Consider the following 121,896-nt stretch of genomic DNA (forward strand, 5'->3'; position numbering starts at 1 on the left):
GATTTCACAGTGGAAGGATGGTGACAGACTGGGAAATCAGTTGCCCAGTTGCTGGTGGGATGGCATATAAATCGCATTGGATTTCGTCACAAGGAAACTTCGGAAATCTGAAGCGGATCGTATGCCACCCTGCCAGCGATTTGTATTCTTGCCAGGAAGGAAGGCATTTGGGGAGATTAGTCGCTTGCAGAAGATTTGTCATTGGGTGACTAATTTCCCCCGTCTGTCACCACCCTTCCACTGTGAAACCTGTTGTCACAGTAGAGAAGATTTGTCACTGGGTGACTAATCTCCCCATGTGCCACCACCCTAAGGGCAATGGCACACCAGGAGATTTATCGCTATCGTAAATGTCTGCTTCTTTGGGAAACTTATCTCTTGTAAAAGCCTCTTGAGGCAACTTCAAGCAATTCTGGAAGACTGAAGCAGCACATGGGTTTAACCACCAGCGATTCACATTATTGCCTTTGGGAAAACTTTTACAGAAAATTAGTTCCCACAGAATCAGAGATTTATCTCTAGCAAATAATCCCCTGATGTTCCATTGCCCTAAGGGCAGAGACACATGGGAAGATTTCGGGAGATTTAGTCGCCTGGTGATAAATGGCCCCCTCTTCAGGCAACTAATCTCCCAGAACTGCCTTCCCGACGGCTAGAATCGAAATCACCAGCAGAATGGCATTTAGAGCGCTTCATTTTCTGAAGTCGCCCGAAGTTTCCTCATGAGGCAACTTCGGGCACCTTCAGAAAACAAAGCTCTCGGGGTGCCATCTCGCTCGGAGTGCCATTGCGTGCCTCATGCTGTACACCTAGCACTGCCTTCATATCAAAAATTAGATTTTAACTCTCACATAAGGCGGAAGCATGCAAATCACTCCTTTATGTCCCTGTGGCATCCAGAACCGCTGGTTTTATAGCACAGATACAGCCTCCAGCTCTCTGTAGGGATGCTGTAGGTTCTCCCTGCATGCTGCCAGGGGGCGGCCACAGAATAAGATTCCAAAGACAGGTGTTCCTGTGGAAACCATATTCCAGCCTATAAGAGCTTCACCAGCCAGTCATCAATATACACAGGCCAAGAAGCAGCCCCTATGATGGCATTAGCAACTTGTCCTGCCTGCACCTGAACAACTGTGTCAACCAGGGTGCAGGCACACACAGCTGATTTTAAAGCAAGAATGTAAACTCATTAGTTTCTGAACCAAAATCAGCTGTGGCCAATACAAAAGTTCCAGGTGCCGGCAGGACAGGGTGGCAACGTATGGCTAATGCAGCCATGGCTAATGTCATGCTGAAATACACTGGTCAATAGGCCAAAAATGCCACTATGAAGGCTGGGTGCTATCAGGCAGATGTATGCATTGTCTGTAGGTTGTCATTTAAAAAAATACCTGAAACTGCTATAAGTTGCAAACACTTATATCATTCAAAACAAGTTCCCAAGGCATGTAAATTAGGCCTCACATATTATAGGGGGAAGAGCTAAATTAGCAGGGTTCACCCGCATATATAATGTTAACTAATACCTCCCAGCATTACAACTAATAAGCTTGAGCTGAGTCTGTATTGGAGTCCCAGTATTGACTGAATTAGTGGTAGAATGCCTAATGTATAAACTTCTTTTTTTGGATCCACATATGTGGCAGCTGCCACTGGAGGCCACAACCCATCCCCGAGAAAAAGTTGTCCAGCTTGGTTGAGGGAAAAAAACAAAAAACAACTCAACTACCTGCAGTATATGGGAACGGGCCAGGTCATGGACTAGATGAAATAACAAGAGAACTAGCACACTTATCAGCTGTCTGTATCACATTACTATATGCCTTTTGAATTTACTCCAGAGGCAAAATGGCTTTGTTTGCAACCTTTGCACTTGACATTAAGCGGCAGATTTATCAAAGGTTGAATTTAGATTTCATGGGAGTTTTTTTTAAACTCCCATAAACGCCCATGAACTCGAAGGTCGACTGAAATTCGACCAACTGCAATTTATTAAAAGATTTGAATTTTTAAAACTCGGGTAAGTGGAATTGACCTGCAAACTTGATTCAAATTCGAATTAAATTCGATTTGAGTTTTTCCTCTGAAAAGGAAGGCAGCAAAAAACTCCAAATTGATCCCAGGACATCCCCCATAGGCTAAAAAAGCAATTTGGCAAGTTTAAGGTGGCAAATAGTCGAGTTTGAATTCTTAAAGGGATAGTGTATGATAAATTTCGAAAATTGAATTAGAACTTTTAAAAAATAAACTTGAATCAAATTTTAACTATTCCCTAGTCGAATTTCACTAAAAAAACTTGAAAATTTGAATTTTGAAATTCGAATTTCAAATTTTTACTTCGACCCTTGATAAATCTGCCCCTAAAACTAGACATTTGCTTTCATTGTTCTAAGTAGGATAATATATTCTAATACTATGGTAAACTTCACCCTTTGTTTAAAGATAGCTAATGACACTAAGGTTTATAGGAATACCTTTATGTTTATATGTCATAGCCTGAAGACTAAAAAAGATTTTTCTAACCCCTCTTTCCTTGTAGATCTTTTATTACCACAAAAATGCATATCCTCAACTTGATGGACGGTTTCAGGGCCGAGCAGTTTGGGATGGAAACATTATGCGCAATGATGCATCAATACTAATCAGAAACATTCAACCTATGGATAATGGAACATACCTGTGCCAGGTTAAGAATCCTCCAGATGTACATGTTGAAATGGGTGAAATCCAGGTCAGAGTGGTTAACAAAGGTATGTACCAGGGGGTTTACGAAGAGACGTTTCGCTTAGACCAATGTTATGATGAGGCCTGCTGTATTTTTATAGAGCCTTTCTAAAAGAGGCAATATAAACCCCATATTTAACAGATGAACTACTGTGATAGAGGAAAATGATTTTATGTGTTCATTTTCTTACAGACATATATTATTTCTCTTACAGAGTAACGTATATATACAGTCATATGAAAAAGTTTGGGAACCCCTCTTAATTCTTTGGAGTTTTGTTGACTGAGTTTTCAAAGTAGCAACTTAAATATATAACATGCCTTATAGAAACAGTATTATTTCAGCAGTGACATAAAGTTTATTGGATTAACAGAAAATATGCAATATGCATTATAACAAAATTAGACTGGTGCATACATTTGGGCAGCCCAACAGAGATATTACATCAATACTAAGTTGAGCCTCCTTTTGCAAATGTAACAGCCTCTAGACACCTCCTATAGCCTTTGATGAGTGTCTGGATTCTGTATGGTGGTATTTTTGACCATTTGTCCATACAAAATCTCGATTATTGCAGGCTGAGAGGGGTTCCCAAACTTTTTCATATGACTGTAAGAGTAAGGAGCTGGTCCTCTGAACATTTTTCCTTTTATGGGACTTTTCCTAGAAACATTTTACAACTTAGCACCAGTAGTCATTATCTTTAGTTGCTGCCCATGAGAAACAGGTTTAGGATCGGAAGAATATCTGATGTGAAAGAAGACATAGTCCCACACTACTTAATGCTTGACATTGAGGCTTGGGTAGGGCTTGAAACATCTTTCTGATAGGAATCTTGCATGACTTTTACAAAATAAATGAATGTGTGCATATGTATATGTAAACTATATTTTTTCCAGAGGGGCACATACTTATTTTTAACATAAGCTCAATTAAGAATATGTTGGCGTGGGATGTTCTTTGCCCATTTTAGTTGTCACTTTCAAAAACTGCTTTACTGAAATGCTCCTCACTTTAGACCTTAGAAGGTCCAAAAGAATTTGGTTTGTAGTTCCTCATTCCAAATTATTCTGGTCATGGCTTTTTCCATGGAGGCAATGTCATAATGTATATGGCATTCTTTTTGTGGTCAAAAGTTTCCTAACATTTAGGGGCAGATTTATCAAGGGTTGAATTTCGAGATGATGGGAGTATCTCTCTCTCTATATTTAAAAGCTGTATTCGATCACATTCGATTCGAAGTCTTTTTAAAAAAAAAACTTTGATTTTTCAAAGTGCACCAAATAGGTTCTCGGAGGTCTCCCATAGGCTAAAAGAGCAATTTTAGATAGCGAATAGTCGTAAGTCGACAGTACATGATAAATTTCGATATTTGAATTTTCTAATTGTTTTCAAATTCTAATCGAATTTGGACTATTCTCTAGTTGAAGTACACTTAGGGGCACATTTACTTAGCTTGAGTGAAGGATTAGAAGGAAAAAAACTTCGAATTTCAAAGGTTTTTTTTGGCTTCTTCGACCATCGAATTGGCTTATTCGACCTTCGACTACGACTTCGAATCGAACTAAAAATCATTCGACTATTCAACCATTCGATAGTCGAAGTACTGTCTCTTTAAAAAAAACTTCGACCACCTACTTCGCCACCTAAAACCTACCGAGCTACAATGTTAGCCTATGGGGAAGGTCGAACGAACGAATTGCGGTAAATCATTCGACTTCGATATTCGAAGTTGAAGGATTTTACTTCGACGGTCGAATATCGAGGGTTAATTAAACCTCGATATTTAACCAATAGTAAATGTGCCCCTTAAACTAGCTTGAAATTTGAATTTAAAAATTAGATTTTTCAATTCAACCCTTGATAAATCTTCCCCTTACTGTACATGTACAAAGGCTAGTCATATGTTTGATGATATAACATCTCGCATTTGCTGGGAAAGCTTCGATAGATGTTGTTATTTGATACTATTCAGCCACAAGAGCAGTAAGGTAGGGCAGTGATGTTGGGTGATCAGGCCTGTCTTGAAGTTGCTGTTGTAGTTTATTCCACAGGTGTTCAGTTGGGCTCTGGGCATGTCAGCCAAGTTGTTCCACTCCTATTTCAAACGCTGAAACAAAATATGTATGGACATTGCTTTGTTCAGTGTAGAAGCCACTTCTTTTCACTGGCTGCATTACAGCACAAATAACAATAGCAATTACAAATAACATTAAAACCACTGCATGAAAGTATATTAGAAAGTTAGCATTACATTTTCTTTTTTTTAAGCAGTGGTTTATTTTTTGGTTTATATCCAAGTTAAAATGATAGGTAGGGTAAGATCAATCTTACACAGGGCAAGAATTTGTTTCGTTTTATCTGTGTGGTCACACTAGTACTTGTCATAATACTTACATTTTTTATTATTCTGTTACTGTGTGCTGTAATTTCTTAAAAGGATCCTCTTGTATGGCCAAGATAAAACCAGCTCTTTTCAATCTCCCCACAGCAAAGTTGTCTGAAATATTTGTGCTGGCTTTGGTTATTGGAGTGGGCAGTGCAGCGATCATCCTGATAGTGCTAGCATTTGTTCTTTATCGATACTGTCGTATGAAGAAAATCCATCGGAGTACTCCTGTGTCTATGCTAGAATGGTAAGAGACATCCGCTAGGCTCAATAATACAAATAGGTCTTGTTGGGAGAACACCGTATTTCATGGATTTCATTTACACTATGATTTGTTTAGTGAAGCATGTTGAGAAAGGTCCCAGCAGGGACCGAAGCGTTATGTTGGCTAGAACATGCTTCACTTAATATACTTTTTGTTTTGAAAAATTGTTGCTGGTTGATTTTGAAAATATATATGTAAAACTTTAACCGTGCAACTGGGTGAAGTTGAGAAGCGGAGTGACCGCCATCTTACCACTATATATATATGTATACTTTGAGAAAGGCCTCGGAGGAGGCCGAAACGTTAGGCTTTAAGCTTTGCAATAAACACTTTTATTTATATGAATAAGACCTGTGAGTGCGGATCTCCTTGGATTTTTGGTAAATAATATTTTTGATACTGCACCCAGGTATATGAACTTTTTATTCGAGAGTGCCGGCTTTCTGTAGACTTTGACGTAGTTGGCCAGCTTAAATATATTGCAATATATGGACAAACAATCCCTGTGTTGTTTAAAGGGTAAGGCATTTTTTAGTAGCAGTATGCACAAAATGTCGCTGTCTTAAATATATTGATAATGGGTTGAGTGCAGAGGACCTCTTGTAGTTGACTATATGTATTTTGTGGTCACACCCTCATTGCACCCCCGCCTAATGGTTTTAAAAACTAGTGGTGAGCACAACTTTCCCTTGTTTGTTATAGTTATACAGGAGCAGTGACCAGCTCCATGTTGTAGCTCCCACCCCTCCCAGCTATAGTCAGGTGATCCCACTGGTGTCTAATAAAAGGGCAGCCAAGTTTGGGAGTTTTACTTTGAAAGCAGCTAGTGAGTTGCAGGTAAAACTTAGTCCCTTTGTAAAATGTATAATTAAGCAATTGAATTCTTAATGAATCAGATAAAATTAAGCGTAGGACTGGCCAGATATGGGATGACTTTGACGTAGTTGGCCAGCTTAAATATATTGCAATATATGGACAAACAATCCCTGTGTTGTTTAAAGGGTAAAGCATTTTTTAGTAGCAGTATGCACAAAATGTCGCTGTCTTAAATATATTGATAATGGGTTGAATGCAGAGGACCTCTTGTAGTTGACTATATATATATATATATATATATATATATATATATATATATATTATATATAAATAAAAAATATATATATATTATTATCAAACCTTTAAGAGCATATTACAAGGATCCTTGTAATATGCTCTTAAAAGTTTGATAATAAATTATATTTTTTGAAAAAATTCCAGTGTGCACTGATCACTACCAAAGGACATGTGAATATTCAATATAGCAGCAGCACCTGGTAAATTATTGGTTTAAAGCATGCAAGAGACCCTTTCGGTTTTGCGTTATATGAGTTATGCGTTATATGATATATACATAATTTTGTACTCCATTTGTAAAATATATTTTATTAAATACACATTAGCATACAATTACTGCACCAAATAAAAGGCTGAAAAGAGGAAAATAAGTAAATAAAAGACTATTTATGTGAAGCAGTGTCAGATTTTCCTTTTGTTTGATTCTTCTCTCAAATTTCTTTTGCAGTACAGAAAAGTTAAATGAGAAACCATGCAACATGAAAGAGGTTTATGCGTAATCACTTGGGGCACCCAATCAGAGGTCAGTCACTAATCACATTACTGAGACAAACCAACAATCAATAGTAACAACGTGGCAATGATATTACAAGTTCATATGTCGCAGACAAAAGTAGTACTATGTTTGCCAATGATAAAAGAAGTAACTAATAGGTCTGTCTTCTATAAATGGTTTTTGTTTTTAATTTTAAACTTTAAATGGGTTGTTCAACTTCCTTTAGCAGTTCAGGTGATTTTAGAGAGAAAAAAAATACCTTTTTCAAAGCCTGTTTATTTTTGACTGTTTTTCTTAAATAGAAGTTTAAAAAAGGGTCTCAAAACAAAACATTCTGTGCATACAACAATAATATTTGCTAATGCTCATATCAGATAGTAGTTATTTACTAATAAAGGTTAAGATAATTATTCATAAGCAGGTTGTGTTATATAGTATCTGTATTTCAGAAACACAACCAGCAGTAGTTATTTTAAATATTTTAAATTAAAGCATTATTACTAATATGGTTTCTAAGTCACTCTCAAGCATAATTTACCCTTATGTGAAAGGACAAGCAGAAACAGCATTCATTATGCTTTATTTACAAAACACTAACAATTATGGAGCTGTACTGTACAACATTAGTATATGTTTGCAACACGGGGAGGCCTTGTGAGGCTTATGGCTCATATGCAGTAGTGTTTTATCTCTGCAACTTTTCCCAGTGGACAGTCAATTAGATAAAGCACAGAAAATTAGGCTACTCTGTTGCTTGATTGCTCTTGGCATTAAGGAGTATAACACAATCTAATGTTCAAGGTCTTTGATTTAACTTCGTCTAAGAAAATCTGTTTTGACATGGGGAGCGTTATTTACTAAAATCCAAATTTATCTCATTTATTAATTAAAAAACACAGCTAGATTTAATCGGTAAAAACTCGATTAAACAAGCAAAAACCTGAATCGTACAATTTTTTTTCTTGGTTTTTTTCCAAATCGCTTGATTTTTTCAGATTTTTTCCTGAAAACCCCAAATTTTACAGATTTTTGCCTGAAAAGTGTGATTTTCAGGTTAATTACAGTGCAGGTCTGAGATGGTGGATTTTTGGATTTGGGCTTTTTGCCACATCGGGCTTTAATCTTGAAAAATTTTGGTTTAAAAATAAAACAAAAAAATTAAAAAATTTGAGTTTTGCCCTAAAAAGCCAGACCAGAATTTAGTAAATAACACCCTTAGATGCTACAAACATATTTTCTCTCTCTGTTCATGCAGGTCACTTGAATTAATCTGGTCCGAAAACCCTTGGCTTGGATCCCAACTCCCCAAAAGCAGCAGAGCTGTAATGATGGGAAAAGTCTGTCATAAAAATATGAAAGTTTTTTTATCTTGCTTTATTTTCAGAATAGTTCTGTGGGACCAGAGCACAAACTACTGTTATTCCAACTCTGCCAGAGTTATGGGGACCATGCGGCATTGATGTGATCTGCTATGATGCCACAAGGAACCTTAGCTCCAAAGTACTAATGCAGATTTGACGTACTTACACATTTCTGTACCCCTATTGTAATTATCACATTGCCTTCCACATCTGAAGCCGGATATGCTCAAGACGGATGTTTAAAATTTGGTGTCTGTGACGCTAAACCCTTTTTTAATTTTAGTCGTTTTTGTATGATTACATATGGTGTTTTTTTGTTTTGTTTTTTTAAGTCCTTTTCTCGTAGATGTATGTGTATGCACTCACTGGAGCAACTAAAAGGATTCTTCACTGCTCCATAATCTTTATCCATTTTATTACCTAATGATAGTGTTTGCCTTAAAAGCTGTTGGCTCAACCCCTCAAGATCAAGTCATCAACTTGTTGGCTTGTGTATGGTGGCTGTAGATTGACCTGCCTGATTGATATGCAGCATAAACCGATTGACCCATAGGCCTTCATTATGATCCAATAATTATTGAAGTAATCAGATCATCCTAATATGGCCAAATGTGGTGAAAATCCACTTGTTTGGTGATTTCACCTAATGAGCAGTGTATGGTCAGTGTTCAGGAACTGGCAAAAATAATACCCTGCACACATCATACATCTTGTTTCTGACTTGATATAGGAGCCTTCCAGAGGTTCTCATATGCTAGGGGGGTTACACTGCCTACTAAAGTCACCTAACAAGTGTCCCTGACTAATGTTGCTGCCCTGCTGCACTAGTGACAGTCAAACAGCTATAGGCAGGCTGTGGGAAGGCTGTTGATATGGTTTTTCGGCTGCCACTGCAGGTAAGGAAGCCAAAAAATACTTTATGATCATGACTTCTATAATTAGAAAGGGTACACATACACATTATAGAATGGCTTCTTTTTAGCAACTTTTTAGCAACTTTCCAATTACTCTTCTTTTTTTTTTTTTTTAAATTATTTGCCTTCCTCTTCTGCCTCTTTCTAGCTTTCAAATAGGTGTCACTGACCCCAGCAGCCAAAAAAAAAATGCTTCTTTTTAGCAACTTTTTAGCAACTTTCCAATTACTCTTCTTTTTTTTTTTAAATTATTTGCCTTCCTCTTCTGCCTCTTTCTAGCTTTCAAATAGGTGTCACTGACCCCAAAAAAAAAAATGCTGTGTGAAACTTCAATTGTATTATAAATTGTTACATTTTATAATGTTAATAAGTTAAAATTCAGTATGATGTAGAGAATGATATTTTGAGACAATCTGCAATTGGTTTTCATTTTTTTTTGTGCTGTTTGAGTTATTTAGCTTTTTATTCAGCAGCTCTCCAGTTTGCAGTTTCTGCAATCTGGTTGCTAGGGAAATAGCAACCATGCATTGATTTGGATAAGAGACTGAAATATATATAGGAGATCAAGAAAGATGATTAATAAAAAGTATCAATAAATTTGTAGCGGTACAGAGCATTTGATTTTTAGCTGGAAAGAGACTGAAGAAAAAGGCAAATAATTTAAAAACTATTAAAAAAGTAATTAATAACAACCAATTGAAGAGCTAGCCATTCTACATACTATAAAGTTAACTTAAAGGTGAACCACTCCTTTAATTGGTTACTTTTGATCTTGGCACCTGCACTAAACCAGCATGGTGGTGCCAGGGAATGGAATGTTTCTGCATGGCTGTGCCAAGGAAATTGTTTGCCGGGGAATAATAAAAATGATAGAGTATATAATAATTGTATTGAATTGTAATGTCATAAGTAGTTGATTTGATTATAATGTATGCTTTGTATAAGAATTTCTAATGACGTACTATTCTATCTGTTTATTTCTATGAAGTCGTGTAAATTATATGTATATTGAGTTTTATTTCATGACAGTATCTCCACTATGTATAACTGTTTCCGTTCTATCTAACTCTACGCTCTGTGCTTCTGGAACAAAATTCTTTTTAATTTCAGCCTGCATTAGCAAGCTTATTTTTAACAGTTATCTCCATCATCTTTTGAAAATGCAGACCTAGGATGTGCTCTTTTTCACAGTTTTCTTCTTTTTCAGTCAGGGCAGGAAATTGCACTTTGAACCTGTCACTAAATCCCAGTGTAGCTTGCTCATTTCCAGATGGTATCAGCATCATACCTCCAAACAGTATTTTTGTAGACCATCTATTTTTGGATATTGAATTTCCCACATTGATTTTCTCTTGCTGGCACAGCTCCAGTTTACAAAGAAGTACAATGATGCCATTTAGAAACATTATTTTGAGTAGGGATTTTTTTTGCAAAGATCACCTGTATTGCAATACACTATGGGGCCTATTTATTAAACCTCAAGGTCATGTTTTTAAGGGAAAAAAAATCAAATAATTAGACTAAGAATAAAATTAAAATTTTCGAGATTTATTATGTTCCAAAGCTGCTAAAAATCTGAAATTACTCCAGCTAAAACCTGTGGAAGTCATGTAAAAGTAAATGGCAGATGTACCTGAAGATGTTTTTTGCCTTCATGATTTTCAAGGGGTTTGGGCTGATTGATGCTGGTTTTCGTCCAAGAATCCAAAAAATTTGTGGGTTTCAGGCATCAATTCGAAAAAAGTCACTCAATTCGAATTGTTGCACAATTTTGTCATAACTTTTCCTGCACATGCTTTTTTTGTTCTAATTCTTTAGTAAATAAGGCCATTCGTGGTTGGTAGTTTGGTCAAATTTTTTTTTTATAAAAATAAAAAAGAAACAAGTTTTAATAAATACCCCTCTAAGGCTCAAATGTGCAGTGTCCTGGTGTGGTGACATATGTTACTAATAAACATAAAAAATTTGCTGTTAAATGAGAAGTAAAGCTAAAAAATTATTGAAATACTTTATTTTATATACTGAACTTATTGTAACAGTCCAGAGGTTCAGCAGCCCTTTAATAACAATGACACATGATCACAGTTGTTAACAGCAGATCACTATATTTATTGTTAAGGGCAGACACGCTGCTATTTTGGGGGACTAATCTCCCTGAACTGCCTTCCCGGCGGCTAGAATGTAAATCTCCGGCGGGATGGCACTCGGATTGATTCGGCTTCTGTGTAGTCTGCCGGGTTTCTATCTTAAAGGAATTCTGTCTCGGGGAAACATGTTTTTTCAAAACACATCATTTAATAGCACTCCTCATGAAGAATCCTTTTCTGAAATTAATTTTACAAATGAGCATTTACAACCCCATTTCTAAAAAAAAAGTTGGGACACTAAAATATAAGTATGCAAAACCCTATGCAAATATTACAAAGACAATGCCACAAATGTTGAAACCGAGAAAGGTTTTTTTGGATAAATATACTGTATGCTCCTTTGAATTTGATGTTTCAAAAAGTAACAACTCTCTGTAACCATTTGGAAACTGAGGAGACCAGTTGCTGTATGTTAGTAATACAAATAACTGTATATTTCATAAAGAGGTGATCAGTGAAAATTATACCCAACAATTATTTTACACATTTAGGATTAATCTACAATATCATTGGACAAATTTTTCCCTGGGCAACCAAATTTTTTCTATTAGCAGCTGGCTGAAAAAGAAAATGAATTGCATTGGGTTACTGCTAGGGATGCACCGAATCCACTATTTTAGATTTGGCCGAACCCCCGAATTCTTCATGAAAGATTCGGCCGTATACCGAACCAAATCCGAATTTGCATATGCAAATTAGGGGTGGGAAGGGAAAAACATCTTAGATGTCCTTGTTTTGCGACAAAAAGTCCAGCGATTTCCCTCCCCGCCCCTAATTTGCATATGCAAATTAGGATTCGGATTAGTTTCGGCCGGGAAGAAGGATTTGGCCGAATCCGAATCCTGCTGAAAAAGGCCAAATCCTGGCCGAATCCCGAACCGAATCCTAGATTCGATGCATTCCTAGTTACTGCCCAGATGCAAATTCAGCCAGTGTTTATTAATGAGTCCCCTAGATTCTTCTCAGCTTTAACTTTTTAATACATTTATTAAATTTTATTCAGTTTGTATGTAGATAATGCATATATAGAGAAATAACGTTATTTTATTATGGTTGTTTTTTTTACTAAGTGCAATTTGATAGAGAAATAAAAATGTATATAAACATGTTGCAATGTGTGATAGATTTGATTTCTGCTAATATATTGCAATAACTCTAAAACTGGGTCTGCCTAGAACTGGCTTTTTTTATTATGCCACCTGCAGTTTAACTGCTAGTTTTAAGATCAAAGTCCAAGCAGCATATCTGAGAATACTTATAATTCATCTTAAAGGAAATAATGAGGGGCAACCCTGGTATAAATTGTTACTTACACCATCTTTATCTCTTATGTATCCCTGTTTACGTGGGATAATCAAGTTTCATATACCCCAACAGGGGCAGGGCTTATCCAAAAGTAGATGGTGTCAGTAAGGAGTGGTCAGGGCAGATCAGGCGCATTACCTACATTTTTCTTACTTTCCATCTCATGGTGGAATGCTAGACTGCTGCCAGTTGGAATACTATTATATATCCATCCATCCATGTGACATTGAACTCACTTAAAGGGAAACTATACCCCTCAAACAATGTAGGTCTCTATAAAAATATATTGCAAACAAACAGCTCATATGTAAAACCCTGCTTCATGTAAATCAACCATTTTTATAATAATATACTGTTTTAGTAGTATGTGCCATTGGGTAATCATAAATAGAAAACTGCCATTTAAAAAATAATGGCCGCCCCTAAACATACCAAAACAACTATACTTCTTAGGTCACATGAGCCAATTAAAAGACAGAGTTCTGTATTTTGCTTCCACACTTCTTCCTGTTATAGTTAGAGCTGTAGTATTTCTTAGTATTTCAAAATGGTATTTCAAGGCAAGAGATGTAAAAAGGGCATACTTAACTATATATACCAGTTTGATAAGATTCTTTAATATGCCACTTAATTTGATATAAACTATCTGTTGCTCAAGTATTTATTTTGGGGGTATAGTTTTCCTTTAATATGTTATCTTGCTATGTGTAAATCTCTGTCAGTGTCATTACTTCTGTGTTAAATGTTTATCAAAAAATGTCCTGGATGTATAATAAAGTCCTTACCTTAGAATTTCAATCAAGGTGGTTCTGCAACAGAATCTCTCTTCATATACTGTAAACTGTCCTTACTGTTTATGTTCAGGGAAATTCAAGTGCAATTTGTAGGAGACTGAACAGGACAACTATAATGTAGGGCAGAAATACTATGGCCATCAGCAAATACAAGCAGCTAGTTTTATGTGACTCATCTTTTAGTATTATTTCCTTTAATATTTTTAACAAATCTTCACTACTTCTGTAACTCAGTAGGTGGCAGCAATAACATTAATGAACATATAAAGAGGCTTTAAAACAGGAAATGTTTTCTCTATCAATATTCAGTCTTATTTTTATGGATAAAATGTATGTATTTGAGAAAGGTTTTTGATGTTTATCCTGTGTCTGACACTAACAGAACCTGACCAGAAGGATTCAACAATATAACTGTTGTCAGTGATTTAAGTGCATTGACTGTTGATTTTTTTTTTATCAAACTGTTTTTATTTATTTCAATGATATGATATAAAAACAAGTTATAGAAACAAGGTAAGAAGTCGCGGTGTCATAAGCATCATAGTGTGCCTAAATAGCAGGTCCGGACTGAGAATTAAAAAGGCTCTGGCATTTCAGGTACAAAGAAGCCCAAACAGACCCTACCAGCCCACTAAATACTGACTTCCAATGGCACCTTATAGCAGCCCCCCTGGCATTTGCCAGAACCAACAGATTGCCAGTCCGGGCCTGCTAAATAGCATTACATTTTTCTATTCTGTTTATTAAAGAGGCGCATATATTGTATGGAGACTTGATTGTGACATTGATACATTAATATTGATGCAAAAAAAAAAAAACAAGAAGATTATAAGAAATCAAAAGAGAAGAAAGGGAAGAGAGAAAAGAGGAAAATAGAAGGTGAGAGAGAAAGAGAAGGCCTTGGGGAAAAGCACATTTTGTTTACAATACAAATGTATACAGAGCAGTGGTAGTACCTGTTTTGATCTTTGGATGAAAGAGGAGTATTGATTTTTTAATCCAACCATTCTTGGAGAAAATCAAATGGACCAGCATAGTCCAACATTCATGGATACTGAAGTAGGGGATCTAAGAACTGGTGGTATAAGGCTCATGGATTACGCCATGTCCAGGGATCACTAAACACACTGGACCTACACACGCAGCTGACTTCCAACTTGTGATTCATCAGAATATTCTCTAATGACAAATTCAGAAACATATGATGCCAGTTTCATTTTTTACATCACCCAACATCAAAATGCTTTTTTTAACATCTAAAGTCAAAATAACTGCTTCAATTTAACTTTATAGGGCTCATTCACCCCCACAAGTGCAGTTATGGTCCCCTTAATTTCTCATCAGACAATTGTGTGTAAAACTTGGGTCAAATGCACTACTTGCACTTCTGTATAGTTGCGCTCAACACCCCCCAGTCCTTCCATTCTGAATCAAGTGCAGCTGCGCCTATTGGGGCAGGGAAACCCTGCAATTACCACCACCCCCGACCAGGGTCAGAGCCAGAGTAAATAGATTCATTCAAAAAACATGATTACAGTCAAAACTGCAATTTCCTCACTGCAATGTGGACATAAATGAGCCCTTATATGATTGTATTATTGCCAATAACATGAAGTTAGTGCTAACAAGTTTACACCAACTTCAAATTGCCTGACAAATCTGTGTGATTCATACATAGTATTCAGAATTCATAAATTTGGTACATGAAACAATTTAACATGTACAAAAATGCCACATTCACAAATATTAAGTGAGGACTGTGAAGATGTCTATCATCTAAGAAACCCAAAAATTTGCCCCGATAGGGATACCCCTTAACTTCATGGTTATAATAAACACACTGAAACAGGATTGTGGGTGAAGGTCGGCCACAGCTTTATATTACCAGATCCTTGCCAATTTCAAAACACATCTGGTTAGATGTCAACTATATAACAACTTATTTTTCTACCCCGAATGCCGACCACTGCGTGCAGTGGGCATGTGGTGTCCCCTTTTATGACAATGCCAAATACAGGCAAAGGATCAATAACCGCCATGCTGTGACAATTACACTTACAGATAAACTTACATTCAGTTAAATGCTCACAAGTGTAGACTTTCCTTTTTTTTTATAAATGTAAAAACATAAGTAAATGAACAAAAGTAAATACACAACACACACAAAATTCTTTACAACTGGGTGGATGGGAGGTTGCGCCTGTAGCTGCTATGGGCACCAAGAGAAAGACTGAAGGGGGAGGCGCTGTTATATAAGGCAGTCCGTGTGCGCATGCGCACTGCGCCATGACGTCACACGTATTCGCCTGCGCAAAGAAGCAATGCGCGTCCACGCGGGGCAAAGGAGATGTGCATGTTTAAAGGACAAATCCCCCTTGCAGTCAGTAGCGCTTTTGCTATGCCCTTTAGTGCTGCCCAGGTTTTGTGAAATGTATGTACTTTTTAAGACAACTTTTTTTCCACTAATCATTTTTACAGAATGGTTTCAGAGTAAAAATAAATTGTTAAACTGGAAAAGTTTTCCTGACATTTCCTGCAAAATTATAAGTGTAGTATTGTAAAGTATGCACACCAAGTAGAAAACTATAGTGCCAATCAGAGTATTTCATAGGTAACCTCTGACAGAGGTTATCCTGCTTCATTATTGGTCCAACAGCGTTCGGAAGTTGAACTCTCTAGTCGAGAGAATATGTTACAGGGACGTCCTCGTAAGTCGATGGATCGTATACCGTTTGTCACTACATATAACAGTATAAGCCCACAGATAGCCAATATTCTACATAAACATTGGCAGGTATTGAGGGATGGGATTCCAAATATCCCGAGCTTTAAATCACCCCCCATGATGTCGTATAAAAAAGGCCGTACAATTGGGTCATCCTTGGTGCAATCTGACATTGGTGGTAAAAAGGATATTCAGTTGCTACTACAGTCTAAAAAACATGGAACTTTTCCTTGTTTGAGTTGCAACTGTTGCACGAATTGCCTTAAAGGCCCCCATGTTTACCACCCCCGAAAAGGTACCCCGATTAATATTAATGGGTATTATACCTGCCTCACTATGTTTGCTGTCTATGTAATAAAATGCCCATGTGGATTTCTGTATGTAGGACAGACCACTCGCCAGGTCAGAGATAGAATTAGAGAGCATAAATCTGCTATAAAAACAAAAAAGGTTGATCAAGCTGTTGCGGGCCATTTTGTGGAGATGGAACATGGGATACACCAGCTTAAATTTCAAGTGGTGGACCATGTCCCCCCATTACGACGTGGGGGTGACAGAGCGAAAAGGCTACTTAAGAAGGAAGCCTTTTGGATTCGTCGCCTTGAAACCCTCACGCCTAATGGCCTAAATAGAGAGTATGAGTTACATACTATTTTATGAAAAAAGATATTCAGTTGGTTTTTATAGTATTTTTTATTGTTGTGTTTTTAAAGGTAATTGACCCCAGCACATTCTATTGAAGAAAAGCTGAATAGCTTTTTTGCCAAGTGGCTACATTTAAAATGGATACAAGTATGCTTTATATTATATACAAATTGCTGTTACTTTGTTGCTACTAAGTCAATAGATGGCGCTGTTTTTACTTGCTTAAAAGGAAATCTTTGTGACCAGGTGTGTTAGCTTGATAAAGAGCCAGAGATGGCTTGAAACTTTGCTACTATTGGTCTGTGCCATGTTTGAATAAAGGCCTTTTTATCACATTAAGAAGGTGCTGTTCTCGTTTATACTATTTCATAGGTGCTTACCACCCTTTATGTGTCAGTACTGCCAATAAGCCTGAAAAGATTTACTGTACATAATATAGTGAATAATGTACCCCCTACTGTAATTTATAAAGATATTATCAGTCACCGAGGCGTTATGTGACCATATAAAAGCACGAGGCCGAAGGCCGAGTGCTTTTATACAGGTCACATAACTCCGAGGTGCTAATAATATCTTTATAAATTTTAAGTAGGGGGTACATTATTGATTATAATCTACAGTTTATGAGTTTACTTTTTAATTCCTGTCTTTGCTTTTTACAAAATGCAATACTTTTTTCTTTACTGTTGTCACTCCTTGTTGATTTTTTTCCCCTGCAGCCCTTTATACCAGTACCTTTATTACTTTTGCGTTCTTCAGGAGCCTGCTCTATGTAACGTCATTCAGCTGAGATGGACAAGCGGAGGCAAGGGAAGGAGGGGAGTGTGAAACTTGAGCTGGTGGATGGGAGGGGTGAGCGAGATTTGAGATGGTGGCTGAGAGGAATGAGCGAGATTTGAGATGGTGGATGGGAGGAGGGAGCGAGACTTGCAAATGCGATGGTGGATGGGAGGGGGAGCGAGCAGAGAGGAATCCTGTGACAGGGAGGCAGCTGCACGAGATGTGAGACGCGAGCGAAAGATAAGCAAATATGTGGGAGGGACTGGAACAGGCGGAGCGTGTTTCGTGTGTGGGAAGTAAGAAAATGATTATGTGGTGATTGAAAGCTAAACTGATGTGAAGCAACGGTAGAGGACAGAGCAGCAGCTGCAATTGCTGTCTCTTTAAGAATATAAACGGCGCGTTCTGACGCCAGAACGCGCCGTTTATAAGGATATAATTTACAGTCTGGCCCATAGGGAATTGGCTGGTCTGTAGATTATAGTGATTATAATACACAAAAGCCATGAATATCCTGTAAATTATATCCTTATAAACGGTGAGTTCTGATGTCATTTCTGTCACATGACTCACTGAAATTTGTGTATTATAATAAATAAAGTACCCCCAGTTGTAAAATATGAGGATATTAGAAGTTACCTCGGAGTTCCATGACCTGTATAAAAACACTCGGCCTTCGGCCTCGTGTTTTTATATGGTCATGAAACTCCTCGGTAACTTATAATATCCTTATATTTTACAAGAGGGGGTACTTTATTCACTATATACACCATTTTGTGCACAGTAGTGCCAACACACTTTGGGGCAGATTTACTAAAGGTCGAATTGTCGCCAGCGACTGATTCGCACCCGTCGCAACACTTTGTCAGGCGCAAATGCGCTCAGATGACGCCAATTTACTAACGTGGAGTTTCGTCATGGGTGCCGAATGCTGGCAAGTTTTCACTAACGTTACTTCACCATTGCGAGCATTTAATAGTGAAGATGCGCTAGCGTTCATTTCTGCCTAGCGAAACTTCGCTAGGGATCTACGGCTCAGGTCAATTTGCATAGGTAGGAAATTTAAAGTTTTATAGACGTTTTATATTAAATGTTGTAAATCTGCCCCTTTATCTATACCATAGTGTTTCTCATACAGGCCCGGATTCCTTCCTTCGGCGCCCCAAGGCCGTGTTGCGTCGTAGGGTCCTAGCGCCCGCCAATGTCGCGCTGCAATTTTCGCACACACATGTGCCGGAGCGATGGTGATGCCGCCCTAGGCCCGGGCCTTTGTGGCCTCACCACAAATCCGGGTCTGTTCTCATGCATTAATCCGAAATGCAAATACCTTTTTATACACAAACAAACATGCTCTGTAGTGATAAGCAGCGCACAATGGCGAGCCCCAACTGCAAGTTCAGGCAGATTTTATGAAAATTCCGGTGTACTAGTCATTACTTGAATATGGCAAGCAGTTATATAGTTATAGATGTTTATAGGATATGTTTGCTTTGATAAGAGATTAAACTTTTTAAAATTCAGTCCTAAAATTGAAGATTGCTAGATGCAGATAAAATTAAATGCGGCCATACACTGCCAGATCTGCTCATCTGACAAGATCACCAATCTAGGCTTTATTAGTTCATCCATATTTATCTTTTTTCCCTATTAATAACATTGGGATCAACCATCATTTTTACTGGCCAGGCCGGTAAAATACCAGCCAGATGGCAACCCTACCTTCCACATATTAGCCAAATTGGGAAGATACCTATCATTTTTTCCAAAATGCAGTTAGAAACATTTCAATAGCTGCAATTATTGCTATACACGAATTCTATACCCACAACTAATGGATACAATCTTCTCGATCTGTTCAGTGTAGTCGCTGTAGTGATCTTGTGTGTGTAAACCTTTTTTTGTGAATAGAGAGATAAAACTTACATATATAGATAAAAGTGATTAACTGCTTCTAAACCAGTTGTGTAGGTCAACACGCTGATTCAACAGTTACAAAAACACTATAGTAGAAATAGTATTAAAGGGGTTGTTCACCTTTGAGTTAACTTTTAGTATGATGTAAACAGTGATATTCTGAGACAATTTGCAATTGTTTTTCATTTTTTATTACTTAAGGTTTTTGAGTTATTTAGCTTTTTATTCGGCATCTCTTCAATTTGCGTTATAAACAATTTGGTAACTAGGGTCCAAATAACCCTAGCAACCATGCATTGATTTGAATAAGAGACTGGAATATGAATAGGAGAGGACCTTACTAGAAAGATGAGCAACAAAAAGTAGCCATAATAATAAGTGTGTAGCCTTACAGAGCATTTGCTTTTTAGATGGGGTCAGTGACGCCCATCGGAAAGCTGGAAAGAGTCAGAAGAAAAAGGCAAAAAATTATAAAACTGTATAAAATAAATAATGAAAACCAAAGGAAAAGTTGCTCATAATTGGCCATTCTATTACATACTAAAAGTTTACTTAAAGGCGAACCACCCCTTTAAAAGGTGAACCCAATACACTTACATTCATTTAAAAAAAAGATTTTCTGACTGCCCCTAAATGTAAAAGTCTGTGGCTGTATCATTGTGCGTTTAGAGGTCAGTATATACTATATGCACCGTCGCATATATATGCCTATAACGTATAAAAAAACCGAGCACCGTAAGATGATTCAACTCAAGGAAGTTTTTTTAATGACATTATTTTAATAAGAGCCTTAATATGGGGACATACCGTCCATTGTGCGTAGGTTGGAAGGTGTGCACTTCCGCTTGTGTCACCTGTTGCCTCACCTGCGCGTCACTTCCGGGTACCGAGTTATTCACCTGTAGTTTGAGCTGGATCAAAGGCAGTGAGCGGCGTATGGGTTTCTGTCAGTGCGGGACGATGTGGGTACTAATCCTACTGCTAGCGGGTGAGTAATTCGCCACTTGGGGTACTCAGCGTAACTTTCATTTGCCCGTAATATTGGCCTTGTTAGTGCGGTGGCTATTGTGGGGACGATCAATGTCTGTGCTGTGTTTTTCTTGGTGAGTGGGAGGAGTCTTGGACTGCAACTTGAATAGAAAGTGCGAAGTGTGCCCTTACTAAAGTGTTTGTTTCACCTACAGCTGAGTTGTAGTGCGGTGTTTTTTCCTCTTGTATTTGTCTTTAAACAGAAGGTGCGTCAAACCCAGTTCCCACTGCAGTTGACCCTGTCTTTAGCCTCTTGTGTTTTGCCCCGCTGGCCTTAACATGGTTAGACATAGTCGACTGCATGATACCTTCAGGACTTTATATTGTATCAGTTCTGCTGGCCTCTCATCTGCTTCGTTTTGTCCTCCTGGATGGAATTCACAGTTCCCCAAACTGTTTGGCTGCCCCATCCCTCCCAGTGGGCTCAACAAAGTGGTTGCTTTTGCAGCTTGAATGCCTGTTTGGTTTAGATTTTGGGAGGATTCTTATTTGTTATCTTAAAGGAGAACTAAACCCCCCCCCCACGGTGATAAATCCCCACTGGCCCACCTGCTAAGTGTTACCCTAGAATTGTGTTCCCTGTTGGATTACTGACTGCACATGGAGAGTGAGCGCAGCAGAGCTCACAGACTCCATCTTTGTTTCGTCAGTAATCGCTGTCTTCTTCCTTCCCTTTGGCAATTTCCGTCACTTCCGGCGCGTGCGCAGTTGTCGTGAACCAGAAGATTGCTCCAAATGCACATGTGCCAATATGGCGCTCACTTTACATGTGCGGTCCGTAATCCTATAGGGTACACAATTCTGGGGTAACACTTAGCAAGGGGGGAGGCAGGGAAGTGGGGCAGTGGGGACTTATCACCGTGGGGGGTTGAATTCTCCTTTAAGGCCGCTATACACAGACAGATATAAGTTGCCAACTTTATCTGTCTGGGCAGTGTATGGGGCCCCCCAGCGGGCTTCCCCGATCGATTTCCACTATCGATTACTGGTCGAAAGTCGGACAGATGTTGATTGGGCGGGTTTAAAAATCCTGTCAGATCAAAGACCATATTGGTTCGTTAATGTGGTCCTCAATCCAACTGCCTGTATTCTTCTCATTGTTGGGCCCTAGGGCCCACGATTGGATAAGCCCAATATCGCCCAGCTCAAGGTGGACATTTGGCGACATCACCAAACTAGCAGATCTCCCTATGTATGGCCACCTCTAGATACTCCTGGAAACCCAGTATGAAGGTCACTTTAGGGTGTCATACAGTATGTGATGAACACTGATTTTTTTAATCTGATATTCTGGGAACTATACCAGCAGAGCCAGATTGTAATGAAAACATTCTGTCATCCAAAGAGGTTGGTTGAGTTTTGAAACATTGAGCTCAACATCCAGCTAGCAGGTCTCCAATTGGGCACTTCTTATGTGTATATACAATAAAACCCCCATTTTATATTTATGGGACCAGAAAAAAATGGTGTAAAAATGCAGGAAAATGTAAAATCCGTGCAATATGAATTTTATATTGGGTGGCACTACAAAAAAGTGTAAGATGTCAAAAATCAGGGGATGTGAAATTGAGGTTTCACAATAAATGCTTTTACATATGGTTTGTCAAGGGGACTTGGACCACAAGGGGAGCTTGAACCCCAAAAGTCGACTGGCAAAAAATATCTGTTTTTCACCTCTGGCATAAAATTACAGTGCCAGCAGAATTTTGCATATAATTTGTACCAGACATTTTGTGCTCTCTCATTTTGGGGTATTTCCTGTGGGGCGATTTTTTGTTTACCTAGGAAAACTATACTTTTTTCGGGAGAACCTGAGCTTTCTAAATCTGCCTGTGAATTTCCACATCTGGAACACGATTTGGAGCTCTAAATACCCACCAAAAAAATTGAAAAATTGCTATTTTTCATGATATAGGGATTTATCCCATAAAAATATTGTATGCATCAAAATTCAACTGATTTGGAATGCCCCATGTCTCTCGAATGTGACAGTACCAGATATGAAAAGTTTTATGAAGATTTCTTGTATAAGGGTTCAATACACCCATGGTTTGTTGCAACGTTTTAAACGATGCCTTGTCAGTGCTACCTTCAGATTATCACATGACTCAACGTGCACTCTTCAATGCGGTGTACCAGAAGAACCTCCAATCATTTATCAGTGTGGAGTACAGAAATCAAAAGTTTCAGGGACCCCACATCCCCTTTGTCTCAGTGATAAAGTACCCCTGAAACATTTGATTTCTGTACACCACTCCAATAAATGATTGGAGGTACTTTGGGTATACCTCATTGAATCATCTGAGTGCTTCTTCTTTTTTCCTCTAATTTATGAAGATTTCTGACTTCTATAGATCAAAAACTCCCAGCAGTAAATTATCGAATATCAAAGAGCTACTGTAGAATATGACGCACTTTGAATTCCAAAGTTAATAAATCCTATATATATTTGAAAAGTACAAATTCTTTAGAATCAAAAATTGGTAACCATGTCTTTCTACTCCAAATAACGAAACCTCAATGCCCATTGTGCATAGGATTACTAAAGTATCTCGCGTTGAGACGCCGAGACTGAATAATCGACACATTTATTGCATTTTTTGCAGGGTAAGAGCACAAAAAGATATGTTGATCCCTCAAAAATGTTCAACTGAACCATGTAACCATGTCTTTCTACTCCAAACTACCGAGTCGCAATACTTTCCCAAAACTGTCGGTTTTGATGAAATACCTGAGAATTGCCTCAAAATTTAAATTTTCTAGCATTTTATATCCCACATAGCATTAAGTACCAGGAGAAAACATTCTGAATATGAACGCCAGAGGTGTATGGAACAGTTTGATGCCCAATATGCATAGATTTACTATGTTGCGTACAGAGATCCGCAAATGTAAATAGTACATATACATTTTCAATGATGACACTCTGGCTGCTGCAATATAAGTATGTATTATAATACTAATAATTATACTAATACTTATAATAATTTATTATGTGCCATAAGACCCCCTAACAGTATGGAGACCCTAGAAAACCATATATTTTCAGAAAATACATATCCTGAAGAATCTAAAATGAGTAAATACATCTTTCTACTGCAAACTACCAAATTGTAAAGGTATGCTGAACGTAGCTGTTCTTATGAAATCAAAACAATACTTGCATTTTACTCCATTATATGCCCCACTTTTCATAACTTATCTGCATAAAACATCCTAAATATGGACACAATGGGTCTACTAAATACTTTGATGGCCAAAATGTATGGATTTACTATACTATGTGGCGCACAGAGACCCCCAAACACAAAAAACACAGACTAATGTTTTTAGGTAAAAACGTCTGTCTCTGGTACAGTTGTTTTACTTTTCTTGATGTGTTTTGTTTGTGATACATACATGTTCTGATTTCCTTGGGAAAAAAAAATCTGCAATAGTCTTGGACATCTTAGCGGGCCGCTATTCTAAGAAATGATAACAATGATGAAAGTGATAGAAACACTTTGAAGGTTGTTCTTATTGTCCAGCAGTGTATACGGGGCATTCAAAACCTTATTATATGGCTCTTTTTATGATGGTACCATCAGATTTAAGAAGGGTTCAAGAAGAGCATAGGAAGACGGCTCCACCATTATACTGGCACTAGATTACCTTAGTTAGTTACCTTAGTTTACTGATTTATAAAATACAAATAGTTAATGAAAAGCTTAACTTATTTCATTGTTCTAGACAATAGCATTCCTGGGTTATCAGCAGAAAGGCATTCCATACATCAGGGAACCCGTTTGTTAATGCTGACCTTACACTGGCCAATTTCTGTATGTGTGTATTTAGGGGGTAGATAATGCTTTTGCAGGTACAACAAAACCATACAATCCAGGGAAGTGTGATCCAGTTGGTAGATAATGTCTAGGAAAGGATATCCATGAAGGGCATTGGGCATTGCTTAAAGGGGATATGTCATCTGAAAAAAATATTCCAAATCCTATTTTATCAAGTTAGTCAAGCAAAATAAACTTTAATTACACTATATTATTTGAATCTTGTTTTCTTTAGTCTGGGAATTCATAATTCCATCAAGCAGTCAGGAGCCATTTTGTGGACACTGTTATTAAGACAAGTCTTGCATCATCTCAAAATCTTGTTTGTGCACCAGAATGGGGGACCTGATGTCAAACCCCATGCACTGGTTACACAATTAAATGGTTAATGGAGAGGGGAAATGTGGCGAGTGCAGTGACATCTAGTAAGTGCTGAATGGAAAGTGAAAGTAATTGCCTCCCTGCCTAAGGCATAGAGGAGGGTCAGGCAATATTCGATTGACAGCTGAGATTTGTAAATGAGTTTACAACTGCATGAATGCTTTAACAAAAAAAAAAAAAAAAAAAGAATTTGGATCTCATGTTTAATTTGAAAGGGACTTATTATACAGCTTTTTATGTCTGGGTGACTGGTCCGCTTTAATATTAAATTTTCAATGTACCTTGACATTTTGTTGTTTAATAGTATAAATAAAGGGTTTGATGACTTTATAAGTTTTACTTTCTGCTTCTATGTAGCCCATTACATGTGGGATCAAGCTATTAAACTCAAAGTCAGGGAATAAATTGTATCATTGTTGGGCTTGTTATACAGTATCAATATACTAAAAATACTGCCTCCAGATGTTTCCTTGGGCTATGAAACACTGGTCATGTTCAATAGAGTAGAAACAGGAGTAATAGACAAGATGTTTCCATTGGTATGTTTTAGGTGGTAGAGAAGTGCTGGAAAGGTGTATACAAAACACTGAATTGTGGAACTTTTAGTTTTACGTTACCAGCAGGCCATTAAGAACTGTAGACTCTGTTTAGTTCCAGGTCAGCCAAAGACCTCCGCATGTGCATGCACTGACAGCAACCTGATGGGATCTCTTGAAAGGAGCAGGGATCTGGCAAACCTTAAATTTGTGCTGACAATCCTTTTAGGGAGAACTGAAGAATTTAAAAAAAAAATACCCTTGTCTGCCAGCAGCTGCTTCCATAAGAAAGACTGATTAAAATGTAAAAATATATTCTTTAGTAAAAAAATGAAATGACCTTCAAGGCCATGTTTAATCCATGACTTTAATCCATTACATTATAACTTTATAAACCATTCAAGATGAAAGAAATGAAGGGACGTATAGATTTTGCTATACTAATTTTGATGATGTGTTTCCTGTGGTTTATTTTTGGAAGCCTATTCTTTAAATAGCTGCACTATTATTCTACACCCAGTTCTATAAAAGGGCTTGACCTGTAAATAGTTGCAACACACTCATGGCAGTCCTGCTAAGCCTGTTGATAAGTGGTTGGCTCTGAAGCAACTATACTGGCTAGTCAGCAAATGGTGGCAATCTATTACAACTGTGAAATGTTTTTTTTTTATTCTCCTGTCTCTGGTTTCTTATTTAGAGAGAATAAATGGATTTAAATAAATAAATTTATAATTATTGTTATGGTAACCATACTTCTCTTCTTCAGGCATGCCTCCAGTTCTGTGTATAGATATCAGCATGCATCCCGATGCTTTTGGTGTGGTTGGAAAATCCATTAAGCTTAAGTGCAGCTTCACCTCCTCATACCCAATTTCTGATATAGTTGCTGTGGACTGGACTTATCGCCAGCTAAATGGAGGTTCCACAGTAACGGTAAGTTGCAGGTACTAGTCATGGATAGGAAAAGTGATTACATTTTGTCTCATCTTGTAAAGAGGCCTGATATGCAAACATGGTTGTTTTTTAACCTTATATGACACTTATCAGAACCTGCAGGACTCCTAGGACCCTCTACATAACAATTTGGCTTTACATGCCACTACAACTGCTCTGATGAGGATTATTAATGACCGATTACTAAAAACCTATTCTCACTGCTAAGGAGAAAGAATGAGGCTACTGCCTGTTGTAGTGCTAAAATCAGCCTGCGTACTACATTGGGCTGGTTTCATCCCTGTGTGGTCCTAGCCTTATACTCCTAGATCTCTCTGCAAGGTGGCCATACATAGGCTGTCAAAAGCTGCCAACAAAGTCAGTGTTCGGGACCCTCCAACGGGCCTCACTGACAGATATCTGCCCTAAAATTGCCCAGATATGTCGGACAGGCTGTTCCTAAAAGGGATGCACTGAATCCAGGATTCGGTTTGGGATTCAGCCTTTTTCAGCAGGATTCGTATTCGGCCAAATCCTTCTGCCTGGCTTAATCGAATGCGAATCCTAATTTGCATATACAAATTAGGGGCAGGGAGGGAAATCACGTGAGTTTTTGTCACAAAACAAGGAAGTAAAAACTGTTTTCCTCTGCCCACCCCTAATTTGCATATGCAAATTAGGATTTGGTTCAATATTCTGCTGAATCTTTAGCGAAGGATTGGGAGGTTCGGCCGAACCCAAAATAGTGGATTCTGTGCATCCCTAGTTCCTATCCACATTGACTTAAAAAGGCAACTTGCATGCAATTTACCAATGACTGCATCAACATTTGCTTCCCATTATGAACATGCAGTCCAAAAGCGCATGTTTGTGATATACAAGAACATTGTATCATGGTTGTTTGTTTTGTCTCCAGATATTACACTTCCAGAACAAACCATACCCCATTTTGGAAGGTCCTTTCAAAGATCGTATAATTTGGGAGGGAGATGTGAGACGGGGAGATGCCTCTATTTCATTGACAGACTTAAGACTCACAGACAATGGGACTTTGTCATGTATTGTGTGGAACCCACCTGATGTGCATGGAAATGTTCCTCAGACCAAGCTTACCGTCACCATAGAAAGTAAGAAATTGCTGCATTGGGATACAAATGAGTAGTTTCCTAGTCTACTTCTTTAAAATGGACCTGTCACCCAGACACACAAATCTGTATAATAAATGTCCTTTTCAAATGAAACATGAAATCCAATTTCTATTTTTTTATGAAAGCATTCATAGCTGTTGTAAGCTCATTTAAAAATCTCAGCTGTCAATCAAATATTGTCTGCCCCTCCTCTATGCCTTAGGCATAGAGGCGGGGCAGACAATTACTTTCACTTTCCATTCAGCACTTCCTAGATGTCACTGCTCTCCACACATTCCCCCATTCTCTTTACCATTTAATTGTGTAGCCAGTGCATGGGGATTGACATCGGGTTCCCCATTCTGGTGCACAAACAAGATTCTGAGATGATGCAAGGCTTGCCTTAATAACAGTGTGCACAAAACGGCTGCTGCCTGCTTGCTATAATTTTGAAATCCCAAACTGAAGAAAGCAAGATTCAAATAATTTATATAGTGTAATTAAAGTTAATTTTGCTTGACTAATGTTATAAAAATTTTGGGTGACGGGTCCCCTTTAACAAAGAAATAGGCAAGAACGCTTTTGGCTATTCTAATAGACTAAGGCCACCATAGCATGTTACCAGTGAAAAGCTGTCTTCAAAATATGTCCTGGTAGCTCCCCATCTTTGCTGCTGATTCAAATTACATACTATGGGCTGCTGTCAGTTTCCTGAGCTAAGGGACCAACTCCCGATATACAGTGTGTATGTATATATTTATAAAATAAATAATATAATATTCAAGGTACAAGGCTGATTTGTAATTAATTTTATTGACATTGCACAGCAGCATAAACACCAGTTTGTTCTGCATCAGAATTCATAATCAGCCTTGTAGCATCAGCTTCTATGACAGTTGTACCCTCACTTTCTGCTAATGTTTTGATGATTTCTGACAGTCCCAAAGCTTAGCAACGTAGCACAGGGACACAGTAGTAAAGAGCAGTGATCATTTGCAGTGTCATTGACAGGTACCCAGACAGAATCAGGCATCTACAGTGGAAAACTTTTGTAGGCTACTTGTGCAGTATGTCCAGTGTATATAGAATATAATATTTCTAACCATATTATTATTATAGGATTTAGTAGGGTTAGTTCATCTTTAAATTACTTTAAATCAACTTTTTTTTATCCATGAGCCACATTCAGACATAAAAAGCGTTGAAGAGCAACACAAACATGAAAATAGTTAGTTTTTAAATCCTTTTGCTCAGAAGCTCTCCGGTTTTTCCTAGCAACCAGGTAGTGGTTTGCATGAGAGACTGAAAATGAGAGGGCCTGAATAGAATAACTGAATAGAATAGAGCAACACAAACATGAAAATAGTTCCAGGGGATGCCAAAAAGGGCTGTGATTTGGTAGCCCCCATGTGGACTGGCAGCCAGCAGGAGGCTCTATTTGGCAATACACCTAGTTTTTATGCAACCAAAACTTCTCTCAAAGCCTGAAATTCCAAAATAAAGCCCTGCTTTGAGGCCACTGGGAGCAACATCCAACGGGTTGGAGAGCAATATGTTGCTCACAAGCTACTGGTTGGGGATCACTGATATAGAGAGTTTATATGGTGGTACTATTTGCAATTAGTCTTTATTTGTAATTAATTCATTAATTCATTCATTTATTAGTGTTTTTTTTAAATCCTTTTGCTCAGAAGCTCTCCGGTTTTTCCTAGCAACCAGGTAGTGGTTTGCATGAGAGACTGAAAATGAGAGGGCCTGAATAGAATAACTAAAAATTACAATAACAAAATTATAGCTTTACAGAGCAATAGTTTTTTTCACTGCTGGGGTGATGAAGGCTGGAAAGAAGCAAGAAAAACAGGCAAATAATGCAAAAGCCTATAAAAATATACTATTAAGATCAGTTGTGCTGCAAAGAAAATAGACTGGTGACAACATTTGAGAATGCCTGCTGTATTCAGTGTTATTCAGAAATTGCACACTGTTAACTGAATTCACCCAACCAAGTGTAGATGACCTGTACCATTCTTTCTTTCAGATCTCTTCTTCCAGTTCAATACAGTTATCCTGCTTTCAGCTCTAGTATTCATCCCCTCAGCCTTGGTGTCTCTGCTGCTCCTAATCAGGATGAGAAGATCAATCAATAGGGGTAGGACAAAGAACCTGAAATGGAGGAAGAAGTCACCTATTGAAGAGTCACAAGAGTAAGATGTTGCTAATACTTGATTCAGAGTATTTTATTGGCTTATGTAGTGAAATTAGATGCACAGTATTTTCATTGGCTTGATCTCCATAAACCTCAATGTATTTTACCAACTTTGTGTATACAAAAAAAAGATGACATTTTACTAAATAGTGAGTACTGTATTGCAAGAGAACTGTAGTTTCCACTGAGAAGATTATGGTGATCCAACTTCTACTTGGTTAAAGTGGTTTAAAGGACATGTAAACCCCCCCACAAAAATTTAATCCGTTAACAGCCTCTTTGAAATCTTTAGATAGCTGCCACTCTGGTTGTTAAAAGGTTAACAGTAAGGCTGCAGCATCCCCTTAATCACTTAGAAACCTGTCCCCTCTTCTAACCCACACTGCTTCCTCCCTCAGGAATACTTTGGCTGTTGGGTAATGACCATGCTTTGTTCTTCTCAGATTACTAAACAAACCCTCCAGTCTTAAGAGCCAATGAAGAGATAGCATTACTGGTTCCCATAGAAACTCTGCTCTAGCTGTCTGATCCTATTTTGTTCTCCTAACCAACGCTCCAGAGATCATCTTAACCATTACAGTGCTCAATCCCAGTAGAACTTTTATCAGAGTTTGTTGTTCCTGTGTAAACCTGCATTCTGCACTGCATGAACTTTACAGCATACGTGTCTCGATGTTACTGATGATTTGACAGAGGGAAAATGGCTGCTGGTTGAAAGCTGCTATTTTTAAGGAAAACATGATGGCACTGTCAAATAGAGGGGGTATATGCAGTACAAATAATGTGGCTTGGGTGGGGAAGATATTCCCAACTTATATACATGGTAGGAAAATGTAGGCTTTACATGTGCTTTAAAGTGGTCCTAAAATATTTTCACATTTCCTTCAATGATAAAGGTGCTCTGTCCTTGTTTGTCAACACCTCTTGTCCTGTATTACTCCATTGTCTCACACTCTGGCCAGCTATACTGTGCACATATAGTCTTAGTGGTAGAACAGTCCTACTTTTTTAAAAATGTGTTTTAGTAATCATGCTTCAAAATAATAATCCCTTGTTGGGAAAACTGGTGGTCCGAGTATTGTAGACAATAGATCCCATGCCTGTACACCAACTGTATTGTTTAAACAAATTTACCTACTCATACATTGGCAAGTATTTTTCAACTTTTAGTTCATTTTAGTTTGTTAATTCTTGGTGTTTCAGCAGTTATCTGGTTGCTAAGGTCCAGTATACACTAGCAAACATGTAGTGAATTGAATAAGAGACTGGAAGTTTAATAGGAGAGGGCCTGAATAAAAAGAGAAGTAATACAAAGTAACAATAGCAAATTGAAAGCAAATGTTTTTTGGCTGCTGGGACAGAGACCCCCTTTGACAGCTTGAAAGAGGCAAAAGAAAAAGACATTTTATAACTATAAAATATGAAGACCAATTGAAAAGTTCTGTAACATACTAATAGTTGACAAAGATGAACAAATCATTTAAATGGAATGTCAACACTGAAATAAAAGAAAACATAATTCTAAGCAGATTTGCAATTTCCACTCATTACATGAGATATTTCCATTAATAAATAATTTTATACTGCCAGGAAGGCTTGGTTGTCTTCAGCTCTGGGTATGCACTTACTGTATTCAGTTAACCCTAGAGTTGCTGATTCTTAATTTAAATCAACAGATATTTGGTATTAGAAATCCAAAAATGCTAATATCTCAGAAACCAATAAAAATAAAAAAATTATGTAAATTGCAAAAGTGCCCAGAGATCCATGGTAAGCTTTCATTGTTCCTAAATCCTTTCACTTATTTTACCTTTTATTTCTGTGCAAATGCATTTTTTTTTTCACAGTTGTGTTTATGATGATAATGAAAATACGCCACTGCACCCCACATTACCCCAAGAGCAGTCCCCTGGATGCTTTATGAAGTTTTGCCTTCGATGCCTTGACGTAAGTGTTTGCTTCCTAATTTAACACAGAATAAATATATATATATATATATATATATATATATATATATATATATATATATATATATATAGTAGGAAGTCACATTCACAGGATTTAGCAGGAAAAAATAAAATTCTTTGACAATGCCCTCAAAGGCGCAACTAATGTTTCGGCTGATTTCACAGACTTTATCAAAGTGCAAGAACAAACATAATCACCATTTGTCATTAAAGTAACATGAATATTCGCAGAATATTATTTCACTGAATATTTTTGATAACTAAAAAACCCTCTAAGCTATGCACTCTTTCATGTACCCACAACACAAAATCATTCACATGACCATAGGTTAAAATTTCCAACATGGTTCTGAGAGCGCTTTCAAACATGAACAGTTTATAAATCAGTACCTTCTCTGACTTATTTATTACACTGCACACATAGCAAAATTTAATGTTTGCACATACTTAATCAACAACAACAAATATTGTTGGAGGCTCATCCTGTTGGTTTGAATAATAAGTGATCAATTTGATTATAGTTGGGCTCAGTACAGAAATCTATTTGGTCTAGTGACACTTGTATATACATAATATAGGTTATTGGCGGGGAAAAAAAAAAAAGTATGACGTGATATCTTGAGTCCAGCTGGACTATCCATGTTTGAGCACAAGGGCAGCCATTTAATCCAGATATCATATTGGAACTGGAACCTAGGGTAAAAAGTAAGAGATATGGTTTACTGGGAAGGGGGTGCCTAACAAACTGACACCACTTGACTTTTCTTGATATTTTTAAATTAACATTTAGGGGCAGATTTATCAAGGGTCGATTTCGAAGTAGTAAATACTTCGACATTTGAAGTCGAAGTAAATCAATTCGATTTTCGAAGTTTTTTTACATCGAATTTGCCCATTTGCGGTTGAAGAAAAATTGTTCGACAGTTTGCCATTCAGCAATCTAGTAGCTAGGGTCCAAATGATCCTAGCAACCATGCATTTATTTGAATAAGAGACTGGAATATGAATAGGAAAGTGTCTGAATTGAAACATAATTAATAAAAATTAGCAAAAAGCCTAAATGTTTAGCCTTACAGAGCATTTGTTTTTTAAGATGTGTTCAGTGACCTCCATTTGAAAATTGAAAAGAGTCAGAAGAATATTGCAAATAATTAAACTATAAAAAATAAATAATTGAAAACTTTTGAAAAGTTTCTTGGAATTATGCATGCTATAACATTCTAAACGTTAACCTAAGGGTGAACCACCCCTTTAATGTAGCATTTGCATAGGAAATTCAGATGAAACAATTTCCATATGGTCACCAGAAATCCAAATTTGCTTGATGGATAATAATGTTCACCTGTGTCTCAAACAGGGTAAATACCTAAGGCAAGTTTCTACAGGTTTCATAGCCCTGCAAGTTGTACATATTTAAAGAAACTACACCCCTTTTATGATTCATTTAGATTCAAATATTTTAGATTCCAATATTTATTTTATATTCCAATAAGCAAGAACTAAAATCTTCTTATTTTATGTAGTAGAAGACACCAAACCTTTTTAGCTTGCCTTTATCTTGCCATTCATTCTGAAAAGACACAGACAGAAGGCACTCCTATGCTGCATTAATTAAGCAGATGTGCAGATACAGTGTTGCACTAAGCGTAATTGTATTATATAGCACCAACATATTCCACTGCACTTTATATTGATATTATATATTGATGATACTTCATTCACAGCAGCCACTGCTTCAGACATATATTCCAACCAATGCTTATTTAAAAATACACACACTGCTTCAACCAAGGCATAAGTGGTACTCCCTGGTTTTGCAGTTGGCTTAAGCCAAAATGGTCTGCTTTTCTCAATGATTCCGACACCAGGGACAGAAACTGCCTGTCAGCCTTGTGTATTTGACAAATCTTAGGAAACTGCTTGTAATCATTCATGGCAATGCTTAGAAAAATTGGATGTATGAGAATTCATTATGTGCCTGCTTTTTAGGATTCTGATGAAGACTAATAATGAAAAAGGATCTGACTGAAGAAAGCTCTGTGAGTTTGTGGGCAGAAGGACTGAAGACTTTGTGCAGCGAGAGCAGCAACAAATTATTAACACTGGAACTTTTTGTAAAGGTTTATGTGCAAGTGGCTCAGACAAAATGTGCAATAGACTACCAACATACCTTGATTCACCGATTGTCCAGCTAAAGGCAATTAACGCGCCATCAATCTCAAGCCATTTGTTCCGCTACAATCACTGTCCAATGTACAAGTTTTTATTTTTGTGATTCTACAGATGACAAGCACACTACTTAAAAGGAATCTGCTACATTTATGGTTATGTCCCTTTCTAGCTTCTAATAAAGTGGATAATAACCGTTAAAGAGCTCAGATGAAAAGAGACAATTAGGGGTCATTTATCAACACTGGGCAGTAACCCATGGCAACCAATCAGATTGCTGCATTCATTCTTCTACTTGCAGCTGGCTTCAAAAAGGTAATCACTGATTGGTTGCTATAGGTAACTGCCCATGGGCAAATTTGCCCAGTGTTGATAAATGAGCCCCAATGTGTCTAGCTAGCCTCAAGTAATGGCAGTTTAGGCAAGTATATAACTGCATTCTGAGTTACAGTTCCATAGAATCTGGTAAATGCCAAAACCAAGAAGATAATGCATATCCATATTTTGCATATCAGCTGTTTTGTACATACAGCTAAATTTTTATTCTAAAGAACTGTTGTACATTTTTATAGTAATCCACGTGCACATTTTCTATCACCTTAGACGTTTACCAGAGATAATTAAAACATTTTAAAATCATTCATGTTCAGACCTTCTCTTAGAACATAAAAAGGGACACAAAGTAAGATCTAAAGGCCAAGCACCTTTATGTGCTCATTCTGCTACTGCACTGCATTATTGGGATATGACTAGAATAATCTTCATATAGTATAGCTGATTTTTGTTTTTATTTTGAGAAAGGTTTTTAATTCTGGATTATCCTTTGTGGCAAATCTACACAGTGTAGCTGTTTGTATCACATTGCTGGCAGGATCAGCTAGTGGTACAAACATTTGGAAGTTGAAGTTATAAAATCCATTATTGCTATGCAATAGCTCAAACAGTATTTGATATGAGAATATATTCACACTGATACCGCACATATTGTAATCTAGTGCTTAATGTGTAAGAGGAGCGGAGTGTGACATGGAATCCATTTACTGCTACGTTATGCTCTGTTACGCCTCTGTTTTCCATTTGCGCAGTATCAGATGTTTGTATGATATAGCTCCCATTCTGTCCAGCAATAATCTCTAAACAACACATTCCTTTATATTCCTGTTTGTAACTTTATAAAACAAATATTTAAGGTTGTCTGTTTTCTTTGTCTGATTTCATGGGTGTTAAAAAGGTCAACATAATTACACACAGAGCAAAGATATATTTATAGATATAGAAACACCCCCCCCACCACCTACCTACCTACCTTTTGGCCCAACAGTCTTAATATCTGGACAGAAGTGGAGAAAAATGCAATGCATTATAAACCATTCATAATATGATATGATACAATCAATATTGTGCCAATGAAACACAAAGGGGCACATTTACTAAGCTCGAGTGAAGGATTTGAAGTAAAAAAAAAAAACACGTTGAATACTTCGACCATCGAATAGGCTACTACGACCTTCGATTCGAACTAAAAATCGTACTATTCGACCATTCGATAATCAAAGTACTGTCTCTTTAAAAAAAACTTTGACTACATACTTCGGCCTTTTAAACCTACCGAGGTACAATGTTAGCCTATGGGGACCTTCCCCATTCGTTTTCTAAGGTTTTTTTGATCGAAGAAAAATCCTTTGATCGATTTTTCCTTCGATCGATCATAGGATTTGCGTTAAATCCTTCGAATTCGATATTCGACCCTTGGTAAATGTGCCCCAAAGTGTCTTAACTGCTTTTGCTGTTGTGATTAGATTTATTAGATTTCTCGTAGAGTGTTTATTAGAGTAATCTAAACCATTATACAGTTATGGGACCTGTTATCCAGAATGCTCTGGAACTTGGGATTTGCAGATAATGGATCTTTCCATAATTTGGATCTTCATACCGTAAGTCTACTAGAAAATCATGTTAACATTAAATAAACCCAATAGGCTAGTTTTGCTTCCAGTAAGGATTAATTATATCTCAGTAGATCCCACCCTCCTCATATATTATTTTTCTAGAACCTCCAGGTCTCTCCACAGATCAGCTTCTCTGATTATGGGCATCCTGGTAGATGTCCTTTCAGCAATATGTTCAGGGCTGTACTTATGTTCAGCCTTGCATTCCTGAAATCCTGCAACATCATTTTGGAAGCTCCTGCCTAGTGGCAGATGTAAGAATAGCACTCGAGTAAAACAGTCAAGTAGGGGCGTAACTACAGAGGAAGCAAACCCTTCAGCTGCAGGGAGCCCAGGAGGTATAGGAGTCCCATGAGGCCCTAATTAATGACCAATTTGAAGATCTATATTGGTAAAACGGAAATCTCTGTATATGGTAGGAAAAACAATAGCTAGTCTGAAAGCAGTTCCAAAATTAAGTGCTGGCTTTTTCTGAAAGCACAGTATCGGGCACAATGCACTGAGATGGCTGCCTATACAATATTACAGCTAAAAAATATATTTGTGGCTTCAAGAATACAATTTTAAATGGTACAGTTATTTGTAATGTAAACATTGTAATTTAGAAATAAAAAGTATATCCTAAAAATCATGGCCAAATCCCTTTAATGAGAAAAAAGGCATCATTTAGAGGCAGATCTGTTCATACTGGTGAATTCTGATGGATTTGATATTATTCAATAGTTTTTGAGCCTTATTGGTCAAATTGATCATTCTTCGCAAACAAATTACATTATTTTTTTTCTAGTGTTAGAGCTTAGCAGAATTGTTAAAATATTAACACCCAAACAATTCATTACCCCAGAAAAAAACATAAGCATTGCATTAATTATAAATCAATGAGCAGTAATTGGGGACTTAATGAATTGGTAGGAATATCCTTGGGCTGGTATTTTCTACAGAGAAATACTGGGCCTGCGAAAAAACTCCACAGGGTGAGGCTTCTATGCTTTACTTTGTCTTTAAATTGGGTCTTCACTTAACGTTTTTTTTTTTTAGAGAGCAGTTGTTACATCTTTATTGGCCTCTGTGTATGAATATATATATATATATATATATATATATATATATATATATATACATACACACTATAACAAACAAGGGAAAGTTGTGCTCACCACTATTTTTTAAAACCATTAGGCGGGGGTGCAATGAGGCTGTGACCACAAAATACATATAGTCAAATACATTGATAATGGGTTGAGTGCAGAGGACTCTTGTATTTGACTATATGTATTTTGTGGTCACAGCCTCATTGCACCCCCGTCTAATGGTTTTAAAAAATAGTGGTGAGCACAACTTTCCCTTGTTTGTTATAGTTTATACAGGAGCAGTGACCAGCTCCATGTTGTAGCTCCCACCCTTCCCAGCTATAGTCAGGTGATCTCACTGGTGTCTAATAAAAGGGCAGCCAAGTATGGAGGTTTACTTTGAAAGCAGCAAGTTAAGTTGCAGGTAAAACCTAGTCCCTTTGTAAAATGTATAATGAAGCAATAGAATTCTTAATGAATCAGATAAAATTGAGCATAGGACTGGCCAGATATGGGATGACTTTGACGTAGTTGGCCAGCTTAAATATATTGCAATATATGGACAAACAATCCCTGTTTTGTTTAAAGGGTAAGGCATTTTTTAGTAGCAGTATGCACAAAATGTCGCTGTCTTAAATATATTGATAATGGGTTGAGTGCAGAGGACTCTTGTATTTGACTATATGTATTTTGTGGTCACAGCCTCATTGCACCCCGCCTAATGGTTTTAAAAAATAGTGGTGAGCACAACTTTCCCTTGTTTGTTATAGTTTATACAGGAGCAGTGACCAGCTCCATATTGTAGCTCCCACCCTTCCCAGCTATAGTCAGGTGATCCCACTGGTGTCTAATAAAAGGGCAGCCAAGTATGGAGGTTTGCTTTGAAAGCAGCAAGTTAAGTTGCAGGTAATACCTAGTCCCTTTGTAAAATGTATAATGAAGCAATAGAATTCTTAATGAATCAGATAAAATTGAGCATAGGACTGGCCAGATATGGGATGACTTTGACGTAGTTGGCCAGCTTAAATATATTGCAATATATGGACAAACAATCCCTGTTTTGTTTAAAGGGTAAGGCATTTTTTAGTAGCAGTATGCACAAAATGTCGCTGTCTTAAATATATTGATAATGGGTTGAGTGCAGAGGACTCTTGTATTTGACTATATATATATATATATATATATATATATATATATATATATATATATATATATATATATATAAATAAATACATACACACACATACATACATACACACACACACTACTACTTCAACTAACTGGTGCACTCAAAATAGCATCTGCCTGGCTGCTGGTCCAAAATCAATACATAATATTCCAAGAAAAACTGCACTCCTAGGACTTAATAGGTGAAAAATTAAAGTTAATTTATTATCATTGTCATGTGGCATTGAATTTTTAAAGGCTCACGGACACAATAAATATTGACATTGTAAATACAAGGAATTCATGATTTTATTGAGTTTAATCTGCTGTATTAGGCACTCTCAATGCACATGTATCATGGATATGCACTTAGGTGGCAGAGATATATTGGTTAATAGGAAGGCTGGTTGTTTTTTTGGCACCAGCTTTCACCTATATAATGTTTGCACGGATGTGTAGTGTTCACTTTCCTGATGACGACCCTAGTATCAGTGCTGAAACGTTGATAATAAATTAACTTCAATATTTCACCTATTTCACCTATTAAGTCCTTGGAGTGCGGTACCTTGTACTTAATCCAAAATGAGATATAATTAATCCTTATTGGAAGCAAAACCAGCCTTTTGGGTTTATTTAATGTTTACATAATTTTCTAGTAGACTTAGAGGCAGATTTATTAAGGGTCGAATTGAAAATTAGAATCTTCGATGTTTTTTATGATCAAAACTGTCAAATTCAGCTAGGGACTCGATTTGAGTTTTTTGTTTTTTTTTTAAAAAAATTAGATTTCAGAGATTTATCATAGTCTGGCCCTTTAAAAATTTAAATTAGACTATTCGCCACCTTAAAGGAATTGTTCAGTATAAAAATAAAAACTGGATAAATAGATATAGGGAGTTAGGCAAAAATTTAATGTATAAAGACTGGAGTGTAACATAATAGCCAGAACACTACTTCCTGCTTTTCAGCTCTCTTGGTTTCCACTGGCTGGTTACCCTAGTGACAAAGCAGTAACCAATCCGTGACTTGAGGGGGGGGGGGCACATGGGACATACCTGTTGCTTTTGAATCTGAACTGAATGCTGTGGATGAATTGCAAACTCACTTAAACGTTATGTCCCATGTGGCCCCCCCTTCAAGTCGCTGCCAACTCAGAGCTGAAAAGCAGGAAATAGTGTTCTGGCTATTATGTTAGACATCCAGTCACTCCAGCCTTTATACATTACATTTTTGCCTAACTAATTATATTAGAAACATTTTTTTTGCACCGCCTATTAACCCAGTTTTTATTTTTACACTGAACTGTTCATTAAACCTGCCGAATTGCTGTTAATAGACAATAGAAGAGGTCCAGGGATCAATTTGGAGATGTTTGCAGCCTTCCTGACATTCGAGTTTTTTTCTGAGAAAAAACTCAAATCGAGTTTGATCGAATTTGATTAGAGTTTTCGGATCGTTTAAATTCGAAATTTGACCCTTGCTAAATGTGTCTCCCCAAGTATGAAACATACATATAGAGTGGACATATACATATAGAATGGACGGTATGTCAAAAACTGACACTTTACCTGATGTCAATCCTTTCTGTATCATGGACTTACCTGAAAGAGGAGGAAAGATAAGCGCTTGTCAAAGAAGTTAGTTTTGGGCTCAAGTCAAACAGGTCACTTGCTCAGTGTATTTGCATTTTCCTCGCCCTTGTTTGGGGAAATTGAAAAACATTCTGCAAAATTCATCATAACATTTTGTTTGCCTGTCCCAGACAGGCAGCAATATTAATTGTGTTTGTCATGGGAAAACAGGCTGAGATAATGTGCCACTTATCCAATGCCCTGGTGGATAAAACTAACTCCATAATAAACTGGCAGTTTGCTTGCCAAGCAGCATAAAGTTAGTTGTAGCAGCAAAAAGATATTTGGTTTTTGAAATCCTGCCGTGTTTTTTCCTATACGAGTGTTTTAGAAGCAAAACATTAGCATGGATATTGCTGAGTTTTTTGGTAGTTATTTATTTAATAAAGGTATATTTCCCTCACAGTGAGAATAGGGCTCTTACACACAGGTGTTTTTTTTTTTCAATATATTTGATGCGTGTTAAAGTGCACCTAAACACATTAGCTAATTGATTCCATTAAATTCTGCCTAGTTGTACTCATGAGCATTCAGAGTTGCATTTCACTCCATTTGCATTTCATTGTGTTTCTTTAGACACAACATACTTCATTTTCTTGCGCTTTTGATTGTGTTTGGAACCAACAAAATAGCACTTAGTTGTGTTTAAAAAAATGCATATACATGCAATATGTGAATTTTTTCCACAATCAGCATGTTTCTAAATGCATTAAAAAGTAAGTGTTTAAGAGCCCTAAGGTCATTACTCTAAGCACATTATACTTGGACCATCAGCTGCAACAAATAAAGGATATGATTTAATCAGGGATTGAGTTAGAAGTGTAAGTAAAACCTTTGTCCAATGCAGTGGCATAACTTGGTAGCATCAGGCTTCCCTGCCAAAAAAATCTGGGGATCTGGCGTGCTTCTCCCAACCCACTTGTGCCACACCTTCTGGGCCCTCTCGCTATTTAAAGGTAAAATATGGGACAGGGACTATGATAAAGCAGCCCCACAGTCCGGGCGACCATGGGGTCTGCTGTATAGGTACTCCACTGACCAGTGGGTGGGAGTTACTAGAAATAGGAAGCATTCTGCATGCAGAGGATGCAACTGAATTATATAATAAAAGAGATACCGCACAACTATGTTTGTCAGGCATAGGAGTTTCTTAGAACTAAACCTGTTTGAGATTAATAATATTTCCCTTACAAATGCAAACATTTTGCTCACTTCCAGTGCTAAAGACTACCAAAGGGCAATTTATTGTGCTTTCAATACTAATAGTTAAATAATATATTTATTAAACAGTCTACTACATCAGCTGAACATGTCTTTGGGAGGGGCATCTATGGCTGCTGCAGTTGGCCCAGTCTTACATTCAGTAGAGATATGGGTGAATGGGGCAGGGGTGGGCATATACCTGTCCAGCCCATTCTTTTCTATTTAAAAATAAATTACTGGTCACTATCCAACAAATTCAATGCAGCCTTCTAATGGTGTTGACAGCAGCTTGTTGGCGATGGGTCAATGATCTTCATCCCTTCTGCACAGGGGTCCTATACTGACTGTGTCTGCTCTTGGCAGTGGGCAAGCAGTAAAAGGCCCAAAGATCAGAATAACTGTCGCAAACATAAAACAAAGGGTGCCTAACTGTATTCATTTATAATAGAGAAGGTTTTCCACTGTAAAGCCAACTCTTCACATATCTTTCCTATCTTCCTTCAAATTAATTTCCTCCTCACCTCCCCTTTTTCCTTTTGTCTTCCCTTCCAGGGCACTTAAAGTGATGAGCACGTTACTAATATATTCAGGTATATGTGCTGGGGAAACACTCATAGTTGATGTCCTGATAAATAATAGAGGCATCTATAAATGCTTTTAGTGAACAAGGTACAATTTGGATAACTGGGTTTTTAGTCATTTTACACAATGTTCATATAAAATATTGATCAAGCATTTAGTCTTTGGTGCAGAAGAAAAGTGCAAAATTGCAATGCAAGCAGGTCTTATTATTCAGGAAATGAATAGTCTGTGTGATTTTTAAAAATGTTGTATCAGCTCCTTAGATCCCCTATTCCCAGCAGAAGAAGCTTATGATGTGAATTCCCATTGTGTATTTTTGAAGTGATACTGCTACTTCTAAACTACTGCACTACACTGAATTCCTTACAAAATACCCCTTAGCTGTTGGATTTGTTTTGCTATGCTGTATATTATTCTGCTTATTGAAATCAATAAAAATTCAAAATAAAAAAAACCCAGTCCCCTTAGCTGTGAATTTTTATTACTTTCACAAATATGAACCCTTTTTGTATAGAGAATGGAGAGTGCTTTTCTGCAGACTTCAATCGGCCGGTGCATACCCCACTCTTATAAAGCCGGTACAACAGAGAAAGACCCACCTGCTTGAGACACTGCAATGAATCATAACAATTGTAATGTCCCATCTCTTGTGTTGACTGTATACATTATATAAGTCAGTGATCCATAACCAGTGGCTCACGAGCAACATGTTGCTCACTAACCCCTTGGATGTTGCAGTCAGTTGTCTCAAAGCAGGCACTTGTTTTTGAATTCCAGGCTTGGTTGCAAGTTCTGTTTGCATAAAAACCAGGTGTACTGCCAAATAGAGCCTCCTGTAAGCTGCCAGACCACATAGGGTCAATCAAATGGCCAATTACAGTCCATATTTGGTACCCCAGGGCTTTTTTTGCATGCTTGTGTTGCTTCACAACTTGTTTTACATGTGAATGTGGCAGATGGATAAAAAAGTTTGGGGACCCCTGCATGATACCATTAACGACCCTATGCAACTAGCCTGCAGGTTTTGTGGCCAGTCAAACTGAGATTTTGCATATAGTGCCCTGGCTGGAATTGAACCTACAAATTCCAGCACTGCAAGGCAACAGCACTAACCACTGAAAATATATTCCCATATGCAACAATATCCTAGAACAATATCCTAGAATAAAACCAAAATCCCTAAAGGGACTATTGCCATGAAATTTACATCAGATGTCGATAACAACCTAAGTAATCCATACATACAAAGAAATCAAAACAATTAAGTCCATAAATGAAGTTATGTATAATAAAGTGGAATGACACAGGGAATAAGTATTGAACATATGAAGCTAAGGGGGTGCAAAAAGGCATGGAAAGCCAATAAACATGCTGAAATCTATCAGTATTTAGAAAGCAATCCTGCCCCCTATCAGTGCAAATTAATATCAACCGGCTTAGTCCTAACTGATGGCCTATAAAAAGGTTTCTTATTACCAAGGTATCACCCAAGAAGCATCTCATGATGGTTAAAAGCAAGGCGCTCTCTCAAGACCTTCACAAACTTATTGTTGCATTGGCATTGGTCACAGATGTATTTCTAAACTTCTAAAGTTCCAGTGAGCACTGCTGAAGCCATAATCCAGAAGTGGAAAGAACATAATTTCACCCTAAACTGGCCACGACCAGGTGCTCCTTGCAAGATTTCTGACAGAGAAGTCAAAAGAATAATCAGTAAGGTTGTCCATTAACCTCGCAGAGAGATTCAGAAAGACTTTGAATTAACAGGTACAGTTGTTTTAAAAAAAAAACAATAAGTAATGCACTCAACCAACATGGCCTCTATGCACGCTCACCACGCAAGACTCCACGTTGAAGAAAAAGCATGTTGAAGCTCGTTTACACACAACATTTGGACAAGCCAATGAAATTCTGGGACAATAAAGTCTGGTCAGAGAAGACCAAAATTTAACTCTTTGGATGTCATTGCACACACCATGTTTGGAGGAGAAAGAGCACTACATACCCTCTAAAAACACCATACCAACACTGAAGTTTGGAGGTGGGAACATTATGGTGTGGGGCTGTTTTTCAGCATATGGTACTGACAGATTTGAAGGCGGGATGAATGGAGAAATGTAGTGGGACATTCTTGATAAGAATCTGCTGTCATCAACCAGGATGCAAAAGGTGAAAAGAGGACATTTCAGCAAGACAATGATCCCAATCCAATTAAAAATCTATGGAAAGAACTGAAGATCAGAGTTCATAGAATAGGCCCCGGAACCTTCAAGATTTGAAGATAGTTTATGTGGAAAAATATGTATTTTTAAGATAGTGTAAATTTAAGTTACTGAGTGATGGCAGACTAGACATACTGTATATACTCTATATCTTCCCCTAAGAAGAGTGAATCATGTGATCTATGGAGTATTTAGAAGTGTTTTTTATTTTTTATTGATGTTTTGAGGGTTCTGTTTCTGCTGCTCGCTGCATCTTTTCTCACTAGCTGCAGTCTGTAACGGTTTTAGTGTGCTGATATACACTTTAGCTGCACACTGGACACATTAGAAGGATATTTTGGATGGTGCAGCGATCATGCCTTTCTATTTCTGTCATTTATAGGAGTTAATCCCAGTGTTTTCTCCTTTCCTATATATAGCTGCTATGTAAGTGTCACTTGTGTTTCATGTTTCCGCTGCACCGGATATTTTTCATTTGCACTCTGATGACAGAGGTCCAAATCTTGTTAAATAAACTATGAGGGTCACCATTACCTGCAGGTTAGATCTTCATGATGTATTTATTTTTTCTTTAGAGACTGGGGCTCTAAATTTTCTGTATTGCCCAGGGCCCCCATCCCATTTTTCTGATTCCAACATTATTTGTCATAGTAAGGATACTTGAAGGTATATTGATCATATAATAATTAGAACTAAATGTCTACCAGTGTTTTAATCTTTGTAATTGCATTCATTAATATAATCTGTTATAAAAGCACATTGCCTTTTTGAGCAACCAATAAACTGTCCTAGTTGCCCATTCCAACCCACTGCTCCACTGAGCAATGCAAGAAGAGGATGAGAAGATCATGTCAGCATTTGCCTGTCTCTATTATTAGCTCTGTATTCAGGAAGCTGGGGAAATATGATAGAAACAGGAAAAGAGGAGTAAAATGGTCCACATGGGACGAAGGATGAGATTCTTGCTAACCTAGATTATAGTAATCACATTTAATTAATCGGGGAGTCTACACTGCCTCAATTTGTATTTAACGCTTACTTTCCTGATGGATAGGTCCGTGATCTACTCTTGTAGTCAGATCTTGATCTCCAGGTCTTACATGATCTCCAGACATTTGTCCTCCAATGGGAATGTGCCTCTGTGCACTGGTGTTTGTGCATCTCATATATATAAATAGGGAAAAAAAAGAACAGCCTAAAACACTATACTGTTGCATTGCACCTGAAGTCCCTAACTTCAGTACACTCACAATGGTGCCTACATACCTGATTAGTGTTATGCTGCTTGAGTAATTATTGACATTTAGGCTAGCCTTCCCTTTGCTTAGTTTCATTCATTTGGGGCCACCGTCACACCTAGGTTCTCACCATCACAGTGATATAGAGCCTTAGATGGGTACCTGACTCAGCAAAGATTCTAGAGTAAGATATCAATAGGTAAAATAATCCGCCCAGTAGATAACTTATTGAAAGGAAGACTGGGTAACTGTAACTAAAAGAATAGTAAAGTCACCTTTATGTTCAGTATAGACAGGACGATTTTAAGAAAGGGACAAATGAGGTATCAAGGTTGTGAGGACCTGGGGCCTCGCTTCTGTCCATTCTGCAGCAATAACCTTTAAAAGGAGAAGTACCCAGAAATGTCAGGCTGCATGAATGGGTTATTTGTCCTTTGCCATCTAGTGACCTTGAATCTAGGGCAGTGGTTCCCAAGATGAAGGCCAGTTATTATGACATTTGGGGTGGATGTGAGATTATACAACATCAATCTCTGTTCCACTGGACCTTACAATCTAAGGTTAGGGACCACATTTAGTAAGGAAGATTTTATCAAAAGCATATGCTCACATCGGCTTCCAATATCAGCGGTAAAAGGAAGAAAACTTTATGTCCTGACGCGTTTTGTGTTCACCAATACGTAATCATAGGCACATTTGAATTTGAAAGGCTAACAGACCTGACATCACAGTCTCCTTCCTAAAACATAATGTGTTTCAAAATAGATTACAATATTCTTCAGCTACAATTAAAAACTGTGTATCACAAGCAGAGCCACTATATCCATTAAAACAAAAATATATATCCATTTGACCTCTGTTCTCAGTAGCTTATTCAATGGATTTCCTCCACGCGCTCTTACTTCAACTTTATCAATCCCCTGTATCCGAAGAAAATGCCCTCCAGAAAGAATTGTAAGGTAGTTCTTCTTAATTAGTAAATTCAAAAACTATATAAAAAATGAAGGCCAATTGAAAAGTTGCTTAGAATTAGCAATTCTATAACATACTAAAAGTTAACTTAAAGGTGAACCACCCCTTTAATATGAACTGTTTTGTGACCTCATCAACTTGATCTATATCCACAGTAGCCCACTTTTCATATCTGCAACCTTGTGCATAGCAACCATTATATATACCAACTTTGTTGTGTGTAGTGTGGGAACACATAGCTTTCAGCTATGCTGGAAACAAAAAAGCATTCCATTAATAATTAGCATATTATCTTATAGCAAATGCCTTAGTTTGTATGCTCCCCTGGGGCAGGGACTAATGTGAATGCATAATCTCTTAAATTACTGTTATGTTGGCACTAGATAATAGTTAATAATAATAATATTAATGATAATAATGGTAGCTTACAGCAGTCCCTTTATCATGTGGCCTGTATATATTATTTATGCAAATAAACTTTATATACATATATCCTGATACTCGCAAACTGCATATGTAGCATATCTGACAACAGAGGGCTCCCTAGTCTCACTGTGCCAGAGTAGTAAAGATTAGTCTAAACAGCTCCATCATCTCACTTAGGGCTGCTACTAGGATAATTAGTGAAAATGCTGCATCAGTAAAATTGCGATAATCCAAAGAGCAACTCAAAAGCTCTTTTAAAATAAACTAAAATGATATATGACGAATATCAGACTGCATCTATTTTATCAGACCTTTTTTTTTTTTAAAAACACTATTCATATTCCATTCATGGAGAAAGTAAAAGGGCAATATAAATTGGCGGGTGATAATATGTGGGATATACAGGTATATGATCTATTATCCAGAATGCTTGGGATCTGGGGTTTTCTGGATTTAAACATTAAACAAAACTTGATTAAAAAAAAAATAGGAATGCTTTGCCATCAATATGGATTTGTGCAGCTTAGTTACTATTACTTTTAAACGGATACTGTCATGGGAAAACATGTTTTTTTCAAAACGCATCAGTTAATGGTGCTGCTCTAGCAGAATTCTGCACTTAAATCCATTTTTCAAAAGAGCAAACAGATTTTGTTATATTCAATTTTGAAATCTGACATGGGGCTAGACATATTGTCAATTTCCCAGCTGCCTCCAGTCATGTGGCTTGTGCTTTGATAAACTGTAATGCAAGTTGTGATATCAACCCCCCCCCCGCCCAGCATCCTAACAACAGAACAATGGGAAGGTAACCAGATAGCAGCTCCCTAACACAAGATAACAGCTCCCTGGAAGATCTAAGAACAGCACTTAATAGTAAAAGCCAAGTCCCACTGAGACTGATTCAGTTTTAAGTAGGAGAAATAACAGCCTGCCAGAAAGTAATTCCATCCTAAAGTGCAGGCACAAGTCACATGACTGGGGCAGCTGGGACTGACAAAATGTCTAGCCCCATGTCAGATTTCAAAATTTGAATATAAAAAAAAAAACGGTTTGCTGTTTTGAGAAATGGATTTCAGTGCAGAATGCTGCTGGAGTAGCACTATTAACTGAACATGTTTTTCCATGACAGTAGCCCTTTCAGGAACTGTTTTATAATTATACTATTTTTTACTTAAAAGAGGCTCTGTGGGAGATGGCCATCCCATAATTTGGAGCTTTCTGGATGATGGGTTTCTAGATAAGGGATCCAAGGACCTTTACATTCTACAGTGTGGGCCCTGTTGAACACTATGGGCTAACGTAATATACTATTGCATTTAAATGTGCTGCTAATTATCCAACAAGCTTTTTTTTTTTGTTTGGCCCTAGTGATATTTGTCAATGGCAATAACTATTACCTCTATAAATGTTTGTATTCTGTAGCTTTAAGAAGGGGTGCCATGGCTTTTTAGCAAGTGAGGAAATAGAAAATTAAATATAGAGCTTAGTACAAATTGATCCAGGGACTGGTCTGGGGGCAGGAAGGATTCTTTTCCACCTTTGAGGCATATTAGGGAGGCTTCATAGAGGTTTTTTGCCTTTCTCTGGACCAACTAACTGTTAGGTAGCATTTATATAAAGAGAAAAGATTGAATTTGATGAACTTTACTATGATATCTCTTCCATTACTATGCTTTTAATCATGCTAATATACATTTTATATGTACTATATATACAGTGACATGTTTTAAGTTAAAAGCTCTTTATGGGCTTAGTTGATCAAGCAGGGATATTTTTTGCACTAATAAATACTGAATACTTCTCTGCTACTGGAGATAACGTGAGTGCCTAAGCATCCTCCTTTGGGGGACCAGAGTGCCCCCTGTATATAACTGTGCCAGTTACATTTATATTATATGGTACGAATAGAGCAGCTGGATAAATTGAGGCAATTTCCTTGAAAATTTGCTTCTAGAGCAATGAATAATACATTTTGTGTACTTTCACTTTAATGCCATCATTAGCTTACTTTTGGCAAGTGTAGAAGTGTAATTAGATTCCTAATAAGTCAGATCTATATGCATCTGGACACATATGTTCTTTATTTGGCACAACTGTATGCAGTTATTACAAGTGGGTATGTCCACCATGTATTAGACACAACCTATATGTCACTTGCCTTTTTAGACTGTAAGCTCTTTTGTGCAGGGCCCTTCCTTCCACTGTGCAAGCTCTTCAGTGTGTATCTGAGTGTACAGAGTGTACATTTTTATGTCATGTGTTTGTATCATCTTACAGCACACACGTGTATATATATATATATATATATATATATATATATATATATATATATATATATATATATATAGACATATACAAGAGGTCCTCTGCACTCAACCCATTATCAATATATTTAAGACAGAGACATTTTTTGCATACTGCTACTGAAAAATGCCTTACCCTTTAAACAAAAAACTGAATTTAATACTTACTGTAAATTCGCGAAGGCAGCACTTACTATAGAGAGAGCTCCTCCTTTGGGTAGGAAAACACCGCCCAGTATAATAAAGAACTCCTCCCATGTTCCCTATAAAAGGTCCCTTCACCCATATCCCCTTCAGTGATAAATAAGCAATAACACACCATGAATGCCAAAATATTTTAATAAAGGGAGGGAAAAAACCTGCTGTCTTCGGGACTGAGGGAAAAGGAATTTACGGTAAGTAATAAATTCATTTCTTCCCTCACCTCCTTGGCAGCACTTACTATAGAGAGTTTTTAAGCAATTTTCGGGAGGGTTTAATTTGCTACAGTACTTAATACTGCTTTTGCAAAAGCCACTTCCCTGGGTGTACCAACGTTGAGCCTGTAATGGTTCGAGAAAGTCTTGAAGCTTGACCAGGATGCTATCCTACAAATTTGGTCCACAGAGACTCCTGCACTTTCCGCCCATGTGGCTGACACTGCCCGAGTCGAATGTGCACGCAATCCTAAAGGAACTGGCTTTTGTTGTGATGTATATGCAATAGTAATTGCGTGTTTTATCCATCGGGATATTGACATCTTTGATGCGGTCTTGCCTTTCCTAATACCTGTATGTGCTATAAACAGGTGATTTGATATTCTAAATTTTTGCACCACTTCCAGATATTTTAGGATACATCTTTTCACATCCAGTAAGTGTAGATTCTCTTCAAGTTTACTTTTAGGCTCTGGATAAAAATCAGGTAAGACAATTTCAAAATTTATATGGAAGTCTGATGAAACTTTCGGTGTAAATGAAGGATCCGTTCTAAGAATTATCCTGTCTTGAAGAATTTGTAAGTAAGGTTTCATGCAGGATAAAGCCTGTATTTCGCCAACCCTTCTGGCAGAGCAAATGGCTACTAGAAATACTGTTTTGATTGTAAGATCGAATAACGAGGCCTATTCTAACGGTTCAAAGGGAGCTTTCTGTAGAACTTTAAGGACCATATCCTGATCCCACACTGGTGTTAACGGCTTGCTTTTTAGTTTGATATTCTGCATTGCCTTAATCAATCTCTTCACCAGTGAATGTTCTGCTAATGCTGTATTCAGGGCCGGAACTAGGGGTAGGCAGAAAAGGCAGCTGCCTAGGGCGCAACGATTGAGGGGCGCAGGGCAGCTACCTCTTCTGCCTACCCCTAGACCTGGCTGCGCTCCTCTAACAGCACTTATGCGTGCCATCGTTGCCGTGCATGCACACAATCATGTCATTGCGCATGCGCACACCGGCGTCGTCGCACATGGGCACACCAGCGTCAGCACGCATGCGTGCGCCAGCGTCTCCACGAGCGTGCATTCGCCAGCGTCAGCATATGTCTGTGTTGCGCTAGTGTCACCACGCATCTGTGAACGAGCTGGGGAAGGAGGGGGCGAGCTGGCCAGCTGGGTTGCCTAGGGCGCTCAGCCAGCCTGGCCCGCCTCTGGCTGTATTCTTAAAAGCTCCCAAAGCTGCTATTTGTACTTTAATAGTGTTTGGAGCTAGATTCTTCATGAATCCATCATGTAAGTGTAGCGCTATAATAAACGGACTTTATGGAAGTCTATTTTAGCTACTTTCTGTGTGGATTAATACCACCCATAAAACTCTTTTCGCAGGGGTAAGCCCTCTCAGAGGGGTGGAGGCAGGGTGTAGTGCAACTGTAAATGTGTGCAATGCACAAGAGATAAAGTGGGGCCTTTTATTGCTATTCTTAGGAACCTTTGATGACATGGTCTTATCGGGACATGTAAATATGCATTTTGTAAATCTAGCGTCACCATCTCTTCTCTTTCTCGAAGAGCTTGAATTGTAGATCGCATGGTTTCCATTTTCAATTTTTTCTTTCTTATAAAGCCATTTAGATATCTCAAGTCTATGACTGCTCTGAATTTTCCTTTTGGTTTTGGCACTAGGAAAATGGGAGAATAGACTCCTGAACCCCTTTCTTCTTGAGGTACTTGAATTAATACCCCTTGATCCTTGAAGTCTTGAATTGCCGAACATATAGCTTTCTTTTCTATTTCTCCTTTTGGAAGATATGTCTTTACAAATTTTGTTGGAGGAAATGGGTCGAATTTGAGGGAATAGCCTTTCTCTATTGTTTCTATTACCCATTTGTCGAATGTTATTTTCTTCCACTCTACTACAAATCCCTTCAATCTTCCTCCAACTTGTCTGGCGTCATGCTGAATATGGTCGTTGCTGGAAGTTTGTACGTCCTCTTCCTCTACTGGATCGTCCTCTAAACTGATTAAAGGATCTATCTTTTGATGTCTTCTGACTTCTCCAGTCTTGCCAATATTTATATGAGGTACGAAACCCACGGGCGTTTGGAAGCTCTTCTATCCTGAGGTAGACACTTCACTTTATCTGATTTCTTCTCCACTAGCAATTCCAGTTCTGAACCAAACAATTTTCCTCCTTCAAATGGAAGGTTAAGTAAGCGATTCTTCGATGCTATATCTGCTATCCATGGCTTTAACCATATAGCCCTTCTGGCCGATGTTGCGAATGCTGTGGATTTTGATAAAATATCTATTGAAGCTAAAGCCGCTTCAGTGAGAAAATCAGCTGCTGAAGATAACATGGGAAGATCTGACAAAAGCTTGTGCCTTAACACTCCTTTCTTCAATGCCTTCTCCAATTGCGTGATCCATACTTTCAGTGATCTAGCTACTGAAGCCGCAGCAATTGCCGGTCTGAATCCTGCTGCTGCTGCTAGAAAGACCTTCCTTAATGCACCATCAGCCTTTCTGTCCATAGGGTCTCTGAGACCTGCACTGTCCTCCAGGGGAAGCGTTGTTCTCTTAATTGTCTGCGCCACTGGAGGATCTAACTTCGGAGCATTATCCCAATCTTTAGAATCAGCCCCATCAAAAGGAAATAGCATATTAAATTTTCTATCTAAGTTAGACCACTGATTTTTTATTTTCCCTTTAATAGCTTCATCCAGTGGAAAACAGGCTTTACAATTATTAATATTTGCAAAAAGTTTGCTTGTTTTTTTCGGTGGTTCCGAAGTATGTTCTAACCCCATGTTTCTCTGACAGCTAAAATCAGAGATTCTATATCCTCCATGGGAAAAAAATATTCTGATTCTGAATCCAACGCATGTTTTGATGAACATGGTTCATTTGAATCATCTGAAGAAATATTATAAAGGGGGCTGTCTTCAGTAGATACATCTCTATCCTGCTTAGCTTGATTAAATGACTCAAAAGCTTGAAGCATTGCACCCTTCATCCGTGACACTAATTCATCTGAACTAGTAGCTGGGGTTGCTGGACTATTTATCTTTCCTTTACAGGTCGGACATAGTTTATTCCCTTCAGTGGATACAAATTTATTATAACAGCCCAAGCAAATAATTGAAGACATTTTCTCTCTTATCCTTAGGTGATTCAATTTGGGAATCTTTATTTTTGGTCTTATCCTTCGTTTTGCCTTTAGCTTCCCCTCTTTCTGGTGCAGTGTCAGCCATACTGAAAGACACGAGCAAACAAAGCGGAATGGTAATTGTTCCTATTCCCCTAAGGCCATATCTCTTTCCGCACATAAGTTAAAAGAAAGGCTTACTTGTGTGGCGAGTGCATTTGGGGACCGGGACAGCAAGCATACACCCAGGAGCGGCAATCCACCATTGCACGGCACGTTGTATATAGACGCTGCCCGAAACCCAGAAGTAATGTATGCGTCAACGTCACTTCTGCCATTACGTCCCCCAAAGCTCTCGGCTATTGCGCGCACACTAGGAGGCCGGTCATCTGACCCTTACTTACAGCCCATTGTTTCTTTTTCCACCGGAGGCATATTCATATGAATAGCGCCCGGTTATTCCTGTTACCTTATGTCGGGGGCACAGTCATCTGACAGGCGCCCAAACCCATATTCTGACTTCTAATGGAGGCACAGTCATCTGACAGGCGCCCAAACCCATATTCTGACTTCTAACGGAGGCACAGTCAGGCTGTGGCTGCAATTTTCTTGCCAGAAATTTTTTCTTCTGCTGAACGATGTTCCTCATCCAGTAGGAAAAAAACACTGAAGGGGATATGGGTGAAAGGACCTTTTATAGGGAACATGGGAGGAGTTTTTTTATTATGCTGGGCGGTGTTTTCCTACCCAAAGGAGGAGCTCTCTCTATAGTAAGTGCTACCACGGGACGTGAGGGAAACAGGGATTGTTTGTCCATATATTGCAATATATTTAAGTTGGCCAACTATGTCAAAGTCATCCCATATCTGGCCAGTCCTATGCTCAATTTTCATCTGATTCATTAAGAATTCTATTGCTTCATTATACATTTTACAAAGGGACAAATTTTACCTGCAACTTACTGGCTGCTTTCAAAGTAAAACTCCCAAACTTGGCTGCCCTTTTATTAGACACCAGTGGGATCACCTGACTATAGCTGGGAAGGGTGGGAGCTACAACATGGAGCTGGTCACTGCTCCTGTATAACTATAACAAACAAGGGAAAGTTGTGCTCACCACTAATTTTTAAAACCATCAGGCGGGGGTGCAATGAGGCTGTGACCACAAAATACATATAGACAAATACTCTGCACTCAACCCATTATCAATATATTTAGGAGAGAGACATTTTGTGCATACTGCTACTGAAAAATGCCTTACCCTTTAAACAAAACAGGGATTGTTTGTCCATATATTGCAATATATTTAAGCTGGCCAACTAGGTCAAAGTCATCCCATATCTGGCCAGTCCTATGCTCAATTTTCATCTGATTCATTAAGAATTCTATTGCTTCATTATACATTTTACAAAGGGACTCCCTATATATATATTGAGCACAATTTGGATAAAAGCATTTACACTACTGAGGAGCCTCAGAGCAGTGTACATAGCATGTGTATGTTCTCTTTGATCAGAGCTTACTGGCAGGATTGTTGAAATTCTAGTATGGACATTCCCTGTGTAGCATGCCAGACATTCAAGGTCAACATGAAAACACAATACAATGATTTTTGTCTCCTTGACTCACCCATTTGCATTATTATTTCATTAGTATTTATTATTAATACATTATTAGCTGAGTCTGTTTTTATTGAAGGGCTTGCTCAAGAGAGAACAGATTTAAAGGATCACACAAAAAGTGAAGATCAATTTTTTACTAAGTAATTATTTTCTTTTAAATTTCCTGCTGTGTTCAGCCACTTTTTATCAGTTGTCTAAACAAATCCCAACCTACTCTGTTTTATTCACTGAACCCGTAAAGGAACAGTAACACCAAAAAAATCAAAGCATACCAAAGTAATTAAATTTACTGTACTGTGCTCTGCACTGGTAAAACTGATTGTATTTGATTCAGAAACTCTACTATAGTTTATATAAATAAGATGCTGTGTAGCCATGGGGGCAGTCATTTAAAGCTGAAAAAAGGAGAAAAGGCATAGGATACACAGCAGATAACAGATAAGCTCTGTAGTATACAATGGGATTCTTCAAAACTTATCTGCTATCTACTTTATATCCTGTGCTTGAATGGCTGCTCCCATGGCTACACAGCTTGTTTATATAAACTTTAGTAGTGTTTCTGAAGCAAAAACACCAGTTGTATAAGTGCACAGCAACAGTACATTATATTGTCATGTCTTTCAAACTCTTTAATTTTTTGGGGTTATTGTTACTTTAAAATGGCCATATATGTAAATATCCAAGACAATGCCAAACGAGTGGATGTTTCCCTGATATACTCACATTGAGGTGGGCGATATTGGATTTTTAAACCTGTTGATCAATATTTGTCTGATTTTTGGCAACGATAATGTTTTAAAAGGGCCATAATCAGGCCCCATACACCAGTCAAAGTCAGCAGCTTTTATCAGCCAGGCCTACGGCAAACACAGACCAACCTGTCTCATATGCAAAGTGACAGGAATTAATGAGATGGCAGAGTGTACTGCCCCAAAGGCCTCATAAAAAAACACCAGTATTTTCAATTATTTTGAATCACCCCTAATGCAATCTTCCTGTACTGTATATCTCCATAGTTACAGCCTCCGCTTTTTATTCAACCACCTAACTTTTATGCACAGTGTGTTTAGTCAGTCAGACGGGCTTGTCAGAGGATCTCCAGGTGGGCCAAGGCCCTAGTGGATCCCAAGGTCAAGGATTAATCTCATCCTTAGCCCTATTTTCACCATAGGACAATACAACATCTATAATATTTAGCATAATCTACATCTAATTGTTACAAAAGTAGTGCTATGTGTTAGGTTACATCTGAAACTGTGTTCACTCGGTCCATTTAAAGTGGTGCTGTCATCCAGACATAAAAAGCTGTATAATAAAAGTCCTTTTCAAATTAAAAATGAGATCCAATTCTTTTTTTTTTTGTTAAAGCATTCAAAGCGGTTGTAAACTCATTTAAAAATCTCAGCTGTCAATCAAATATTGCCTGTCCCTCCTCTATGCCTCTATGGCAGGACAGGCAATTACTTTCACTTTCTATTCAACACTAACTAGATGTCACTGCACTCCCCACAATCCCCCGTTCTCTTCACCATTTAATTGTGTAACCAGTGCATGGGGATGGACATCAGGTCCCCATTCTGGTGCACAAACAAGATTCTGAGATGATGCAAGGCTTGCCTTAATAACAGTGTCCACAAAATGGCTCCTGCCTGCTTACTATAATTATGAATACCCAGACCAAAGGAAACAATGTTCAAATCATTAATATAGCATTATTAAAGTTTATGTTGCTTGACTAACGTGATATAATAGGATTAGGATAATTTTTTTCGGGTGACAGGTCCCCTTTAAGTACAGGTATGGGATCAGTTACCCGGAAACCCATTATCCAGGCCATCTCCCATAGACTTCATTTTAATCAAATAATTCAAATTTTCAAAAATTATTTCCCTTTTCTCTGTAATATTAAAAAATTTACCTTATACTTGGTCCAAACTAACATATACAGTAATTAATCCTTATTGGAAGCAGAACAATCTTATTGGGTTTATTTAATGTTTAAATTATTTTTAGACTTAAATTATGGAGATTCAAATTAGAGAAAGTTCCCTTAAGTTCCCTTATGCAATTGGGCCAGGGCCTGCACCCCCTCAGGGCCCCCCGGCAGCTCGCGCACTGCGACATCGGCCGATTTCGGGGCAGATAATCTGATACTGAGGAGGGCGGGGGCCCAGCTGCACGTCCCGCAGCAGGGCCCGCACCACTCCAGTTACTGCCCCAGGTCCTGAGCCTTCTGGACAATAGGTCCCATACCTGTGTTGTATCATGCGGCACAATTACTCAGAGAACTTCACACCATGCATATGCATACATAGTGTTAACTAGTGATGTGCGGGCCGGCCCAAAGCCAGCGGGAACCGGTCCGCGGAAACTGCTTATATTTTACAGGGGGTAGATTATTCTTCATAATACCCAAGTTACAGTATGCTGTGACACAAATTAAAGTGCTGATTATGACTACACCACTAACCATATACAGATGGGTTTAATTTTTTAACAGCCTTTGGGTAAGATTCTTTTGCCAAAGCAACTATGATAGCTGCCACTCATATGGATATGTACACAAGGATAATAAGGAAACATGAATATTACAGATATGTATCTGCAGTAAAGAGTGACTGAATTTTATGAGAGCACAAGTCTCATGACTGAGGGCACCTTGGAAATTGTCAGCATGTCTAGCCCCATGCCAATTAAATATAAAAAAAATCTGTTTGCTCTTGTGAAAAACAGATTTCAATGCAGAATTCTGCTGAAGGAGGGCATTAACTGATGCGTTTGGTAAAAAACATGCTTTCCCATGACAGAATCCCTTTAACATTTAGAATCATTTTTGAAAAGGTGTTTTACAGCAGTCTATGCATAATAATTTATGTTCTCTTGGCAGAGAAGTATGGCAACTCCCACAATAATTAAATGTATATTTTCTTATAAATACGATATACAGAGAATACAAATAACTTATGTCAAGTGAAAAGAAACGTTGCCTAAAGCCAGTGGAGGAACTACCGGGGGAGCAGGGGGGTGTGAGCGGGCCAGGGCCCGCACCCCCTCAGGGGCCCCCCGGCAGCTCGCGCACCACTCAGTTCTGCAGCCGTTTCCGGCCGTACGGAGGGGGGCGGGGCTGGGCTGCACATCCCGCGCCAGGGCCCGCCCCCCTCTAGTTACACCTCTGCCTAAAGCAAGGATATGATGCAGTCTCCTTCACTGTATTGTAGTGGTGTAATGAGAAGTTTCTGATCCCAAATGTAAAAACATTTTTCAACCCATTCTCCAAAATATATCCAGTTTACACATGCTAAAAACTGTGTAGGCACTGCAGACTTACATTGGGCCATCGGTACTCACTGAAGTCTATTGTTTCCCCTTTTGTTACCATTGTGTGATGCAGTGCTAATATACATGACACTAGTGCAGAGATCCAGCATTTCCACAGAAGGGAAGTCACATGACTTCAATAACAAAGTGCAAATACATCAATATGCAGAGCAAGGTTATGTACAAGCAGAAGTGCTTATCTGGCTATTTGTGTCCATACATTGCTGCACCATCCTGTTCCCTATGAGAGCTTCTGCAGTGCAGGTTAGCCGCTATACTTGCAAGGTACAGAGAATTTGCAGTGTTTTTCACATTTCTTCCAGTTTATTCTGTTTAAAAACAACTGATTGAAAATCCCTACCACAACATGCAATTATGGCAGTATAATAATGCCTTTGCCATTTTACCAAGGATATTTCTTGTCCAAGGATGTCTCTATGAATCTGGCAGGCCAGGACTAATGCTTTTTTTTAAATTTTCCTTTAGCCGTCATGTTTGCAAATAGGCCTTTACAAAGAAAAGTACACCCTTTCACCACTGAACTGAATGATCAGGTGTAACATGACTTTTAGACTATCGTAAATGTCTGGCCAAAGGGCTGGTGCCATGAAAGCCCAAGGTGCACAGTGCCCTGGGAGTAGTGACCTCAGGGTCCTTGAAATGGCACGGTGAGGTGGTGGCTGCACACTGTACTAGTATGGCATTTTGCATATGGTACTTTAGCATTTGTTTTCTAAAGTTTGTAAAAATTGTCTATAGCCCCTCGCCCAATATCCCAATAAATGTGAAATGTTTGTAGCAACTTGAACATTATGTGTGGGCTAATGACCACACTTACTTACACGTAGTGTGCAAGCTGTGGCAGACACTGTGGTTAAAAAAAATATTATACTTTGTACTGTCAATAAATGAGGCTCGCTGTGTTGCATTGTGTTACATTGTCCAATATGGCCTGCTGAATCTGTGCTCTGTTTTCATTGAAGAGATTGTGTAGAAATTCCACATTTATGCATATGAATTTCCCTTTAGTTTGAAACCTACAGTAGACATATTCACTGCCATCTTTAGTAATGTCAGGACTGGTGAAAAGAGACATTTAAATCCCTTATTACTGTATTACTAGTAGCATTACTGTCAGACCAATGGCCCTTCAGCTGTTGTTGAGTTACAACCGCTGCAATGCTGATAGCTGATGTGTCAGTGTCTTCCATTTTGCACATACTGTATAGAAGTCCTTTTTGTGGGTAATCTCTGAATAGTTTGGAAACACTGGATTCCTAAAAAATGAAAATAAATCACAGCATTGATGGGAAAATTGATCTCATGCTCATAATATGTGTGTATCAGTTTATTTTACTCTTTATACTGCACCCTCTAAAGATGTGAGTTTGTCCCAAACTGAGATTTTGGAGACTGTTCAGACAGTAGATGTGGCCCAGTTTATTTGTGCATTGCTATTCTTAGTGTTAGTAATTCCCTGTGTAGAATAAATGCGGTAACCTGCTTTTTTGGATTGTAATCTTTAGTAGTTGCTCCTACCATGTCCCACATAATTTGGCCGTGTTATCTGTGTCTGCATAAGTGATGTGTGGGTCAGGCGGAAATCTGTGGGTTGGGCAGGTTGAGGCTGACCAATTGTCCAATAGGTGGGTGGTAGGTCAATTTACCTTCAGTCTATCTGCTCCCCGACCTCTCTGCACCATTCCAAGCCCCATAGGTGAGGTGTGTTTGCTTATATACTCCTACTGGAATCCAAAAAATCATGTGGCCTTTCATCACACAAAAAAGGAAGTCAAAAAATGTTTAATTTCCCCCTTTTTCCCCTAATTAACATATGCAAATTAGGGTTAAGATTTGGTTTGTTATTCGGCCAAATCTTTCACAAAGGATTTGGGATTTCCCCGAATCCTAAAATAGTGAATTTGGTGCATCCCTATATATTAATAATCATTAATGATAATATATAGTATCTAGTAAAAACAATTCTCAATTAACTGGATTTTCAAAAAGTTCAGCAACCTAGATGAATATAAACCTTTATAGACAATAATAACTGATCAGTTTCATATGCAAAACTGCTCCCGTGCTCAAAGTTGTTGGGTATGCAGGCCGGCATACATGCACAGATTAACATGTAAACATATATGTGCATATGGCCAGCTTTGTCCAAGCCTACACATTAACTATTAACAATTAACTCTCAGCTCCCTTGCAAAACTATTTCATCATCACTTTCACATCGAACCTAACTTTGTTTATTTTCTCCTTATGAACAGCCATAAACTAAATGACCACTCAGCAATTTGTATGTCAATTGTCATGTACTGTTCTGTACAACAGTGTGAAATATGCTGGTTCTTTATTAATTAATTTTTCCTTTAGTTATAACAATAACGTCATGATGGCACGCTGTAACCTTCAAGCTGCAAATTCCATGTTGTGTATCTTATTACTTGCATTTTAGTATTTGACTGGTTAACTAGGAGCTAAAGTCTTGCCATTAATTCTGTTAAGGGTATGAGGAGGCTGAGATAAAGGAGTTGGGACAAAACTTGCAGGGATTATGTCTATAGGGGACCCAACGCCCCTGCTTGTGCCTACCCCCCCTTCCCTACCACTTACATCTATCACTGAGGCACTGATGTAGGGAAGTGAGAACTGCAGATGTGGGTTGGGGCCACCTTAAGCCACAGTCAGTATAAGTGCACAACCAAAAAATCTTCACTAGGGTTAAGGGGATATGGGCCACTAAAAAGATTTTGCTATGGGACATCGTAACACTATGGATTAGAACTCCCCCCAGTGATTTTACCCTTTCTTCTCCTTTACTATAAATAAAACTTATGAAAATAAGTAAGCTAAACATTTAAATACACGCAATGAGGGCCCTGCCTTAAAGAGCTTACCATCTATGATTTTGTATGACATTAAAATCAAACATTAGGATTAATCTACATTTTTGCTGCTGTAGTCAGTGACCATGGCAACCAAACAGCATTTAAATATGCTTAGCTGTATTATCTTAAAACTCAAATTTATTTTCATTTTACCCAACCCCACTGTCTATAGCTGAACAAATCTACAATTATTCCTGGCACATTGTCACCCAGACCTTAACCCAGGTACACAAAACATGAATGGTGGAATGTAATTTTATTTACAAGCAGCACTACGTCTATACATTGCTTTATACTATGTGCACAAATGGTGTCCGTAATTATAATGAATATTATCATAATTGTATTATTTTCTGATACTAATAAACATCCTGAATCATAGTACCACGATTTCAGGCAAATATATTAACTTTATTAAATTAGTGTGTCCATTTAATAATTTAAAAAAAGAAAATGATTAGTGGAAAAGAAGTGAGGTTATATCATATGACTAGAAGAGCTATAATTGTAAGATTAATAACAATACATTATATTAACAAGAAAACAGCTGGGTATTTTTTTTTCTTTTACCCTCCCGCCTCTTACCAGGAAATCCAACAACCATAAAATTAGATGCTCCCACCAGCCCCCACCCTTCTGCATCTCTGCTGCAGCCTGACATCCAGCCATATTGGGTTTACTGTTATCCTAGCTCTGCATCATCGACAGGGAAAAATATTATTCCAATAGATATATTCCAAGAAGAGAGACGGATATTCCCTCACCTATTCCAGGTCATGGGCAGGAGAGAGTACCCAGCAGCTGCTGGGCCAAGCCTGGTAATACTGGCACTCAGCCTCCTGGGTAAGTTGTATGACCAGTTCTGCATGCACAGCTGGGTGCACATCTGCCGCAATGCACTGCCACCCTCCGCACCAAACATATTAACCCTTTTACTGCCAGTGTGTGGGGGGGGGCAGGGGGGATTGTATATTATCAGTTATCATAACATATATAATACAGCATCTTTAGAGCATTCTTTAGCTTTGGTGTAAAAATTAATCACGTTCTGGCAAAGAATATAGTCTGAAAATGGTTAAAATTAGATCTTAATAATCAGTAGCGCCCTATTTTCATGGCCCAGTTATTGGGCTGCAGGATTTAAATTAGTAGCTTTATTACAGAAATAACGTCCTGACTATAAGAACAGATACATCAATTATAAAAGGCAAAAATGATAAATAATGTGAACTACAAGGTGGTTAGGACAAGAGTTACAGGAGAAACATATGCAAGGGATACTAGGACCAACTGGATTTTTTGGAAGCAACTGACATCCTATAATTGGTGTTAAATGGACAAATATACATTGTTATATGTGGAATTAGAGGGAGTGATTTCATGATGTCACAGACAAGGTCATAATCAGTGTTTATACGACAAGTGGGAGGAGCTTCAGGCCATATAGAACATCACAGAATCACTAAGGAAGTCACTGTTTAGGGTAACATCAGCCAATGAATAAACTGGGGCAGATTATGTGCTAGGATTTATATTAATTTACTGCAGGTAAAAAAGGTTTTATGGGTTTGGAGAAATTGCTGCAAGTTTATCTGGATTGGATTTATAATTAACAGTAAAAACAGAGAAAATATATGGCGTAAAGGAGGTTATTTTAAAGAGGGAACATACTGTATATGTTCATATAGTTTTGAGTTACTGTACAAGTTATGTAAAATGTACTAGCATTCATTATGTACAAGGGGTCTTGTTTATATATATTGGTATTATATACAGGGACTGCTGTTGCTCTCAAGATAAATTCATCCAAACACTACAAAAAAATAGTGCCCCTGGTGGCCAAATTATCATGTAAAATAATTTAGTTCCCCAGCAATTACATTCCCAGTAATACTTTTGGCTGCCTACAATAATATGATCTTTCGTGTACATGTTTCAAAACTATGCCTGCAGTGGTGGTTAGGAGAATGAAGGGAAAACACATTTATTAAGTAAGAAAATTTAGTGAGTTTTTATTACACCAACAGTTGTTCATTTTAAGATATGATTTTAGGATTGGCATAACTACAGTGGGGCCTGCTTCCTCTATTGTTGTAAAAAAACCCTTTCCCCAGCTGCTCTCCTATCTGCAGGTGATGGGCCCAGCAGTTATGTCACTGTCTTCATGCACCCTTACACTTTGGAGGATGACTTTACATGGGGGTGTTGAAATTAGTGGGGACACAACAATGCAGGGCCCTTAATTTGTGATGTAAACTCCAACATGCGAGCCTTCAACTGTTTTCGAGTTTGTTGTCCCTGAAACCTGTAAAAGATTAATGACCACCGGTAGGGTTGCTAGTCTAGTTGAGGTCAGAAAGGTATGAAAAATTAACTGGAAATGTGCGTTATGGTAAATTTTGAATCCCCTATCGTTCATACCCCAATCCACCCCTGGTCTGCAATCAATCTATGCCAATGCACACTTTAGCATATGCACCAATGCATGCTCCTATTATATCATCTCTCCCCAACCTCATAGTCCTGCATGATCTGGCCAATCCATGCCTCCATTACATAATGCCCCCTTACGTCATCACCCCTGCTGGTATACGGCTATATCAAAGGTGACAACCCTAACACAAGCTGCCAAACCCTAATGTAAATGCTAAAAATCCAGAGCTTATAATGCAGAGTTAGAAATAGAGTTAGAGTTAGAAATAATATCTTCTGTCCAAGGTTCCCCTGTCAGTGGTTGTGGCCCAACAGCAAATGCTTTTTCTGCCTCTGTATGTATTGCAGAAAGGTGACAGGGTACTAGCAGGGTATAATGCTAAGCACCTTCACCTTGGGAGCACACAGGTCACTTATATGGAAAGCAGATAGCTCCTAAATTAAATGCATTTTGTATTTTATAGATATACTGTATATATACACTATATATATATATATATATATAATATATATATATATATATATATATATATATATATATATATATATATATATATATATATATATACACACACATACTAATATAAGCATATTAGGAGTTACATGACCAAATAAAGGCACAAAGATGCAGACTGACTTTTATGGCTCATGAAATGCCAAGGTGAATTCAAATAACCATATATTTTACAACAGTGGGTAATTTATTTTTTATAATGCACTTGTAAAGTCATATGATATCATTATTAGAAAACGTTTAACAGGCTATTCATTACCCTTGTGTAACATATGTTAATAACAATGTATAATGCAACACACACACACATGAAATATAACTGCACAAGGGGGTTTTACTAAGACAATTACTGCTGAGCACAATGTTCAGGGGTCTTCTGTTCCCCAGTTGTATTGCTTACTTGATGATTCAATAAACCGTAGCCGGCAGCATTGCTGGCAGGTTTGTGCGCAGTACTAACTATATACGTATGAAGTTATCTAACATCTCTATGCCTTGCTTGTTTATAGAGCAGAAGGGAATGTTAAAGAAGGCTGTGGCTGATTTCTAGTACATAGGAAGCATGACGCAGTCCTTCTTAAATCTAAATGACAGATAAGCATCTTGCTGCATTACCTCTTTCCCAGCGCTGGCTGCAGATATTATTAATGTGGCTTACTTTAACACCCATCCTACATACCCCTCCTTAACCCTGACTCAGCAGAGAGCACATATTGATTTTTTAATAATGGAAGCAGTGTCTCTTTCTTAACCCTCTCTTGGTCTGGCTATGTGGAAGATTTGGGATGTTCAGTATCATGATCTGCCAGCAGAGGACTCTTCTTAGCCATTTCTTGCAAGAGATCTGATCCCTGCAATGTGACCCAGATTGTGCATTAGAGACCATAATATACCTGCAGTGCAGCAAGCGCAGGAATAGAGGGAGGGGAGGGAGACAAGCAGAAGGGGGAGGGGGGCTTGACAATTAAAGGGGAATGAAAGTGAAGTATAGAGTTGAACAGTGGGGGAGAATGCACAGAGCAATGCACAAATTATATACATAATGCACTCAGTGCTGCTACTTAATATCTGTACACTGCTAATAACATAGTGTGCAGTAACACAGTGTAGCAGATTTTCACCTTGAGATCTAACATTCTGTGCAACAGATTGGTAAACTGTCCTTATCTATCTATCTATCTATCTATCTATCTATCTATCTATCTATCTATCATCTCTCTGTAATTCTATGTCTTCTGTTTCTTTCTGCAATTTCAGTTTATCCAATCTAATTTATGAACATAGGTGCTATACTGTGCAGGTGGCAATAGCAACCATTCAGCAAGCTGGACAATTGAAGATAATATCTACTAGCACTTGCACATGCACAATTTAGCACCTATGTTCATAATCAGCTCTCTGTGTCATATGTCTGCTCAGCTTATATTAAACATGTTCTGATAGACTGCAATGAGTGGCTCTAGATGATGGGGACACACATCTGAATTTGATAGTTCCCAAAAAACTGCAAAAGTCGTTGCTGCACCCACAGAAAAGTCTTTTTAATGCCCCAGCCCTTAAAATTTTTTGGAAGGTGACATATTTTTTTAAAGCATGTATTGAAACACAGCATTGGGCAGAAGCCCCCCTGAATCCTTTGTAATGGCACAGTGTCTTTTTTCACTGTTGCCATCCAATGGAAAACAGCAACAGGCAAATGCCATCGCCCAACTATTTACATTCCTCAATGATATTTAATGTTGATTGCCCTGGTGCATTCAAGCATTTCTGCACAGATGTCTGCCTGTCACCGCTCCCTGTGCGTCAGCAAGGGTGCTTACCATTAAATAACATTAGGGGCAACAACAGGCAGATGGTGATGTATTGACCACCACTGTTTTTTGCTGTATGACAAAACCTGTCATAGTATATGTGCCATTAGTTTTAGTGTCTGAAACAGCTGCCAGGCCATTACAGATACCACGTTTGGGATAATATACTAACCCGTACTGCTTCATTCTCCAATAAATTGTCAATTACCATAATGATACACAGGATATATTTACTGATAATGAATATGCTATGATGACAGAGACAGTATGTTCATTGACTCCTCAGCAGGAGTGGTACTAATGGAGTCTGAACCAGAGAAATGAGTTGGGAATGGGAAACATGGGTGACTAGGTTCTTATCTGCCATCAATATCTATGTGCCCTAATGTACTTACTCAGAAATGCAGTTGTTTTCTAATTTATTGTACATTTGTTAAGGCACTCATAAAGTATAATACGGCTGAGTAGTCTGTGGCTAGTTGGGGGAAATGTTTATATCCCATTGCTGTAAAAATGATTACATTTTGTTTCTATGGAAAAAAAAATGACAGCTTTCTCCACATCTGAAAACTGAAATAAATAATTGGCACAGACTGTAGAGGCACTATGTATATATCACCATGCCACCAGTGAGTTAGTAGAGAGAAGGTCACATGGCTGTCCATAGCGCAGATATGCTGCTTTGCATATGGCCATACACTATTAGATCCGCTCATTTGGCGAGGTCACCAAACGAGCGGATATTAACCCGATATGCCCACTAACGGCTGGGCGACATTGGGTGAATCCAAACATTCGTCCCTGGGGCCAAACGATTGGATTACAATGCTGCGAATGGGTGCAGACGGGTCGCAGGACCACATCAACTATCCAATTCGGTCCTGGATCGCCCGATCGATATCTGCCTGATTTTTGGCCTGATATCGATCGGGAGGACCTGTCGGGAGCCCCCACACGTGGGCATATAAAATGCAGAATCTGTCTAAAGGACCCATATCGGCAGTTTTAATTTGCCCGTGTAAGGTATTATCTGTATCCTGCTCTCTGCATGTCTGCTGGTGCACTCTGCTACCTGTTCTGCATGAAGGATACATATTTCTGATTGTGATACGTGCATAGTGATATGGAATGCTTTGCATCAGATATGTTGAGTTTTGTTGTACCAATAACGGATGTATGTATATAGTTGTTGTGTCAGGAATGGAGATCACCGCCCCCCCTACACTGTATGCCCTAAATGGTACAGATGTACGGCTGTCCTGCAAATTCAGCTCCTGTTACAAAATGGACAACAACAAACTCTTCTCCATGAACTGGACATACAAGAGCTGTGAGAACTGCAGTGAGGAGATGGTGAGGGATATAGCAACATTTCTGCTCCTTATTATTGGTATCTGTTAACTTATACTGCTCATGTCACATCATGGTTTTTTTGTTTGTCTTCATGTTATAGTTAACAATGCCGCTATCAGAACAAGTTACGTTAGCCATGGTATACAGTGTTGAACTAGAACCCATATCATATATACAGACCCTAACCCAAACTCCAATGCCCACATTTTTTTCATTAAAACATTCATGCAAAATCCTATTGCAGATTTATTTCTTAATACTTACAGTAGCTTGTGATGTAACAATAACATCTTTAACAATGATATTACATAATTGGTGTTAAATAGACAATTTATTTCTTATATTTAACACCTTTTTTTTAGCACCAAGTGGCACATTCCTTACTATATCTTACTAATCATTATTCCATATCACTAGATGTTATTTGTTGCTGAAGTGAGCCTCAGCAACTTATGTTTTTGTACCTGGTCCCTCTTTCTTTAGGAAATACTATACACCAATACTCTTGTAAAATGCTTGCAGGGTTGAAGGAAAATGTGGCTATACTGAATAGAAAGAATACAACATCATGTTATCCAGTTCCATTAAAGTAAATAATGTGGCAAAGCTACAGGAAAAGTATCAAAGTTAACTACAATATGCAATCACCCACTACTTTTTATTATAGTAATCTTTTCCAGGACAGTTACTATTTTTTCTCTTCTTAAAATTACAAATAAAGTTAAACTGTGTATGTTTTTTCTGTTGTTCATCTTTCACTAATGTCTTTCTCCCACTATCAAAATGTCATTGTCTGTGTCACTTTCTCAGTAATTTGTGTTTTTTGTGTTATTACTTGAATCTCCTTGTACTTAATATCACTGTAACAACACAGGTCCTTAAGCAATAATTTGGTTTCTATTTTGTTCACTACTTGTTATGGCTATGGTGGCTTAAGCATCTTAGCTTTCAGTGCCTGCAATGTTTAGATTTTAATATTACAAATATACAATTTGTATGTATATAATAGTATACAGAGCAGTCTGGTCAACCCTTACTTATGGTGCCCTGCGAAGACCACATAGTTCCAACATCCTAAAGACTAGCCATAATCCCATAAATGTAATTGCCTAATTTAACTGTCATATTGCCTTCCTTTTTTAAAATTCTAGCTGTTGTAAACTACAAATGCCAGAATTCCTCAGCCACTGTAGCACCCACAACCTGAACAGTCTCAAATTTGTCAAAAATGTTTTGTTCTCTAGTTCAGTAGAGAAAGTTAATGACGTTTGGCCTGTTTCTCTCAAGGGTAAGTACTAAAACCAGTGAATTCATCAGAGTATATTTATTATTTATTATAACTATGAGCCCTAAAACCCAGACCAACTTGAATGGCCGCCCCCCTTGGCTACCCATAAGCCTATTTATATAAACTGTAGCTGTGCTTCTGAAGCAAACACACAATTTGTATCATTTGTATTATATTGACATGCACTGAAAATCCACTATATTTCTGTTTACCTGTTCTAATCTATTCCAGATATCAGATCATATCAAAAGGTCTCTTGTGTAGCTAGCCCCCTAAATGTACTCAGTCTCAGTACAGTCTGTAGTGAGATATAACCTAAAACTATGTGAGCATAATAATTCGTTCATCCTTATTAAAGTATCCACAGTGCTCCCTGCTGAAACCTCTGTCCTGTCTACGCTGTGTCTCAATGAAATTAATGATTGTACCCTTGGTCTATGTCAATTCAGCTGCATTCCCAACTGTGGTATAACAGTCCCTTCAAGGGCTGTTTTTCTATGATGTGAATGCATTGCAAAACTCATCTGTTGTGTCAGTACTGTTACTGTTACTTTGGCTCCTCTCATATATTCTTGCTGTCTGTGTACTGTTCCTAATCTTGTCTTATTGCATTAATACCGTATTCACAATTCTGTTTTGTGTTGTTACTTTGCCTCTACACAATCATTAACCAATTTTGTCCTGGTGAAGCAACTAGAGACTCAGCCCCAATACACCACAGCATTTTTAATAGAAAGCAATCAGCTCCTAGAAAAACAAATAAAAGATCTTAGTGGCGGAGCAGAAGTATCATTTTCCTAGTGGGTTCTATCCCATCCTTTCTAGTTACCTATATCCCACAGCCCCACATGTAGAATTGCTTTGTCCTTCAGCATGCAATGTTTTTATTCTGCAGTGAAAATCTATTTTTGTGCACAATAGGCCTACTTAGTGCCTTAGTTGAACCATGTCTCAAGCCCCCTATACTTCCCCTAGCTAATCACTACTATTTCTGATATGGATGGTCTTCTTATTGTACTTTTTAAGGGGAGCTTCTGTGCCTCTTATTATTTTCACAAGTTTCCAATGTCTTTTAGACAGGAGACATTTCTCTTCATTTTGTCAAGCATAACCATTCCCAGGAAACATCTGTGCCACAGATTTACTTCTACTTAATGTTTTGTATTTATAAAATGTATTTACAGTGGACTGACATTTTATACAGTGCTTTAAAGAGATCATTCACCCCAGCCATCAGCCGCTGCCTCTGTGGAAGTTAGAGTGTGTAATACCACACACAGGCATGTTAAAATTAAACTCAAGATGCTAATGCTCCAAGGTAACTGCTGAGCCACTATAAACAGATACCACCTCAAGTATAGCATAGTATAGGTTTGGGACCTGTTATACAGAATGCTTGGGACGTGGGGTTTTCCAGATTAGGTGTCTCTCCATAAATATAATGTAAATCTACAAAGAAAAATATTTATACATTAAATAACCCCAACAGGATTGTGTTTCCTCCAATAAGGATTAATTAAATCTTAGTTGGGAACAAGTACAAGGAATTGTTTTATTATTACAGAGAAAAGGGAAATCATTTTTAAAAAATTTAATTATTTGGTTTAAATGTAGTCTATGGGAGATGGTCTTCAGAGCTTTCTTTATATTGTGTTTCCGGATAAGGGATCCCATTCTTGTAGTCTAATTATCAACAGAAAAGCTCCAAACTGCTCTTTTGCTTATGTCACTTATATCTCATGATATTCTCTCATTACATTGATCTTTCCAGTGTTTCCATAATGCTCTTTACCTTTCAATAATAAAGCATATTTCATTACATCCTCTACAATGTACAATTTTGCTCTATAAGGTCTATGATGAATTATTTACTTACATTCCTAATGTTCCTGAAGGTACACTTTTTCATGCATTCAAGCCAGGTTTAAATAGCAATTTATACCAACCTGCAACAAGCAAAGGAAGGCTAGTACTTACTGCCTGGTTAGGAGCTCCTCTTCATAGTATGCACAACCAAATCATTCCCACACATGTATGGAGGTTTAAAGGAGAAGGAAAGCTACCAAGGCAGTTTATTGCCAATACATAAGCATAAGTGCAAGCTATAACGCAATATTTATTCTGTAGAATGCTTTACTATATCTGAGTAAACAGCTCTAGAAGCTCTCTGTTTGGGATAGAAGCTGCCATATTAGCTTGGTGTGACATCACTTCCTGCCAGAGTTTCTCCCTGCTCGCTCTCAGCTCTGGGCTCAGATTACAGCAGTGAGGAGAGGAGGGAGAAGGGAGGGAGAGAGGAGCAAACTGAGCATGCTCAAGCCAGTGCCCTGGAGGTTTAAGATGAAAGAAGGAAGTCTGATAGAGAAGCCCATGAGTACACAATAGAAGGAAAGAAATGTGGTGTTTCTTTTGTCAGATAACTCAGAACAGAATTACTTTGAGGGTTTAGTGGTGTTTTTATATAGACCTTTCTGATAAAGCTTTACTTAGTTTTAACCTTTCCTTCTCCTTTAATGCACCCAATCCTGATCCTAGTTTAACCAGTAGGATTGTTGCTTACTATGGTAAATGAGCCATATTATTATCCATAAGTTCTTATATAATTTAAAAGATTGCCTTTCTGCATTCTTGATTTAAATGACAGCTGCTTTACACCCTTCTCACATATTGTTTGAAATAGAATCTAAGGACAGAGTCAAGCCATAAGGCTAAGGGCACACAGAGCGTTGACTCCACCTCCATTCAGCTCCACTTTGTGTAGCAATGTAGAGGCGGAAGCTGAACTTGTGAGCGCAGTTTTACTGATGTGTGTAAGGGAGCAGATCCGCTTCTCTCAGTCTGCAAAAAAAACATAGGCTGGGAGCAGCAGATTGACACTGAGTGTGCCCTCAGCCTAATAGTTCACATGATCTGTTTGTATATTGTTTTTGGAACTTCACAAGACTGCAGTTAAAAAAAAAAAGTGCTTCTAAATTCCCCTTAGTGTTCATTCAGAAAAAACCTAAAAAACAAATCTAGTGAGGCATGCAAACCACAATGGGAAGGAGTGCAACTTAGAGAAAGAAAGGGTCAGAAGGAGGGGATGCCTATTTGCCACCCCACCCGGCTCATATGACTACAATGCTGTGGCTCCTAATTTTTTCACTTTTAAAAATGCCTCAGAGGCGTAATTGACCTTTAATGTTTTTAATATGCATTTGGCTACATGTTCGTAGAGTTTCAAATGCCCCTGTATGCAAGCCCTTGTATAGTCTGTTAGCATGGCATTAATTTTCTGGAAAACCTGATATGTAGAAAGCTCTAAATTCAAAGCTCTAAACACAGTACTTTGTACTTGATACAAATTAAGATATCATTAATCAATCCTATTGGGTTTAATTAATGTTAAAATGATTATTTAGCAGACTTAAGGTATGGAGATCCAAATCTAAGGTATGGAGGTCCCAAGCATTCCAGATTAATCTTTTACTCCCATAAATGCATTCATACTAGCAAGAATGTGAATCGCTGGCAGGATGGCATAAGTGTTGCTGAAGCGACACTTATTCCATCCTGCTGAAGATTCACATTCTTGCCAATATGAAGGCATTTCCGGGAGATTAATCGCCCACAGTAGCTAAGATTTATCGCAGGTGACTAAAGCATTAAGATATAGTGCTAATATGTTAGATGGCATTTTCACAGTATCTGTGAAAGAGATAATAGGGCTCATTTAGAAAAGCTCCAGTGTCTGATTCAGTGGAGTGTGCCATCAAATGCTGGGATGTTACAGTTCCAGTAAACTCACACCGATACAAGCAGAAAATACAAACTTCTTGCAGATTTTTTACATGATGTAGAGAATGATATTCTGAGACAATTTGCAATTTGTTTTCAATTTGTTTTATTTGTGGTTTTTGAGTTATTTAGCTTTTTATTCAGCAGCTCTTCAATTAGCATCTTAAGCAATCTGGTAACTAGGGTCCAAATTACCCTAGCAACCAAGCATTGATTTGAATAATAGATCAGTAATAAAAAGTAACAATAACAATACATTTGTAGCCTTACAGAGCATTTGTTTTTTTTGAAGGGAGTCAGTGACACCCATTTGAAAGCTGCAAAGAGTCAGAAGATAAATGCAAATAACTATAAAAAAAATTAATAATGAAAACCAATTGAAAAGTTGCTTAGAATTGGCTGTTCTATAACATAATAAAAGTTACCTTAAAGGTGAACCACCCCTTTAATTGTCGTAGTGATGAGCGAAATTTTCAAAAGTTTCACTGCAAAAATGACGACTCCTATGGGTGAAAATTGTTGTGTGTCAAAATTTCGTTGCGCAGTTTGTCCTGCGTCAAAATTAATTTTGTTGTCCATAGACTTCAATCCATTTTGGCGAATTTTCGCTGTTTTGTTAATTTTGCATGAAACAAAATGGGTCTGATTCACCTATGACTAATTTTGTCAGACACATTGGGTGAGGGAACCAGTTCTTTTTTTTTGCTTCTTGCATTTATGTTCATGTTTGTCTTTCTGTCTGTCCCTTATTTGTTGTTCCAAACTGGGAAACAAAAGGCCAGTTGTAAACAAATATATATGAATCTTAATTAGTATTTTTTCAGGTCATGCGTGTCTTTTTGCACCCCACAGTTCATTCAGTATAATAAGAAGATCTCTTACCACAACCTTGAGCGTTTTCAAAGCCGAGTGGAGTTTATAGGGAATCCCATTAAAAATGACTTAACGGTGATGATCCACGACATCCAGCTACAAGACGAGGGATACTATTACTGTTATGTTCTGAATCCACCAGACCGAGATAGAGGCGTTGGAAAAATCCACCTGGAAGTTCGAACAGAGGGTTTGTAATGCTAAGAGATTAGAGGAGGCTATGTACCTGTGTGTGTTTGGATTGCAAGGTTATTATGATGTCCCATAACTAAGAGCCAGACCTTGTTGCAAGTGCTTATTTAATATGCATGTGTGACAGTGGATGCAAGAGGCAGCAAAGATTAAAAAGAGACATTATAGGAATTATTTATTATGCTGTGTAAAACAAAAGGTGAATTTATCAAGGTGTGTTTTATTTTATGAACTGAGAACGGCAGATTTGCCGGCGTTATTTTATATTGCTTCCGGTGGTATTCACTCTAAGAAAAAACTCATAAAAAATGTATGCAGTTTTTCCCGCCATTTTTGACATGGCCAAGCCTGGTGATATGTGGGGGTATATTTATCAAAGAGTGAAGATAAAGGTCACCACAGTGCCACTCTCCATTCATTTCTAGGGGATTTTGAAAGGTGTATTTATCAATGGATGAACCTTCACTTTCACCCATTGATAAATACTCTTTTACTTTTACTTTCACTCTAGAGGACTGTGGACTGTGACGACCTCTAACTTCACTCTTAATAAATATTCCCCTATGTCTGTGTGTATCTGGTCTCTCAGTACATATGGCATCTGTGTGCATCTGTTTTAAAGGGGACCCTTCACCCAAAAAAATTATTCAAAATCCTACTTTATCACATTAGTCAAGCAAAATGAACTTTAATTAAACTATATAAATTGTTTGAATCTTGTTTCCTTCAGTCTGGGAATTCAAAATGATAGCAAGCAGGCAGCAGCCATTTTGTGTGGACACTGTTATTAAGGCATCATCTCAGAATCTTGTTTGTGCACCAGAATGGGGGACACGATGTCCATCCCCATGCCCTGGCTACACAATTAAATGATGAAGAGAATGGGGGAATGTGTGGAGAGCAGTGACATCTAGGAAGTGCTGAATGGAAAGTGAAAGTAATTGTCTGCCTCGCCTCTATGCCCATGGCATAGAGGAGGGGCAGACAATATTTGATTGACAGCTGACATTTTTAAATGAGTTTACAACAGCTATGAATGCTTTAATAAAAAAATTAAATTGGATTTCATGTTTAATTTGAAAAGGACTTTTATTATACAGTTTTTTGTGTCTGGGTGACAAGTCCACTTTAAAGGAGCAACTATGGGATCTGTTACCCAAAAGCCTGTTATTCAGAAAGTTCTGAATTATGGGACAGCCATCTCCCATAGATTCCATTTTAATCAAATAATTTAAACATTTAAAACATGTTTCCTTTTTCTTTGTAATAATAAAAAGGTACTTTGTACTTGATCCCAACTAAGATATAATGAATCCTTATTGGGGACAAAACAATCCTATTGAGTTTATTTAATGTTCACCTTATTTTGTAGCAGACTTAACGGTATGGAGATTCAAATTATGGAAAGATCCCTTATCTGGAAACCCCAGGTCTTGAGCATTCTGGATAACAAGTCCCATAACTATAAATATAATAAAAGAACATTTACCTGGCAGTTAGACGATACTAGGATACCATAGGGGTCATTTACTTAGTGAACCACAGTTGCACTTTTCTGCAGTATGTTGTAGGAAAAATGCCATTCATTAAAGGTACTTGCATCAACATGCGCTCCTTGCACATCCATATAGTCGCACTCAACATTGCTGCCTTTCTCTTGACTCTTGTTCCAAATTAACTGCAATTGCATCTAATGATGCATGTTGCTGTGGAAACTCTGGAGTTACCACCAGCTCCAAACCAGATGGCAGCTCCAGGGTTCCTACAGAGACTTGCATGCAGGTTCATTTGGTGCAACTGTTGTTGCAGCATGGTTGCACCAAATGAATCGGGTACACAGTTACTATCAAGCCAAAAATTATGCCAACCAGATATTGCATATGATTTATGTCAAAGTGCAAGTGGAATTGCGTTTGATACAACTTCCCCTGCTGACTGCAATAATCTTGGAATTATGAGAAAATACAAACTATAAAAAACTATGCATCCAAAATCACACTTTGCACACTGCAGTGCAGTATGGAAATGTCCTGTGTCTATTCTATAGGAGTGTATGCCAGTAAATAAAGGAGGAGATCCTATGCCAATGTGTTTATTCTGTATGTATGTATGTATGTATGTATGTATGTATATACTGTATGTAGGTATGTATGTATGTATGTATGTAGGACAGCGAGGACAGGAAGAGACCAGATGCCCATGTCTGTTCTGTAGTATATAATGGTGAATACAGAAAAATTAAAGGGAAACTATGACTGAAAATGAAAATGTGATATAATCTTTTCTCATAGAAATGAGACATTTTCCAAGTTCTCTGCCATCTCTTATAATGAATGTATTATTTACTATTCACCCCTCAGCCATTTGTCTCTCTGCATGCAGCTTTGTGTTGTAGTTGGTTATTTTTCAAGTCAGCTGTAATAGTCACTGTCTAGGCAAAGGGGGCACACAAGCTGAGAACTGTCCATCAAAATGTAACTCTGACTGCTGCATATAGAGAGACAGATTGCTGAGAGGGTTACAGTAACAATTCAGAATTTTACATAGATCATCTTTAAAAAGTTGCACGAGAGGAAACTTATACAGTGTTAACTTTAACATTTTCACAAAAGGTCGCCTTTAATTCAAGGCTTGTAGGCAACTTAATTTACATAGAATTCTATTTACATAGAAACTCTTGCTTGTGATCCTTTCAATTAAGTCAGGTATTCTTTCTACGTGTATCACAGAGGCAGACAGACAGTCTCAGTATAAGTGACAGGCACTGCTGTGTATATTACACTGGTGAGCAGAGATGCTCACATTGACACACATATTGACACACAACACAGAGTCACATTGACAAAAAGAGCCAGACTCATTTATTTGTATCCAAGTGACAGACATGGGCAGACTCTCTACAAGTAAGACTGACGAGCACTGTTTTTCTTCCTTTATGTATCTCATAGAGACACAGACTCGCTGCACCAACTACCTACCGAGTGCTAATTAATATTTACCGTTTACTGCTATATATTGTCTATAGTCTATTGTAATCTTGCTACAAGTATTTAGTTAAAAAGTAGGTGTTTGTCAGTCTCACAAACTATGTAGCCATGACTAGTGCTGACGGCCAGAGATAGCCCCACCTACTTATTTTCTTCTTTTTCAGACCCTCCTGAGAGGGATTCTACAGTTGCAGTTTTAGTTGGTGCGTCTGTGGGAGGATTCCTGGCCATTGTGATACTTATCCTAGTGATTGTAAAATGTGTCAGACGAAAAAAACAGCAAAACCTCAATTCTGAGGATCAGAAAACAGAAGAGGAGGTGAAGACTGATGGAGAAGGCAACGGTGGAGGAGAACTTAAAGTACGTGACCTATAGTAGTTATAGGAAATTACAGGAGAAGAAAGAGTATAAAGGGAGACACATATGGGAGCAGTCGGAAATTACTGTATTGTAGATACTGTAAAATATCACCAAAAAAATGATCATAGGGAATAACAGTGAAGCATGAAAATGATTTGATCCTCCATTTTTCAGTAACACACCCCAGAAGTCCATGGTTGTTGTGTCCCCTATTTTAGGTTAGTTTTTGGGGGCTCGCAAGTTGTTTGGCAGCACTGTTAAATATTGGTCATACATGACTAGAAATTAGGTAAACACCAAATGCAGAACTGAATTTGGACCCTAGTTTGAAACACGCAAAACTAATTATCACTGTCGATATCCGCTTGGTCTAATGTCACGTCTTATTTAGGGTTAGGATTGGTTCAAACAAGACCGAGGAAGCCTCCAAAATCAGAATCCTGTAAAAAACACTGGTTTGTTCAAAGTTCTGGGATTCAGTGTATCCCTACATAAATCAGTTGTGTCTCTTTCCCCTCTACAGTCCTTAGTTACTGAAAAGTTACTCACAAGTGGCACTTAATGCAGTCACCCAGCGACAAATCGCTTCTTCTTCAGACGAGTAAGTTGCCTTACACGGGAAACTTCGGGCGACTTTGGAAAGCTGAGTGATCCGAGTGCCATCATGTTGGCGATTTACATTGTAGCCGGCGGGAAGGCAGTTCGGGGAAATTAGTCGCCCGAAGAAGCAATTTGTTGATTGGTGAATAATCTCCCGAAATAGCAGCGTGTGTCTCTGCCCTAATAGTCATACTTATTAAATATGTCTGTGCTAGGTTAAAAGAGCTCAGATGCACAGAAGTCTCAAAAAATTTGTATACATTTTTTGATATGTATATCCTGATATAACCAAGCTGAAGTTGATTTTCAAGCATCATAGGCAAACAAAGCTTGTGGTGTATACAAAGTTTTTGATGGTACAGATATGGGATCCTGCCAGCTCCAAATTACGGGATGGAGATCTCCCATAGACTTCATTTTATCCAAATTTTTAAAAGTGATTAATTTGTCTCTGTAATAATAAAAAATAGTACAGAAAATCCCAGGTCCAGAGCATTCTGAATAACAGGTCCCATAGCTGTACTTTCATTTTAAATATACGTTTAACTCATTGCTTTGTATTTCTGTACATGCACTGGAACATGTGCGCCATTACTAGAGCACCATAACACTGTTACAGTAGCATTTCAGAACTGATTTGTTTGAGCTTATCTGCAATATTCTATCTCCTTCTTAACTTACACTTTATTTTGCCACCATTGCTCTCCCTCTCTTTCAACAGGCAGCCATCCCTGAGGTTCCTTGACCTGCCCTGGCTCCTAACAAGCACATACAATCTGATGCTGTTTCCCAGGGACACGATGCTGCTATTATAAATGTGTTGATTATTCTCTGGTAACAGTATCAACTATTATTCCCCTCCAGAACATGACAGTGTGCATGTGATACTGGCAAACTAAAGGTAGTCTCTTCCTTGAAGAACTGAGGCCCCCCGCCAGTGGGAGTCCCATTCCTGTGTATCACATATCTGAAGCATGTGACACCAGAGCACTGGGGAATCCCATTTGTCTTAGAAAAACCAAGGAACTGCTGCATGTGTTTGTATGTGTGTGATGTGTGTGTGCTTTGGGGGCAATGAAAACATTTATTTTATAGGATAGACTGTCAGATGTGCCAACAATCTATTGTGCAAAACTTAGACTCCAAATAGGACTCTCAGATTTTTGGGCCCTCCCAGCCAGATCACTACCCACCAAACATGAGGTATAGAGCTAGATATGCCCAAGTATATCTTCTCATTTCTGTGTAAGTGTGTCAGTGACAGTCTAGGGGAAACTGACAACCTATAAAATATATGTAGACATTTAGGGGCAAATTTACTAAAGGGCGAAGTGACTAACGCTGGAGAAAATTCGCCAGCGTGACGTCATTTCGGTACTTCGCTGATTTACTAATGGTCGCAGGCATAACATCGCTAGCAAAGGAGACAAACACTAGCGCAACTTCATACTCTAACGCCAGGAGAATTTACGCTCTGGCAAATGGACATAACTGGGCAAATTCAATAAGATGCCAATTTTACTGAACGTTAGCTGTTCCGCCAGACTTGCCTTCGCCAGCTCAGACCAGATGAAGTGCAATGGAGTGTATAGGACTTCCTTAATTTTTTTGTTGAAAAATTTTCTAAGTCCCAGAAAACCCTAGCGTCTTTTCACTTTTTCAGGGTGATAGGCTGCAACAGTCCGTAAATTTTTTTTTGGGTACCCGGGTTCCCCCCTACATTTTCTAACATTTGGAACATAAACTATACACTGGGCTCATGTGTAGAGCATTATAACAACTATTTTATTTTTTTAAGGTTCCCTGGGCTTGTGTAATGTAATAAATTTTCTGCAACATATACGTGCATTTAACTTTCACTCCTGCCGTATGCAAATTAGCCAACACTAGCACAACTTCGCTTTGCTTGGTGAAGTAACGCTAGCACAACTTCGCCAGCGGATGTCGCCCTGGACGTAACTTCGCATGTTAGTGAATTAGCGTTGTCTCTGCGAATTTACACCTGGCGAAGTGTTGTGATGTGAGCAAAGCGGACACTAGCGCAAATTCAGCGCTTAGTGAATCTGCCCCATATTTGTGTGTAGAGCCAAGCAAACGTGACTAGTTCCACTCTTTCAGCAAGTGGTGGACCAAACTGGGCTTATCCAATTGTTAAGATTGATGGTTTAACTGGTTCACATAGGTGGCCCATATGGACACTTCTGCAGACAATAGAAAGTCTTTACTTTTGTCTAAAAACAATGGATTGTACTATGTAAAGTAGTATTGTCTTAGAAAATTGTTTTAGTGTTGTTTAGGTTATAAGCACTTTTTATACATAGAGAATAGTAGTCATGTCACTATTCTTATGTCCTCTCTGGCAAACAACAGAAGCCCAGTCTTGATTTGGAACAGGTTCTGGATATGTTAATGTCATGGATATGGAAATGCTATTGATAGGCTGTGACACACAGTGGAAAAACATCATATCTCCATGTGGAGATATCTCCAGGTGGAAAAAAACACCAGTAGCACCAGTGCAGATTTACATTAATGGTAACCACCTATTGGAGTGTGTGCACATGGGGCAGATTTCGGCCTGAAAAATGCACACTTGAACAGAAAACACCATATGTGAGATTAGATTTGGGATCGAAGCCAGCATCCAATAGGCCAAAAGCAAAATCAATTATTCTTCATCTTAATGGCTAATTAACATTTACTGCACTGTTGCTTGGAAGGTCTGTGGCTGAAGTAACAAAGAAGCGTTGTTTGAGGCAAATTAATATATTAAATTTATAAACTATACAGAATAATTATCTTTGGCAACCTTTTAATGTGATTCTCAGCTGAATGCCTATTGTTCTCAGCCAAAGAACTGTCTAAATTAGCCATGATTAGTCATGATTAGATACTGATCTAGATAAAAAATTGGTTTGGGTCTATAACTGGGCAACAATGGATTGCCAAATCAGTTTAAAGTGGCTGCATTGGCAGCCAATATTTGCCTGTGCATGGTCACTTTAACACTGACAGTCTATGACGGACTAAGGGCCCCCTTTGTGTATGTGTGTATGATATTCTGTAAGATCTGTTTGTGTGTGAGACTTGGGGCCTTTGAAAGTATTGGAGTTTGCCCTGTTTTGCGTGTAACTGATAGAATGGGACAGTCCATTAACAAAGTCACTGCCAGCTTCTTGTGATGACACAGCCTTTTAAATTCTTGTAATATTAAGGACTGGGTTTGTGTGATAAATGCATATCTCTTTGTATAGTCACTGCATGTCATGACTAGGAAGAAAACTGTTACACTGCACTATATGTGTTCATCTGTATTTTAAAGATGACTGCTGTGATGTAAGCAACTCTTAACGCCATCAATCCTGGGTGGAACCCAGTGCTAAGTAATTTTCTGCTGATTTCTTTGGTGTCATTATTTCAGGATCAATAAAATATCTAAGCCAAAAGACTCAATATGTGACATGTAACCAGGGCAGCCATCAGGGGAGAGAGTTGTAGGGGGCCCCCCCGAGGGTAAGGGGGCCCGTCCACGCCACATTTACTTGATTAGTCGGGCCCCCCACCTTTCTGAGAGCTGCTGACTTCAGTGCGGTGGGTGCAGCCCAGGGGGCCCAAATGTTGTCGTATGGGGCCCTGTGATTTCTGATGGCGGTCCTGTATGCATGTAACCAAACCACATCCAATAATGCATCACATTTCGATAAATATACAGTATAATGTATACTTGTGTGTTGGTGTGTGTGTGTGTGTGTGCATATGTGTTTATCCAAAATAATGGAAACACCTGCATACACTACAATATAGAGTTGCTCAGACCTATCAAATTGAACAACACCCATAATTATAATTTAAATAATGAGGGGCCTTCAGCAAGGAGATCTGTTGTGACCTACTGGTCACGTGATATTTACAGATAACCAATTCAGCTGTTTTGTTTTTCTTGACCAAAGATGCTCATGTTAATGATGTGCTTCCCTTTGGACTGTCATACTAACATCAATTTAGCCACTATTTTTTGTTAGACAACAGCAAATTCTGCAGTCTTTATCACTGTAGTTCCTTCAAAATGTTCCCTAAATAATCCCCACTCAAAGTTACTGAATGTTCTTCCTGTAGTCATGATGGCCAAGCAGAACATTTTTAAGGCATGGTCCCATGACCATGATTGGATTTTGCTTAATTAACTCAGTAGCCGGCTTTAATTAGGGGTGCACTGAATCCATAATTTTTGAAATACCAAATCTTTCACAAAAGCTCTGGTCAAATACCAAACCAAAACCTAATTTGCATATTCAGATTTGATATGAATGCAAGAATTTTAACAAAAACTTGTCATATCCTGTTGTCACAAGACGTTTAGGGTTCTGCCAAACTGAAGCCAAACAGTAAGGATTCATTTGAATCAGAATCCTGATAAAAGTGTTTCTTTTATTTTGTAGCTACCTGCATGTATAGTTAATATATATTGTGTGTGTGTGTAGAGTGGAAGTTACCTGCTGGTCTCAGACATATCCCAAGGACTCTGTTATTACATGGGTAAAGGCTAGAAGAGGAGCACTGACTGTTGGTCTAGTTCCTCCATTGTAGGTTGGCATGGCCCCCCCTGGAGACATAACAAAGGGGCATCACAGTTTAACACTATAGCAAACATAAGGTAAATGACTTAGGCATGCTATACCAATGTGTGGAGATCAAGCACTGACACTTCTCATCAGTAACACTGATAGCTAAGTCCTTGCAGTAGGGTGCAGTTTACCTCTAAGGGGGGAATTCACAAAAGTGTCGGGAACGAAAAAATGTCTTGAAAGTGTCGTAGCAACAGCCGACAAATTCACAGAGCATTTCTCCTCCAATTTTTCCGGCATGTACGACATTTTTGAATTTGTGTCGTTAAAAGTGGGCGTGGTTTTTTCGGAACCACTTTTCCCGACATTTTAATGAATTACTCTTAAACTAATTTTTTTTACAGACAATTTTTCAGACACTTTAGGCTCTCCAAAATGAAAATGCTAGTCAAATTGTCTTTTAAAAAGTCTTGATAAATGTCGTTTGTACGATGAAAAGATATACGACATTTTATAAAATTGACAGACTTACGAGACATTCAGAGATCGTAACATCTGCCTTTGTGAATTTGCCGTTCGTACGACATTTTACAAATTTGTCGACCGCCACTTCTAGGTTACTTATTTTACCGACACTTTTGTGAATTCCCCCCTAAGTCTCTAAGTTGAATCCACACACTGCTCCAGTGGCTATACACTGTAGAACCCCTTTGCCCACTACCCATTACATTGGTCTTTCACAAGAAATTCTTGTTATAGCTGCTCTCAATACTATGAGCCCTACATAATCACTGGTTGTTGATATCTCATACCATCAAATAATGTTAGGCTTTTTAATGTTATTTAACTTACACGCCATTATTCTACAACACCTGGTGAAGTAAATAGAATATCTAGCCCTCACCAGGGGAAAGACATACTGATGGGCACCTGCCCATTATATAGTGGATAATGTACCCCCTACTGTAATTTATAAAGATAAAGATATTATAAGTCACCGAGGAGTTATGTGACCATATAAAAGCACGAGGCTGGGGTTGGGAGGGGGGGGTCTTAGGGGTCAGCGGCAAAATTTTGGTCGCCAGCGTCAAGTTTTGGTTGCCGTGCCGCGTCAAATTCAGAGGCCTGTGGGCCCGATATAAACGGCGCGTTCTGACGTCAAAACGTGCAGTTTATAAGGATATAATCTACAATCTGGTCCCATAGGGAAATGACCAGACTGTAGATTATATATAGATCCTCCAGGGGAACTTTACTTGCTACACCTCAATCCAAAGCAGTGTCGGACTGGGATACCAGGGGCCCACCCAAAAACCTTAGACCAGGGGCCCACCAAGAAAATTTAGACCAGGGGCCCTCTGTCAGTACTATTATTCTTCATCTCCTAGCTCAACCTCTATTTATAGTTTTACATACTATAATCTATTATTCCATCTATTTAGCCTCTTTGTTCTCATAGAAATAGGGAATGGCCTTGAAATAGACCAAATGTTTAGCAGCACAAGGGACCACTGACACCTTGGCCCACCGGGAGTTTTCCTGGTATCCCTGTGGGCCAGTCCGACACTGATCCAAAGCACTAAAAAGATACCCCTGGTACTAAATATACCTGACCTTTGGTTAAACCATATTAATGGGGCCTAGTGAACTTTCTAGTGGAGCTCTGTGTGGCCATTTTTCTTACCTTTCCCAGGCATCCCTAGGCACGCTTAAGGTCTCCATACACAGGCTGATAAAAGCTGCAGACAGACCGAGTCAGCAGCTTATTGGGCCGTGTGTGGGGCCATCTGACGGGCTTCCCCGATTAATATCTATCGGGCAGGTTAAAAATCCTGCCTATTGCGGCCGCATCTATGCGGTCCTGCGATCTGACCAAACGTATCGGATCCATTATGATAGGATCATAGGGCCCTAGGGCTCACAATCTAATCAGACCGATATTGCCCCACTTCAATGTGGGCATATCGGGGAGAGATCCGCACGTTGGGCGACATTTCCAAACGAGCGGATCTCTACATCTATGGCCACCTTTAGACTGGTGCATTAGAGTAACATTTCTGGATTTTACTATTGTGCATGTGTGAGTCTAAAGCTGACCATACATTTAAAAAGCTGCTTGTTTGACGAGGTCGCCAAACTAGTGGATCTTTCCTCGATATGCCCACATTAAGGTGGCTGATCCCATCATTTGACCCAAGATCATGATTGTAAATGCAGGCTGTCGGGGCAAGGATCGAAAGGTTACAGTGTGGAGTTCCAAAGTTCCATGAACCCATATATTTTTATTCTAAATTCCACTGGCCCAGGAAAAACTAAGTTATTGAATTTACATGGGATGCTTAACAGATTGGCACCACCGGTGAATGAAGCTTACTTTGCTCTTTAAAGGGATACTGTCATGGGAAAAAATGTTTTTTTCAAAATTAATTAGTTAATAGTGCTGCTCCAGCAGGATTCTGCACTGAAATCCATTTCTCAAAAGAGCAAACAGATTTTTTTATATTCAATTTTGAAATCTCACATGGGGCTAGACATATTGTCAATTTCCCAGCTGCCCTAAATCATGTGACTTGTGCTCTGATAAACTTCAATCCTTCTTTACTGCTCTACTGCAAGTTGGAGTGATATCACCCCCCTCCCTCTTCCCCCCCCAGCAGCCAAACAAAAGAACAATGGGAAGGTAACCAGATAGCAGCTCCCTAACACAAGATAACAGCTGCCTGGTAGATCTAAGAACAACACTCAATATTAAAAACCCATGTCCCACTGAGACACATTCAGTTACATTGAGAAGGAAAAACAGCAGCCTGCCAGAAAGCATTTCTCTCCTAAAGTGCAGGCACAAGTCACATGACCAGGGACAGCTGGGAAATTGACAAAATGTCTAGCCCCATGTCAGATTTCAAAATTGAATATAAAAATATCTGTTTGCTCTTTTGAGAAATGGATTTCAGTACAGAATTCTGCTGGAGTAGCACTATTAACTGATTCATTTTGAAAATTTTTTTTTTCCCATGACAGTATCCCTTTAACAAACCAAAATAGAAATGTTCAAACCTGGAAGAGTGGAATGGATTTTCCTACTAAATCTTAAAATGTATACAAATCTTGCAAAATGTTTGAACCTGAAGAGGAAGTGATCATGCGGGGGCTAGACTAAACCAGGACCCTTAGCAAATAAAGAGGCAGTGATAAATTGATTGCATTTGTATTTTGTTCTTATTGTATGTTTTAAAATCTTCTCTGGAATAGGCTGATTATAAATTATTTCTTCATGCCTATGGGTTGTTAATGTGGGCTTGACATAATGTATACATGGATATAGAGTATTTCCATTTTCTGGTATTACAGGCCTCTTAATAAGAGAGAGGAAAATTTTTGCTTTGAAGGCATCAGCCAATTGCTTTGTCTAAATTTAAAAGGGCCATGCTATAAACACAATGGAAGTCTATTCAATTATAGGCCTTTCAGAAAGGAAAAGGGCATGCCCCGCTTTTAGTAGAAAGATGGACTTATCTTAAGGATATTATTTTAAACAGTGATAGTAATAATGTTTTGGAAAGTACCTCCATAAGAGGTTTTAATGACTGACAAATAACAGCCACAAGAAAGGGATAGATTTTTAAGCAAATTGAAAATAAAAGCTGACTGCTACAATGTGCTTGTGCTGCATTTACAGCCCTGCTGAATACAATAGTCTTGTACTTGAACAAAAAGGTGACTCTTACAGTCGCTCACACTGCAGCCATAAAGTAATAGGGCAGAAGTGTAACAGTACCGTTGTGTGGGCTGCCTTTCCGGGTGTCCTTTTGATTCCATTCACTGGCTCAGGTAGGCCGCTGGCATGGTTCTGCTAACCTCCCACTGCTGAGAGAATAACAACTGAAATGCATCCAAAAGCATATTACTATCTCTGTTACACATGTATGCAGAACAGTACTTTTAAGCAAAAAAAAAAAAAAAAAAATATATATATTATATATATTTAAACACAAAAATATTTTGTACCGCCAGGAATATGTAATGGCTATTAAGAAGTCAGGAGAAAAATACCCAGATATAATGCATCAGTTTTTTTGCCTTCCTCAGGATCAGTTTTAAAGCCTGAACATGCCATTCTAAAAAGTATATTTGTGTATGCACAGTTTATGTGTGTATATAATAACAGGAACAGACAGTTGAATGGGAAGCCATCACATATAGCAAGCAGCTGATGGGGAGGTTCTAACCGGATGCCTAGTATAATTGCACCTGTCAAGTCCCTTGATGCTGCAGTGTTACTGGAGTTATATTAAAATGTACGTATTTATTTCTTTGCATGTATAGAAATATACATTCCCAGTGCAGCGGTGCAGAGAGGCACCCACAAGAGCTGACCGCTAATCTAATAGCCACTGCTCTCCTCTTGTGAATAAAAACGTTTCTGCACATCAAGGTTTACATGCAATTTATTTTCTCCACAACAGTAATTATAATGAATTATAAATTATGATGTAGCCCGATGTAATTTAATAAGGATATTAGAAGTCAATTCAAAGTTTAATTTCACAGTATAATAATTATAGTATTATAACATTCTATACTACTATGTTTATAGCCTTCATGATGTTCAATTTTTTTTGTTGGGCTTCGCTAAAAAAACTGAGCAATTCAAGCGATTCAAGTTTTTCCCGATGGAAAGTTTTTGGGTTGTTAACCCTGCCTTCACTGATTCGAGTTTTTTACATTTGAGTTTTTCCTTAAAGGGGAACTATCGCGAAAATGAAAATTTAATATAAGCTTCATCATACTGAAATAAGAAACTTTGTAAATACAATCAATTAAACCAATGCCAATGCATATACCAGGCCTCATTTTGATAAAAGCTGCATGTGTGGGTATAGATGTTCACCCTGAATCTGTTTTAAAGAAACATATTCTTGGATCAATGACATAACAGCCTTTTTATGGACACTGCATATATACAGTAGTTTAAATACCTCTGTTTGCCTTATAAAAGACCGAGGCATGCCTGGATTGGGTCATCACCTCTGACCAATTTGTCCTTATGCTCTTGTTTCACCTTTAAATGTTCATTTGCAATTGGGCTGGATTAGATTTTTGGACTCTGGACTCCCATTCCCAGCCCACTTCATAATCTTCCTGGACCTCTGCATTAAAGGGGAAGTCTATGTACTGAAACAATAAAAAAATCTAATTTATATTAAAATACATAAATAAATCATACCTACTCAAGTCAACATGTTATTATAACTGAACTACATTGTGCTGTACAACCAACGACCTCTGCACAACATTCAAAACAGATGATACAGCAGGGTTGACTAAGAAAGCAGACACTGCCATTCCTCAAACTACATATCATATGGCAAGATACACCTAACAAGCTTGCAATCTCCTGAGAACACTCAGACTGAGCACCTAAGATGTCTGTAAGGACAACCTAGAACCTGCGTTGACATTAATTCAGGTATAGTAAGACTAACTTAGAGATCTTTAGTGTTTATAAATCACACATTACAAAAATTAGACAAACTCCCTTTCAACCAGTGTCAGGGGCATCCAGGGAAATTTTTCATGCAGTTCAGCCTTTAAACTAAAAATATATATTATACAGCAGCGCTTACACATATAAACTAGAAAGCTCTATTACATTTAGAGTGACATCACGTTTTACAGGAATAAAGAACCCCTGCATTAAACCATACAATTCATATACAGGCTATAAAAATACAGTGGGGCTTTGCATCTTAGGCAACCCCAAATATAAAACTTTGCAGAATGAAAGCAAACTTTCCAATATACCTCAAAGGAGGTGTAGAGTCAACTCACTAAATGAAATTTAGGGTATCCTTCTACGTACATCAAAATGCAACATAATATGGATTATTTTTTTTTACTTTCTATCTATGGCTTCTGTTGCCCTTGGACAAATCAGACAGTCACTGTGTTATAATCCGAATTAATATAACAGCAAGGCTCCTGTTTAAGGCACCTCTGTATTATAGCCAGATTGAACAGAACAGCAGAGTTCACAAGAGTACATTTAAAACCTCTGTATTATACTCTAAAGTAATATAAGGGTACATAAGGGACCTCTGTATTAAACCCAAATTGGGCATGCAGTAGTATATAAAGGACATTTGTATTACTCAGAGACTAAATATAGCAGCAGGAGTCCTGGAAAGTAAAGAAACTCTGTATTGCACAAAAAATAATAGCAGGGCTCAAAAAAGTAAGTAACGCACCTCTAAATACAGAGTCGGGAAATCAAGAGACCCCTTTAATACACTTACTCTATGAATGTCACACGAGGGCACAGCACAAACACATACTGTAAAGCCGAAAAGACGAAACATAAATACACATAAAAATGGGTAGAATCAGAAAAGAATGGGAATTCAAATCACAGTACATGGCATACTGGGATACTGTGGTCTGAGTAACATACATCACATGGTACCTCACAGAAATGTATAGCAACGTCTCTATAGTAGTGCTGCTATTTCAGACATGTTAATACATATATATCAATAATAATAATAATAATAATAATAATAATATGTGTGGAGAAAAACACACTCACCCATTGAACAGTGTCTCCAAACAGTAGATCCTTAGTGCTTGTACATCCTAAGCTCTCTAATTTGTTTTATCAGCATCTCATTCGCAAAGCGCCTACATCTCTTGTCTTTATTGTACCCCTCTCTGCACCTGATTCTACTAATGTAGAAAACTGACAGTGATACCTTTCTACTAATGCCAACTTGGTTCTCTTCCTTTCTTACTCTTCTTCACTGCCTCTCTCCTTCCTCTGGTGCACCTCATCCAAAAACTGCCTTCAGGACCTAGCTTGTCTCTTCTCCCTGTCCCATGTGCTACATGCCACCCCCTCCCTTCAGATCTTTTTTATGACCCCGAGTTGTGATGCAGACAAGCTATACATGCTGCACTGTATATTGATAATAGATATCCCTGCACAGATATTGTGCACAGCACTTGCAATATGAGTAACCGGAGCAGTAAAATGATTCCTTTACAATAACCTAATATCTATACCCTGCTAATGAATATATTGCTCTCCATAATGCTAAGAGCTTCAACGATTTACTGTTACCTAGTATTACAGCTAAGAGACTTGGGACTCGAAATGTATAGTAAGTATGACCTACAAATATTCATTAACCCATTTTAAGGTATTGTGAATGTATATGTTGATAATGAACATCCCACTTATTATAATGGCATAAATCCCCTGACCTTCAAACTGGTGAATTACAAATCCCATCATCCTCTGCCAGGTTACACTGGGAGTATGTATTAAAGTATGATTAGTGAGTGACAGCTCCTCTAAAAGCAAATGAAAGCATATATTACAGAAATAAAAATGATCACATATGAAATGTATCTTTAACATTTCTGGTGAAATCACACTGCAACATAATGTTCTGTTCCCTTTAGGATTTCAGCCTTTAATATAATGCTTGGAGATAAATAGAGCATTTATTATTTTGTATTAAAGCGTTTGGCACAGGTGTATACCAAGGAGCACGGGTCAGATGCACCATGGAAAATACGGTTTAAAAGAATTTATATATTTTAAAGGAAAAGTCCTAATTTGTATGAAAACTGGGATCTTAAACTTTCAGCTGTCCGGCTGTTAAACTACAACACTCACCATGCTGGGATTTGTATCTGTAGTTTGCTATAGCTGGAGGTCTGGAAGCAGAAGGCAAAGCAAAGCTAGCAAACAAAACCTTTGTTTAAGAACGATTAGATATCTACTGAATTGAGCAGGACATTGAGAAGGTGCAGACAGTCACAGTCCAGGTATTTGGTCCTAGAGCTGCTCATCTGCTGCACTCACCGATACAGAGCCGCAGCAGCCAGTGAGCAGGGGGCGGTGCTTCCGTCTGGCTCCGCCCCTCAGTAAAACTGCAGAGATGAAAAGTCAGCAGTAGTGTCTCTGCACATGGGAAGCGATCCAAGGATTCAGGGGAGAGGGGGAGAGGGGGAGAGCTAGAGAGGGACAGCAGAGGGGGGCACAGGGAGAGAGAAAAGGGGAAGAAGAAGAAGAAGAAGGGCAGACACAAAGTGACATTGGCAGGTAAGTAAAGGCGGTGTGAGTGTGGTACCCTTGGAGAGTGGGGCTCAGGTCACATGAGGACAGACCAGTGATATAGAGATACATTTGCACATAGACACATATCATGTATAGTGCAATGAACACTTCCTACTGACACTCACACCAGCTTCTAATTACCTTTTGACTCTCTGTTTCCGGGATCCCCAGCAATCTCCGCATCCCGCCTGCTCCATATACACAATGACCGTGCGACCGCTTTGGGACAGACGCGACTCCTACTGGAGGCGCCACTCGCGGCTTGTTGCCCTCTGCTTCAGTAAGTATCTACTCGTGTGCCGGACAGCTCAGTCACAGGGTATCATTGCGCAGCCACATGTGCGTCTGTCATGTATTATAGTAGCATGGATGCCTGAGGGGATATGTGCGTTGTTGTGTATCTGTGTGTCATCTTATAATCACGCATAATGCCCTATCAGCGCCTCATGATTTGCTCTAGTCAACTAGCTGCAGCTGGGGATCCTGGGAGTTGCTGAACATCAGCTGGAGTGGCCAACACTGGAGATCCCTGGCAACTTCTTATAGCACTACTCCCCTGCATGAATCCCTGCTGCAGTCTCTCACTCTATCCTCTAGCTCTTCCACTCTTTTACCTTATCTAGGAATCCACTTTGTGCATCTATATTTAGCCAGAAATGACAATGGGACTTCTCCTGCACAGCCCAGTATAATGCTTGGAATGACTGCAGAGGGACTGCAGGGGCAGGGAGAGAGGGTGTGGTGCAATTTACTGTGTTTGGAGTTGTCACTGGACCCCACATATAACCTTACCCACTTCTTTTGCACATCTACAATGCAGCCCTAGTGCTGATCATCATAGTAATGGCATCAGTTATAAAGTGGAGCAGAATACACAGGCAGTGCAGTTAGAGTTAATATACACAATCACTTCATATGCCTTTGTGTTATCCTTTCCTGTCACAGACTGACATTGAAAAGGGTAAGACTGACCTGTAATAGTTGCACTGCAGCAAAAAATCATTTAGTGTTACTATTTCCCTCACAGTTGCAGATGAATATATTCTACTTGTAATTCAATGCAGAATGTGAACAATATGATAATAGTCAAGTTGTAGGGTGTGTACTAGTTTAGGTGGTTGCCACATGCACAGATCTGTGCATAATCTGGCCACCCGCATGCTGGGCCAAATCTAGTTGGCCCTAGGGCCGCCTATCAACTCATCCATTGGCATCTGTGAAGACCTATCAGATGCAAGTCATATCTGCACCCCCTTATCTGACAGGATTTGTTAACCTGTTCAATTAAAATCTGGCCCATTTTTGCCGAGATATCAAACACCCCCCTCAAACATGGCAGACTCAGTCTGAAGGGGCTAAATTAGCAGCTTCAATCTGCCTGTGTATGCGCTTTTTTGCTATTCTTCTTGTTCTTTTGCTATTTCCATTACATAAATAGGTAAAGATACATTACCATAGTATTAGTTGTGACTTCATTTAAGACTAAAGGTGGCCATAGACGCAACGATCCTTTCGTACGAAACGAGGATTCATACGATTTTCGGACCGTGTGTGGAGAGTGCCGACATTTTCCGTTTGGTTGATCGGACAAGTTTGATTTTGTCCCGACCGATCCCGCCGGAGCCCATTGCGCATCGTAATCGGATCGTTCGGCCATAGGGGGAAAACCCTGTTTCAGACAGGATCCATCTGAGAAGTTAGATTCCTTTTGCAAGGCTAAAGAATGTATTGGTTTCAAAGTGACAGGTGTAAATGACTTAAAAGTGTGTTTTATTAATTAGTTGCAATTCTGTAAGCCATAGAAGTTGAGTAAAACAGTATGCTATATGGCAGCCTTTTCTCATATTTCTAAACAGAAACTTTTTGAAAATTAAAACTTTCTGTGATTTTCGTGATAAAGAATTTGGGGTCTAGAAATAATAAAGTGAGGCCCCAACAGGGAGGCCAGAACAGGTCCAAACTGCCAATTTGACCGGCAATCTGGTGGTTCTGCTGGAAATTGCCCAAGGCACTCACTATTTATTGGGCTGGTGCGGGCTATTTTGGCCTTGGTGTACCTGAAATCCCAGGGCCTATTTTGATTCTCAGTGCAGATCTGGACCAGAATATTTTTGAATGTTTTGAATAGTACTGTGATTGCAATATCTTTCTCAAATTGCAGATATCTGTAGGTGCAAAAAACCTACAACTACTAAAAAACTATAAACTACTAGGTTCCATCACTCATTAAGCTGGACCTATACAGTGAGTTTGGCTCCATTGGTGTAATTGCCATATTAGTAGATCTTTGCCTGATTTGGCCTCCCACTCTCTGGGCCAGCAGTTGGATCATACTGCAGGCCTACATGGACCAAGTGGGAAATGTGGCCCGCTTGGCCATATATCAGTCAGGCAGACCATTGCAAATGGAAGGGCCAGTTAGCTGCCAACTTGGGCTGTAGGGACTGAGTTGGCAGCTTTTATCAGCCTATGTATGGCCACCATCAGATTGCTGCTCACTGGGCCTTGTTATAAGTAAATAACAAGTATTGGGTTAAAGTATTGAAGCTAGATGCCACGTAGACTTGGTGCAAACACTTTATATCAATTTTCTAATTTAATAACAGGGTACATGGTGTTTGATATAAAAATCAAATTCCGAACTAAATCTTAGGCCAGTTGATCAGAAATTTCACAATTAGGCCATACATGAGGATAATTATATAGGACAGATAAGAGCATCCACTGAGGAAAGTGATATAAATCAGTTAAGGACAGACTGATTGAGTGCAGATAAATAAAACCACTGAGGATAGAAAAAAGGATATTCTCAACAGAGAATCAAAACTTAATAAAGGACAGAATGAAGGACAAATTGGAGAAGAGCACACAGCTTGGGGACATGTCTCGGGATCAGCTGAAATTGAACTGAGCAAGTGTCCAAATTGCTGAAATTACTGGATGAATACAAAGTACAAAATGGACTGTAGGTTAAGGTGTGAGTTTTCCCTGAGCCTAAAATAAATATTTAAGGCAAATTGATCATAACATAGGGCTAAGAATAAAGAGAAAGCTTTATGTCAAGATTGTGGAGGCAGGGAAATCTTTAAGTCACAGGGCAGAATTCTTCTTCAAGTCTGAAGGGGAGGAAATGGCAATTTTGTTATTGATAAACCAGTTGTTTCCAGACAGTCTGCGAAGGTTGACGGTTGGGGAAATCATAAATTTTGAGGCAATGCAGTTTCCAGTAGTTGTAGTTTTTTGTAAAGTAGGAAGGAATTGCATGGGAACAGGTTTCTGCAGTTTAAGACAGAAAAGAAAAAAAACCCCCAGAAAAACAAATGTTAGGTAATGCACTCTAAACTGGCAAAACAAATATAAGAATATGATACTGAGGGCAAAGAAGGGAGTGAGAAGGGGGAGAGGGAAACATGGTAACCTTGACAAGCTCTGCATTGGATACACAAGGTGACACAGATCAACCTACAAATATAGCAAAGACAACTGGGAGCTTGGCTTGTAATATTATCATTAGCACAGAAGCTAGAAGGAGAGCTCTGAGTGGGGAAATTGTTAAATGAGTTATGGGAAGTGTTCATTAGTGAAACAGTTAAACCTGTGCATAAGGGAATTATTGAAGTGTCAGGGATTGATAGTGGGAATACAAGGAGAAAGACTTGATATAGGGCAATGCAAATGCACCAGAGACAGAGATGACAGGGTGCTGTTAAGTATTTAGAGGGGAAAGTTCTTGCCCTGTTGTTGCCATACGAGATACTGTTGATGAGTTTATTGAGTATTCATTTAGAAAGCACTACTAATTTTGTAGTGTTATTAAACAAGGTTAATAACCATATCTGAGATACTTCTTACAAAAGCTTTTGCTTTTTGAAACCAAGTGCTCTTTTTGTCAGCTATACACAATTCTTTTAATGTACTTTGTGTGTGTGTTTACTTCTATATTTTACTGAAAGCTTATAGAGGAATGACTTGCGTAATGCTCCCAACCTGAGTGAAAATTGAACTTAGATTTCCAGTTTGTGGGCTTTTAGATATTGTTGAGCTATTCCCAGTACTTCCTTGATAACCATCAGCGGTGGGGGAAAATGCAAGTAGTTGCTATGTAATGTTTGTTATATTGTGTCAGAACTAAAATAACTGATATTATACAGTATAAAAATATTTAACAGCTAATTTTGTTAAGGGGGTAATATGGGTTTATTTAGTATGACTTTGGTCAACAAATTTAACATTTGTTGGGAAAATACAGGTTATATTGTGTAAGCAATAAAATAACTGATATCATAAAGTATAATAACATTTAAGAGCTAATTTTGTTAATGTGATAAAAAGGGGGTCATTTAGTATGACTTTGGTCATGCTGGTAGCTGCTATTTAATATTTGTTGGAAAGATACAGGTTATATTGTGTCAGTACTAAAATAACTGATTATACAGTACAATAATAAAATTTCACAGCTAATTTTGTTAAGGGGATAATATGGGGGTCATTTAGTATGGTAAAAAAAATTAACATGTGTTGGGAAGATACAAGTTATATTGTGTAAGCAATAAAATAACTGATATCATACAGTATAATAATATTTAACAGTTAATTTTGTTAAAGGGGTGGTTCACCTTCAAACAACCAGTTGTTTTCAGATAGATCACCAGAAATAACGACTTTTTCCAATTACTTTCTATTTTCTATATGTCACAGTTTTTCTAATATTGAAGTGTAAAGTGCCATTTTTCACCTTCTAAAGCAGCTCTGGGAGGGGGGTCGCCGAAAAGCAGTTCTGGGAGGGGGGGTCGCTGACCCTGTAAACTATTCTAAATTGATTTAGTTGATTTCTTTGTCCCTGCTGAGCAGAATCTCTGGGTTTCATTACAAGCAGCTGTTTGAACTGATACAATAGTTGCTTATTCTCCAGAGATGCTGCTGAGAAATGTTACAAAATTGTAACAGTTCAGAGTCTGCACCTGAATCACTGAGCTGCCAGACTCAAACACCAGAGACCGGAACATTCAACTTTAGACTTATTTTTGGAAAAACTGTAAAAAATAAATAATGGAAAGTAATAGAAACAAGTCTTTATTTCTGGGGAAGAATCTGAAAACAATTGAACTGAAAAAAGTGTGTGGAAGATGAACAACCCCTTTAAGGTGATAAAATGGGGGTAATTTAGTATGACTTTGGTCATGCTGGTAGTTGTCATTTAACATTTGTTGGGAAGATACAGGTTATATTGTGCCAGCACTAAAATAACTGATATTATACAGAATGACACACAAGTTAGGGTGGGAGGGGAGAGACCTATGCACCTTCCTCTGCCCAAACCTTATAAATACAGTACTGATGCAAAAACATAGCCATATTTATGACAATTTTCTGTGCTCCATTTTGGAAATTTGGCAGTTCAGAATTGTGCAGAACAGGGCACAACTATCCAAAGAGACACAGTTCACTTTGCACCTTGCCCTACACTTTTTAAATAACCCCTTGAGTCTCTCCTGATCTAAAAATTGGTTGTGGGTCACAGCACACTCTTGGTAAGGAATTCTGTCATTCCCAAACCAGCAAGTGTATTTTTTTAGTTGTAATATTGGTGTGTAGGCAGCCATCTCAATACCTTTTTGTGCTTTCAGAAAGAGCCAGCACTTTAGGATGGAACTGCTTTCTGGAAGGATGTTGTTTTTCCTACTCAATGTTAGGGAGCTGCTATCTGGTTATCTTCCCATTCTTCTGTTGTTAATCTGCTGGGGGGTGGGGGGGGGTGGAGGGAGGGGGTGATATCATTACAACTTGCAGTTGTAAGGACCAGCCGGGACTTTAACTCTTGGGACTGATGTTTCTGTACATTCGGTGCACTTACCGAGTGAGCCACTGGAGGCTCTTGGGATGTTCCTGATCTTGGCTTATTGTTGTTCTGTATTTCTTTCTGTTTCCAGTTTGTCTCCTCCCTTCTTGTTACCCTCATGTGTTTTGTATTTCCTAATCACCTGCCCTTTATAAACCCCGCCATTGTAATTGAATTCGTCTGTTCCTGGATAACCTTTGTTCCTTGTTCCTGTTATTCCTAGTTCCTGAGTTCTTGTTCCTGTGATTTTGTTTCAGCTTTCCTTACCTGCCTGGTAAAGACTTTGTTTTGACTTTGTATTTGATTTTGACCTGTTCCCGTGTTTATCTTCAATAACCATTAAACCTGCAAAGTCCCTATGCCTGCTCCAATTATTTATGGCTATCCCCCTGGGCTTCCACCATACCCACTACCAAGTGTGAGGCTTACTTCAGTTACAGTGGCTTCCTGCTGTGAACGTTACAGCAGTACAGCAGTAAAGAGTTACTGAAGTTTATCAGAGCACAATTCACATGACTGGGGGCAGCTGGGAAACTGACAATATGTCTAACCCCATGTCAGATTTCAAAATTAAATATAAAAAAATCTGTTTGCTCTTTTGAGAAATGGATTTCAGTGCAGAATTCTGCTGGAGCAGCACTGTTAACTGATGTGATTTGAAAAAAACTTTTTCCCATGACAGTATCCCTTTAAATAAAAGAGAGAGAACTGTAATAAGCCAGGGTAGTTCTGCAACATGAGAAACAGAGATAGACAATATACTAGGTCTGATGCTCAGGAATATTAGAGAAATACAGATTGTTAACTGAGGCAGTAGAGGAGTCGCAAATTGTGATGACATAAGTGTATCATTACAGGAACAGCTTGGGATGTTGTGGGATCAGGATGAAGTGTGTGGTGCTCTCTGTGTCGCAGTCTGATGCAGTGCGTGTGGTGTAGAGTTGTGCTGAGTCACTGCTTATACAGGTAGATCAATATTACAAAGGACCCAGGCTGTCAACCTTCCCACTGATATATAACTTGTTCCACACAAACCAGCAGAATGCAACCCAGTACTGCATACTATCTTGTTTATGCATTACAGTCTTTTGGCATCTGTAATAATAAAAAGCGTATTCCAAAGGTTTTCTTTCTGGAATATTTGTCCTCATGTAATAGGTTCCTGCTGTGAACTTTTTCTAGGGCTGCATGATAATACATGTGATTTTATTACTAAAACTTAATTTCACTTCACTGAAATGTGCTTTTTTTAAATTCTCATGTGACAACCATTGAAAATGATTGAGGCATTCCTGATACATCCAAGATCAGACAAGTCTAGCTTTTAATAGATTTGTTTGATCTGTGATGATTTATTGTCCACTATCAGCATAGACTTGTTTTTGGAGATTCCATGAGATATATCTTTCTGCTATCTCTAGAATTGTGTTTATATAGTTGTAAAACAGGTCTATATTGTACAGTTCAATATGCCATATAGTTGCAGTTGCAAAAAAAGTTGCACACTACATTCAGCTGTGTGCAAATAACTGCAAAACTCTGAACTTAGTTTTCAGTTATCACACCTTTTAAATTATCTGCAATTACAAGATTGAGTGGGGAAAATTAGGGTGATCAAAAGCAGGTAATTTCAACTAATTGATAATCACAGAGATCTAATGCATTTTAACACCAAAAATGTCTCTGCCTTATAACTACAAGCGCATCACTTCCTATAGAGTGACTGTTTAATTAAAGCAGTGGTTCACCTTTAAAGGGGTTGTTCACCTTTCAGATAACTTTTAGTTTAATGTAGAGAGTGATATTCTTACACAATTTGCAGTTGGTTTTCATTATTTATTATTTAAGGTTTTTGAGTTATTTAGCTTTTTATTCAGCAGCTCTTCAATTTGCATTTTAAGCAATCTGGTAGCTTTGGTCCAAATTCCCCTAGCAACCATGCACTGATTTGAATAAGAGACTGGAATATGTATAGGAGAGGCCAAATGAGCAGATCTCTCCCCTAGGGCCCAACGATCAGATCCTTACGGTGGCTTTACGGGCGGTCGGATTGCGGGACCGCATCAACGAACAGATGCAGCCGCGATCAGACAGGATTTTTAGTCCCATCCGATCGAGATCTGGCAGACTTTCGGCCAGATCTCGATCGGGGAAGCCCATCGGGGGGCCCCATACACGGGCCATTAAGCTGCCGACTCGGCCTTTAGAGTTGATCCACAGTGATGTGTGTGGACCAATGAGAACACAGACCACAGCTGGAAACCAGTATTTTGTGACTTTCATAGATGATTACTCCAGATACACAAAAGTATATCTACTGAATCGCAAAAGTGAAACTCAAGGAGTATATATCAGAATCCACAAAAAAATTCCAGTGCAATCCTGTGACCCTAAGATCTGAGAATGTAGGGGAGTATACAAGTAGTGATGGGCAAATCTATTCACCAGGCGCAAATTCACAGTGAATTCCTGCGATTCGCAGCTGGCGAATAAATTTGCGAAACCGCAGTGAAAATTCGCCGGTACAATTTCACCAAAAACGGGCGCGAATTTTTTGCCATTTCGTGGGAAATTTGTGAATTTTCTGGAGAAGCAAAACGCCCCAAATTCACCCATCACTATACACAAGCATTGAAGCTAAAGCATATCTAAAGGAACAAGGCATTCAATATCAAACAAGTGCTCCATACACTCCAGGACAGAATGGTGTAGCAGAAAGAAAGACTCGCACACTTGTAGAGATGACAAGGTGTATGCTAAATGATGCCAACCTCCCAAACAAATTCTGGGGAGAAGCAAACACCACAGCAACATACCTACAAAACTATCTACCTACAAAATCTATAGTAGCTACCCCTTACGAGCTGTGGAATGGTAAGAAACCTAGTGTAAATCACTTGAGAACATTTGGTTGCAAGGCATATGTGCACATTCCAAGTGAAAAATGCCACAAACTGGGAGACAGAGCTACAGAAAGTGTATTGGTTGGATACAGTGAGCAAAGTAAAGCTTACAAAATTCTAAATCCTAAAACCAGCAAAGTGACAGTAAGCCACAGCGTATATTTTAAGTCTTCGTTATCAAAAACCATGATACCTGAATCCTCTGAAGAGACAACAACAGTGTTTGTAAAAAGAGGGGTAGAACCACTTGCCAAAACAAGTGACTCTATGAAGCACATGATGGAAAATTCACAAAGTATACCTCAACAACCAAATGTCACAGAGGAAACTAAACCTAGAAGGTCAAACTGCACCACAAAAGGGATACCAGCTCCCAGATACTCTTACAAAGCTTACAATATTTGAACCAAACTCATGGGAAGAGATCATTTAGCTACCAAAATGTGAAGCCAAAAAATGGCAAGTTTCAGCACAAGTTGAAATTGATTCCTTGAACAAAAATGAAACAAGGACTTTTGACTTACCTCAGGGTCGCAAAGCAATAGGTTGTAAGTGGATATTTGAAGTGAAATACATTGCAAAAGGAGAAGTTGAGCATTACAAGGCTAGATTAGTCGCCAAAGGGTACTCACAAAAATTTGGTCCGGACTATGATGAAACTTTTGCTCCAGTAGTGAAACATAAAACTGTGAGAACACTCTTATGTATGGCAGCCAGCAATGGTATACAGGTAAGACACCTAGATGTGAAAACTGCATTTCTTTATGGTGAAATTGATGAAGGCCTATACATGGAACAACCACCTGGTTTTGTGAATCCAGAAACCATAGATTTAGTATGCAAGCTTCAGAAGGGGCTATATGGACTTCAACAAGCTGCCAGAGCCTGGAATGAGAAAATAAATCAAGTACTTTTACATGGAGGATTTTTATCAGAAGCAAGGCAGATCCATGTCTTTACAGTAAGAAAGAAACCAACAGATGGATATATGTATTGATCTATGTGGATGATGTGCTGGTCTGTAATGAGCAAGAAGGGGACAGTAATGATATTGTTCAAAGACTAAAGGCAAAATTTGAAATGAAGGATTTGGGAAACATCACATATTACCTTGGGATACAAATTGAGAGAGATGAGGATGGAAGTTTCCTACTTAATCAGAAAAATAAAATTCAAGAACTGATAACCTATTGTGGAATGGAGAAAGCAAAGGAAGTGAAAACGCCTATGGAAGTTGAATATCTGAAAGACGAGAATGGTGAGCGATTGTTGACAGACAACCACCAATATCGAAAGGTTTTTGGCAAATTGTTTTCATAACGACAGTGACAAGACCAGACATTGCAGCAGCAGTAGGAATACTTTGCAGAAAGGTTTCAGCTCCATCACATCGTGATTGGAATGCGGTAAAGCGTATCATAAAATACCTGAAAGGGACTATCAATAAGAAGTTGAAATTGCCAGAAGAATACATAGCAAAGTTAACTGGTTATGTAGATGAAGACTGGGCAGGTAATGTAAAAGATCCCAAGTCAACTCCAGGATTTTTGTTTCAACTTGGAAAAGGCACCATATGTTGGACCAGTAGAAAACAAGCCACAGTAGCCTTATCATCAACAGAAGCTGAATATATTGCCGCAGCACAAGCTTGTCAAGAAGTTATCTGGTTACATGATCTCTTGATGGACTTGGGAATGGACATATATGAACCAACCCTACTCTTCGAAGACAACCAAGGATGTATTAAGTTGTCACAAACAGAAAAGGTGAACCACCGTACTAAACACATTGATGTGAAATATCACCTTTTGAGGGACTCTCAAGTTCAGGACATCATTGAATTGTAGTACTGTCCAACAGAGACTATGGTGGCAGACGTATTAACCAAACCATTACCCAAGAATGAATCTTGTGGAATAATCTCCATACTGTAACAGACAGATGCATGTTACTTAATGCCCTGTGTGACATTAACCTTACTCTTGGCATACAGGTTAATCCAATATATTGGTGTAATCTAGCCCTCCCTGAAGTATTAACCTACTGTATGCCAGTTAAAATTGTGGCACCTTTGCAACAAACAGTATTTAGCTTTAGGTGGTATACAAACTAGCTTTAACTTGTATGGACATTTAGTTAGGAGTGATAGGAGGATTTTAATGAAGAATTGAGGCGGTCAAGCCTCCCCAAATTTAAAGGAGAACTAAAGCTTAATTAAAGAAGTAGGCTAGAAATGTTGTACATTATGTTTTGGGCTTCTGTACTAGCTCAAGGCAACCACAGTCCTTTAACAGGGAAATTATGTGTCTCCAAATATGCCCCAGTAGCACCCCATCTTCTTTTCTGCTGATTCACTGCACATGCTTTGTGCTGCTGTCACTTACTGAGCTTAGGGACCGACAGTACACATAGAATATAAATGTCAAAATATAAGGCTGATTAGTAATTAATAAAGATAATTACTACATGACAGCACAGAAACCAGTGCAACTAGCATCAGAATTTAATAATCAGCCCTGTAGCATCCGCTGATATCACAGACAAATCAAATTTTCTGCTTGATAATTTGTGACAACCCCTAAGCTTAGCTTCTCATCAGCTGCTCAGAGCTGCAAAGTGTTGAAGACACTTTCCAAGATGGTGATCCCCTGTGACAAGTTTGATGTTCTGGATCATTGCTGCTATTGCGAAACTGAAACTTTATGCTGGTACAATAAATTCAGTAAATTAAATATGGCATTTTTAGCCATATTCATTTTTAGGGTTTAGTTCTCCTTTATACCAATAATTTCTTACACTGTATCCTGCCTTGTTTTCTGGGAAACTGTACTTGAAATTGTTACTATATTTATCCTAATAACTATTTCTGGGGGAATCATATAGTACATAGGATATGAACTGCATTTTATTTGCCATGTATTCACTATGTTTATCTTGTAGTGTTCTGGGGTATACATGAAACTGCAAGTGCATTTATCCTGTCATATGTTGTGGGGTATTATATGGGTCCTGTGATACTATGAAGGAATTCATGTAGATAATGTCTTTAGTTACCCTCTCCAAACAAAATAAATCACCTTTCCCCTATGTTATGAGTATACAGGTATGGGACCTGTAATTCAGAATGCTCGGGACATGGAGTTTTCCAGAAAACAGATATTTGGATCTTCCTACCTTAAGTCTACTAGAAAATCATGTAAACATTAAATAAACCCAATAGGCTAGTTTTGCTTCCAGTAAGGATTAGTTATATCTTGGATGAAGTACAAGGTATTGTTTTATTATTACAGAGAAAAAGGAAATTATTTTTAAAGATTTGGATTGTTTGGATAAAATGGAGACTATGGGAGCTTTCTGGATAAAAGATTTCAGGGTAACAGATCCCATACCTGGAGCATCTTTGGCTTGCATGTTTGGAGAGTATATAAGGAGTAGATGATCTGAAATCGTGACAAGGGGAGCATTTTAGGTTTAAGTAGACCAGGCAGGATCCTCGTATAGCAAGCAATGTTTGTGTCATTATGTGCCAAATCTAAACAGAAACACAAAGTGACGCTGGGGCTAATAATAAACTTGATCTTTAGTGGCAAGAATATCAAGCAGCTTGCTTAGCTAAACCTACTATAACTGTTATTGCAGACACTGAGCTTATTTTTACTCAAAAGTAGGGTTGCCACCTTTTCTGGAATAAAATACCGGCCTTCCTATATATTTCTTTTTTCCCTATTAATAACATTGGGATCAACCATAGTTTTTACCGGCCAGGCCGGTAAAATACCGGCCAGGTGGCAACCCTACCCATGAGATATCTCTTTTGGTTTGTGTAGCTGCTGGAGGAAGAAAAAGGAAACCAGAATTCTAAAAACAGATCAACTGCTGTGCATTCTAGTGCGACTCTCTTTCCGTTAAAAAATGAGGGGCAGAAAAGATGACATTTATTTTCTGGCTGAAATCTGCCCCATGTGTGCACTGATAAGGCAAGTTACTACACACATGGGGCTTTATTATTTATTCGTATTTTTAATAGCTTATCTTTCTTTTCTGGCCATTTCCTATTGCATTACCATTCTGATGTCCAAACTGTTTGTTGCTATGACAATTAAGCCCGAGCAACCTGATAGAAGTTGAAATTCCAAATCTGAGGGGTGCAGAATAAAAAGTGTAAAAAAAAATAAAGGCTAATTGCAAATTTTCAGACTACTGATGTCTGATACTAAATGGACTGTTATCAGTATAATTAATAACATGTATTTAGAATCTGCCAACGTATTCCACTGTGCTGTATAATAAATCTAAAACTGAACTGTTTCTTTAAAAGACAATCCTCTAATAAACAAAGACCCCAAGAAAGGGGGAGGGGGGGGTGGTGGGGCAATATGATGAGTGTATGCATAGGCATTTCTCATACTCAGCCTTTTTCAGTCTCTTATGAATTTTAATGCAGGCTCCAAAAAAGGTCAATAATTCATTAGCTATTTCCAGCACTGTTGGCTGTAGATAATGGGAGTTTCATAGCAGTTTTCTGCTTTTAGAGAGTGGTAGAATTAGCCCTCATGGGCAGCCGCTGGCAGGTATTTATGCGGGTTGGCGGGTCAGGTTGTGGGTGTTATCTATACTGTATTTCTTATATTGTCTATATTATCTATAATTTACTCCCTTGAACACGTTTTAAATTTTTTTTCTGGCCTGCCCATTTTTGATGATGTAATTTCAGGTTGGCAACAACAGCACTGCCTGTTTAATGGTGGTCAGTGAGTCGCGAAAAAATATTTTTAAAGATTATTTTTACTGTTTTTGTTGCAGTTGCAACTCTGTATCTACTGCACATACGCAACACATTAGTTTTACATACTGTTTCAGGAGCAGAGGTTTTACAACACACAATTTTTACACAGGATTATGTTTTACCCAGAGGGAGATATTTCCTGGAGCTATTAGAAAGCCCTTCATGACATTTACCCTTCCTCTAAGCCCTAATTCCTAAAGGAGTTAAATGGAAATGGAGACCAACCTTCCTAACTAGAGAAACTAGCTACAACTCTAGGAGATCGGGGTTATGACTGAACCGAAGGCCCTAACATATGAGGCCTGCAGGTCATAAATAATTCAATCATTGGGCAGCTGAAGGGGCCATTTGTGAGAAATAAAGGAAAAAGGCAGTGGAACCAAGAAATTATGGAATCTAGGGTTTTAGAGGAAAAGACATGGCTCCAAATTTTGTTCAGGGGCATACGGACTGTTAACTAAATTCCCCTTAATGTACAGGTATAGGATCAGTTACCCATTATCCTGGCTATCTCCCATAGACTCCATTTAAAAATAATAATTTAAATATTCAAATATTATTTCCTTATTCTCTGTAATAATAAAACTTTTACTTGGTCCAAACTAAAATATAATGAATCCTTTTGGAAGCAAAACAATCCTATTGGATTTATTTAATGTATAAATTATTTTTAGACTTAAATTATGGAGATCCAAATTACAGAAAGATCAATTATCCAGAAAACTCCAGGTCCGAGCATTCTGGATAACAGGTCCTATACCTATTATCCAGAATGCTCGGACCTGGGGTTTTCTGGATAACGAATCTTTCTGTAATTTGGATCTTCATACCTAATTCTAAATTACATGTTAAATCCAAAAGGCTGGTTTTGCCTCCAAAACGATTAATTATATGTTAGTATGGATGAAGTACAAGGTACTGTTTAATTATTACAGAGAAAAAGGAAACCATTTTTAAAAATTTTAATAAAATAAAGTCAATGGGAGACGACCTTTCAGTAATTCTGAGCTTTCTGGATAACGGGTTTCCAGATAACGGATCCCTAAACATTACACTGGCCATTTTGTCAGGGAGCATTTAATGCAATATATAATTAGACTTTCCTCATGGGTCTGCTTCAAAATTGGGTCCTGCAACAAGCAAATGTTAATACACAATAATAAAAACTGTTGCCAACATGCTCCACAAGGGAGAAAATGTAGCGGTTTATTAACACATAATTTGTCACAAACATAATATTTATTCTAATGAATTAATCAATGCTTTACTGCTACACAGAAAGGAAAGCAATTCTAAAGAACAGTAGGCATGTATCCGAGAAGCCCAGTCTTTCTACATTACTTGCTGTATTTAGGGGCTTCTAAACTGGCCTTTATTCTTGCGCCTTGTGTTTCAAAACTCTGTGGAGAGTAGTAAATGGGGTCTGGCTTCTACTACTTGTGAAGAATTCTACTTTAAAAACGTAAAGACTGGCACGTTACAGGAATGTATGTAGAATGATGAATGTAGAGATTTGTCTGATATGGGGTTATCAGACAGTTTATATTCTACCAGTCAAAATTATACTTGATGCCAATGGTATTTATATGGCAGAATGATAACAAGTTGACAAGTCTGCCCATATAATCACAGGTTTCTATAAATATGACATCTATATCTTCTACATACCGTATGCACTTGATGGCCCATGTCTAGGGGCAGCTTTTGGTGCCTATAAAGAAAAGCCAACCCTGTACTTACATGTTGCTAGTTTTTTCTGAGAAAACTACTATTTAAAGATTTTGGTAGCAAATCCCATTTTTAATAGCAATTATTGTTAAATGCAGGTGGTAAATTCATATCAACCCTACATCTGATGTGTCTGTGAGAGTGAACTTTATAGTGGCTAGAAAATCTCCAGAAATCTCCTAATTAAATTGATTGTCACTTTTCCCACTTCATCGCCATCAGGACCATTACAACCCCAGTTAACCACATCTGTTCAGTACATCTGCTGCATTCAGTACAAGTTTAACTTATTGCATCTAGTATCCGTTGGGGGTCATGCCCGTCATTCCCCATCTCTGACCTTGCTTCTTGCCATCTGGGCTAATATACTGGATGACTTCTCTCTGTTGCAGTTTGAAAACAAACTAAATGATGAAATATGATGCTATTTTTTCTAAAATTTTGTACATCCTGTTCTATAATAGTAAGAGCAACCTGAGATTTCTGGTGTACATGACACTTGCCGGAAAGGCCTGCTTCCATGACTTAGACACCTGCTAATGCCATCCTACAAGCTGTTGAGATCCTCGGGGCATTTGCTTAGCTTGCTTCTCACTAAGGAAGCTAAGTTTCTCTAGTCTGCATGGCACTCAAAATAGACTCCAGGATGCAGTCTTCTGCTTGCCTTTCCATTCTTGTTTCTTCAAATCTGCTTTCCAGCTCATTTTGGTTCCTGTATCAGTATTTACTTACTGCTTGGGTACCCTACTGATTAACTCCCTATATCCATATCACTGCTCAAATGGAGCTAGCTATATTATTCTTATGAGTTACACTAGTTATAACACATTACCTGTATTGCAGCGTGCACATTATATACACTGGGGTGCTCAATATTTTGATTTTGAAGTCTGAAGCTAAAGTGTTCATGAAGACATTTGCTTGTGAAAGTTGCAGTTCTGCAGTAACACTTGCTTGTAGTGCTAATATGGCAGATTCCAGTGCTGGTCTTAGGCCAGTGCTAGAGCTTAAGCTCCCAATAGACGCAACGATTCTTCTTGCCAAACAACCGATTTTAGCGAAGTCCGACCAATCCTTCAAAATTATCGTGCGGTAAGTGGGATTCGAACGATCATACATATTACAATTTTTCGGCTGACATCTGTCAGGAAATTGATCTGCCAGGTTAAAAAATCTTTGTTGGTCCCAGTGCAATGTATCTATGTTTGCAGGGCCAAGCAGGCAGCTCCCCTTTGTTTTCCTGGCAAATTGGTCTTTTTAGTTGATGGTCAATTCGTATGATCGTACGATCGTTCCTAGAAAATCGTGGTCTCACGATGAGGATCGGATCTATGGCCAGCAAGTCATAGGACAGATAGATTTTATACAATGGTGGAGACTATTACACAGAGTCGTCTTTACTCCTGCTTCTGCAGCACATGGGAATCTATATATTTGTTAAAATCTTTCTAAGGAACAAATTTCATCAGGCAGCAGCAGATATGTGAGGCTATCTTCTGGACCTCCTCATGAAAATCTTTGTAAGACTTCCATTAACCCATAAATATGTATCCGTTCTGGTAGTACATTTACAGGACACAAGTGCCTAATAGTAAACTTGATGTAACTTGATATATCATTCTTGATACTCTACATTTAAAGGAACAGTAACATCAAAAAATGTTTTTTTTAAAAATTCGTTAGTATACATCAAAAAATAAACACCAAGACAAATAAAACAGTAACATCAGGGAGCGTGGTAGAGTCCCTGCAGCGAGGGAGCTCATCAGAGTGGAGCTGGGCCACATCATGGATGTTTGCAGTTGCAGGCCGATCAGAGTTCCCAGTCACTGGCATGTAGCCACTCTCGGCATGCGCTGCTTTCTGTGCTAGAGAGCGCTTCTTACCGACCCGAATTCCCCCAGCACCACCTACAGTATCTCAGCTACTTGCACTGGCGCAAAATTAACGCCGCAGGGACTCTACAGATGCGCCGATGAGCCAGCAATCTCCAGTCATGGAAACCACGCTCCCTGATGCAGCAGCCTTTCAGAAAGCAGTTCCATAGTGCAGCACTGGCTCTTTCTGAAAGCACATGACCAGGAAAAATGACCTGAGATAGCTGCCTACACACCAATATTACAACTAGAAATATACTTGTTGGTTCATGCTTAAGTGAATTGTTTGCAGTGTCAACAGTGTAATTTAGAAATAAAAACTACACCTTAAAATTTGATAACAGAATCCCTTTAAATACAATCCAAAATTAACTAAAGTATTGTTCTTCGAAACAATTGATTCTGCCGTATACTCCTTCATAGAAACTTTTAAATCTGATTTGATTCTTTTCAGTGCTTGTATTTAAAGTTATTAGGAGTCAGTACATTTTTGGAGACTCCGACTCCAGATAGCCAAAATTGCTTTCTACTCTGACTCCGACTCCACCACTCTGACTCCACTGCTCTGTATTTAACATAAGGCCAAATAATAGGCCTTGTGTTGGAAATACATTCTGCCTATTGTTTTAAATACAATTTAGCTATAGTTTTCATCATATGTTTTACTAAATATTATTAAACAGGGAAATTGAAGACCATTTTTCTTTAGATTCTCTACCTCCTTGGTCCACCAGATCTCCCTCTTCCTTTCAGCCACAGTTGCAAGAATATCTAGGACAACAACATAATCATAACATAATAATAATTCACCTTTCAGCTGGACTTCCAGATTTATCTAGCAGAGCATAAAGATTTTCTCTCCGATTAGTCTTCAGTCTGAGCCAAAAATCTGGCATCTAAAATCTGACTGTGAATCTGTGAATATGTAATAATTTTGTATAATACGATGCCACAGAAAATAACTTTTGGAAAAAATTCACAAAGGTCCAGAAATTTAAACCAAAGCAACCAATTGGCAATAGCCCTGACTGGTCAGTTGTAGTTAGAATGAAGTTGACCATATCTGATTAGATTTTGCATATCAAGTGGTTCACTCTTAGCCATCTGCATGTTGGTACATGCAGATCAATATCTGGTTTGAACTTGGTCATGGTCAGATATTGAAAGCTTGAAAATTGCGAAGGCCTCTTGAATGGGCCCCCATATAATGCATTTGTTGGCTGTAGGCCAAAGGTTTAGGTCAAATTATTACTGCACACCTTTGTAAATTCTCATGTATTTTATGTTCTGATTTTCTTTTGCCTTCTTCTTTTACTAGTACATTGAGGGCTGAAACTGCAATGCTACCAATTAGCAATTAGGGTTGGACAGTCGACTGTAGTTACAATCTACTGTAGTTGCAAACCAAGGGCAAATAACTGATTGGTAGTTGTTGGTTGAATATTTTGAAGTTAGCACCTCTTTAAGTAAATAAGCCATAAAAACTGTAATCTTTGTTGACTTTCTGGATGCATGTCCCTTTTAGCTCTGATTGAGAAAGTGGTTGTTAACTATCCCATCACAAATCTGGATTTCAGAACTCATATTTTAAGTAATTTATTACAGATGTTGAAGTTGTGTAGAAAGCATTGTCTGTGTGTTTGTTGATTAGTATGAAATGTGCAGGATAATAGAATCCAGGCCAGAATGTTGATTGTTTTCCACAGTGCTCTGGTCATAATAAGAACTGGATAATTAAAGAGTAGATGAGATTAAACCAAGACCCAGTGCAATGTTTGCAAGGAAAAAAAACATGCTATATCTAAATTAAATGGCTAGTAAAACATCCATGTGTATTGTTCATTTTAGGGTTTTAACATAATCACCTTTGGGTTCCAGCCACATTATCTTAAGGGTTCCAGACTCTACTTTAAAAAGACAATTGTGCATTGACATGGCACATAGCTTATTAGTTACATATTTCATATATTTGCTGCCTATAAACAAAGTATTTGGGAGCCTGCCACCCTTATACTGTTAAATTAGCTGTAAGCCCATACCAGTGCCATCTTGTTCTCTCTAAGGCTTTATGAGCTTGCCACATTAAAACCCCAGTACCTGAACATTGTCCACTCATTCTGTCATAGGACCTGCCCTTCTAGAGTTTTGTTAAGCACTTATTTTAAACAAGCAGGCATACTGTTCTTTTCATGGGCCCTGGGAATGTAATATTTTCCCACGTTACCTTTATGGGGCTGCCATACTGATACTTTAATGGTCCATGTAATTACTTATTTTTTGTTGTTTGATATTTTCAGATAATTTCATGATACACTAAATTCAATACCATCTTCTCTCATTGCTTTTGAAGGGACTATTACCCTATAATGATTTGTTGGACTCTTGACCACTTTTTGTCAATGACACTTGATGACAATTATAAATATACCCCTATTTCACTAGATTATTATGTATCTTATTTATAGGTTTACTTTTACAAGGATTAAAAAAAAACTGGTTTCTTTAGAAATAGCTCTTGTATCCCTATGTTACTTCAGAGTTTTTCTCTGCAGTTAGAATGTTGGATATCACATTTTGCTGCAATTTGAGAATATCACTGCAAAAAAAACCTGATCTCTTATCTTAAAAATTAAGCTCATTGCTCATTGGAGTATCCAACATGTTTCACAATCACTTTTATTTTAGTACTTTATTGTTTATTATTGTTTGCAAACTCTCAGACTAAATTGCACAAGTGCATTTACCTATTAAAACCAATCAGACCTCTGCCTTCATTTTCTAACTTGTAGATTGACACTAGTTGATGATTGGTTACTACTGGGAACTGCACTTATGCAATCCAGCAGATATGTTAGTATGTTGTAAACCAATCCCTGTATGAAATAAAACGTTTTGCATATCAAAATGTAATTAACATTTGCAGTGACATATTTGTCTATTGAAGAATATCACTTAAGATATGGCCAGTAGGGATGTCGCGGACTGTTCGCCCGCGAACTAATTCGCGCGAACATCGACTATTCGCGTTCGGCGAATGTTCGCGAACGTCGCGCGACGTTCGCCAATTTGGGTTCGCCTTAGCTGGCGCTTATTTTTGCCCTCTCACCCCAGACCAGCAGATACATGGCAGCCAATCAGGAAGCTCTCCCTCCTGGACCACCCCCACACCCCCTGGACCACTCCCCTTCCATATATAAACTGAAGCCTTGCAGCGTTTTTTCATTCTGCCTGTGTGTGCTTGGAAGAGCTAGTGTAGGGAGAGAGCTGTTAGTGATTTGAGGGACAGTTGATAGTAACTTTGCTGGCTAGTAATCTACTTGATACTGCTCTGTATTGTAGGGACAGAACTCTGCAGGGATTTGAGGGACATTTTAGGTTAGGTAGCTTTGCTGGCTAGTAATCTACCTTCTACTGCAGTGCTCTGTATGTAGCTGCTGTGGGCAGCTGTCTGTCCTGCTGCTGATCTCTCATCTGCATCTGTTCTTCAAACAACTGCCACCTAGCTGTCTAAATATCAATAATAATACCGTCTCCAGAAACACCACCCGAGTGACGTTTTTCAAGCAGCAATAATATATTCCGTATCCAACGGCTGTAGTGTATACGTTGACCTTGCAGGCATTATTTGCCCAGTCTTTAACCAAGTGCCACCTAGCTGTGTGAGCTTTTTCACATTCCGTGTCCAGAAACATCACCTGAGTGACGTAGTGTGATTTCTGCCCTTTACAGCACAAAACGCAGCGCTGTGTCAACAATGGATTTTTCAGATACATTTTTGCCCTTGATCCCCCTCTGGCATGCCACTGTCCAGGTCGTTGCACCCTTTAAACAACTTTAAAATCATTTTTCTGGCCAGAAATGTCTTTTCTAGCTTTTAAAATTCGCCTTCCCATTGAAGTCTATGGGGTTCGCGACGTTCGCGAACTATTCGCATGTTTTGTCGCAAGTTCGCGAATATGTTCGCGAACATTTTTTCCGCCGTTCGCTACATCCCTAATGGCCAGCTTAAGTCATAGGACAGATAGATTTTATACAATGGTGGAGACTATTACACTGAGTCGTCTTTACTCCTGCTTCTGCAGCACATGGGAATCTACATATTTGTTAAAATCTTTCTAAGGAACAAATTTCATCAGGCAGCAGCAGATATGTGAGGCTATCTTCTGGACCTCCTTATGAAAATCTTTGTAAGACTCCCATTAACCCATAAATATGTATCCGCTTCTGGTAGTACATTTACAGGACACAAGTGCCTAATAGTAAACTTGATGTAACTTGATATATCATTCTTGATACTCTACATTTAAAGGAACAGTAACATCAAAAAAACATTTTTTATAAATTCGTTATTATACATCAAAAAATAAACACCAAGACAAATAAAACAGTAACATCAGGGAGCGTGGTAGAGTCCCTGCAGCGAGGGAGCTCTTCAGAGTGGAGCTGGGCCACATCGTGGATGTTTGCAGTTGCAGGCAGCAGGCCGATCATAGTTTCCAGTCACTGGCACGTAGGCACTCTCGCCATGCTTTGCTTTCTGTGCTAGAGAGCGCTTCTTACCAACCCGAATTCCCCCAGCACCACCTACAGTATCTCAGCTACTTGCACCGGCGCAAGATTAACGCCGCATGGACTCTACAGACGCGCCGATGAGCCAGCAATCCGCAGTCATGGAAACCACGCTCCTTGATGCAGCAGCCAATTCACATGCTACTTGCACAACATGAGACAGAGCCAAGGAGGAGAAATCCAGCGCCGCACAATGGATGGTCGCCGTGTCGCCTTTTCTGTAGAGGACAGGAAGTGGAGATTCGGTAAGTTATTTCTTAATAAAGGCTTTGCTATTTTAAAGTTTTATTTGTCTTAGTGTTTATTTCTTGATGTATACTAACAAATTTTTGATGTTACTGTTCCTTTAAGACACCTTACACACAATGGCAGTGCATTCTTACTTTGAATTAAAGGGGATAAGGATAAAGAAAGTCTCAAAACAACATTATCCCAAAAACTCCTTAATATAGTCAGAAACATATTCCCCCAGCTCAGCATCCTGTTTGCTTAGTTTGCCTTTGAAATGGCAAAGTTGTGTCACTGAATGCAGTACCTGTTCCAAGCCTGTCCAGTTACCTTTTCTCTGTTAACAGAGATTTCCCAAGGCAAAGACATGCACAGCAGAGAGCTCCGTGACTTTTTCTTTCTGCATTTGCATATTGAGCTTGTTCATGCAGAATTGCTTGACTCAAAACATTGGTGGTCAGTGGCTACCTGCGTTTTCAATGTGAATGAAAAAAAATTGCGCATGCACAATGCGGAGGAGTCACAGGGGGAAGTGATGTCAGCGCTCCTTAAATGGCACCGCAAACTGCCAGAAAAAACGTACTAGTTTAAAGACACATAACTCGATAAAGGATAAAAGGCACGAATATGGTAATACTTTTGATGCTATTAGTGTTTCGAAAATTTCGAAACAATAGCCTTTCAGAAAGCAGTTCCATAGTGCAGCACTGGCTCTTTCTGAAAGCACATGACCAGGAAAAATGACCTGAGATAGCTGCCTACAAACCAATATTACAACTTGAAAAAATATATACTTGTTGGTTCATGCTTAAGTGAATTGTTTGCAGTGTCAACAGTGTAATTTAGAAATAAAAGCTACACCTTAAAAATTATAACAGAATCCCTTTAAATACAATCCAAAATGAACTAAAGTATTGTTCTTCAAAACAATTGCCTCTGCCGTATCCTCCTTCATAGAAACTTTTAAATCTGATTTGATTCTTTTCAGTGCTTGTATTTAAAGTTATTAGGAGTCAGAACATTTTTGGAGACTCTGACTCCAGATAGCCAAAATTGCTTTCTACTCTGACTCCGACTCCGCCACTCTGACTCCACAGCTCTGTATTTAACATAAGGCCAAATAATAGGCCTTGTGTTGGAAATGCATTCTGCCTATTGTTTTAAATACAATTTAGCTATAGTTTTCATCATATGTTTTACTAAATATTATTAAACAGTGAAATTGAAGACCATTTTTCTTTAGATTCTCTACCTCCTTGGTCCACCAGATCTCCCTCTCCCTTTCAGCCACAGTTGCAAGAATAACTAGGACAACAACATAATCATAACATAATAATAATTCACCTTTCAGCTGGACTTCCAGATTTATCTAGCAGAGCATAAAGATTTTCTCTCCGATTAGTCTTCAGTCTGAGCCAAAAATCTGGCATCTAAAATCTGCCTGTGAATCTGTGAATGCGATGCCACAGAAAATAACTTTTGGAAAAAATTCACAATTGTCCAGAAATTTAAACCAAAGCAACCAATTGGCAATAGCCCTGACTGGTCAGTCTTAGTTAGAATAAAGTTGACCATATCTGATCAGATTTTGCATATCAAGTGGTTCACTCTTAGCCACCTGCATGTTGGTACATGCAGATCAATATCTGGTTTGAACTTGGTCGTGGTCAGATATTGAAAGCTTGAAAATTGCGAAGGCCTCTTGAATGGGCCCCCCATATAATGCATTTGTTGGCTGTAGGCCAAAGGTTTAAGTCAAATTTTTACTGCACACCTTTGTAAATTCTCATGTATTTTATGTTCTGATTTTCTTTTGCCTTCTTCTTTTACTAGTACATTGAGGGCTGAAACTGCAAAGCTACCAATTAGCAATTAGGGTTGAACTGTCGACTGTAGTTACAATCTACTGTAGTTGCAAACCAAGGGCAAATAACTGATTGGTAGTTGTTAGTGGTTGAATATTTTGAAGTTAGCACCTATTTAAGTAAATAAGACATAAAAACTGTAATCTTTGTTGACTTTCTGGATGCATGTCCCTTTTAGCTCTGATTGAGAAAGTGGTTGTTAACTATCCCATCACAAATCTGGATTTCAGAACTCATATTTTCAGTAATTTATTACAGATGTTGAAGTTGTGTGGAAAGCATTGTCTGTGTGTTTGTTGATTTGTATGAAATGTGCAGGATAATAGAATCCAGACCAGGATGTTGATTGTTTTCCACAGTGCTCTGGTCATAATAAGAACTGGATAATTAAAGAGTAGATGAGATTAAACCAAGACCCAGTGCAATGTTTGCAAGGAAAAAAAACATGCTATATCTAAATTAAATGGCTCGTAAAACATCCATGTGTATTGTTCATTTTAGGGTTTTAACATAATCACCTTTGGGTTCCAGCCACATTATCTTAAGGGTTCCAGACTCTACTTTAAAAAGACTATTGTGCATTGTCATGGCACATAGCTTATTAGTTACATATTTCATATATTTGCTGCCTATAAACAATGTATTTGGGAGCCTGCCACCCTTATACTGTTAAATTAGCTGTAAGCCCATACCAGTGCCATCTTGTTCTCTCTAAGGCTTTATGAGCTTGCCACATTAAAACCCCAGTACCTGAAAATTGTCCACTCATTCTATCATAGGACCTGCCCTTCTAGAGTTTTGTTAAGCACTTATTTTAAACAAGCAGGCATACTGTTCTTTTCATGGGCCCTGGGAATGTAATATTTTCCCACGTTACCTTTATGGGGCTGCCATACTGATACTTTAATGGTCCAAGTAATATAATTACTTATTTTTTGTTGTTTGATATTTTCAGATAATTTCATGATACACTAAATTCAATACCATCTTCTCTCATTGCTTTTGAAGGGACTATTACCCTATAATGATTTGTTGGACTCTTGACCACTTTTTGTCAATGACACTTGATGACAATTATAAATATACCCCTATTTCACTAGATTATTATGTATCTTATTTATAGGGTTACTTTACAAGGATTAAAAAAACTGGTTTCTTTAGAAATAGCTCTTGTATCCATATGTTACTTCAGAGTTTTTCTCTGTAGTTAGAATGTTGGATATCACATTTTGCTGCAATTTGAGTATATTACTTATTTTAAAAATTAAGCTCATTGCTCAGTGCATTGCTTAGAAGGAACATTGGTGAAAAGCGGAGTATCCAACATGTTTCACAATCACTTTTATTTTAGTACTTTATTGCTTATTATTCTTTGCAAACTCTCAGACTAAATTGCACAAGTGCATTTACCAATCAAAACCTCTGCCTTCATTTTCTAACTTGTAGATTGACACTAGTTGATGATTGGTTACTACTGCACTTATGCAATCCAGCAGATATGTCAGTATGTTGTAAAAAAATCCCTGTATGAAATAAAATGTTTTGCATATCAAAATGTAATTAACATTTGCAGTGACATATTTGTCTATTGAAGAATATGGGAAATGTGAATTTTTGTTTGATTTCTGCATTTTTTTGTATTAAAGGCTATTTATAATAGTTTTTATTATGATTGTATTAACTCTACCTGGCAAGCAGGTGCTGTGTGCTCAAGGGAAATAAGACAAGAAACATCCTTTAACAATATTAAAAATAAAAAAGACATTATTTTGCAAGGCTTCTGCCTTTTCTGGGAGCTGGTCCATTCAGAAATGATTGGGGTAGTCCTGGCAGCCTCTAGTTAATTTCCGCTTTAGCTTATTTATTAAAATGGCCCTAGTTTGTAGCAAAAGTTATATATAAGCCACTGCCAGGGGCTGAGCTGTGCAGCACTTCAGTAACTCTCAACATTTGTTATGGACATCAAAAGGTGATTTCCTATGTGGTCTCTTGTAGGCATGCTTACCTTTCTATTTCTTTGTAGAGGTATTCCATGGGCAGGGGCAGACTTTGGCATATTACAACATATTTGAGGTGCCCCAATGTTGCCGTTATGGAATTATAGGCAGGACTAGATTTGGGAATCCCAAAGTTGCTTATTCCCCTAGTGTACTTTGGGATTCCCAAGTCTAACCCTGTCTATAACCCTGTCTATATAATGGCAACATTGTGGCTCATGTTCCACCTACCCTTGGCGGCTGTTTTGGAAAACACAATGCAGCTGATAGCAGATCAACTGCTACAGAAGCAGACTTGCTGTGTATGCATTAGCCCATAGTTGTTATCCAGAATGATGGATAATGTCTGAAATTTGCTGCTCCAGAATGTGGGGAAATATATTATGTATAAGTAGGTTATGATGCAGATAAATAAAGACTGCATTAGCAGTAAAAATAACAATGACGATGCAAAGAGGATTCTTCCGTTTGTAAATGTAAGGACACTGCATGCTTCTAGGACACTGCTGTTACCGGAGAAGTACATTAAATGCTACTATAAATGCTGAAGTCTGCGTTTTATTTATATATATATATATATATATATATATATATATATATATATATATATATATATATATATATATATATATATATATACAGCTGAAGCATATTGTACAAGAATGTGTAATAATTATATATGGGTGAAATTGCTTGGTATGTACAGTATGATCCTTGAAAATAAATCAAAGGATTAGAACTTGTCTAAATGCTCAGAAACCTATAGTAATTAAAAATGTAAGGGATACTGGTAACAGATGCATTATAATACTGCAATTGTTTTTTACCGTTGTTGAAATATGTATTATTTTACATTATGCTCACATAATACCCCCTTATCTCTTTGCATAACAAATTATAGTCATGTTCTCTATGAATATTATATGGCGTGGGGTAGCCAATATACTTGCTCATTTTTCATATGCGTGTCACCTAACATGCCCCCCCCCACCGGGAGCTCCCTCCCAGTACAGAATATTGCTTTTCTTTCCCCTAACTGGAGTTCAGGCTCTATTAGTCCACACCTTTGGTGGGGGAAGCAATTTTCCTATGATGGTTGACCTTTAAGTAAAGCTTTGAAGAATGATTACTCTTACACCTTAATAAAACAGTCTCTGTGGCTTACCTACATCATGCCAACCTCCTGAAGAAAATCTTCAGGGCCAGTGGCGTAACTACCAGGGAAGCAGGGGGTGTGATCGTACCCAAGTCAGCTCCACCTCTGGGCCCGTCCGCAAATGCGGAAAGGAAACCACGCATCTGGAGGGGGGGGGCTCAGAAGAGGGTAGTTACTTTACTGTTCAGTCGGATAGGTTTTATCATTTCTGCTGTGAGACAATGAAATCGGTCTGTCAGATAATCGTTGTTAAACAATCATTCGCTACACATGCCTTTTGCGAAAGTACACAAAGGGACAGACAGCCAACGATTAATCTATGTGTTTAATCTTGCAGCCTACACAACAAAGATATGACCAAAGTCTCCTCATATATATATTATCATTGATGGGTGAATCGTCCTTTCAAATGATTGTTAAAGGAAAACTATACCCCCAAATGTATATTTAAGCAAAAGATAGTTTAAATCATATTAATTGGCATATTAAAGAATCTTACCAAACTGGTATATATATATATATATATATATATATATATATATATATATGGTGTATATATATATATATATATAGATAAAAAATTGGCCTTTTTACGTCTCTTGCCTTGAACTGATGGCCTGATTGACCTTGCTTGAACTCCACTTGAACCGACCACTGTCTGTCTGACCCTGCTTGAACTCTGTACCGACCCGGCCTACCTGACTACTCTTTTCGTCTATTCCCTGAACTGTTGCCTTCTGTCCAAACCATTGGTAACGACCATGCCCCATTGCGTGTCCAGAATTCTTTCTTGGCTCCTCTCTTATTAAGACCTGGCGGCATCTGAGTAGCTGAGGGCTCATCCCGAACCCAAAGGCGGCTGTTACAGGCAGAAACAGAGCCGTGACCAGGGCGAGCCGTGACAGTTACCTGCTTCTAAATTATTTGTATATTTGCAAATTTTGAGTATTTATAATGATCAGCAAAGATGACAGACATATATTGATCAAGAACTGCTGCATAAATGAACTTATACTAATGCTAAATTGTGACATCCCGTTATTCTAGTGCACTAAGGAAAAACATCACTTGGAATTGGAAAGATGTACCGACAGGGGCGTTCCACCAATGAGGCGAGTTGAGCCACTGCCTAAGGCGGCAGCGCTCCACTGGTTGTCAGGGGCAGCAAAAATGCTGCTCCTGGTGACTAAGAACCAAATTTCCGGTTTTCAAACCCACTAAATTCGGCTCTTGTAGTGCAGAGAGAGCAATTGCGCTCTCTGCACTAGCCACGTGCACTGCCCCGACCCCCTCCAGCGCTGAAAAGGTGAGCGCCGCAAGGAGGGGTGGGGCGGCAATGGAAGGCCGTCTCAGGCGGCATAAAGGCAAGGATTGCCGCTGTGTACCGATCTGATTATTCAAGGAAAGTTCCTGTGCAAGTGCTATGACATCCCCAGAACTATTCTGTAGTGACAGCTCTGAGTAGCCAAGACTAAAGGACATTATTTAGTTAGTACATGTTAAGCATAAATAAAATGTAATTGGTAAATAGCAAAGCCATTCAGACCTTTGCCCTGGCACATTCTTCATGAATCTGGTGTGAAATATTCAGCAACATGGTGATGGACTGTTTCTCCATGAAAACACAAGCTTTAATCTTTAGACTGTACATAGAAAGCTAATATCAATCAATCAATCAGTGAAGGAGTTGTGTTTTCCATGAAAGTCGAGTTTTCGAGGTTATTTTTTTGGTCAAAATCGATTTTTCGGGTTAAAAAAAAAACCTCTAATATTTTAAGATCTATTATACCCTGACCCCGGAAATAGTTTGAATCCGAAAATACACCATCTAAAACCTGTCGAGGTCATGTAGGAATCAATGGCAGAGGTCCCTTCGTGATGTTTGAGTTTTTTCGGAGGATTTTGCCCAATTCGAGCGATTCAAGTTTTTTTTGCTGGAAACTTGATTAATTTGAGTTTTCAGGTTTCACAACTCGAATTCGATGAATCAAGTTTTTTCCATTCGAGTTTTTTCTTAAATAAGAAACCATTCGAGTTGTGCGTTCATTCGAGGTATAAAAAATTCAACCTTTGATAAATAATCCCCTAGATGTTGAAGTGGTACAGCTAAACTTTAGCATGCATCCTACCTTTCAAACTCCTCCATGCTTGCTTGTTCTGTTTGGAAGAGCTATGTCTGGGTGTGCTGTCTGTAGGTTAGATATGTAAAAGGGTAGCTGTACTGTAATTTCTAGCAGCTCCCAGTAGCCTATAGTGGTTTTGCTGTGAAATGTAGAGGTGCATGATCAAGCCATGTTGTATCTTGTGTGTAAAGGAAACCTGTCTGCACTGTATGTATGAATGTGAGAGGTAAAAGAATGTCCCATTGTCTTCAAAAGCTACTTGTGCTGTTTGCAAATGCTCTGCTAAAGAATATGGGTGCATGTGTGTATTTATTGGAAAATATCAGAATGGAAAGAATCTTCTGTTTATATGTTCAGAGTTTTGTAATCCTATAAAAATTGCCTTTGTATCTCCCAACAGTTGTGCTTTTTGCCCACTCGTGTTTGCCTCTGGAGGTGTCGGTAGGCAAGAATAACCTGATCACAGCTATCAATGGGTCTAATGTAACGCTCCCCTGTACTTTCATGGCCTGCATTGGCTTCAGTGGTGTTACCTTCTCTTGGGTATACAGCTCTCTCAACAGTTCGCTTAAACCTGAGGACGTAAGAAACTGAAATGGAAAAAAAATCTTATTACACTTTTTTTTGCCTCATGTTAACAGTTCTTCATTTTAGATTAATAAAGAACAGATCTTGTGATACTATTATAAACTAACTTTATTTTTTATTTTTCCTTATTTTTTTGTCCAAAATGTGATTGAAATGATTGTATTAAGCAAGTATATGTGTAATTCCTGCCTTTCTTAATAGGAGTGAAATGAATAAATAAATACAGTCACAAGACTAGCAGAAAATACACATGCAAGCACAACATCTAAATATGTATTTTTCAGGGAGATTTATGTTTTCTCCTTCTGGGAAAAAGATTAATGGCATACAGCTGTGGCATTTGCTAACTGGGCAAAATAACCCAGGGCAATATGTTCTGCTAAAATGTTATAGAAACAAAACTGAATGTAATCCTATGTCTTTTGTAACAATACACTTTCACCAAAACATCTTTAGACCCTGCCTTGTGACATCTCTAACACCCTCTAACCTTTGCATGTCCTTTCTATTTTCTATGTATCTTTTGCCCCTTCTTCACCTTTTAACTCACACCTCCATGCTCTTTTCCTGCCCAGCTTTATAAAGGGACACTGAAGGACAAGAAGTCATCCCCTAAACCTGAAGTCATTTTCAACAGGAATGAACGTATGGATCGGGTACAGCTTGTTCCCAACAATACAACCAAAGATTACGAACTATCCCTGCTTTTGAAGAATGTGGATTTTGATGACATTGGGCGCTATACCTGTGTTGTGAAGAATGAGAAAGAAAAGGGTGCCACACACAATGCCACCATTATACTGAAAGTGGTAGACAAATGTGAGTTTTTCTAGTCTAGAAATGATACCATTTTTTGTTGAATATTATGTGAACAAGTAAAGATAAAAGTAAGAATATCCAGCTGCTGTGAAGATGGGGTATTGCACAGAGTACAATGATTTTATATAATTATTCAGTTTTAAGGAAAGAACTGTCGGTGTATGACAAGATATGTTAGTAAATCCATGCACCCAGGGATAGAATTGACATATATATATATAACAATGACCCAGTGAGTTAATGGGCTGCCAGCCTTATTTGATCTTTCAGGCAAACTGGATTAGAGCTGGTATTGGCTGATATGGCAGTTGGTGTGTATAGCCAAACCTGAGATTCGTCTGCCTGTATCTACAGGCAGACAAACATCTAAACATCTAAACATCTAAAGTGTTTATTCTCACACATATTCTTTCCATCTGTCCAACAGTTGAGGATGTGGATAACACACTGACTCTAATTATCGTGGCTGCAGTTGGTGGAGTGATTGGACTTCTTATACTTATCCTAATAATGAAGAAAATTATTACCTTCATTATTAAGAGGAACCGTGACAAGAAGTGAGTATCCTTTATAGGGCTGAATGGGACAAAAGGCTTGTTAGAGGGGTACATGAAAAGTCATGCTTCAGTCCATGGGGAGGAGATGGAACACTGGTTTGATTGTATTGGGAGAGGATTGAAGTGGGAAGGGAAATAAGATTGAATTCACACGTACAGAGTGGGAACACATTCAAAAATATTTGTAGGAATAAAGTGTTACCAGCGGGAATAAATCCTAATTTTGACTTTAGGGATAAGAAGGAATCCATGTGAGAGCAATAACTTTCTTATACATTTCTACACATTTCTAGGAAGGACTGCCTTGTAAGCTCTTCTGTTAATGACAATACTGACAATGCCTCCAAACAAGAAAGCAAGGCCAAACCCAAAGCATGATTTTCCAAACCATGGCATAGTTACACAATGGACCCAGGACTTCCAAGAATGGATTGTGAGGCCAATCCAAGCAAGATCACCGACATTGCAGGCACTGTTAAGAGAGGCAGAGCACCCTCTATTTGTGATGTGAAACACGTTCAGCATGATACTCTTTGCATAACAACTCCCACTTTGCAATCAGGGTTCATCCAAGAGTCTAGGTTTAGGCTTTGTAGCACCCAGTAATAATATATATATACTGCATATACATATGCCCTGGTGCAGAACACTAATGTGAATGAAAAATTGATTATGGTGCTTTTGGGGGAAGGTAAAAGAGGGTGCAAATATAAAGTTGACATAACAGGGGATGAGCTTGAATGTATGATTAGGCTTCAACCCTTTAGGCACTGCTGGGTTGAAGTGATATACATTTGGCTTTAGAGGGCATCCCAAACACATACAGCAGTTGTATGTACGGTAAACCTAAGCATTATCATACCTGTGATATTCCTTCACCTCTAATACTGACAAAGGTCATAAATAGCATGCTCTTATCCTAAGCACACGCTGTGGGAAATTCCCAAATATTGGCGCAATCAGTGCAGTCCCGCACAGCAACTAATTAGTACTTTGCTTTGATTCGTTTGCTAATGAAAGCAAGATTTTGGCTATGCATTATTGCATGGGGCAAAGTTACACTACCTAAGTGACTTTGTCCTATTGACAATTGTATGAATTTAGTTTCAATGTCTAATTCCCAGTTCATGCTTGAACATAGGGAGACCTAGAAACCAATAAGATATTTTTACTCAGAGAAGGGGTGCAAAAATAGACCTCTTTGCAAATGTTCACTGCTTGGAAATGGTTGTTGTAGTGTATGCAGGTCAAAGTGGGGGGTTCAAAACCTTTCTAAGCACTGCAAACCCCAAAATTAGTATGGACTGTTTGTGCATCTCTCCAGTTATCTGCTGCCTGCACATTTGGCTGCCAATCCACAAGTGGATGTCCGCGACCCTGTAGGCCCTCAGTGGGTATTGCTGCTGCTTCTTATATTATGAATGTAATAAAACTTATATAATAAACACTGATTATATAAATATTTACCAATTTGGTACTGTTGTGCATGGTGCAAAGCTATTTCCTACCATCACTTACAGATTAGTGGTTCTTTCAGTACATTTTTAAGAATAGTGCCCAGGTTTTGTATTAACATTCCGTTTTCTATTATATTTATTCCGTCATTGTATTATGAATGATATTATTTTCAAGTAGGCCATACGATTTATTTAAATCACCCTGTGACATGGGCAAGTCAACTGATGTGCTGTGCAAAAGTATTCAAACATTGCTGCTGAACCGAAATTGGAAGAGGGACAATTGTCCAGCCCCATGTAGAAAACAACTGCTGCAGGAATCGTTAAAAAAACAACATATTTTTATATTTTAAAAAAAATAACCTAAAAAAAACAACATATTTGCAAATGCTAATGCACAGTTACATTTTATTTCACAAACTTCACAGGAACAAAGCAAATAGTAATTGTGGCATGTGCAACAGTTTGAGCACCCTAGAATGTCAATATTTACTTATTCCCCCCCCCCCCTTTGCTACAGATCACAGAATCAATCTCTTCAGCTTCTTGGCTGACCGTGTCACATTTACATCAAGAATTTCCTGATATTTAATAGAATCCATTCATTGCTCTATATCTACAGTGTTT

At 38.3% G+C, this 121,896-nt stretch overlaps 4 protein-coding genes and 1 long non-coding RNA gene across 12 annotated transcripts in view; 4 read left to right on the top strand and 1 right to left on the bottom strand.

Annotated features, from left to right (window-relative positions):
* mpzl2.L (myelin protein zero-like 2 L homeolog) overlaps nucleotides 1–9,309 on the top strand; it is a 25,818-nt gene extending 16,509 nt beyond the window's left edge. Inside the window, exons 3-6 of one of the 2 annotated variants that reach the window (XM_041569262.1) lie at nucleotides 2,540–2,750; nucleotides 5,217–5,361; nucleotides 6,941–7,015; nucleotides 8,244–9,309. In XM_041569262.1, coding sequence (XP_041425196.1) covers nucleotides 2,540–2,750; nucleotides 5,217–5,361; nucleotides 6,941–6,992 — 408 coding nt within the window. In that variant the 3' untranslated portion in view covers nucleotides 6,993–7,015; nucleotides 8,244–9,309. The remainder of the gene's footprint in view (nucleotides 1–2,539; nucleotides 2,751–5,216; nucleotides 5,362–6,940; nucleotides 7,016–8,243) is intronic. The other variant, XM_018224531.2, reaches the window with a different exon arrangement.
* Nucleotides 9,310–17,787: 8,478 nt separating this feature from the next.
* On the top strand, nucleotides 17,788–34,935 carry mpzl3.L (myelin protein zero like 3 L homeolog). Of its 3 annotated transcripts, none has more exons than XM_041568354.1 (6): nucleotides 17,788–17,881; nucleotides 26,107–26,273; nucleotides 27,190–27,400; nucleotides 29,439–29,604; nucleotides 31,454–31,553; nucleotides 33,563–34,935. In XM_041568354.1, exons 2-6 carry the CDS (start codon nucleotides 26,109–26,111, stop codon nucleotides 33,578–33,580), a joined length of 660 nt encoding a protein of 219 aa, XP_041424288.1. In that variant the 5' UTR covers nucleotides 17,788–17,881; nucleotides 26,107–26,108; the 3' UTR covers nucleotides 33,581–34,935.
* Nucleotides 34,936–60,598: 25,663 nt separating this feature from the next.
* Nucleotides 60,599–79,536, top strand: scn2b.L (sodium voltage-gated channel beta subunit 2 L homeolog). The gene is given in 4 exon segments (NM_001094636.1): nucleotides 60,599–60,744; nucleotides 65,846–66,012; nucleotides 71,930–72,115; nucleotides 78,590–79,536. Coding segments are annotated over 4 exon segments (432 nt in total). The 5' UTR covers nucleotides 60,599–60,677; the 3' UTR covers nucleotides 78,602–79,536.
* LOC121395544 lies at nucleotides 71,521–87,612 on the bottom strand. Of its 4 annotated transcripts, none has more exons than XR_005962539.1 (4): nucleotides 87,242–87,575; nucleotides 84,434–84,522; nucleotides 71,960–72,121; nucleotides 71,521–71,580 (listed from the first exon to the last, which is right to left on the bottom strand). It is a non-coding gene; the product is annotated as an uncharacterized LOC121395544 (long non-coding RNA). The 4 variants fall into 4 exon arrangements; XR_005962540.1 differs by lacking the exon at nucleotides 71,521–71,580 and adding an exon at nucleotides 71,589–71,840 and having other exon boundaries at nucleotides 87,242–87,580; XR_005962538.1 differs by lacking the exon at nucleotides 71,521–71,580 and adding an exon at nucleotides 85,635–85,830 and having other exon boundaries at nucleotides 72,031–72,121; nucleotides 87,242–87,612.
* On the top strand, nucleotides 86,030–121,278 carry scn4b.L (sodium voltage-gated channel beta subunit 4 L homeolog). Of its 2 annotated transcripts, none has more exons than XM_041568432.1 (6): nucleotides 86,030–86,125; nucleotides 88,949–89,057; nucleotides 118,249–118,430; nucleotides 119,012–119,255; nucleotides 119,683–119,812; nucleotides 120,106–121,278. In XM_041568432.1, exons 2-6 carry the CDS (start codon nucleotides 88,982–88,984, stop codon nucleotides 120,188–120,190), a joined length of 717 nt encoding a protein of 238 aa, XP_041424366.1. In that variant the 5' UTR covers nucleotides 86,030–86,125; nucleotides 88,949–88,981; the 3' UTR covers nucleotides 120,191–121,278.
* The last annotated feature ends 618 nt before the right edge of the window (nucleotides 121,279–121,896 follow it).

Source organism: Xenopus laevis, chromosome 7L (genome assembly GCF_017654675.1).
Source record: "Xenopus laevis strain J_2021 chromosome 7L, Xenopus_laevis_v10.1, whole genome shotgun sequence".
NCBI lineage: Eukaryota > Metazoa > Chordata > Amphibia > Anura > Pipidae > Xenopus > Xenopus laevis.

What these genes read in the sequence shown, in the direction of transcription:
- scn4b.L (XM_041568432.1), top strand. Translation starts at nt 88,982, where the DNA reads ATGACCGTGCGACCGCTTTGGGACAGACGCGACTCCTACTGGAGGCGC. An exon ending in ACTGAAAGTGGTAGACAAAT is followed by an intron (nt 119,256 to 119,682) that starts GTGAGTTTTTCT and finishes TCTGTCCAACAG; the next exon opens with TTGAGGATGTGGATAACACA. An exon ending in AAGAGGAACCGTGACAAGAA is followed by an intron (nt 119,813 to 120,105) that starts GTGAGTATCCTT and finishes ACACATTTCTAG; the next exon opens with GAAGGACTGCCTTGTAAGCT.
- mpzl3.L (XM_041568353.1), top strand. Translation starts at nt 17,910, where the DNA reads ATGTGGGAGGGACTGGAACAGGCGGAGCGTGTTTCGTGTGTGGGAA. An exon ending in GCGTGTTTCGTGTGTGGGAA is followed by an intron (nt 17,956 to 26,106) that starts GTAAGAAAATGA and finishes TCTCTTCTTCAG; the next exon opens with GCATGCCTCCAGTTCTGTGT. An exon ending in GCTTACCGTCACCATAGAAA is followed by an intron (nt 27,401 to 29,438) that starts GTAAGAAATTGC and finishes TCTTTCTTTCAG; the next exon opens with ATCTCTTCTTCCAGTTCAAT.